Below are 144,179 nucleotides of genomic sequence, written 5' to 3'. Positions count from 1 at the left end.
AAGACTTTCCTGTAACAAAATGTTCATCATGCTTTGTCATCAGATGGAGTGATCAGGAAAAGCTTTTGTAACACGGAGGTTCCCCGGCCATCACTTATACTCTTGAAAGTTTCTCAACTTAAAAAAAGAGTGACATAATTTTCCTTTACTACAACACACGTGTTCCAAATTTGCCAACATATTCTGTAAGGACTGGTCGTTCTCAGTGGTATGCTATGTAGCAGATCTATATCAGAAATCTCTACGTATCTGTATTTACGTCTCTTTATCTCTGCCTATATATTTAAATTTCACTTTTCCCCTCAAAATTGAGGTGATAGTTTAATAATAACCGAAAAATAATATTGTTTTTAGAAAATGGTTCAAGCTATGAATTTCAGGCATCTGAAAATAAAAGCTTAGAAATATTGTCATTGTTACACGATCTTGTGGAAGAAAAAGAATGTATGTCACTATAAAAATTCAGATCTGTGCACTCAAACCTGGAAAAGAACTTTCCAACCTGTTTTCAAAACATCTAAATGAGGAATTTCAGGATTTAAAAAATCACAGGCACCTGGGTGGCTCTGTTGGTTAAGCGTCTGACTTCAGCTCAGGTCATGATCTCACGGTTTGTGGGTTCGAGCCCCACATCGGGCTCAGTGCTGACAGCTCAGAGCCTGGAGTCTGCTTCAGATTCTATGTCTCCCTCTCTCTCTGCCCCTCCCCTAGTCGCTCTCTCACTCTCTCTCTCTCAAAATAAATAAACATAATTTAAAAAATTTTTTAAAAGAAGCATAAAAATCCAGCATATTCTGATTAACTTGGGAAAATAGCTAAATAACATCAGAGACTGGAAATTTACCAAATTTCAATAAAAATGAATGATTGACAGAATTTTTAAGTATCACAGTTTAGAAGACCCCACCATGGATGCGCATCTTTCATTTGAACTTATGCATCTCTGAAAGGCACTTTTTTCAGCTATGAAATCTGTTATAACCAAGGATCAAAATAAACTGAACTTTGAGACAGATTGTCAAATACCTACTTCATAATATATTTAACCCATATTTTCAAAATAATGGAGCATGTTTGATAACACTGCTCTTATTAAAATATAACTAGTGATAGCTAAGAGTTAAATATGTTAATAATGTTCTAGTGAGAGCAAAGAGTATACACAAGGATGAATAAAGTTCTAAAATTTACAAAATATTATGTTTCTTCTCAAGAGCATCCTGAAATGTTTAACTTCCATTCTCCTATGTTTTACAATGTGCAGAATGTGCGTATGTAAAAAAAAAAATAGAGCAGTAGATCGTTTATAAATAAATTTATTTATAAATAAATGTTACAGCTAGATGTGCATACGTTTACTACTAGGGGTTTGGGGGGGGTAATTTTTGTTTGTTTTTAAATGTTTATTTGTTTTTGAAAGAGAGAGCATGCAGGAGAGGGGCAGAGAGGGAAAGAGAGAATCTCAGGCTGGTTCCACGCCACCAGGGCAGAGCCCGATGCGGGGCTCAAATCCACGAACCGAGAGATCATGACCTGAGCCCAAATCAAGAGTCAAACGCTTGACTGACTGAGCCACCCAGGCGCCCGGTTTTCTTGTTTTATTTTATTTTTTAGAAAGGAGAGGTAGATCACTCTGCCATAGAGGCGTATTTCTTAAAATGTGGCTTATGAGGGGCGCCTGGGTGCCTCAGTCGGTTAAGCGTCTGACTTCAGCTCAGGTCACGATCTCGCGGTTTATGAGTTCGAACCTGCGATGGGCTCTGTGCTGACAGCTCAGAGCCTGAACCCTGCTTCAAATTCTGTGTCTCTCTCTCTCTCAGCCCCTCCCCTACTTTCTCTCTCTCTCTCTCTCTTTCTCTCTAAAAAATAAAGAACCATTTTTTACTGTGGTTTATGAACTGCCTGCCTGTTAAAAATGCTTGTTAAAAATGAAAATTTCTGAATTTCACCCCAGAACTACTATTTCAGCATCTCTGGAGGTGCAGCCCAGGTTTCTGTCCTTTTAGCAAGCTCTTGAGGTGATTCTTAGGCGTGCCATTGTTTGCAGACCAGGGCCTCCAGCCAAGAAATTCATGCCTGACTCTGAGCCATCAGATGCACATTCTGTGCCCTGAGACCAAAGACTGAGTATCAAGGACCCATCCCCTTGGTTGGTCATGATCAGCCCAGTAGCCCATTCTCAGACTTATTGAGAATAATGTTGGAGACAATAACAGCTGCATGGCCAAGAGAAAGAGAACGCCTTACATACTCCCGCCCGAAAGAGGAAAGAATTGGGTTGATTAGGAAATTCTTCACTTCTCCAGGACTTTTCATCCTTGGAGCTCATGGTAATTTACGGATGTTAACTTCGTTAACCACACAGATCCCTATGGGATAGGCAGGAGGTCAGACTAGGACATTCTGACTATAAAACAAAATATCTAAAGGATAGTACAGTAAAGAAATACAAATATCTAAGTGGGCATTTTAAAAAGATAAGTACTCCTTTATCTCCGAGTAAAATTACACGCAGGAAAACGAGCGTCTTTTGCATCCAGATTTCTGCCAACTGGTAAAATACAAGTTGGCCCCCCATTCCGAAAATAAATAGGACTTTGCTTCAGTAATACAGAACCAACAGCAGCCATTCCAGTGCTGCCTGAGTCCCTCCCTGGCCTTATAATCACCAAGTCTTAGGCTCCTTGGGTCTTACCTTACAATTTGAAGGAACATCTCAGCTTTCCTCGTCAAGCAAAACCTTCCTGCATTTTCGTTAGTCCTGCTCTGTGTCATCTGTCTGTCAAGAAAGCAGTTGCCTGTTTGATTGTTAATTGCTCTTGTTTTTTTTATTATAGGACGCATTCACATTTTGGTAACATGTTCTTCTTTGTAATTAGATATAGTAGTTAAAACATCTTTCAATTCACCATGCCATTTTCCTTTAATCAGTGCATCAGCCAGGCTTTGTGATGATGGAACCGTATCTGTACTTTTCCCACAGCAGCGCCGCTCAGAGAAGATTGTGTTGCGAATACATTTTGCAGTTGGAATGAAATTCAGAGGTAGACGTGCTTTGAGTTTGCAGGGCCTCGAGTGTGTAAACCAAATGAAAGTAAAAGGTGGCTGCTTCAATTATTCGTATCACCAAGATCCAAAGATTTTCTATGGGGCGGAGGACACAATAGCTACAACTATTTGGTGACCATGGGTGAAGTTGCCTATCTGAGAAAGTATCAGAGTCCTCAGAATCTTCTCTGCAGGCCACATGGGCAAGCTGGACACTGGCAGGATCTCTAGACTGCAGTCTTGAGGTAGAATTCCTTCTTTGGGGAATCTCAGGTTTTGCTCTTATGGCCTTCAACAGATTGGAAGAAGCCCACCCGCATCAGCAAGGATGAGTTCCTTTCTGGAGAGTCAACCGATTGTAGATATTAACCGTATCTAGAAAACGTCACCACCTCGATTAATGTTTGATTGGATCACTGGGTGGCCGTAGCCTGGCCAGGCTGATACAGAAAACTACGTGTCACAGAAGACAGGAACATTTTAAAGCCTCTTCTCGTTAAATTCCCTTCCAGGGAAGTTGTATTAGCTGTGTTTTACAGATAAGGAAATTGAGGATTAAAAAAAGATAAGTGAGTTGCCCCGGATCAAGGAGGAAATAAGCAGATCAGCCGGCCTCCCTCATTCAAAGTCCTGACCCACAGAGCACACCCATCCTGTGCGACTCCCTCCCCTCTGTGGTTTGGGAACCGGTGTGAAAACAGGGCTCTGTCCCCCTGCCTGTTGCTTTGATCGCAGGATGAATGGGCCCCACAGCCTTCCTCCTGGAACCACCTCGTTCACGAATGAGGGATCAATCCCAGTAACAAAGCAGAAGATGGGGGGCTGTTGGGTAAGACAGTGATTGAGAGACGTCCTAGAGTCAGACACCTGAAATTCAAATCTCAGTTGGGCCAAATCTTGGGTAAGTGCCTGTGTCCCGAAGCTGCCTGGGTTTGAAGCCCCATTCTGCCTCTTACCAACTGAGCAGCTCCGGGCAGCTGTTTACGTCTTTATGCCTCAGTTTTCACATCTATAAAGTGAGGACAATGGTACCACTGCATTAGGTTACAGTTAAATGAGACAATTCCTGTAAAACACTGAGAACTGAGTCTTGCACATAGTAAGGACCCAGCTATCTTCTGCTATTATCTAGAATTCTACTTCCAATATATAAAATGAGGATAGGGGCGCCTGGGTGGCTCAGTCGGTTAAGTGTCTGACTTCAGCTCAGGTCACGATCTCGTGGTTCGTGAGTTCGAGCCCTGCGTCGGGCCCTGTGCTGACGGCTCAGAGCCTGGAGCCTGCTTTGGATTCTGTGTCTCCCCCTCTCTCTGCCCCTCTCCTGCTCATGCTCTGTCTGTCTCTCTCAAACATAAATAAACATTAAAAAAAATTCTTTTAAATAAAAAATAAATAAAATGAGGACAAAAATAGAATATCAAGGGGTTAGTGTGGGAACTAAATTGGCTGATAAGCATGGAGTGCTCAGCCTGGTCATGGCTCACTGGCAAATGCCCAGCAAATGTTAGCAGTCCATTCAAATGCGAGTTCCCAACTGTGGGACTGGTTACCCCTCCTCCCCACTCCCTCCCCACCACCTGACATGTGGCAGCCGGTTTAAAACATTAAGAAACATACTTAGAATTCCCGATAGCCAGAGGCCACACCTAGCAGAATGGCATCCTGGGACTGACCCACTCATCGGAAAAGAAAGGAAGCTCGAATCTACCACTGTGAGTACATGCAGAGAGAGCCATACTTCTTAAATTTAAAAAAAAAAAAAAAAAGTGGGAGGGGCACCTGGGTGGCTCAGTGGGTTAAGCAGCCTTAAGCAGTCGACTCTTGGTTGTGATCTCACAGTTCTCTTGGTTTTGATCTCACAGTTCGTGAGATCGAGCCCCTCGTCAGGCTCTGAACTGACAATGGGGAGCCTGCTTGGGATTCTCTCTCTCTCTCTTCCCCTCCCCCGCATGGGCATGTGCTCTCTCTCTCCCTCTCTCAAAATAAATACATAAACTTAAAACATGTGGGAGATAAAGTGCTACTTTTGCTTTATACGTACACATCCTTGAACATGCATATTTCTCTACTTTTGTTATGTCCCCTCAGGCAGCAGAAATAAACCCAGAGACAGCACCCAGAGAGCAGTGGTTAGTATGGGTTCTCCTAGAAAGGGCAACCCTCTTGCACTGTTGGTGGGAACGCAAACTGGTGCAGCCACTCTGGAAAACAGTATGGAGGTTCCTCAAAAAGGTAAAAATAGAACTGCCTTAGCATCCAGCAATGGCACTACTAGGTATTTACCCAAAGGACGCAAAAATATAGATTCAAAGGGGTACATTCACCCTAATGTTCTTAGCAACACTATCTATAATAGCCAAATTATGGAAATAGCCCAAATGTCCACTGACTAATGAATGGATAGAGGATGTGTGGTGTATATATACCATGGGATATTACCGGGCCATCAGAAAGAATGAAATCTTGCCATTTGCAGTGACATGGGTGGAGCTAGAGTGTATTATGCTAAGTGAAATAAGTCAGTCAGAGAAAAACAAATGTCATATGATTTCACTCATATGTGGAATTTGAGAACAAAACAAATGAACATATGAGGGGGAGGAAACAAAGGAAAAAGAGGGGGGAAACAAACCATAAGAGACCCTTACCAACAGAGAAAACACTGGGGGGTTGATGGAGGGAGGTGGGTAGGGGGTGGGCTAGATGGGTGATGGGTATTAAGGAGGGCACTTATTGTGATGAGCACTGGGTGTCACATGTTAAGAACTGAGTCACTGAACTCTACTCTTGAAACCAATATTGCACTTGACATTAACTAACTTTAAAATTTAAATAAACATTTGAAAAGGAAAAGAAAAAGTATGAGTTCTGCTAGCACATGGCCTGCAAGTCAAATCCCCTGTTTGCCTACGGCCCACCAGCTAAGAGTGGCTTTTCAGATGCACATTCACAATTGCTTTGATGACTGACAAGTAACTTTGAATCCAAATTAAGTGCAACATTATCCCTCCCCCAAAAACATTCTTCTCATTAGTAGACCTGTATTACAAAAATTGTACACAGTGATCATTATTATTTTTTTTTTATCTTTGTCAATAAAAACATTGTGAAAAGTATTTTCTCTTGTTGTGTAAGTACCTACATAGTATCTTCAATATTGCCTCTTAACCTACAAAAAATAAATTTAAATAATAAATATTATTCTCTGGCCTTTTACATAAAAATGTTTGCCAACCCCTGCATTAGAGATTCTAACTTGTGACTTTTTAGTCCCAACAGCTGGTTCCTATGAACTCCAAGTGCTTCCCTGATGAGCACATTCGATTTGAGAAGAGGGAATATATTGGTGTCTCAGAACACTTCTTAAACCACAGGGGAAAAAGAGTTCTTTGCCTTGACAGTTTTAAACAAGAAAATGTTACTCACCCAATCCCAGTCCCACACACTTAACTGTGAAATGTATTTACAAAGCCATGTGATCAGAAACATTGTGTAGTGTTTTCTGGTCGTGGGAAAGAGGGCCATCCTGTTGCCTAAATGGACCCATTCTTTGGGAAGAAGTTATTTCATATCACATGATTAAAAGTTAACTTCTTGGAACCTCTCCTGAGATTCTGGAAGCTACCATCAACTAAGCTAGTTCACTTGTTTAAAATGTCACCTCTTTCCAAGAGCCCTTAAAAGTGCACACTCTACCTATTTCATGCTGGATTAAAGCATTCTGGCTGTTAACGTTTCTTAAATGACGGAAGTTAATAATTTCAACTAGCTTCAAACGTTAAAAGTCTATTGACTTCTGCTCTTGCCCAGCAGCTTCAAACGTTAAAACTCCAGAGCTAAGGAACCCGTACAGGAAAAGAAATTACAGAGACCATGCCCTTTATTCAGATCCTTATGATTCAAACAACGTTCTCTCCGGAAATGCAAAAGTCAGATCTGCGTCAAATGGCAAAAGAAGAAGAAAGAAAGAAAGAAAGAAAGAAAGAAAGAAAGAAAAGGAAGGGAGGGAGGGAGGAAGGAAGGGAAAGAGGAAAGAAGGAAAAAAAGAAAGAGAGAAAGAAAGAAGAAAAGAAGGAGGGAAGGAGGAAAGAAAGAAAGAAAGAAAGAAGAAAAGAAGGAAGGAAGGAAGGAAGGAAGGAAGAAAAGGAAGGGAGGGAGGGAGGAAGGGAGGGAGGGAGGAAGGGAGGGAGGGAGGAAGGAAGGGAGGGAGGGAGGAAGGAAGGAGAGAAAGAAAGAAGAAAAGGAAGGAAGGAAGGAAGAAGGAAAGAAAGAAGAAAAGAAGGAAGAAAGAAAGAAAGAAAGAAAGAAAGAAAGATGAAGGAAGGTAGAAAGAAAGAAGAAAAGAAGGAAGGAAGGAAGGAAGGAAGAAGGAAAGAAAGAAAAGAAATGAAGGAAGGAAGAAAGAAAGAAGAAAAGAAAATTTTTCAGGAGTGAAAAGGGAATATACATATGCATATTAATAAAATATCCTAAGACATGTCAGAATATGGGAGAAACAAGAATGCACAAGTACAAAAAGAGAAAAGCAGTGTCAGATGCACCCTGCTTGGGTCTTTTATCTCGAGGAACCCAGTAGGAAAATGAGGCTGGAGGCCAATTGCAACACCCATCGCTGTCAGATCTGCAGATAATCAGGGAACATCACAAACAGTGCTCTCCCAAAATAGAAACTCTTTACTTATAGAAGCCATAGGTCATGACCTCCCCAGTTTGGGCCTCCTATGTATCACCCAGTTCTAAAATTACCCTACACTGCCTGCCTGCAGGGTCCACTCAGGGAAAGGAAACAAAGAGGTTTTGACAATTCTTAAAAGTAGAAAATGAAAAAAGCAATGCCTTTGCCTGTTTTTTTTTTTCTTTTCACCCATTTGGATAGGGAACATCAAATTCCATATACAGTAAGTTATAGATAATTTATTAATATACCCAAATATTAAAACAGCTTTAGGGGGCTTAAGATGTCACAAGCATCCATAAACATCTCTTTAAAAAGGCAAATAAGTATAATTTCTCACCACAAAAACTTAAAATACACATTTGAACTGAATAATGTAAACCATCAAAAGACTCAATGGTGCTTTTCATTGACTTGAAATCCTCATAAAAGGGTCCATATATCTCCATCACTTCTTTAACAAGTTTTACTACAGAAAGAAAAAAATCAAAGAGAAAACCACAGAACCACAAATCTTAAAGATGAAATTGACCTTGAGACATTAATTACTCCATCACTCAGCTGCTCCTGCTGCCCTCACATTTACCCCACACCACAACCCAAAGAATATCTTTCATTTTAAGCCTCAAAATATGAGATGCCACAAATTTCCAAAACAAGCAATTGCCTCTTAAAGAAAACTTGACTTACAAGTGACCTATGAGTATAAATGACCACTTCATGCCCACTTGGTTCCAGAATCACTGGTAGAGGGGCTATACCTTCCTAAGGAACCACTCTGTCCCCTCATCTCTTGGGAAAACCCCCACCCACAATCCACTCCCAGCCAGAAAAGTACCAGTTCTTACAGGAGCATCTTCCTAGGAGAAGTCACTGGAGTCTCCAGACCCTGCTCCCTGCAGTCAGACCTCAGCCTTGTTCCTTCTTCAAGTCTGTACCTGACGCCCACCTATTGCCCAGCTTTGTCTAAATAGACCAAAAGTGGGATGGGAAAGCACCAAAATTAAAAGGCATATATTTATAAACATACAAATATATTAATGCATAATATACATGCATTGTAAATACATATATGTACATGGATGCATAGAAATACCTGCAAACCTGTATGTGTGTTCCATGTACATAGAATGTAGAGATAAATATATGTATATGAATACACACATACACATATATACACACATACATATACACACATATATATATACATAGACATACACACACACACATATATACATGCATATATACACATGCATATATATACACATACATATATATATACACATACACATATATACACACATATACACATATATATACCCACACAGACACATATATATACATACACACACACACATATATACACACATGTATACACACATATACACACAAATATACATACACACACATACACACATATATGTACACATATATGCACATGTATATGTACACATACATATACATACATATATACATACATATATATACACACACATACACATATACACACACAGATATATACACATGCATATATACACACACATATATACATACACACACATACACACATGTACATACACATATACACATATATGTACACACACATATATATATACACACGTATATGCATACATATATATACACGTGTATATACACACACATATATACACATATATAATATATACACACACTGTATACACACATGTGTATATACACATATATATATACACATATATATACACATATACATATATGCACACATACACACAAATATATATACACACAGATATAATATATACATACACATATATACACACATATATACATATATGCACACATACACACAAATATATACACATATATATATGCACAAACACATAATACATGCGTCTGTATACATATACACGCATGTGAAGCCAGGTAGGGATTATAGCAGGCATGGTTGATGCCCCCTCCAGGCCCACTTCCATTACTGAACCGATGATCCCATCCCCCGAGTCTGATCCATCCCCCGCCTCCAGCTAGTAACTCTCAGGAAAAACAAAGGACAGCGGAACACACTGAACTGTACCAGGAGTTTCAATCAGCAAAATCCACATGGAGAGAGACTTTACAGGTCACACAGCCTGGAGTGTACAAAAGATAAACTGCAAGGAAAAGACAGGGTTTAAGAGATTCCCTGGAAACAGACTCTGAGACAGATTTGCATGCAGAAGGTTTCTTGGGGAGTGAACTGAGGAACAACATCTGTGAGAAAGAGAGAGAAGCAGGACTGGGCAGAGGGGCGACTGAGCCACCACTTGGTTGGCTGATCACACAGGAAATAAGGGAGCTGGGTGCCCTCTCCCACGTATTCAAACTGACAGAGGGAGGCTGAATCAGGCTCTGCTCAACCAGTCATCGGAAGCAGACTGTCCCCAGGAAAGGAGTAAATGACCTAGCAGCCACCCACAGTTCCTTGCCATGTGGGCTTCCCCGGAATGGTCCCTGACTTCATGAAACCAGCAGTAAGATGCTCGGCCGTGCGTGGGCTGCTGACGATACACAGCCTTACGTAATGTAACAATCCCAGAAGAGACATTCCATCACTGTCACCATATTTTACTGGTTAGAAGCAAGCCATAAGTCCTATCTGCATTCAGTGGAAGAGGATTATACAAAGGTATGGACACAAAGAGAAAGGGCCAGCCTATGAGTGTCCTTCACGGTCCCCCTGGCGGATGGATGTATGAGAGCCTCAGTCCTGAGGGGCAACTGGGGGGACCCCACGGTCTCCACTCTAAATAGCACCCTGTATGATAGAAGGCACTTACACATCCACGAGACCTCTACAGCTTATTAAAAATGGGCAAGACTAAGGGGCGCCTGGGTGGCGCAGTCGGTTAAGCGTCCGACTTCGGCCAGGTCACGATCTCGCGGTCCATGAGTTCGAGCCCCGCGTCAGGCTCTGGGCTGATGGCTCAGAGCCTGGAGCCTGTTTCCGATTCTGTGTCTCCCTCTCTCTCTGCCCCTCCCCCGTTCATGCTCTGTCTCTCTCTGTCCCAAAAATAAAAAAACGTTGAAAAAAAATTAAAAAAAAAAAATGGGCAAGACTAAACCATAGTGTCTAAAACTAGACAGTTTAGGGACAGGTTTCGGCTCAGGTCATGATCTCACAGTTATGGGAGTTCAAGCCCCACATTAGGCTCCATGCTGACAGCTAGGAGCCTGCTTCCGATTCTCTCTCTCCCTCTCTCCCTGCCCCTCCCTGCTCATGTGCTCTCTCTCTGTTTCTCAAATAAACTTAAAAAAACTAAATATTAAAACTGAACGGTTTAGTGATAATATAAGAAAGAGGCTCAATGAAGTGATAATTATAAACGTCATGACCTCTGTTGGGGCTGAGTAAATGGGGCTTCCCAGTTGGCCGACAAAGTTCTGTTACTTGATCTGGTGGGGAGAAGGGGTTTCCCTTATTATTATTATTCACCAAGTTATGCATTTGTTTTGTATTTCTTTTATATCTGTATTTTATCTTGAAGTTTAAAGCTTAAGAAAAATCCCAGGATAGAAATATGATTAGTCCCACTGAGGCAATTGTCCAGTCTCTTCAATTAAGTTGCAGCTAGAAAGTACAACAAGGTCATCTATAAAAACATGGCCAGGCAAGTTCACCCCTTTTAGCAGGGCCCTATCAAGTGGGCAATTTCAATACAGGATATGTGGATGAGAAAGAATGAACAGGCTTCTTCCAATTCCAAACAGTATATTCCTAGCAGAGGCAAGTTGAAAAAAGTAATCTCCAGTGATAGCATTTCCAGCTAAGAAACCCTTTTTCATTTGGAGTAATTGAGGTCAAAAAAAAAAAAAAAATGTGGATACTTTCTAATATTACCCAAGCAGCCATATGGGTGATGCAATAAAGCTGTATCAAAACCTTGGTTCAGCGGTACTAAGAGCAGGTTATATCATTGGGAATGTTATTTGGTTCAAAGCAACAGAACCAAACTCAAAGTGGCTTAAGCGAAAAGGATCTGTAATGTCTCACATCACAGCAAGTCTGAGCTGAATAAAGCTTCAGCGTTGGTTATTCCGTAGACCAACCATGTCAAGAGGCACCCAGGTTCTCTGCCGTCTTCTGCTCACATCAGACGCTCCCCAGGTTGGATCCAAATGGGCACGTGAAAACCAAACATCACATGATGAAACAACATCAGGAGAAAAAGACAGCGTCTGTCTTCTCTTTTGACTTTTTTTGGAGGCAAACTTTTCCCGGAAACCAGCTTGTAGACGTCCCCGCATGAAGTCACGTGCCCAATTTTAAACAAATCCTGATCGAGAGGAATGTGATTTCCCCTTAGACCAGTCACGCCCACCCTGGGCTGGGGCAGCCTCCCCCCAGATACACAGCAGCACGGGGTCGACCGAATACCTGAGTAATATCAAAGTTTTCTGCCAGGAAGGAAGAAGGAGGAAATGGTGCTGTGGGGTCCATTAACAAGGTAACTAACAATGCAACCAGCAAGTGCACCACACAGATAATTCATCCACCTGTGAGCTTGGCTTCTTAAAAGACGCAATTATTGACCACAGAACCTTGTGGTTTCCTTACATACAGAAACTTGAAGTCTAAAAAGAAAAAGATTTAGATCGTGCCGTACATTTTGGGATGAGCACTGGGTGTTGTATGGAAACCAATTTGACAATAAATTTCATATATTGAAAAAAATTAAAAAATTAAAAAATTAAAAAAAAAAAAGAAGATCGTGCCGTAAATACGCGAGCATTCCCCTTTTCTTGTTTGTTCATTCTCAATAGGCTAAACAAGTGTACAATGTCAAGCTTAAAACACACGTAAAAAAAAAAAAATTAATTATGTGTTTTACTAACTCCCTATAAGGTCCCTGCCCATACAGTTTTTCCTACACCCACTTGTGGGTCACCGCCATATCATTGCCACAGCCTCTGGAACATGTCCCCAGTAGGAGGGGCAAATGTAGGGACCACAATGCCAAAGGTGGAGTTTAGTTATCCTGGTCATTCATCAGCCCTTCTCTGGACCCATGCTAAGCTTCCTGTCTCCAGGAAGTCCTAATGAGCTAGGCCTAAGGCCCTGTAACTAACAGTAAGGAAAAAAAAAAATGAGCTTGTGATTCAAACAAATATGGATTCAAACTCAAGTTCACCTTGACTTACCATCAGTGTGACAGTTGACAAATTTCTTAATCTCTCTTTGACTCAGTAAAGTTGGGTAGGGTAATATCTCCCTCCTAAATCCTGGTGCTGGTTAAATAAAATAATGCCAGTGCACTGCTAACTTAATGCCCAGCACAAAGGAAACATTTGATAAAAGTTAGCTTTCATTGTCACTTTTCTCTGGGAATTTGATTTGTGCTAATAAAATCATTATGCTGTAATTTCAAAGTGTAAGCACCCATCTACACACTGCTGTCTGATGTTCTGGGGATTTTTTTTTTCTCTTTCTGTAATAGCAATGATTTAAGGAATTTATTGGGGACTTTTCTCCTAAATTAGCACTTGGCTATTTTTGCTATCACTACCTATCCTAGTTTTATCCTTCTATTTTATTTCTCCCTCCCCTAAATGAGTTCAGCACATCTTAAAGCTGAATATTCTTTTAATGTTTTTATTTATTTTTGAGAGAGAGAGACAGAGCACGAGTGAGGGAGCGCAGAGAGACAGGGGGGAGACACAGAATCAGAAGCAGGCTCCAGGTTCTGAGCCGTCAGCACAGAGCCCGACGCAGGGCTAGAACTCACGAACCGCGAGATCACAACCTGAGCCAAAGTAGGACGCTTAACCGAGTCACCCAAGCGCCCCTGAAAGCTGGATATTTAAATTACAACATACCAGAGATCCAACCCATTTACCGCTATTGCACTAAAAGAATGAATGACAATTTCATGATCTAAAATAACACCTCTTACTGATGTGGATGATTGCAATGTCTTGATCACATACGGCTCAAGTCTGCACTAAGATTAAACAAAACCGCGCCGTGGAGCGTGAATAGAACCGGTCCACAGAGGAAGGACCGAGCAGAGCTGCGTTGGAGAATTCTACCTTGTGCACAACTTGCACAGCTGTATGAGCAGTCATGGGTCCCAGACACGTCATTTCTCACCTGGACCATTTCAGTAGCTTCCTGGCTGATCTCCCTGACTCCACTCTTGCTTCCCCAGAGTATATTTTTCAGACAGCAGCCGGAGCGATCTTTTAAAAACAAAAGCCAAAACCCTCCAGTGTCTTCCCTTCATGCTTAAAATAAAATCCAACATGCTTAATGTGACCAGTGAGGCCTTGTGCGATCTGGACCTTTCCCACTCTCCCGGACTTGTGCTCACCACTCCCTCCCCTCCACCACCCCCCCCCCCACACACAGCGGAATTATTCCTCCAATATGCCAGACTCTTCCTTCCACACTGCCTACACGCTTTCTGATCTCTCTGCCCAGCATCTTCTTCCCCCAGATCATCATGTAACTAACTCCTATCATTCAAGTCTGCTCAAATATCACCTGCCTGGACATACTGGGTTTAAGCCCCGCCCTAAAACAGCACCCCCAAATCAAACCTTTTACCCTGCTTTGGTTTTCTCCTTGCCATTACAAGTTGGCCTGGCATTTATTTATGGTCTGTTTCCTCCATCTGGATTTAAGGTCCCTGAAGGTAAGCTCTTTGTTTTGCACACCCGTACATTTTATTTTTTATTTTTTTTTAATGCTGTATTTATTTTTGAAAAGAGAGAGTGCAGAGAGGGAGGGGCACAGAGGATCTGAAGTATGCTCTGCACTGACAGGCTGACAGCAGCGAGCCCCGTGTGGGGCTCGAACTCACGAACCCCGAGATCATGACCTGAGCCGAAGTTGGACGTTCAACCAACTGAGCCACCCAGGCACCGCATAGATCTATACATTTTAGAGGTGTGTCTGTCATAAACTAGACATCCCGTTAATGAATATGTAGCATAGTGTTGGAAGTTGGCCACAGCACAATAACTGTGATGCTTTCATAGGTAGTGGGAACCATTCTTATTTACTACTAAGTTTTGCAGAGTGAAGTTTGCTAATGTAGATGGTGTTATTGTTCTTAAAGCCACTTTGAGAGTGCCACTGAAAATTCTGATATTCAAGGGGCACCTGGGTGGTTCAGTCTGGTAAGCATCGGACTCTTGATTTCAGCTCAGGTCATGACCTCACGGTTCATGGGTCTGAGCCCTGTATCAGGCTTTGCACTGACAGTGCGGACCTTGCTTGGGATTCTCTCTCTCTCCCTCTCTCTCTCTCTGACCCTCCCCACTCGTGCTCCCCCCCCCAAATAAATAAATAATTTTTAAAAAAGAGAGAAAATTCTCATATTCAAAACAAACACAGACGGTCTCTAAACTAGTCTATAATGTCAAAGAAACTGTTGACAAAAAGAGATAGACAATCTGATACATTGTAAATAAATACACATTAAATATACTGCGCCTTTGGGTTGACTTAAGTAGTATTAAAAATACACTTTTTTACTACATTCATAGCAATCATTTGTGGACATAAATGACCATTAACGGCCACCAATGAAAATCAGACAAACACTCGCGTTATGAGATTTATGAATGTTTTCAAGTCATGGAAAGGAAAATGTCAGCTTTCAACTCCTAGCTTTCCAGTAAAAGGATATAAAACAGCACCGTAATTATGTTCTGCAGATGTTGTGCTAATAATTTTCCCATTGTATATGAACTCAATCCAGTGGAGGGGGTGTGAGGAGGGAATTGATATATTTCCATATTCAGTGGTATTAGTTCATAAGGAAGGATAAAACATGTCCTGCTATACTGCATATACTCCCAGAGTTAATTTCGCCATTGAAAGCAAAACCCGTGGTCCTTAGGGCCAGATAATATCGTAAGTGACAAATTCCTTCAAACGATTCACCATTCCCGATTTTAACGGTTTTCTTCTTTCTCTGCCCATGATTTAAAAGAACACAATCCAAAAAATTCCATTTCGGATGTGCCACGATAAATCAGTGGTGTGTTTAGTACCAACTTATAAAGGAAGAAAAAAATCGTTGTAAGTTATGCTGTTGTGCGAAAGGTCTTTTGCAAATAAATCAGGTTTTCAGAAAGTTGGTCTTTTTTCTTCTGCTTCAGACGTCATCTGCCTTTAGACAATCATTTTGGCTTATCAAGCTGGGTTTGGCTGAATAAGGTGTCTTGTTCCCCCCTCCCCGAGATAGGAGCCTTCTATAAGCACTTAGCACGGTACCCTTGTTTTAGTGTTGAAAGGATGATTTCATCTTCAAAGTAATACTTTTCTGCCATGGACGGGTCACATTCTTGTTCCACTGCTTACTCTCATTGAACTCCCCGGTAAAGATCTTTCTTTGAAATGGCTTTCTTGGAAGAACTATAACCCAAAAAGACAGTTAATGCCAGGAAAGAGTAAAACAGCAGGACAAAGGAAAGAAGAAATAGGCATTGTCATATGGTTTGGATTTTGGATTTTTTTTCTCCTCTGTAACATTTTTTACTTCGCTTTCCAGTTTTCTTTCCACTAGTTGAAAAACCCTGAGAGATGCGACACTCCGGTTCTCCTGATCCACGCCGTAGCCTTTCTCGAGAACACAAAAGGGTAGCTTCAGCCTGAGACCAGTGTCCTGTTCATTTCCTCCTTGCTAAGCGGTTGACCTCCCCACTCGCTCAATTCTGGCAACTTGATCACGGACGATTCGTCCCCAAACCCGATGTACCCTGAGAAGTAAACTCATTTTTAAAACAAACTGAAATGCACTTACCCCGTGAATACAAATATAAACTCCTTCCAACTTTAACCCAAACAAGTTTTAATCTTAGAGTAACCTGCAGGCTTGACTTCTTCCCCCCGCCTCCCCAGGAAAAATAAACGAAAGGGGAAAAGGATACATTGGTTTCGTATGTATTATTTTCAAACACACATCCGAATCCTACCTTTCACATCGTGTATTTGTCCTTGAAAAAATAAGAGCTAGAAAAGGCATACTCTGACACCCCCAAAACAGACTCAAAACGTAGGTTTTCATTTCAGGTCCCAAACAAAACCATGTTCTAACTTCACTCCCAAGAATAGAAAATGCTTTCACAAATTTCTCAGAAAATGAAATCCTTAACGTCCTGCGCAAGGCAACTGCATGGGGAAATTTCAGATGTCCTTTTTGGGGGAGTTGGTCCCGGATCAGGTCTCCTTGCTTGGTATTAATGACCTGGGCTGCTGGGTGCTCTAACTTCCTATGGTGTTTTACCAGCACAGGCCTCTAAAGTAAACTGTTGTCCTACAAAGTAGTGTAACCCTACCTCAGCTACAAACATGCTCAAACACACACAAACCTTCCACCTCGGGACAAACGACAATCCCAGCTGCTTTCTGCCTGGGATCCGGATTCTCGCGGCCAAGCACGCCCCCTTTGAAGTGTAGAGCACCTCTGTCGACCTGCATTTCGCAAACTTTGCACTGTTTCTCTAAGCCTGACCCCTGAACTGATTGTCTGATGACTAATTCACATGCTAAGCTGCGGTATATCAGTATCACTGGCCTGCCTGCGTTTGTCATTAAGGGTTTGCAGTAAAAAAGGAGATGAAAAAGAAAGGTGTAATATTAGACCAGTAGCCAAACATCTTATGAGTGTGTTTTGAAAACGTGAGTTTAAGAGAAATAGGCAACTCGTCTTAAGTAAGTCTTTCAAGTTATATGGAAGGCCTATATGTTTTTATTTTTGACGTGACTTTTATTCCTTTCTGTCCAAACTATGGGCTGCTGGTAAAAGCCAACCTTATGCAGGAACAGACTCACTGCTGTGTGAGTTTCAAACTGCAGAAGAAAGTAAAGATGAGCTCTTCGATCGCCCCTGCATTCTGAAACGGACCTGTGTTGCCACCATTAATGTCACCAAAGTAGTCTAACAGAAATTAAAGGAAAGAGTGTCCATGGATGGTTTCTGATTGAAAAAGCGGCTTGTCAGGTCAACGACTGATCTTGCTGGGTGACAACGTTTTCTCTTACGCGTCCATGCCGAAGGTGAAAAATCTAACTTCTTTGGAACTTTTCATCACGACAGACAATTGCATGAAGCATCATTTTTGTCCACAAGATTTGTGTGCTATTAATACTGTGAAAGATAGTCTGTTGGGACATCTTGCCAAATGCCACCACAAGATTCTTGAAAGGAACAGTGGGGCCTCAAAATGTGGATAATGGCTCTTTGAACAGACTCTGAAGACCCATTTCCATAGACTGGACCAGCTCTTTTAAAGAAATACATAACGAGAAGTCACATAAAAGGGGTGGGGCAAAATGAGAAGATTAAAAAGAAAGTAAAAGATTAAAAGAGGGAAAGAATAGAAGGAAAATTCAAAAGGAAAAAAGATCAAAAAGAGGATTAACCATGTTACTTGTTGTTTTTCAGAAATTAAAAAAGTATGGAGGATAAGGAATTTGTTTCCTTTTGGCCCAAGAAAAATGCCAATTATGGTAGCTAAAGTGCCCGGATCACATATCAGCATGCTTTGGAAATGTGAGAAATGGATGGGAACTATAAACACGGAGCAATAGCTTACAGTTATGTTATGAATTAAGCCAGAAAAATATCAAGATTTAGTCACTGAATAAGCTGCCAAGGTTAATTTTCTCTGATGAACTTGAGCAAGATCAGAATAGAAGCGATAGGACTGTAGTTACATGTTTCGTGCAACACCCCCACCACTTTCTAGAATCAAACTTCTCTCCTGGAAAAAAAAAAAAAAAAAAACAGAAAAAAACCTCAGGCTAAGACAACATAGTCAACAATAATGAGGTCACGAAATTCCCTTTCATTCCTTGATTTTTATTTGATCAGTGCCCTAGCTCTGGGTTTAGATCTCGGGTAGAGTAAAATGAGGTAGCCAACATTGATTGCTGTGTCCCCGTCACTTAACAATGCTTTTTGCATACTAGTCCTCTTCGGCTTCTCTTTCCTATCCTTTTGATATCAAGAATTAATCATTTAGGTTTGCCTTAAAATACAGAAAGTGTTTGGGTTGTTTATATTGATCAATTTGGTGAAATTGATCTTGTACATCTTAGAGTATACACTGTATCGTTGGATGTATGTGTGTGTGTATGAGACCATTTAATTTATTTTATTCCTGGTGAATTCATAGCAGTTTTCTCATTACACTTTTTCTGGTCCACATATTTCCTTTTGGGTTTGGCTTTTAAGATGTTCGGTTTTGTTGTGGTGGGTTTTTTTAACCACAGAACTGTTTAATTGCCAAATATTAATTGCTTCAAAAATAAGAAAATCAAACAACTTCCGTGCTCCAAAAGACACAGCAGACAAACAGTAAATCATGAAAGAGAAGCACAAATGAAAGGGGAGAAATCAAAACGTAGTTATGTGACACTAATATCAAATGAATTCTAATAAAAATACAGATTTAAATTCTAAATTATGTGGTGGAACTGTATAAAAAATGTTTTTGGCATTCAGGTATGCTAATGGTATATTTAATATAGTCTCTCTCACAGGTAAACTATGTAAATTTTACCTAAGTCCCCATGCTTTTAGTTTTCTTCAAATACCCTTAAGGGTAAATCGCACAGACAACAATCCAGAAAAGTGAATGAATTTTATATTAATTGCTCCCTTTGTCAGTGGTCAAAAGGAACAGACTGTCGCTTCTGAGGCGTGTCACTATAAACAAACAACTTAGGTCAGGAGCCACAGAAGTTACTTTACCTCCCGCTGTCGCCATCTTGTGCGCACTTTGGTGAGATGGTTGGGGGTGGGAACTGTGACCCCAGCTCGAGCAAGAAGGATGACAGGTTACTGAAGGGGTGGGAAATTGAAAATAGAGCCCTTACCAGCAAGCCTGCTTCTGGAATCCATCTCATAGAAGCAAAAGTGCCAACATGGAATTAGATATCTATATCATCTATATCTGTATCTATATTGATATCTCCATTCTATCTATCTATCTATGTATCTATCTATCCATCTATCTACATGAGAGAGAGAGAGAAGGAGAGAAAGTTTACCACAGTATATTTACTGGCAGAAAAAAATCTGAATGTCCATCCATCTATCCATCAGGAAATGGTGTCATGAATTATGACTGATTCCCCCCCCCACCCCCCGCAGTATTATGTAGCAGATGTCCGTGACAGCATCTGTTAGGTTAAAAAATAAAGCAGAGGCTACTAAAGACAAAACAAAACAAAAAACAACTCCGCATGTGCAAATGAAGGTTGTATTTGTTTATATGAGCATAAAGAATTAGTGAAAGAATACTATTAATTTGGGGAGACTAGAGAACGATGAGTCACACTTTCAGCTTTTTATTTATGTGCCTCTCTCTGGTATGGTTACACAAAGTGTGATTTCAATTTTACATACGTATTCAAATAAAGAATCATTTTAAAATACTTAAGTTTTGTCCGCTGTCTGGGGGATAGGAATCTTTCCTGGGGGTAGGAATCTTTGTTATAGAATCTAATTGTTTGAACCAACCTTTAGGTCTCTGAAGATGGCAAAGAAGAATGAGGGGAGGATTTCTAAGCAGGTAAAAGAAACAGAAGTTGCAAATACCTGGAGAATGAAGCTTTCAGGAAGAAGAAACATCAAGTGCAAAGGCCCTGAGGTAGCTGATGTTTGAGCATTAAGAAATAGCAGGGCCAGTGTGGTTAGGGCTGAATAAACAAGATTGGAACAAAAGAGCTTTTAAAGAGATCCAGGGCACAGATTATAAAATGTGTGTGTGTGTGTGTGTGTATGTGTGTGCACATGCAGGCACGACTAGACATAGGGATCACAAACAACAGTTTGAAAACCACCGATCGGATTGTATTCTAAGGGTGAGAAAAAGTCACTAGAAGATGTGAGCTACATCGAAAAGAATCACTGTGGCTGCTGTGTGGAAAACAGACTTGGGGGCCACGCGGCAAAAGTGGGAGCAAAGATTCCATTCGGGGGGTGTTGCAGTAGTGGTCTAGGTAAGAGAGGATGACGAGGACACTAGACCGTTAGCAGCAGAGGTCATAAGAGGTTTTGAATTTAGGATATATTTCTAATGCAAAGCTGCTCCAGAAGGCGTGACCGTTTGGATGTGCAGCAGGAAAGAAAAAGAAGGCTCAGAACGACACCCCATTTCCAGGCATGACCGACTGGGTGAATGGTGACGTCGTTGACTTAAATAAAGAGCAACGGGACAGAATGAGATGGTGACGGAGGGGGAATACTGAAATCTGCTCCGGATACATAAATTCGAAGTCATCATGACCACGTGCCTGCTTTGGCTGATGGCACATGGGCAGTAGTGAAGTGCGCCAGCCTGGTGAAGACATAAATCTGGGTGACCTCACTAGATGGCCGGCTAGCAAAGCCACAGAACAAAAGGAAATCTTTGAGGGCAGGAGTTTTCAAATTGTGCAGCTTGGCCATGAAATGAAGAGTCATGAAATGAGTACAGGGGCTGTGACCAGGAGTCTTTTACCAAAATGAAATTAATGATATTGGATTAGATACAACTGAGTAGAAAAGAATCTGACTGGGGCGCCTGGGTGGCTCAGTCAGTTGAGTGTCTGACTTGGGCTCAGATCACGATCTCACAGTTCGTGGGTTCGAGCCCCGCGTCAGGCTCAGTGCTGACGGCTTGGAGCCTGGAGCCTGCTTCAGATTCTGTGTCTCCCTCTCTCTCTCTGCTCCTCCCCCACTGGCGCTCTGTCTCTCTCTCTCTTTCAAAAATAAATAAGCATTAAAAAAAATTTTTTTTTTAAGGAAAGAAAAAGGGGCGCCTGGGTGACTCAGTTGGTTATGCGTCCGACTTCGGCTCAGGTCACGATCTCACGGTCCGTGAGTTCGAGCCCCACATCGGGCTCTGTGTTGACAGCTCAGAGCCTGGAGCCTGTTTCAGATTCTGTGTCTCCCTGTCTCTCTGACCCTCCCCCGTTCATGCTCTGTCTCTCTCTGTCTTAAAAATAAATAAACATCAAAAAAAATTTTTTTTAATAAAATAAAAAGGAAAGAAAAGAATCTGACTGTATTGAATAGAGTAAAATAGAAAACGTGAAAAGTACCGCATGTGTCCTTGACAAAAACCGCGGCCACTCTGGGGAGCTGTGCGAAAGGCAGTTAGTGAGGGTGATGTCACGAATCCGTGGGTTGACAAACACTACTGTAGATTTGGCCCAAATGCATCTCATTTAACTTTCCAGTAGGTGATGGTTTACCATAACAGGATAGTTAACGTCGTACTCATTTTTAGTTAGGACACAGGACGTGAAAGTAAGTTGGTGGAGAAAATCCCCGGGCCACAACCTAATGCCAACTCTTCTCCCACTGACCCTTTGTTGCCTTGCTCTTTTTCTTTACAGCCATTTATAACTCATATGGGATACATAATATTAAAAGGACTGAAGGGCCCAGTCATGACCACCCCTCCCACGGTTATTTCTGCATGTACTCAAGGATCTTGATGATGGTGTCATTTTACCCATCCACGTCCAAGCCTCTACTCAAACGTGTGTGCCTTGGAAGTTAAAGATCATAAAATTAATAAATCCAAGTCTCCTTTCTCATCTTTAAAGTTCAGGGTTGCAGGGTTAAGCCTCCGACTTCGGCTCAGGTCATGAGCTCGCAGTTTGTGAGTTCGAGCCCAGCATCAGGCTCTGTGCCTAGAGCCTGGAGCCTGCTTCAGAGTCTGTGTGTGTGTCTCTCTCTCTCTGTCCCTTCCCTGCTCGTTCTCTGTCTGTCTTCCTCCTCTCAAAAATAAATAAACATTAGGGGCGCCTGGGTGGCGTAGTCGGTTAAGCGTCCGACTTCAGCCAGGTCACGATCTCGCGGTCCGTGAGTTCGAGCCCCGCGTCGGGCTCTGGGCTGATGGCTCAGAGCCTGGAGCCTGTTTCCGATTCTGTGTCTCCCTCTCTCTCTGCCCCTCCCCCGTTCATGCTCTGTCTCTCTCTGTCCCAAAAATAAATAAACGTTGAAAAAAAAATTAAAAAAAAAATAAATAAATAAATAAACATTAAAAAATTTTTTTAAATTCAGGGTTTCTACTTAAGAATCGAGAAAAGGATGGGAGAATCTCGATGGTGCCCATACACTTGCTCGCAGAGATTTCCCCATTAGGTTGCGGGAAAACTATCTTGTGTATTTCTTATGACAACCCTGTGAGAGACGAGCTAATATCTCTATTCGATCACCGAGAAAACCAGGACTCCTGAGGTTTAAGGAGTTGCCTGTTCAGCGAGTAAGTGGGATTTGGGATTACAAACCAGGTCTTTCTGAAGCCAAGCCAAGTTGGTTCTTGTTACGCGACACCACAGCAGCTTTACCTAGGTGTGCTGGTAGCACTGTTGTCGAAAGAAGAGGTTAGAAACACCCTACTTGTCCACCAAAAAGGGAGCGGTGAATTATGATATATTTGATGATGAACGTAATGGAGGAAAAACTATATGGAGAAAGGTTTTCAACATATATTATGTAGGAAAAAAACCATGTGACAACCAAGGTGGAAAAAAAAGACAGAATAGGGTTTATTAAAATTAAAATTAAATAGGGGCGCCTGGGTGGCTCAGTCGGTTGGGCGTCCGACTTTGGCTGAGGTCATGATCTCACAGTTCATGAGTTCGAGCCCCACGCCGGGCTCTGGGCTGACAGCTCCTAGCCTGGAGCCTGCTTCAGATTCTGTGTCTCCCTTTCTCTCTGCCCCTCCCTGCTCATGCTCTCTCTCTCTCTCTCTCAAAAATAAATATTTTAAAAAAATCTAATCAATAAAATTAAAATTAAATAGCATTTGTTAAATATATTCTTATTTGAGTACCAAAAAGGGGATACACACATATATCCAAATACACACCACGTATGTGTGCATATGAAGAGACTATTTGGAGCAAGATACACCAGAGCCTGTTAATAGGGGCTACTACTGGAGAGAAGGACAGGGGGGTCTAGAGTAAGAAATTAAATTACTTTGTATTGTTAACCAAGTGCGTTATTAACTCACATGGTCATCATGAGCACTATAGTTAAAATAATTCCAAATCTGTTTCCAGGCACACAGTGGGAAGGCATTTCCCCCACCCTTTTTGAGACTAGGCCATGTGTCATGCTTTGGTCAATAAAATGTGGGCAACTATAAAAGGTGTCACATCTAGACAGAAGTCCTAAGAGCCAGCGCCCAATGTATCCGTCCCCTCCTGACATCCTAGCCACACTGAAAGGAGAAAGCAGAAACAAACCTTCATGATCCAGGGTCCCTGAGTGCCTGGGATGAGGGGAGCACTCCTCCAGCCTCTCCTGGATGATTCCGACATAGAAAAGAAAGGCTCGTGTATAGAAAAACATAACCCTGGCAATTACATTAGAACTTCTCAGTATTTTTTTTAAGTTTATTTCTTTATTTTGGGGGGGGGGTGAGGGGGGCAGAGAGAGAGGGAGAGAGAGAATCCCAAGCAGGCTCCATGCTGTCGGTGCAGAGCCCAACTCAGGGCTCAGTCTCGAGAAACATGAGATCGTGAGCTGAGCCGAAATCTAGAGTTGGATGCTTAACCGACTGAGCCACCCAGGCGTCCCGGAACATTTTCATATTTCTAAATGGTAAGGGAAAAGATTTGTGTTAAAATAATAAGTTGGGTCGTTCGTTAGTTAAGTAAATATTTATCGAGGACCAAATATGTCCGAGGCACAGGGAAGTTCCATCAAATAAGACCGACAGGATCCTCACGTCCACAATTAACACAAACAAATAAATGAGCAAGAAGCTATCAGGTCACATTATACCCATCACACATCAGGTGTGCTCCAATGAAAATAAAGCCGCCTGAAGCTTTGGGGAGGGACCCGGTGACTGGTTCGGGAGGTCAGAGAGACCTCTGGGAAGCAACCTCTTCAGCTGATGGTTGCAATTATGATGAGAGTTCTAAAACCACAAAGAAGTTTCTTTCAATTTCTCTGTAGACTCCAAAGTTTCTCGAGTAGGTCTATATTTCATTTCAAACCAGAATAACACCGTAAAATAAATAGATAACAGTGGATAAAATGAGGGAGTAAGGGAGTCTTTACTTAGAAAACCCCGGAAAGTGGAGAACATATTCAGTTACACCTGCAGATGGAACCGATAGAGTCGTAAGTGGATACAGAAGCAAACGTTGGCACCTCTCTCAGCGGAGGAGGCCACGAATTGAAATGTATCCCGTAAAACATCCATCAAGATAGCAGTAAAAGGGGTGAAATGTGTACACACATAAAAACAATTGGAAACATATTTGCCTAATTATACAGACAAAGATATCAGGATGAGTGTTGAAAGGGGCTGAGAACCTCGAAGATGTGGAATCTCTGCCTTAATGGAACCCAACCGGGGCTGGGAACATGGCCTCAGGGACAAATGCCACCAATTACAAAAACATTAAAGAGTTAATAAAGCCTGTGAAGTGTTTCCAAAGAAAGGAGGAAGTGAGAGGAGGAAGCCACAATTCCTCTTTTATCAGCAATTATTCTTTCATATGTTTGTATCAAGCGAACTTTATTAAATCATTCTGCAAAGGTCAAGTGGGATGTGTCTTTCCTAGACTATTTTCATATTTCATGACACAGACTGGGTAACTGGATAATATACACTGTATTTCCGAAGACTGGAAGACATTTACGCCTGAGCGCTGACTTCCTGTCATGTGATATTAGTCATTTAGACAATGGGGTTTTATACGACGCAGCATATGTACCCAGCTCAGCCAATTCCCTTTCCGGTGCCTGAGAATCTTCCACTCAGCAGCTGTCAGAAACACAGTTTACCTGCTTATCTTTAGGAAAAGCGACTAGTTCCCCGTTCACACCTACAGCGACAAGGTGTGACCTCCCAGGGGGCCAACGTCAACACTTTTTCTTAAATCAAATAAAGCATTCAAAAGATTGAAAATCCGTTTCGCGGCTCGCAGAATAATCCATGAGATACAAAGTTCTCTTAGTGAAGATGCCTTCTCTTCCCGAAGGATGGGGCAAGGCTTGAGGCTCTGAAAGCCTGACCGATCTGAGAGGGCCCCAGGACTCACATTTGTCATTGCTTCACCGTTATGACCATTTTGAAAGTGACAGTGAGACTGCAGTGTGCTATATTGGTGTTCCCTCGTTGTTATCTTCTGTCCAGAACTTTCAAAACTTCTCACAAATATTATGTCATTTTGCTTTCGGCACCCCTACCAAGTAGGCACCTATCTGGGGTTGTTACCCCCGAAGCGGAGAGGCAAAGGAAACCACACTAAATGTTATCAGTGCTTCTGTTTGAGTTGTGGCTCCTCAGACGAGGGTTGTTTTCATCTCTCTGCTTGGCTGCGTTTTCTATTGTTCTTTAATGGACCTTTATCATTTTACAACACATTTTTTGGTTGTTTTCAATGTTTATTTACTTTTTGAGAGAGAGACAGAGACAGAGCACGAATGGAGGAGGGGAAGAGAGAGAGAGGGGGACACAGAATCGGAAGCAGGCTCCAGGCTCTGAGCTGTCAGCTCGAACCCACCAGCGGAGAGATCGTGACCTGAGCTGAGTCAGATGCTTAACCGACTGAGCCACCCAGGTGCTCCTTTACAACAAATTTTTAATGTTGTGAGGCAAATGCAAACAAACCCTGCTATCCCTGCAGTAGACCCTGTAAGGCAAGGATTCATGTCTTTTCTCTGTGTTACTATCACCAGGCCAGGGCCCTCTAGGCTGCACCCTCTTCTTCATTAAGTACATAACATTCTTGGGGCACCTGGGTGGCTCAGTCGATTGAGCGTCCGACTCTTGATTTCAGTTCAGGTCATGGTCTCATGGGTTCCTGAGATTGATCCCCACGTAAGGCTCCCTGCTGTCAGCTTGGGATTCTCTCTCTCCCTTTTTCTCTACTCCTCCTTTGCTCACGCGCGCACGCGCGCTCGCTCTCTCTCTCTCTCTCTCTCTCTTTCTCTCTCCGTCTCTCAAAATAAATAAATAAACTTAGAACAAACAAACAAAACAAAAAGTAGATAACGTTCTTTATCTACACCCGGTAGGGAGGAAAAGAAAATTAGCATTTCTTAGTAGTTGCCGTGCGCACGGGAACTGAAATAAGACGCATAAAATTCACCCGGTTAATCTCGCTATCTTGGGAGCTGTAAGTATTTACTCACGTGATCTGGAAAGTGGCAGCTCAGAGAAACTACCACCTTAAGGACATTAGTAAACGAGCAACAGGAGAACAAATCAGGATTCAAGCCCCCGCGTGACCGATTCCGCAGCCAACACTCTTCAGTACGACACACGCGGGCCATCCTCGTCATGCTACCAGTTCAGTATTTCCATCCTGCCTCCTTCCAACACATCCTCCATGGAGGAGGGGCATTAGCTAATGTTCCTCCTCTGCTTGGAGGCCGCCAGTCACTTCCCATTGCAAATGGAATTTAATCCAAGCTCCTTATTGTGGCTGCACTGGCCCAGCCCAGGCTGGCCTCATCCCATGCCGCACTCCCCCCCTGCATACCAGACATAAGGACCTAATTTCAGCACCTCAAACAGGCAAAGCTCTTTCTCAGATTCAGACCACCTCACATGCTGCTCCCTCTGTTTAGAAAACCTCTCTGCTCACTTCCCCAGGCTCATCATACCTGCCAGGCCCTCCCTGACGATTCGGTGTAAGAAGGCCCCACGTTTCACCCTCTCGATCCTCTTTTCCTTCCCCACACTCAGCACGATGCCTAATTATAGGTTCGCTTCTTTACTCGTTTTTGTCTGTCTTCCCTATGTGAGGTTCAGAATCTGCCAGGAACCATATTGACCAAAACATCAAAGACATTCAGTGATTCCCGGCTGACAGAACATTCTCGCAAAGTATTTGCCAAGTAAACGCATAAAAGGCTCAAGTCCCGGTGACTCCCAGTTCACATTCTACTTCATTTCCAGGTCATTTGGCCTGCCCGGGTCCCACTGTGTCATCAATCAGTCACATGTGCCTTCCTCTCGTCTACAAGAGTGTGTCAGTGGAATTATCGGAACACAATCCTTCCTTACCTCCAACTGCCCTGGATTCCAGTAGGTCCATCTGACCTGAGCATCCACCTGCCAGGCAACTGGACAAAGTCGGGGCTCTTTCAGCAAAGAAGAAGACAGATCGAATGACCACCTCCTGCCCACAGACCTGTGCCTGTAAAATCTACTCACCTGTCCCCCTGCCCCCCGCCCACTGCCAAAGACAGAATTCTGTAAAATCCAAACCCAAAAGAGCCATCCCTCCAAGCGATTCCTGAAGTCCCCCCAAAACTGTTACCCCAGTGCCACCCTCACTGTTAGAAATCGGTCTTGCAGTGGGACAGTCCCCAGTGTATAAGCCCAGGGGGTGAGAAACCCTGAAGACTATAGCTTCAGACTGATCCTTGCTATTCTTTCACTGGGTCTTAGACACATACCTGTTTTCATGACTAAAGTTGCAATGGTAAATGAGCCACCATTGGCAAAGATTCTTTGGAGCAGACGGCAGCTCATCGTTTTCTTCTTTGTATCTTCAGTCCCATTATTTTGGGAGCTCTCAGTGGTTAGAGGGAGTCGTTTAAAAATTATGACCACACATGGAAAAAAAAAAAAGAAGAAGCAGAAGAAACTATGAACACATCTTCTCAATAAATTATGTTCACATAAAAGCCATTTTTTTGTGACTTTTCCATTCACGGTCATTAAACATAATCTCTCCGTTATTTTAGTAACTTAGATAAGTGAATGAGTAAGTTTAAGAGCCCAGGAACATGTGATTAAGTAACACTATTGGGGCGCCTGGGTGGCTCAGTCGGTTAAGCGTCCGACTTCGGCTCAGGTCATGATCTCGCGGTCCGTGAGTTCAAGCCCCGCATCGGGCTCTGTGCTGACAGCTCAGAGCCTGGAGCCTGTTTCAGATTCTGTGTCTCCCTCTTTGTCTGACCCTCCCCCGTTCATGCTCTCTCTCTCTCTGTCTCAAAAATAAATAAACGTTAAAAAAAAAAAAAGTAACACTATTCATTGCTAACACTTACCAGTAGCTCACCATCAGTCAGACATATGCAAGGTAACATTTGACCCTCAACAGAACCCATTGAAGAAACCATCATTTTTCTTTTCTTAGAGAATATTTGTTTATGTTTTATTCTTTTTTGAGAGAGAGAGGGAGAGAGGCAGAGAGAGAAGGGGACAGGAGACCCAGAGCGGCCTCTGCGTTGACAGCAGGAAGCCTGGTGCTGGGCTTGGACTCATGAACCGTGAGATCACGGCCTGAGCGAAAGTTGGACGCTCAACTGACTGAGCCACCCAGGCACCCCTTACAGAATTTGAAATTAGTTTAAAAGAAATCAGATAACGTATCCAAAATCACACAGCTAGTACAAATGTTTGAGTTGCCAATCCAGAATTTCAAACCAAGGTTTGGAGTCCCCGGAGGTCTGTAAGCATTAGGCTACACAGTCCTCTACTACTCTTATGATGGCGCGCCATTTTTAAGGACTTAGAAGATTTAAAGAGGTAGGGTTGTCTCGGATGCTCTGGAACCTTATCGAGTCCAGCCTCTTGAGGTATCTGGGGGATCCATAGCGAGACATGAGTTCGTCTCTTCTCTGGCATGCCATGGAGCCCATCTTGGTTATATTGTCCCCAAAAGCAGCTCTCTTAGTGATCTTTCCAACAATGTATTGTAGGTGGTTTCTCTCTGCTTTCAAACCATAGCATAGCAGCCTCACATGTACTAAGGAGCCAACCTTCCAATGGCCTCAATGGCCCTCAAAGGCCCAGCAAGACCCAGGCCCCTGCCACCTCCTCCGATGCCATTTCTGCCATTCACACCTTGCTCACTATCCTGCAAATGCCCCTCAAAGAACCAATCTGGTCTCCAGGCCACTCAGTCCCTTATATCTGAGCCACAAAGCACAGCTAAAGAAAAGCACTCCACCCTCACCCAGGCCTCAGGGCTGTTCCACGTCCTCCGTGTCCCAAGACAGAGCCCGCACCGCTCCACCGAGGCCACTGGAGATGCTTGTGCCCTCCCCGCCACCCTTAGCCTCGGAGACAACAGGCAGTACAAGTGAACTCCCGCAATTCCACGACCTCCCTCTTGGCCGGCACACACGTCTGTGTTCTTCCCTACTGCCCTTAAGCAGGAAAGGTTTAAAATGATGCTCTCTATCCGGGATAAAGCCAGTCTGTCTAAAACTGCACTGCATCTCGCTCAATCCCTTCCTACTTTGCCGGGCCTACTTGCTTCCCTCATTGACCGTCACTCACCTCCTTTTTTTACACCTCCAGTCTCTCACCGGGCGACAAAGCTTACCGTGTGGCTTTAAAAAAGGTGCTTACGGGGGCGCCTGGGTGGCGCAGTCGGTTAAGCGTCCGACTTCAGCCAGGTCACGATCTCGCGGTCCGGGAGTTCGAGCCCCGCGTCAGGCTCTGGGCTGATGGCTCGGAGCCTGGAGCCTGTTTCCGATTCTGTGTCTCCCTCTCTCTCTGCCCCTCCCCCGTTCATGCTCTGTCTCTCTCTGTCCCAAAAATAAATAAACTTAAAAAAAAAAAAATTAAAAAAAAAAAAAAAAAAGGTGCTTACGCTTTCTGAGTATCAGATAATGTTACCACATTGTTGGGTTGCTGTGAAGGTTTTTAGACAATACATTTCTGCAAAAGCTCAATAAAATATAACTATTATAATTAGAGAGTAATTTCCTAAGTCACGAATCTATGTTGTCAGTCTTCTAGTTAAGAGTTCTTCAATGGCATCCCTTCACTTCTTTTTTTTTTTTTGCATTTTTTAAAGTTTATTTATTTTGAGAGAGAGTGAGTGGGGGAGGGGCTGAGAGAGAGAGAGAGAGAGAGAGAGAGCGAGAATCTTAAACAGGCTTCACACTCAGTGCAGAGCCTGACACGGAGCTCAATCCCGCGACCCTTGGATCATGACCTGAGCCGAAATCAAAGAGTCAGATGCTCAACTGATTGAGCCGCCCAAGTGCCCCCTCTCCTTCACTTTAAAATCAAATACAAATCCTTGGGGCACCTGGGTGGCTCAGTCCGTTAAACGTCTGACTTCGGCTCAGGTCACGATCTCGCCATTTGTGGGTTCGAGCCCCACGACGGGCTCTGTGCTGACAGCTCAGAGCCTGGAGCCTGCTTCGGATTCTGTGTCTCCCTCTCTCTCTCTCTCTCTCTCTGCCCCTCTCCTGCTCATGCTCTGTCTCCCCTGCCTGTCAAAAATAAATATTTAAAAAAAGTCATCACAGGAAATAAAATAAAATAGAAATCCATGAACATCGTATGATATAAGGCATTCTGGACTGGACCGAGACCACCACTCCAAGCTCATCATTCTGTCATATGGACAACGGATGTTATATTTATCAGTAAGTCTCAAAGGCAGCTTAGATCTCTGTCCCATTCTCCTTGCTCTTCTCTCCCACTCCCCCTCAACCTGCATTTATTATTTTTTGAATATAATTTATTGTCAAATTGGCTAATATACAGTGTATAAAGTGTGCTCTTGGTCCTAGGGTAGATTCCCGTGGTTCATCACTTCCATACAACACCCAGTGCTCATCCCAACAAGTGCCCTCCTCAATGCCCATCACCCATCTTCCCCTCTCCCCCACCCCCCCATCAACCCTCAGTTTGTTCTCTGTATTTAAGAGTCTCTTATGATTTGCTTCCCTCCCCCTCTGTTTGTAACTATTTTTTTTCCCCTTTCCCTTCCCCCATGGTCTTAGAAAGACAGATATCCTATGTTTTCACTCATACGGAATCTTGAGAAACTCAACCTGCATTTACACAGCAATTCTGGAGCCGTCAATATTGTAAAGTTGAGTGACTACATTCATTCCTCTTTATATCAGCCAGCTGGCACTATCTGGCTCTGTATTATAGTATAGGAACAAGCAATGATTCCTACTGCCTCATAAAACTCAGAAAGCTACTTTCTCTTATAAGTTTAAATCATGTAAGCAGAGACGGACAACAATGTTGAGTTTGTGTTTGAAAACCCACTGAGGACATGTTCTGCTGGAAGCATGGTCTTGTAGAGAATCAGAAGCTGAGAATCAGAACATCTGAATTGTATTCCTAACTCTACCATTAATGGCTGAGTGTGAAACTGTGGATGATCATTTCACCATTCTGTTGCTTAACATTCTTGCCAAAGACTAAGGATTGTATTCCTGACCTGCCTTCTTCATGAAGATACTGGGAAGATCAATATGATGTGTGTGAACCTTCCTTGAATTTCTCAAGTGTCATACAGACCATTGCGGGTACGTAAATACTACTCCTCAAACTCTTTGATATTTATGATGAAAGACAAAGTCTGCAAGTACATGGAGACGTTTTCTTACAATCAATTCTCAAGGTGATGTCTTTTTCCAGTGTTAAATTTGAAAGTAAAGACAAAGGAGAAAGGAAAAGAACTGAAGTCAGGTAAGAAGCCCAAATAAACAGAACCCAAAAGAAAAAAGCTTTTGGATTTTGGGGGGGAAAAAAAACAGATTTAAGGAATTTATTTTTTCATTTATATTTTCTTTATTGTACACTGTAGGTAGAGCAGAAGTCTGAACATAAAAAAGAAACAGAACTCATAAAAAGCCCTGTATCAGACTAAATCATGAGGGTAATTACATTTCTTGAAAATTACAGTGCATACATGGAGAAAGAGACAACTATGATGTAGAGATTGATATAAATGATTTATTTTTCTTTCTATGATTCTATTTTACTGTTTTTTTAAATTTTTTTTTAACGTTTATTTATTTTTGAGACAGACAGAGACAGAGCATGAACAGGGGAGGAGCGGAGAGAGAGGGAGACACAGAATCCGAAACAGGCTCCAGGCTCTGAGCTGTCAGCACAGAGCCCGACGCGGGGCTCGAACTCACGGACCGTGAGATCATGACCTGAGCCGAAGTCGGACACTTAACCGACCAAGCCACCCAGGCGCCCCCCATTTTACTGTTTTTTAAAGAACAGTTTTTGGAGCCCCTGGCTGGGTCACTCGGTTGGGTGTCTGACTTCCGCTTAGGTCATGATCTCACGGCTCGTGAGTTCGAGCCACGGCTCAGAGCCTGGAGCCCACTTCGGATTCTGCGTCTCCCTCTCTCTCCGCCCCTCCCCTGCTCATGCTCTCTCTCTCTCCTTCAAAAATAAATAAAGAAAAATTGAAACAATAGTTTTAAATGTTGCTATAGACTGAATGTGTCCTCTCAACACTTAGATGATGACATCTAATCCCCCAATGTGATGGTATTAGAAGGTGGGGCCTTGGGGCCTTTTGGAGGTGATTGGGTCATGAGGGTGAAGCCCTCATAAATGGGATTAGTGATCTTGTGAAAAGGGCACCAGAGGATCCCTTCCCTCTTCTGCCAGGTCAGGACACAGCCAGAAGACAGCCACCTACGAACCAGGAAGTGAGCCATCACCAGACACGGAACCTGCCAGTGCCTTGATCTTGAACTTTCCAGACTCCAGACCTGTGACAAGTACATGGTTGTTGTTTATAAGATGCCCAGTCTTTGCTGTTCTGTTGTAGCGGCTCAAACTCACTCTCAGTGTAATTGAATGATCATGAAAATATACTGGTACACTTAGTTAAAGACTGAAGACAGGGGCACCTGGGTGGCTCAGTCGGTTGAGCATCCGACTTCGGCTCAGGTCATGATCTCACAGTTTGTGAGTTTGAGCCCTGAATGGGGTTTGCTGCTGCTCAGCACAGAGCCTGCTTCCCTGCTTGGGATCCTCTCTCCCCCTCTCTCTCCGCCCCTCCCCTGCTCGTGCTCCTTCTCTCAAAAATAAAACATTAAAAAAAAAAAAAGACTGAAAAGAATATGCAAAGCTGAAAATGTCTCTTATGTTGGTGGAACAACGTATTTGTCAAACGTTCTCCAGAGTTGGACTATGGTCTTTATTGTTTCAGAATTGGAACCAAATTGAACTGATAGAACTTGTTTTATTATAGAACAGTTTTATTACTGTCAAATATGTATAGTAACTTCAATTACCAACAAATAAAACGTTGCCAGGTATAAATTTCTATCAGTCTTTTAAAAACAAAAGACACGTTCCTCTGAATAACTACCATATAACTTTGTTCATTCTTTTTTTTTTTTTTTAATGTTTATTTATTATTGAGAGACAGGGCGTGAGCAGGGGAGGGGCAGAGAGACAGGGAGACACAGAATCCGAAGCAGGTTCCAGGCTCTGAGCTGTCAGCACAGAGCCCGATGCGGGGCTCGAGCTCACAAACCTTGAGATCATGACCTGAGCCGAAGTCGGACGCTTAACCGACTGAGCCACTCAGACGCCCTTAACTTTGTTCTTTCTTTAATGATTCCTGTTATGATCTCGAAGACCTGAGCTTTTTAAGTAGGCTGATTACATTGGTATAATCATATTTACGCCATAATTTTTTTTTTTTTTTTGGCAAATGCTTTCTTCAGTTTCAACACAAAGGTATACTAAAACTTAGCTTTCATCAAATAGTCTTACAAACTACATCATAAATTCATCCATAGATGTATTTATGAGCTTCTTTAAGCAGGAATCATGGTTTGTTTTGTCTTTTCAAGCTCCCCAGTCCTGGAAACTAGAGTAGATTTGGTGAATTCTCTGAAGCCCTACACACTCTCAATATTTTTCCACTTGTAAGACACCGTGCACGTTATATTATCAGTAAACTATAAGCACTAAAATACTACATAAAAATTCTATAAAATGCTGTAGAATTTAGTGCTGAACTCAATTACAGCTGAAAACAAATGAATCTCTTGTATTCAAGGCGCAAAGAACTGTTCAAATGCTTCATAACAACCAAGCATAAATAGTAAGTGACGATTTGGTTCCGTTCAATAAACGCGTCAAGCAGGTTGACAGCGAACAAAATAAAGCTGGAAACGCAAAAATAACCGAGCCGCTGGCCTTGTCTTCCAGAAACTTAAATTGTGGAGGAGATAGACAAGTTTAAAACAGTTATAAAATTATATGGGCAAGTTTCTTGCTATGATAACTATGAAAGAACATGGTCCCTTTCTTTTTTATGTCCAGCTTTTCTTTTTTAATTTTTTTTTAACGTTTATTTATTTTTGAGACAGAGAGAGACAGAGCATGAACGGGGGAGGGTCAGAGAGAGGGAGACACGGCATCTGAAACAGGCTCCAGGCTCTGAGCTGTCAGCACAGAGCCTGACGCGGGGCTCAAACTCACGGACCGCAAGATCATGACCTGAGCCGAAGTCGGCCGCTTAACCGACTGAGCCACCCAGGCGCCCCTTTTATGTCCAGCTTTTTAGAGTGCACACGACCATCCTGCTTAACCCCAAGAAGTCGATCCTGTGACTAGATTCCTCTCACCCGTGTGTCCCCGGGAATTCTTGGCAGATGACTACCTCTCCTGTAAATCTGACCTGCCACCTCAGTCAACCCTCTGACTTTGGGAAGGTGCTGTGCATGACGCCCCTTACCCTCCCCATATCAGCAAACAGTATTTGCTTGCGTGTACCCTTAGCCCCAACTTGGGCATGGACCCTTCCCTTAATTCCTTAGGATGACAGCTAAGGCCTGACTTCTGTGGAGAGCTGGGAACAACGGGAAAAGACGACAAAACAGAGCACTCAAACCTAGGTGCAATTTGTGGACCCTCCCAGATCCCTCTCCGTCCTTCCCACCCTGCTCTCCACGTAGCAGGCTGCTATCCCGGGCCCACATGCGTGGCTCCTGCACCCTCTGGCTTCTAACTGGGTTCGGCCAATGGGACCCCCAGGAGGAGTTGGGAGAGAGGAGGAAAATGAAGCCGGTTTATTTTCCCCTTGGCTCCCTCTCCCTCGCAGTTGCCTCTGGATGTCTGTGCCCTTTCAAGAGCCATCGCTCTCAGAGCCAACCGTTCTACGTGACGCTCTCTTTCCAGGTTCCAGTAAGTTCTCCCTTCCCGTCCCATAGCAGCTCTCCTCCTCTCTCCAGGTTTCCACATAATCCCTTGTGATTGCCCTACACCCTCCAACTTTATAGATAATCTCATTAGAAATCCTTCTCTAAATTTCCAAATTCAAGTGTGGCATCTGTTTCTGTTGACTGAGACAAAACCATGGTTGCCTGAGAGCACAGCCCCCTCCCCACCACCCAAGACCCAAACGTTTCCAGAAGGACTCTCAGCGTGCCACTGTGTTTTTGGGAACAGTTGACTTCTCTCAAGCAGGCCTCTGCTGCTGTAAGCCCAGAAAGAAATAACTGGTCCCCTACAAGTAAATATAATACGCAAAGCTGCCTAGTTTCCCGACATCTGTACCTCCACCTATGTGTTCTTTATTCCCCATCGCAGAGAGGATATTTGCTCCCTTCTATGTGACCAAGAAACCCAATAGGGTGCATTTGGGAAGGGGGAATGGGTACAATTTGTCCAAAAAGAGAATTTAAACGTGGAGCTTAAAAAGGAAGAAAAGTATTGCTTCCCATCTTTGCCCATCCAGGTTGAGCAAAGAGATCTTGGGGCCCAAACTCAGCGGAGCACCCCATTCCACACATTTGGATAATTAGTCACAGTGGATCGTCCCAGTCAGCCTGTAATGAAAGGTACTGCAGGTTCCAGACCTGCGACAAAGAACTTTCCACTGATGAAAATGCAGCTGGACCACAAGAGTTGGCATTACACCCCTCCCAAGTTTTTGAGGATCTGTTTAGAAAGGCAACAATCGGGGGGTGCCTGGGTGGCTCAGTCGGTTAAGCAACTAACTCTTGATCTCAGCTCAGGTCTTGATCTCAGGGTTGTGAGTTCAAGCCCTGTGTTGGATTCCGTGTTGGACGTGAAGCCTACTTAAAAAAAAAAAAAAAAAAAGGCAATGATCATAGATATGTGTTCCTTCTCCCCCAAGTTTCTTATCAGGCTCCCTAGGTAGAAAGTCTCTCAATCCATTATTAAGGAAAAAAAGTAATTGCTCATTTAACCTAATCTCCTATCCTTTGAACTCTATAAACTAGGGACTCCCAGAAGGCTCTGGCTTCTTTTGTCTGGAGCCCCCACAGCTAACATCATATAAAAATGAAACTAGGGGTGCCTGGGTGGCTCAGTCGGTTGGGCATCTGACTTTGGCTCAGGTCATGTTCTCACAGTTCGTGAGTTTGAGCCCCGTGTCAGGCTCTGTGCTGACAGCTGTTTCAGATTCTGTGTCTCCCTCCCTCTCTGCCCCTCCCCCACTCCTTCTCTCTCTCTCTCTCTCTCTCTCTCTCTCTCTCTCTCAAAAATAAATAAACATTAAAAAAATAAAAATAAATGGAACTGACATGCCCTTTGACACTGCATCTGCCCAGTAACTTCCTATTTCTCCTTAGATATTCTGCCCCAGGGTCCCTTCCTCTGAAAAGTATACAATGCCAGGCGGAGCGATGCCCTGTCTCCTGGTGTTCCCACACTCACTTTCCCTTACGTATCGCTTTGTGTCCCAACACGTTATTTACTGAGCCAGCTAATTCGGAGCTGGGGTCCTCTGGAAGCAGGGACTGTCTTACTTTCCATTAAAACCCCACTGCCCAGCATACAGGAGGAGCTCGGTAAGTATCCAACAAATCTTTTAATTAGGAAATAAAAAACGCTACCTCCCTCCGTCACTCTACAAGTAGTGAAAAGAACCGGCATTTGTGGGTTTCTGTTCAATGCTCAGGAGCTCAGCGTCATTGACTGGGTGGACCCAGATGCGCGGGACCAAACGACAGTCATGTTTTCGGTCCCATGATTCAAACTCTCCCGAATGCCACAGGATCACAAAAGCCTGGGGCACAAGATGTCAATGCACCACTTGGGGAAAAGCCCCACCACTACCGATTGTTGTGTGGTGATGTCCAGCTGGAGGGGTGATGGGGTCGTAACACAATGCCAATCAAACAGTGATTCCACACGTTTCACCCTCATTTATGTCACCTGACTGCCGCCTCTCTACATTTTTCCCTCCGGTTCAAGAACAGGGGGGAATATAAGGCTAAGGTGACCTCATATGCCAAAGTGACCTCCCTCGGCTGCGCTGTGAAGAATGACCCTGACCGTAGCTCTGAGCCCCAGAAAGCCCATCAGCCAGTTCCCTGGTCGAGTGTGGCCAAGACTTCAATCCAGCCAAAGGCTTCTCTCTGAACTCTTGCTTCATCGACCCTCTCTCTGCCCATCTCCGTGGATTCTGAGTCACAAGGCTGGGTAGACCCAGTACTACTTTTTAATAATTAGGTTATGGTACAGGTAGGTGTGAGAAGCAGTGCCATCAGCCATCAACCAACTGGCTCTTTCACTGCCTTGTGCCACCTGCCTCGGCCAGAAACACCAGAAAGATGACTCTCCAGTGACTTGTTAGACCCCTGACTCCCGCTCCTTCCCTAAGCTTTTCTACTAATCCAATCCAAGATAATCTGTGTGCCTTCTTGGTCTTACATTAGCCACCTAGCTGGTCCCGCCCCAAGGATTATTGCAATATCAGACTTGGTCACCCCGCTTCACACACCCTCAAGATTGAGCTTCTTCTTCAGATCATGTCAGGAGTACAGTACAAGAGAGTCGCTCTTCATTCATTCGTTTATTCATTTACTCAACCGGCAGGTACTGAGTACTCATTATGGGCCAGACATGGTGCTAGGCTCTTGGGATTCAACGGCCGGTGATACCAAAGAGTGGATCTATGAGAAAGAGACTAGTTTGTATCACGAGCATTGACAAGAAGCCTGAGCCTAGTTCTGTTTCTTTCTTCTCGCTCACATATTATCCAACACTGATTCCAGTCCCATGAGTGCTTGTCTGGGGCTGAGGTCGGCCCTGTAGATCTCTTTGCATAAACCCTGCTCCTTGTCACTTGCTCTGCTCCTCGGTGTTCGACACCAGCTCTCCTTATCCATAAATAATTAAACACCAAAAATCATTTACTCAGGATAAGGCCCAAGCCTGCGTCCCCAAATAGATTTCCTTTCCATAGGCATCTTGGTTCTAGCTCCATAGAGTAATTCTGTATTTTGAGGATTGAGTCATCCATCGTGTGTCTGCACAAAGGGCATCAATAAATCTATCCCCTCCCCCCATTTCAGACTCTTTCTAAACTCACACCCACGAGCTAGTGACCTTGTCCCTTCCACTGGCTCTATTGCCAGGACTGAGAAGATCCCTCCGAACATAGGATGTTCCCCCAAATACCCAGCGCGTGTGAAAACCCCTTTCCAAACTGGACTAAAACAATTAAGTTTGTTCCCATCGCAGATGTGAAATATGATAGCGATTCCTAGGAACGTTGCTGCCAAGGAAGGAATGACTCAGCAAGTGACATTCCTACATCCGTTATTTAATAATTTGAGGTTCTAATGTTCAGTTTTTCCTTGTAAGTTTTCAAGCTAAACTGTATTACTATACGAACTACAGGAGCAGGGACTCCAACGCGTGGTCAGGACCGAGGGGAGTCAAGTCCTTGCTCCTCTGGAGATGGATTGGGTACAAACAAAAACACATAAATACGTCAGGGAAAAAAATGATTTCACAGAGACTTTCAACATGAGGAACAGGAGCCGAGCAAGGGATCTCAGAGACACGCAGAAATAAGGGCGTATCAGCAAGAGACGTGAGCGACACATGCCAAGTTCTGAGATTGGGAGGGAAGGGAAAGTGATGCGGACGATCAGGTTCTGTCGTGTAATCCCACCTCCTGGAACTTCTGCTCTCATGTCCTGGGAGTGAATCATTATTATTTTTTCTTAATACCTGCTTTCAGCTTGCGTTTGGCCCGAGGGTAGGTTGACGTAAGGAAGTGAGGACTGCGAGCAGGATTTGGAAAGGTAAAATGAAGACAGGTTCTGCCACCAGGCTGAGCAGAAGTCAAAGCCTGCTTCTACTACTTCTGACTGTGTATGACCTCGACCCAACTAATAAACAGCTCTGGGCCTCAGTTTTATTTATAATTTGGGGCTAATGATGCCCACCTCATGGGATTGCATGAAGATTAAACAGGATAACAAAAGTGGTAAAGATGACCTTCCTACCCTGTTCTTGAAACATTTGTCGGGGGGGGCACTGGGTGGCTCAACTGGTTAAGCATCCGACTCTTGGTTCCGGCTCGGGTCATGGTCTCACGGTTCGTGAGTTCGAGCTCCGCATGGGGCTCTGCGCTGACGGTGAGGAGTCTGCTTGGGATTCTCTGTCTCCCCCTCTCTCTGCCCCTCCCCTGCTCTCTTTCTCTCTCAAAAATAAATAGGGGCGCCTGGGTGGCTCAGTCGGTTAAGCATCCGACTTCGGCTCAGGCCGTGATCTCACAGTTCGTGAGTTCGAGCCCCGCATCAGGCTCTGTGCTGACAGCTCGGAGCCTGGAGCCTGCTTTGGATTCTGTGTCTCCCTTTCTCTGACCCTCCCTCATTCATGCTCTGTCTTTCTCTGTCTCAAAAATAAACATTAAAAAATTTTTTTTAATAAATAAACATTTAAAAAAATTTTTGCAATGGATCATTGTCTCTTTTTTTCTAAGGTTTATTTTTTTGAGAGAGTGAGCGGGAGAGAATGTGTAGGCAAGTGGGGGAGGGGCACAGAGAGAGAGAGAGAGAGAGAGAGAGAGAATCCTAAGCAGGCTCCACGCCATCAGCGCAGCTCTCACAAACCCTGAGATCATGACCTAAGCCAAAATCAAGGGTCAGATGCTCAGCTGACTGAGCCACCCAGGTGCCCCTGGAAAAGATACCTGTCAAAAAAAAAGAGCAACATACTTGACTGGAAACAAGTGAGCTAAGAACACCTGACACATTTAAAGAATTTGGAGGTTTTACCTCCTGCACTTCAAGTCCTAGGGGTTTTAAAAAGACATGCCTTAGATCAGAGCTGACCAACAGAACCTTCTGCAGTGATGGAAATGTTCCATGTCTACACTGCCTGATAGAGTGGCTTCTGCCCACATGTGGCTATTGTACACTCGGGACGTAGCTAGTGCAACTGAGGGACTTTTTAGTTTTATTTTCTCCTATTATAAATGTAAACAGTCATACGTGGCTAGCTGCTTATGGAATTAGACGGCACTCCTTTAGATTTTTCTAGAACTTTCTCTCACACTGGACTTGAGGAGCCAGAAGAGTGACTTTAAGCTCACAGGCTCTGGAAGCAGTGTGCCTGGAATCAAATCCCAGCTCTGCCACTGGGGGATCTCACAAAAGTGCCTTATGCCTCAGTTTCCACAACTGTGAAAGAATAATGCTAATGATGCCTGCCTCATATAAGGTATTGGGAGGAATAAATAGATTAATGCAAGTAAGAGTCTCCAAGGGTATTATGACCCATTTACTCGATACTAACAGTGCTCATGGGGCACCTGGGTGGCTCAGGTGGTTGAGCGTTCAACTCTTGATTTGGGCTCAGGTCATAATCTCACAGTTTGTGAGATTGAGCCCCACGTCAGGCTCTGTACTGACAGCATGGAACCTGCTTAGGAATCTCTTTCTCTCTGTCTCTCTCTCTCTCTCTCTCTCTCTCGAAAGGCGGGGGGCGGGTATGAAGGAGGACAGAAGAGTGAATGAAGTAGGCAGTAAGGTTTTTCATGAAGAGTGAAGACAACTTCTAAAATAAAATAAATGACACAATATGAAACCTCTCAATAAAAATTTCAGCAGGGTGACCACTGAAGATGAAGACAGAGAATGTAGTCTGGAGGAAGACACACTCCCAAGTGGTAGTTGAGGAATTCGATCGCTTGGAGAACCACAGAGAGAGAAAAGAGGGCAAAGGGGTCTACTTCAACACCACATATACAAAAATAAAACCTTCAGGGGCGCCTGGGGGGCTCAGGAGGTTATGCATCCGACTCTTGATCTCCACTCAGATCACGATCTCCTGCGTCATGAGCTCGAGCCCCGTATTGGGCTCTGCACTGACAGCAAGAAGCCTGCTTGGGATTCTCCCTCTCCCTCTTTCTCAAAATAAATAAATAAACATTAAAAAAAAAAAAGAAACCTTCCATCATTTAAAAAGTGTGCTCAACCAAGCTTGTTCAAGACAATACAATTGTCAGGTATGTGACCCTATCTGTCCATGGTATAGTCTAATCCAAAAGTCACCGTTGTCAGTGAAGTGTGTGTTGTGTGGACTTCCCATACCCGCATTTTTATTAACCCTACAGTCACCAATTCCCCAAAAAAGCAGTATTGGGCAAGTTTTCATAACTGTTTATTCATTATAAATAGTAAATATTTACTGCACTTTTTACATGAAAGACATTTTTACAACACATCGTTGTTGGTTGAGGCTGCGACACAAAGCCCATCGCCTTCTAGGACCAACGTATGAACTACTCTGGAACTACGCCTAATCTCACTAACCGACTACGTCATCATCCTTAACTCTAAAGGGAATGTATCTGTGCCTACCTCGCTCATGGTTCCAAGAATAGAAAGAAATAAATAACACTGCCTTCCACCTTCTCGTTCCTCGTAACATCTCGAAAAACAAATTTATTGACATTCTAAAATGTCACCACACAAACGTATGTAAACCTCAGTTCCTCTGGTCTTTTAATGTTGGGTATCCTTGTATAATTTAAAAGTACATGAGAGCCACGTGGACATTTCTGTTCTTGCCCTGCCTTTCATAGAAAAGAGAAGAATGTAAACGTCGTCATGTTAAAAGCATTATTCTCGAACACGGTCTCTAGTCAAAAGGAGCAAGCCGGGTGTTGGTTGTCCATTAAATGGCGAACATCATGCATTCTACCACAATGGATCATGGGCTGCGAAAATAAAGCACCTGCAAAAATAGAGTTCTGATTCTGTTTCTACGGCCCTGGCCACTGCCAGAGCATCCGTGAGGTACACAGTATTGCACACCGATAAGCAGCTGTGGGAACGCACGTCACTTCTTCTCCACCGCGCCCTCCCCCCAGGTCGGCCAGGTTGGCTTCCAAATGAAAACGAACTGGGAAAATGTCACATACCTCTCCCCACACCGAGAAAGAAAACAAGCTTTTCTTCCTGTTACCCCATATCCTGTTAGCAATGCTGCCCGCCCGGGACATTATTTATTGACAACTGGGTTACAAAGGAGGGTGAGATCACAAATAATTTATTTGGGAGGTCCTTTACATCTAGTCTAGCTTCCTAAAAATGGTGCCACTTATTTTTATATCGATTTCCAGTGTGTAAAGGTCAAGGATTCCTCCGTTCCTGCTTCATTACGTGAGCAGTTTTAAGATGGTAGAAGTGTCAGCATTGAAACATCAAACATGTCATACTTTAGAGTACTTTCTGACTTGACTTTAGAAACATTCTGCTTGCCTGAACCAGTCCAGATAAATCTCACGCACACACACACACACACACACACACACACACACACAAATGGAATGTTTTAGCTCCTTGATCATCAGCACGGAAGAGTTGGGGTATTTGATATGTAGCCATGTTAAATCATTGCCTTCAAATGTTGTGTTTGTCTTTTTATGGTTCCAGGCCTTCCTTTCTTCCAACGCGTTTGTCCAACATGTTCAAAAGAATTTGAGACCAACTACCAGAGGGGGGAAAAAAAGAAAAAAACCACTCTTCTTGGTCTCCTGTCGAGACTGCCCCCCAAAAAGCTGTTTTTGTTTTCTGAGGAGATTCTTCATGTGTAGGCTGGGGAGACCGGAAACAAGGCCAGTTCGAGCTCCAAGTGGACAGTTCACTTACGCGATATCAGGCTTGAGATAATGAAAGGCACCTGTAAGGAAACACACACAGCTCTTTAGGTCATGTTGGGACAATTCACAGCAAGAGGCAAAATCAGCTACAGGCTGACGATGTCATATTTCATACCACGGTATCAAAGGATCGAGACCAATATTTTTATTCCCGGGACAAGTTTGACACAAGTCGGTGTCCTTGGGATTATACCCCATGTGATCCTTGAGCTGACCTCATTAAGAACATGTGTTTCTAATGCCAGGGGTTATTTCATTTTGGCCAACCCTCGTGTTTTACCTAGTGGCAATCAGGTTTCACATCTCAGCAATTAATAACCGCAAGATGTCGTTGACATCAGTTAAGAAAATAATTAGACAAGGGAGCCCTTGCCGGGACAATCGGCTGGCTTTGCCGCAACATTGATACTGGGATGTAAGGCCTAATGGTGCCTCTGCCCCCCCCCTCTTTCTTAAGGAAGGGTGGGGACTTTTCGCCCTTTCAGGAGGAAATCCCCCCCCCCCAGAAAGACCAAGGCTTACTTTGTCCATACTGCCCATATTGGTAGCCGGTGACGGGGTCCATACTGTAGCCCGTGGTGCTGTAGGTGGGTGGACAGTAGGACTGAGACGTTGGCAGACTGTCCAAACTCTTCATATGGTCTAGTCTCTGACTGCAGCTGGCCGACACCGTGGTGGTAGGTTCCAGGCCCCCGGTGAGAGGGGAGAGAGCATAATCGGTCTGGGGCTGATGGGGCACACCACCGTGGTTGGTCAGGAGTCCCATTACCTAAAGTAGACAGGCAGATTGGGAGGAAGTAAGAATGCAGGGCGGACCAGATCAGAGCCGAGAGCTGAAAGCATCACTGGAAAGGTCCCCTTTTTATTTCTTCGGAAATCTGCTGTTACAGGGCCTTCTAGAAGACGATGACTGCAAGGCAAAGGGGCGTGGACACCGCCTCGTGCGCAGTGATAATATCTGACTGCAGTTTCAGAAAGAAGGAAGGGGGGGGAGGAAGGTGTAGGGGGGGGGCAGGGAGGGAAAAGAAAAAGAGGTGGAAAGAGAGACTCACCATGCCTCTCGTGATAAAATCGGACTAGAATTTCAAAGAAGGGGAAAGGAAGGAGGGACAGAAGGACAGAGGGAGACATTATATCTGTTCATGTAGAGCACTGGCTAATCATAGATTACATCTGGAAGTTTCACATGTGATTTTTAAACACACGTTTGCTTATGTTTTTTAAAAAGCTCAGTGGAGTCAAAGGAAATCCTCGTTGTGTATTTTCAGATGTCTAGGTCTGCTTTCATAGCGTTCCCTCTCCAGAAGGTTCCTCTCCCTAACGCGGCCATCTTTCAGTAATTAGAAATAATTACTCCCTCCCCGATGTTCCCAAGCGTTTTATTCATCCCTCCCACTACGCGATCATGACTTTGCTCACCTACTTTGAATTATGAGAGTTTTGAGGCTAATAACCTACTTACCTTTATAGTCCTAGAACCTAACTTGGCACTTTTCACATATTAGGTACTGAGGGAAGGAGGGAGGCAGGGAAAGATGGATGAGTGGAAGGAAGGAAGGGAGGGAGGGAGTAGTAACCAACTGCCTCCATTACCTGCCTTTTCACTTCTTCTCTAAACATTTCATATATAAGAAGTGTTAAAAGGAAAGAAAAGGTGGAAATGCAAACATGTTCTAAAAAGTCCATTCGGTGTTGTAAATAACCCTGGAGAGCAAAGAGAAGTTTAAAAAGAAAAGAAAAGAAAGAAAAACCACCTTGTGGTAACAGAATGACTTTCAGATGCACATGGGGAAGGGTTTCGCAAACTCAAGCTCGCTGACCCTTACAGCCCCTTGTGATGGAAGTTAAGTGGCTAATTAATTTGGCAGCTGGAAAACTGCCACCCGAGAGAGGGAGGGATTTTTCTCGGCTGCTCTGATCTAGCAGCCGGGGTCAAGAAGCAGTTGCAGAAGAAATCCGGTACTGTGTGTAGAGCCCCCCCCCCAAAATATTACCTGTTTCCCAAGTATTTTAGTGCAGGAGCCCACAACTGCAGGCAATGCCATTATAGTCCTGTTGTATCGGGGCGCCCGGGTGGTTCAGTCAGTTGAGCATCTGACCTCGGCCCAGGTCATGATCTCGCTGTTCATGAGTTCGAGCCCCTCATCGGGCTCTGTGCTCTGCTCAGAGCCTGGATCCTGCTTCAGATTCTGTCTCCCTCTCTCTGCCCCTCCCCCACTCATGCTCGCTCTCCCGCTCTCTCTCTCTCTCTCTCTCTCTCTCTCAAATAAATAAAAACCCTTTAAAAAATTATTTAAAAAATATTCCTGTTGTATCTGAGGAAGAAATTAAAAGTACAAATAAGGGCAGGAGGAGAGAGTAGCAATGAACCCCAAGCCCCATCTCTGGCCTCGTGCTGTCCCCCGAGGTAATTCAGACCACAAAATCCTGGATGTAGGAGTTCCAGCAAGGGACTACTCTTGCATCCCAGAAAAGGCATCCTAAATTAGATTTCAAAACCGAGGATGCCACAATCCCCTTTGGGAGAGGTCTGCATAATCCTCATAGCCAAACAAAATCTTCTTGAAATGCAGCTTTAAACAGATCTATCTTCAATTAGCCCCATGAGACAAAAGGGGGGGTCTGCTTACCACCTTCTATGGATTACCCTTCCTTCCTGTATTTTAACAAGTCACCGATTTCCCTCACCTTTTCCCTTAAGAGCTATTCTCTGTTTCCTTGTCTGCCTTTCATTTGACTTGTGTGTGTGAGCATGTGAGAAAGGGGGGCCAGTGTGCAGAAAGGGACACAGCAATACCCAAATTTTTAAAGATGTTCCAGGGGCTCTAAATTTCCTTGAGTTATGTGGCGGAATAGCTTTTTAAAAAGCTTTAAAAACTACATATATTTTAAAAAATAATCAGGGGCGCCTGGGTGGCGCAGTCGGTTAAGCGTCCGACTTCAGCCAGGTCACGATCTCGCGGTCCGTGAGTTCGAGCCCCGCGTCAGGCTCTGGGCGGATGGCTCGGAGCCTGGAGCCTGTTTCGATTCTGTGTCTCCCTCTCTCTCTGCCCCTCCCCCGTTCATGCTCTGTCTCTCTCTGTCCCAAAAATAAATAAAAACGTTGGAAAAAAAAATTTAAAAAAATAATCATATGTGACAGAGCATAGTTTTATTTTACTGGGCATTTGGAGAAAAAGAAAGTCACAAAATAAAGAATCAGTCGGATTCAGAGCTGCAGTACGACAGAGGTCTCTAGAACATGGGATTCTCATGGGCCCTACCCGACGCCGTTTACGGTCAGTTGATTGCTTCATTTTTCCTTCTAAAAACTGTGAACATAACCCAGAACGCATTTGAGTTATTTCCTGAATGTTCTTCCACCTGCATGGGTTTTTTTTTTTCTTTTTTTGCCTTTGAGTTTGTGTAGATGATTTTACAGTATATGTTTGGAACATTCATAAAAATGCTATTGACAGACTAGTTTATTAAGTATTTTGTTTCAGCCCAAATTATCCATTCGTGTCTCTTAGAAGAAAAGGATCTAAAATGGAAGTCTTTCAGTACCAAGCACATCCCTTCAAATCATGGGTATCTGGACGGGGAAAATAACGATATGAAAAACGTAACTATTTCAATGAAAGGGGGGTAAGGACACAGGGCACAAATACTTTACTGCAAATAAACTGTGCTGAGTAAAAACAAGTACTTAGAGGGGTGCCTCGGTGGCTCAGTCGGTTAAGCGTCCGACTTCAGCTCAGGTCATGATCTCACGGTCTGTGGGTTCGAGCCCCGCGTCAGGCTCTGTGCTGACAGCTCGGAGCCTGGAGCCTGCTTCAGATTCTGTGTCTCCCTGTCTCTCTGACCCTCCCCCATTCATGCTCTGTCTCTCTCTGTCTCAAAAATAAATAAACATTAAAAAAAAAATTTTTAAAAAAACAAGTACTTAGAAAAAGCCGTTTGGTAATTACATGAATCCAGAGAAGAAAAATGGCCAATGGCACTGGGTAAAAAGGAAATACATTTTAAACTAAAATAGCATCCCTTGTGAAAACACTTACTTGTAGTTAATATTATGTTATAATATTATATTATATTATTATAATTACAAATATAATATATATTATATATTACTATATTATAAAATATATAATATTAGTATATTATAATTATATGCTATATAATTATATTAATATTAATAAATAGTTAATATTATGTCACTTCAAGGGAGAAAAGGAGTACTCTATACACAATGAAGGTTGAAGAGTGAGAGCGAAATGTTATTCAAAACATGCACACTCGCCCATGAGGTATCCTGTACATTTTTGTGATAAACTTTTTTTTCATCCTCTGCCATATATTTCTTAGTCTGCATAACTTTGAAAGCGGTAATAATTTTGTCCATTGGAGAAAACCTTGAAGATCCGAAAAGAGAAGAAATGAGTCCTTCCTGTAAGCAAAATTCAGCTTACGTTGTTCAGGGAGAGACTTTTTGCAGTTCTGAATTTATGAAATACTTTAGGACAAGACTTAAATCTAAGACCTAGAAGTATATCTGCAGGATGGAGAAGATACAGCCGTATCTGCAAGAGCCGTTTTCCAGGGCCATTGGAAACATAGTTCCTTAAGGTTCCAGGCACAGCGTCCTTGAGACGTTGCAGAGCATGACCTGGTCAGGAGGAATGGCTGCTGCATAAATGGAACAGGAAGGAATCCACACTGGGTCTTCCTATCAGTATTGCCAATGTCACACACAGAAAGCAAGTGACAGCTTCTGCTTGAGCAAGAGCCCTTCGCTCAGCAGCCCAGGACTTGTAGTGGCCAATGTGAAACACTTAAAAGGACCAGAGCCCAACTTTGGTCTTCCCTGATAGAGCCTAAGAGACATACATTTTCCTACCAGTTCTTCTTTCCACTGTGATGGTCACGTATTGCCATCATTTCTTTCTCCAGAATTATTTAAGGATGGGCAAGAGGCACTGGCCCAAAATGGACACTAACAAATAATTCTAAACTAACATGATTGATTTCAGGATTTCACATGGAGAAAACTTGAGAAATGTACATCTTTTCAAATAACTTCTCATTTGAAAACTGAAGAGGATATCTGTGTCGGGAAGTAAAATAGTGAATATATCAAGGCAACATGCATTACTTTCCCCTAACATAATTTAAAACCTCAAATCTCTATGGAAGGGTCCCATTACACTTTCATGTACATTTCTTTAAAAGCTATTTTGTATTTCATGTGGTTCAAGAGAAGCTATGGAAATTTCTTTTTTTGCTCCACAAAGAAGTTGGTAAACGAACTTCTTAGAGCTCCCCCAATATGGCTATGGAATGTCTTCTAGCCATATTTTCTTTCTAAGAATATTGTCACGATTTCTTTTATACATGTTTTTCCTACAGCAATTTGTCATTTGAAGCCTAAAATAAAATCTCCATTTGTTGCAAAGTGGGGTATTTTCCCCCCTCATAAACTATTAGTGAGCTATTTCTACTACAGGACTGGCATTTTTGCTAATTTTTTTCTTTTAATTTGGAGTCAAGGGAAGAATAATTGCCCAGTTTTCACAAACAATTTCAAAGGAAAATAAGTGCACTTGGAACTATTCAGTTCTGTCTACAGAACACTGACCACATTCTTACTAAATGCCACAGAAGCCCAGAAGATACAATGACCAAGATCGCTGTCGTGTCCCCCTGGGACATACAACTCCTTTGAGTCTGAGTACAGCTCCCAGGTGAGGCGTCTGAAAAGGCCTATTAAGTATATTTCTAAACTGTTACCTCCAAAAACACTTCCCAGACACTGTTTCTAGATTGTTTTAAGGATAAGCTTTTAAAAAAAAAAAATTCAAAGCCTTAGAATCATGTGCCGACGCTAATGCTGATTCTTCAGTTATTCGAATGATCAGAGACATTTTCTGAAGATCTCCTTAAAGTCATTCTCCAGGTTCAGAATTCCGACCAGGGTGTTCATATCTTGATTGGAAGATTATACGGTTCAGGAAAAACTAACGCTCGACAATTGTTCCACGACATCTTTCTCTTGAATTAATTTTCCTATTGTAAGATGAAATATAAAAGATAAAAACTATGGGCCAAATGAAGATTTACATTGAAAACAACGTGTCTGGAAAATATTTGTCTTCGCGGGTTACGGTTTTTGCCATCAGCTGAAAGGGCTCAGAGCTCATCAAAAATCTCAAATGATTTACCAAATTATGGTGTATATCTCGGTGCATCTTTTTTCCTTAGTGGGAATCCTGGTTCGTGTCTTTGTTTTCTTGTTTGTGCCGAACTAATCTTGTGATTTCACATTTAATGATGCACATTTATTTACATTTTAGAAAACTGTCATGAAATATAGCTATGTAGGATATAAAGGGGTTTTTTTTAGTTAGTTTTTTTTTTTTTTTTAGCTTCTACCCTCCCCTCCCAAACTCTATATACTGATTGTATATATATTGAATTTGGCTCTAATTTATTTTCAAAATGAAACAAAAATACTCGAACGTTTAAGAGTGTGTGTGTGTGTGTGTGTGTGTGTGTGTGTGTGTGTGTGTTTTGCTAACACAGCTGCTCTGGGAGTCATCTGATGGTTATATTTCAGTGACTGTACCTTTGAGGCTTGAAAAGCCTAAATTTGGACAAGGGAGAACCAGAACATTGCCTTCAGATTCAAATGCCTTAGGAGTTATCCTGCAGTTGATTAGCATCGAAATAATTAGATTTTTGGCCCTGTCCGTTTAAAAGCTGTAAGAGGGAAGTAGCCTGAGGGCAGAGTTTCTTTAAGGTAAGTATGGTGACCTTCTCACCCACACCCACAGTTATGGGAAGGGCATGGCTGACCTTTACCTAACCAGATAGAACACCAGTGCTTATAAAACAGCTACCACGTCCTTATTTTTAATTTTAATCCTTAGCTTACATTTTGCAAGCAGCTATGTTTAATGCATGATTCAAAAGTATGAGTGCCGGACAAGTGTGGTTCATACGCTGCGCGTATTTCTAAGATTTTTTTGAAAAGAGCACAGGAAGTATTGTCTCGGATAAACCCTAAATTCTAGATGTCCTTTCATCTCCAGCCCTCTGGCCAATCACAGAATAACTTTTGTTTCATCAGTTCTCCAGGGCACCTATTTCTCAATAGAGCTAAGCTGTTAAATTGATAGCAATACTCTTTGGGCCCTGCCAACTAACACTTAAAACCAGGCAAAGACTCAGCACAGAAATGGTTTGCGGTAATGACGTGTATGTGCACACGCATTCACACACACATACACACATGCACGTATACAGTGTTTACTTCTGGCCAATGATGAGCACGTCCATCTAGTACCAACAAAATAAAGCCCATTAAGAAAACGCTTATTCCACCTAAATGAAAAAGTATGCCAGTTAATAACAGTTGGTATTTGACTGTGTTAGACCCACCATGGGTCATAATAAAATTCTCATATGTTTTAATTCATTTACGCATGCCTGCATTTAATATGCTTTGTGACCATGTCTACAATTAATATGATTTATGGGAAAAGAACATGTGCAATATTGGGGGGGGGGAGAGTATAGCGTAGACTTTTTTTCTTCTATGAATGAAAAATATAACAAAACGGCTCAAGGAAAATCGTTGGCTGTTAGCATATTAAGAGGGACTGACAGAGCCCTGAGTAAACTTGAGGGAGTTAATGATATCCTCTTATCTGACCCTGACACATTTGCAGCATGTAATTTACAGAAGCTCTGTCCAGGGAATCTTGACAAATGCTCCTAACGATGTCAGGGCAATGTTCCATTCTAATGGAAAACAGATGTGGGTCAGATACCCTCATTCATCACTTACCACAGAGAGTCTCAAACTCTCTCTGGAAGGAATGGCATTACCTGCTGTTAACTCTTCCCATCACCACCACAGTCCTCTCCAAGGTAAGTACTCAAACCCATCACCGCTTCAAAAACCTGCGTGAGCACATGACTGTAGAAAATCAAACATATATCTGGGTTTAATTTCATGACCACTTCAGGACATGTTTGCTAAATATTCACTGACCCTTTGGGATCTAGGATTCCAAATCACGAAAGCGGAAAGCTCTACACTTGGGTATCTCACAATACTTCAGGGATTAAAACTTCATCTCTAATTGCCCATAAACTAAACCTGCACTCCAGGAACTGGAGGGCTGATTCACCTTCATAACCATTCATAAATGCAAGTCTTGCTGCACCTTAACTGCCCAGCTCTTAAGGTTCACACACACACACACACACACACACACACACACACACACACACACAAACTTATAATAAACTTGAAGTCCACGTTGGCTTTTAGAAAGAAGGGCTTCAACTCTGCCCCTCTGAAACCAAGGATGTTGGGCTACCCTGTATTCTCTTTCCCCCGAGATTCTCCCTTCCCCCCGGTGCTCTAACAACATGGAGGACAGACATTCCAGCCTACCAAGGGAGAAAAACAGTGGCCCATCTCAACAAGGAAATCTCTTCTTCCTTCTAGACCATGTGTGATGTAGGCAAATATTTCTATGGCTGCCCAAGTCCTAAGATGGAGTCCTAAGGCTCCATCTACTAAATGCCTAAAATTACAGAAGAGAAGCTTCCCTACCCTTCTCTTCAAGTGAAAGAAGGTATGTTCTCAGGGTAGAGGAAAGAGCCAACTGAAAAGACCAAGTCATACTAATTTAATGAGTAGATCTCAGGAAGGCGATTTCTATTAACCATGGGAAAGCAGAAGGCAGCCTTGCAAACGTCAAAGAATATGTACCTTAATTCTCTTTCTTACCCAATTCCAGGGACACCGAGCCAACACAAAGATGTTGTGTTGCTCACCTACCTGAAAATGTACTTGTGTCCTTGACCATAAATTGGACAGTGGCTATGTCCCCTATTGCACAGGCAACTTGATAGATGCTGGGAACATATGGGGCCCACAGTGAAACCACTTACATGGTTCTCTGAGCTACAGAAACTAAACCTGCGCCTCCCGATCTTGACTAAAGAGAGTCTTTGTAATTTACTGACTAAAAGACTATTCCCCAATTAGTAACTCAACTACTCAGATTGTCCCTTACTTTCGAAGATCCTTCCACTGTACCTGTTATTTTAGCTACCTTTATCTTCTACTGATGAGAGAGAAGCATAGCGTTCATCAGATTCGCTTATCTTTCCAGTCCCATAGGAGCTGAACCGTAGATTTTTCAAAACGTGTTCATGTCAATATTGTATTTCAATAAATCAAAATGAGAATGAGAAAAGGAACCATTAGGATAACCCTGCCCCTCCCCACTCTAAGGCCCATGGAATGACGGATCGTGGCCCTTATTCTTGCTGGAGTGAGTGTTCTCACGTTCTTGCGATCTGAATTTCTCTTTAAAAAAAAGTTTATCTAGGGGCGCCTGGCTGGCTCAGTCGGTTGAGCGTCCGACTTCAGCTCAGGTCATGATCTCACAGTCCGTGGGTTCGAGCCCCGCGTCGGGCTCTGTGCTGACAGCTCGGAGCCCGGAGCCTGTTTCGGATTCTGTGTCTCCCTCTCTCTCTGCCCGTCCCCTGCTCATGCTCTGTCTCTCTCTGTCTCAAAAATAAATAAAAACATTAAAAAAAAATTTTTTTTTAAAGTTTATCTATTTTTGAGAGAGAGAGAGAGCAAGCAGGGAAGGAGCAGAGAGAGGGCGAGAGAGAATCCCAAGCAGGCTCTGCACTGACAGCTCTGACATGCGGCTCAAACTCACAAAGGGTAAGATCAGGACCTGAGCTGAGATCAAGAGTCAGACGCTTAACCGACTGAGCCACCCAGGCACCCCGTGATCTGAATCTTTCAAACAAAACTAAGTGTTGTACATTGTATTTCTGGGGACTCTCCTGTCTCAGGCACATGACAATTACTGCATTCTAAGCGGACACCAAAAGGAGTCCTTACTTCTGTACCAGTTTAACAAGAAGATGGAACAGAAGTGAAGACAGTTTAAGCAACGTGCCTGAAGACACACAGCTGATCAGTTTTGGAATCTAGTTGCTTTTGACCTTGAGGCCTCCTTCTTGAGATCAATGGGTTACATCCACACTGCAATCTAGTCACTAGAATTCTCTTGCCTCTCTTTACACCCTTCTCTGCCTTATCTAAACATTATTAAGCAGTTAATAGCTTCTTCCTTAAAATTACTCTTTTGCATGCTACGTTATTATTATACGGGTGGTGGGGATGGTGCGGACAATGTGTCCAAGTAAAAGATAACATCAGACATTAAATAGAAAGAAAATTCACTTGTGGAAAAAAACCAAGGGAGGCGTTTTAGAAATGGACAACTCATGAGCAGATCTCTACCCATGTTTTCTCTCATTTAGCACTTCCTAGGAAGTGTTCCACAAAACCTGGTAGTTTAATACTCAACAAAAGGGCTCCACAGTTGAATTAGAAAACACTGAATTAGACAAACATGCTTCCATACTGCAAGCCTTGTCAGAGCCTTTAGTAGTCTCATGGGCCCTGGGATTTTGAAAGATAACACTTATCAAATTGTTGACTCAGAATCCCTTTTCCCCAAACCACTGTTTCAGGGAGCCCACTATAGGGAATGAGCCTGGATTATGACGCACTGTTTGGTTTCTGGGTGTTCAAAGATGATTATGACCTAGCACCACTCCTCTAGAAGCTCACAGTAAAAGGGGGAATGGGTGCTTTGTTATGTAATGCAGCCTGGTACGTGTTTTAACAAGGTGCAAACACACCGATGTACATCAACAGAGGCTGAAAGAAAAAATTCTGCCTGCGAGAGTCATGGACGGGCTGACACTGAACTAGAAATTTTCCTGTGGAGTCACACATAAATAGAGGCTCACCACTACGGAGCGTTCTTAAATCAGAAGTTCAGTTAAATTTTTTTAATGCAAACTGTCCAAAATGAGACATCAGTTTTGTTTTGTTTTGTTTTGTTGTAAGATAAAAAGATATTTCTTTCAAGAACGCCTGCCTCCTTCATTGTTCAGGGTTGAGGTTCTCTCACCAGGAGGAAATACCCCCTTCCAGGTGGAAACACTACGCTGTGAGTCTACAAAATGCACTGTCTCACAATCTCCCATCGTTCTCATAGGAACAATCAGCAGGAACAGTGCTGTCGCTCATCTCAGCAACTCTGGTTTACCGAACTCCAGCTAAATGTCAAGCGCAATTTTTAAATATCATACAGTACATTGAAAAATACACACCTCTGATGAAACCCAGACTGTGTCGCAAAAACAGATTTCTTTAGAAAAAAAAGAAAACAAAAAATAGTACACAACTAATGACTAAATCCAGTCTTCTGCGTCTGCACTACAAAGCACACATTCAGCCCCTAATTGAATAAATATGCAAGTATTCAGATTTCTGTAGATATTGCCATTTTGCAAATGCAGTAATAAATTAAAAGCTTTACGTTGCATTCCAACCACATATAAAGGGTTGATTCAGACCAGTGGCCTCTACACTAGGATCCAGCACGGTCTTCCTGTGTTTTACCGACGACAAAGAAAAACTTTTTATTCTAGTAGCTTCGTTATAGACCCAGCAACCACACACAATTTTTTTCTCCCCCACAGCTAAAAAAATCCGAATGGGCCTAAAAACCATGGGCGTGTTGCGTTTGATTTGTGCACTGTACAGGAGAAAGCAGCTGATGGAGTTTCTATTTAAATCAACTCAGCAGACACACAAAAAATTTAATTCAGCGAGAAAGGTTTGCTTGTGGCTCATTTCAGTGAGATGATGTAAGATTCAGTCATTGATGCTGCTCCCGCCCTTCTTTCAAAAGGAGATTTTGGCCAAGTAGCTGTTTCTTTCAAAATTCTCCCAGTCTGTAACTAACTCAAGAGGCTGTGGCCAGAGCTGACACAAACCAGGGCTTTCCTCATATTCTGTAAGGGTAGCAACCACAGCCTTCGGAGAAAAACCAAAGGCACCAGGTCAATTACAGCCTGCACTGAATTCAACAGATGGATTAGCAACGATGTTTTCACCACGGAGAACATCTGAAAACCTAGGCGGGGAACAGAAACATGCACACGGTCAACAGTGATCCTGGTGTGGCTGAAATGGGCTCATTTACGGTCATAAATATCCTGGAGCCTTCCTCAACACGGGAGGCTTTGGCAGCCTTGGATTTGAGCTCACGGCCTGCTTCAGAAATGAAACAATGAGGCTCGAGCCTCGGAAGGGCTGCTGCTTTTGCATGGCATGTCTGTCTCTCCGTCCATCCGAGCTTTGTTTGACACCCCACCAACCTCTTTAATCAAAATCCCTCCTCTTTGCTCCACAGGTGACTTTCTGGAAAGTGTAGACAGAGGGAAGCGCCTCTTTGGGACATGGGCTGCTGGGCTGGCTCTTTGCAATGATAAAAGAGGGCGGAGGGCACAGATCCTGCAACCCAAAACAAATGGCCTGGCATGAAGCGGCTTCTGCGTGTACGCCCGAAAACGTCCAGAAAAATCCCTCTCCTGAAACAGGAGCTGGTCCCGCCACCAGGGTAAATCTTATCGCTTTTCCATGGATCAGCGGCACAAGAAAAGGTCAAGGAATTACCACGCCACAGTGAAGAAGATTGCTCCTTGCGTGAAACAGAAAAGCACCCCTCGCAACCGTTCTTAATGACTACACCTCATCCACGTAACAAGCTGGTCCGCGGTAAGCTAGCCCTTATTCCTTCGCTGGACAAAGAACCATCCACTGGCCTTGCAGCTAAAGAATCTGAGATAATGCGAACACCGTGGTGCAAAAAAAAAAAAAAAAAAAAAAATGACAAGCAAAATCAAAAGCAGTCTTGAGTTTTGTGTACACATATTAACACTCAAATGCTTCTCCCTAATAAGTTTCGGGATTAACAAATGTTTGTCAAAAGAAACTGCGCTGAGCAATTGAAGTCTAATTTGAAATGGAACCACGACGGTCTAATACATATATGCATGAAATGAGGACACTCGCTAACAGGCTCGGCTGCCACCAAATATGCAATTTACATACATTACACACTAATAATCTCAATTTTAATATTATTCTTTAAAAGCGACTGGACGGGTGGCGGAGCTAAAGGTTTTCTTTTGTAAAATGCGAATAAGAACAAAAGTTGATCCTGGTTGTCCTCTGCCGTTAACCACGATCTCATTACTGTGAGGAGCTATTGGCTCTTTCTTGGGTCCGCCCCATCCCCTCCGAGCTGCGAGGATACAACCAGACTTCACAGATGAGTGGTCGACAGCCTTGATGAGACGTGCAGACCTGTGCTTTGTTCCTTAGGTGACGAGCGGCGAGCAAACATTTGAGCATTTTTAAGCCTTGTACACAACGAGTCTGCAGGAGAATTTTTTCTTTCCTCAGCAGATTATCCATGAAATAGGACAGGTGTACTGGTTACTCAGTTACATCTTATCCAAGACCGGGACGAAAATTTGAGATGAGGCCTCCGAGCATAGTTCTTACCGTGGGGATTTATTAATAACAGTTATAGGTTGCTTAACACAAAACTTTTTTTTTTGTAATTTAAGCCTATTTTCTTATTTTGTCGTTGGTTTCACTCATAAACCAGAAACGAAAATCTGCCCATCTGCTCTACACATAAAATGTGTTCATAATAATCCAGATTTATACCAAATGTATTTTTAAGTATTGCTGAATCGAGAGAGCACTAAAAATTTATGGCCTCTGAGGTTGCAAAGAGGATTTCCTCTTTTTTAAGGAGGAAAATGCTTAAAATGAACATAGGAAAGGCTCAGAAAGCTTCTTGGATATCAAATGGCTCCATAGGAAAAAAAAAGAAAGAAAAAAAGGTCCATGATATAAGAGTAAATGAATCAAAACCATATGGATCAAATTTTCCCTAAAATACACAGTTTGAAAAATTAAGGAGGAAAAGTGCTTGGCAAAATGTGTTTTAGGTTTTACCAAACCCAAAACATTTGAAGAATCATTTGCAATGGTTGATGAACCCTAAATGCAGCCAAGTTGGCCCATTTTTGTATACAACATAACAGTAAAAAAAAAAAAAGAGAGAGAGAGCTTTCTAGAAACCATGTAACCCCACCGATACTGTATTTTACTCAAGAAATCATTAGAAGCTGTGACCAAAAACTGCGGTGACTGTAGACGTGGGATGGGGGTGGGGCACGAAATGATAGAAGTTTGTGAAATTAATTGGCCTTGTTTTTGGGGTTTGGCTATGTGTGTTCCGGCGGGGGGGGGGCAGTGAGGGGAGTGTTTCTTGCAAAGGAAAGTTAATTGGAAGAACATGGGCCAAATGTTAATTAGTCTCATGTCTTAAGCATCTGGTAGTATTTCCTCGGCACTTCATACTCCAAGTCGACATTCCTTTTTCTCTCCTGCATGTGCAGCAAGGTGCTGGTAACATGCCATCCGGGTCTGCAGGGGGAAACGCGTGGTCTCTATTTCCCTGCGTTCTGTCTGCATTGTCCCCACACCAAGAGAACACAACTTTTCGAAAGAAGGCTGCTACCACAGCGGGGGGGGGGTGGGGGGGGGGGGGAAGCCCTCGCTAGAGTGACTCAAACAGTTTTCTTCTCCGGGGCTGTTTGTCATTCATGATACAAGCCCCATCTCCTAAAGGCGTTATGTAGTTCAAACAAAATGCAATTCAGAGATGGCAGAAAAGGTTCGGGCCATAGCCTATCCCCTCTGTCACCCATCACTGAGACTCTTGCCTCAGGTCCCCCTGACAGATCCAGTCTTTAGGGGAATATGAAGGCAAACCCTCCATTTGTGAAGCTTTTGACCACGCCTGCAGGGAAATCAGGTCAAATATCGTCAGTGCCAGAGCCTATGGAAAACTTGCTAGGCTATGACGCTTCTTCAGCAAGTGAAATGTGTGTACTTTGTGTTTATACAAGAATAACAATTGGAAGAGAGAGAGATTTGGCTCTTAAGTCCGCCGGTAACTCACCCTGTCATTTAGATGACCGCGTTGCACTGGCCTCAGTTTTTCCATAAGAAAAATGGCCGTGTTCCTCAGATATAGTTACTGATTTCCTCAGAACAAGATAAACTTGCCAACGATTAGGCGGTGCACAGACCCTTTCGGCAACTCGAGGAAGGCCATGCCCAAAGTTCCTAAAAGTTTTTGTCAATATTCTGATATTTTGTTCAGATACGTGTCAGTCCACTGCTGCTCAAATCTGGCCAGCTGGACAAGTGTGACCTTCCTGAGTCACTGCTTCACACCTGTCCCTCATGAGGCTGAGACCCTCCCTGAGAAAAGCACTGAGGACATTTAAGAAATGCCATTTGGCTAATGGCTCCGATTCCAAGCTTCAGAGGAATCTTTGCTTGAGGGAGCAGACGTGTTGGAGGCTCCAAAAGAAACGCGCGCACACACAGAGAAACAATCCGCCCTTCTTTGTGGTGGTGTCTATTAATTTCTTGACAGGAAACTAGAAAGCCCATGCCATCACAGTTCACACACATTCTAGTTCATGAGTTCCAAGTGTGAATGGCCAACACCGCTAGAAAAAGAGTCAAATAAAATGGGCAAATTATTTTCAACATGTCAACCAGCCTCCACTGGAGAGATCTACAATGAATTGACCGTAATAACTCCAAAACCATTAGGCCCAATTCCATTTAAGTTAGTAGGTAGGGAAAGGTCTCTGATGAAATGTAACGGTAGAAAGAAGAAAGCTATATACACTAGTATCTCAGTTATATATATATATATATTTTTTTCAAAGTTTCTTTATTTCCGAGAGAGTGTAAGCAGGGGAGGAGCAGAGCGAGGGGGAGAGAGGATCCAAAGCGCGCTCCGCGCTGACAGCACAGAGCCCAACACAGGGCTCGAACTCACCAACCGCGGGATCATGCCCTGAGCCGAAGTCAGATGTGCAACTGACTGAGCCACCCAGGTGCCCCCAGTTATATGTTTCTTTAAAGGCATAAGACTCAAAAAAGCTGGAAGGCAATATGCAAAAATATTAACAGTGTTGCCCAGGGGAGTTTTTTTTTTTTCCACTCTGAAGACACTCTTAAAAAAATGTTTTCCATTTTCTACAATAACCATGTAGTACCTTTATTATTGGGGGAAGTCAAAAGATTAGTAGACAAACTGAGTGAAGCTGAAAAAGCATGTACAAAATGTATTAGCAAGAGTATCAGTTAACCTGAACCAAAAGTTTAGAAAATTTGTCTCTACTAAATGATTTTAAAATATGACAAAAGCCCCCCCCCACCGACCCACCGCTATTTTTCATGAAACCTGTTTCCTCTTCGCCCAACTGTGTACTCTCATGGGGGAGATCCTACTACGGGCCAAGCCTCCCAGCTTCCAACCTCAAATCTCTCTATCTGGTGGTCTTCAGCAGGCCTCAAGCAAGCTCTCTGAGCCTCGGTTGATTTGTCTGCATATCAGATGGTCCAGAGAGAAGCAGGGGAAATGGAGGAGTAGGAGAGGAAGAGGAGACATGGAAGGATTAGTTCCATTTTGAATATCATATGATCTAACATGTTAATAAGCACTTCTATATAATAAGTCATAAGGCTGAAGATCCTTTCTCTTTGTTTATTTATTTTTGAAAGAGAGACAGAGTGAGCAGGGGAGGGGCAGAAAGAGAGAGAGGTGGGGGGGGGGGAGAGAGAGAACCCCAAGCGGGCTCCATGCTGTCGGTGCAGAGCCTGACGCAGGGTTCGAATTCGTGAATCATGAGATCGTGACCTGAACTAAAACCAAGAGTCAGATGCCCAACTGACTGAGCCAACCAGGTTCCCCTAAAGACCCTTTCTTTACTCCCTTCTTTGGTTAATAGGTAAACCGGGCTGTTCAAAGTGGCCTCGTCTTCAAGTTGTCTTTACAATATTCCTAACAAAGCCAAACGACCAAGGCTTGGTCCTCCCCCCTTGCTTAAATAGAGGCGATCCTGAGAAGTGATGAATCCCAAAGCTATAGAAATCCAAGTTCTAATTTCCAATTCTCCTACTCTGTTGTTTTTTTTAAATGTTTGGCATGATTCTGATCCACTCGCCATCTTTCACTCCCCAACTCTGCCTGAAGAAATAAGGAGGAATTTCATCATGTATTATTTGTCCCTTTTCCAACTCACTGGGGATGTTGTAAGGACTAAAACAACATGGATTCCTCATGGTAGTTTGAGGGGGAAATGTCTGGCTGAAATGCAAAATATCCTGAATATGTATGAAGTAATAGGTGAAAAAATTAACAGAATATGGAAGAGCATAGAAAAGAAATACTAGAGGAGTTGCCTGTGGAATTTTCCATTGCTTGATATTGGAATGATTCCCACTCTACTGTCAACTCTGGAATCATAAAATGAAAGATTAACAGTTTCAAGACTAAGTGCTAATAGCTCCAATTATATAATATAAAACATATAATATAATATACTGATTATAACATACAAGCTCATACGCTTACACGAAGCCAGGAGTTTCACTTCTAGAATACAGATTTGTGTCATTCTTCCTGTTGCCGCTGAACAAGAAAGAAATGCCAAGGGAGTGCTGAGTCTCACCTCACAGAAGCAGTTAGGGTTATTGAGGGTTGCTTTTATTAAAACATTCAACCAAACCGTGTTCAAAACAGCTCTGCTATGGCCCCAGACTACTGATGCTAAAAACCTCAGAGATAACTACTTCTGATGTAACTTCTAAACTGTGGAAGAAGCTTATACCCTCTAAATCTGGGCATTTTAAAGAGGAATCTACTAATCGAAGTCTATGGTTTTCATGCAAAAGCACATTTACAAATGCCAGCACTTGGAAATTAAATGTATTAGAGTCCTGTAGGAAGCACGTTCATTGTTTTCATGTTGTTATTTTTCAGCCGAGGTTTAAAGCCACCTCTTATTTCTTATCCCAGGATGTGCTATAGGAATCTATGAAACTTAATTACATTGACTGTTACAAAAAAGGATTTATGAACTTTTGCCTTTAGGCAGAAATGTTTATTTCATTGCCTTTGCTATTCATTCTTTTCAACTCCGACGGCTTTGAACTTTTCAGCTGCTCAGAGTTATCACCCTCGTGCAGAGCCCAGGAACTGCACTCCCAACACACAAACCACAAGTTGAAGAAAACGAAGAAGGCGAAGATATATGAGTCGTTATTTTGGCCACCCTTTGTGCCATTAAAATCTCATTTTCTGCCTATTAGAATGCCCTCTTGGTGCTTAGGCAGCGGTGATAGTCGGTGATTAGTGTGTAATTGAGTATAATTGTCTTTTCACTTTTCATTTCTGTCATTCTGAGCTTCTCTCTGTTTTTCTCACCACCAAGAGGAAAAAGGGGGTTAAGAAAAGATAAAGCTGTTAAAACTCTCACTCTCCGCCCTGAAGAGATTCTCGATTGCAATTATAGATTGCAACCCCTTTGTGACATTTCTCCAAATTTAGTGGGCAGCTATCCTCGCCACCTGGGCCAAGAGCTCTCTTAATAAAATCAAGCGATCTGTATTTAAACTAGTGCTAATAATGTCAACCTCACACAGATGCCACATGTAGGAAATTTATCCAACCCTCCAACATGCAATTACCAAGGCAATTTATTAATATGATCTCTGAAGAAAGGCTCACAGTCCAATGCAAATTAGAAAAACAATTACAACATTCAAATATCTATATATTCCCAAAGTAGCAGTAATTCTCCTAATCTGTGCATTTATAACTCATTTATCCCAGAGTTCTGTAGTCATCAGCTGATCTCTCCCCACGCAATTTGTTTGCTTCCCCTCCGATCGCTTCATAAAAGCTTTGGTGTTTTCATATTGGGTGCTTTTGTTCACAACCGTATCAGCTGATCAAGTACCTTTTTGAAAACAACAACAACAACAACAACAGCAACAAAGGTGTGTGAGCTTCTGACCCAAAGCTCAGACCTAGGGGTGGAGCCAACCACTGCCTTGACAACTCGGGGTAAACACAGAAGATCCACGATGACCTTAAAAATCACTTGGGTTTTAAGTCCAAGCTCCAACTTTTGATACGGGCCCGTAGGAAGGGTGGAGAGAAAGGAAACCAGAAAACTGAAATCATGTGGCTTGTAGAAAGAATACATTATGGTTTAAATTTGGCAATTCATTATACGACCGCCTCGGGGAATTGACTGTTCGGTTCTAGTATACAGCAAATCGTCTGTCTGGAAACACGGGACTGACCTGAGGTGAAAGGCCATTGCCAATGGCGGGGTTCATGGGGTTGGAGGGCCCAGACGGAGGCACAAAGCTGTCTGTATAGCTGGAAAATCCATGCCTGGTGCTGGGGAGGCAGTAAGCAGTGTTGCCGTCTGGGTTCGAAGGAAGAGTGCTTTGGTGTACTGTGCTCGGAGGAAGAGGCTGAGGTCGGTGAACGGTGCTGCTGGGATCCGACACGGCTGCAAGGGAGAAGACTGTCAGCTCAGAGGCACCGGTGCGGGCCAGCAGAAGACGGTCACATCACCGAGCCACCGGCGGTATCTACCGCTCAGACCAAACAGTAATTTCAAACTGCATTCCATAACATGCATATAGAGCCACTCATAACAGCCACAGCCACATCTCTGCACTTACGCGCAAGTATGTAACTGACGTCCATACTTTCCTGGCATACTCACCCAGAAAACGAGAGCAGAAATCACGTTAACAATCATAACAAGCCTATTTTGGTAGCGAATGTTATTAATCAGGGTAAGGATTAACCAGTGTCAGAATCGCAAGGCTCACATTTCTTGTCAAATATTCTTTCTTTTTTTTTCATGTTTATTTATTTTTGAGAGAGAGAGAAAGAGAGAGAGGACCAGCAGGGGAGGGGCAGAGACAGAGAGAGAGAGAGAGAGAGAGAGAGAGAGCATCCCAAGCAAGGTCTTTGCTACCAGCCCGGAGCCCAACGCAGGGCTCGAACTCACCAACGGTGAGCCAAGATCAAGCCAAGATCAAGAGTCAGACGCTTACCGACCGAGCCACCCAGGTGCCCCCGGTCAAACGTACTTTCAAAGCACCTAAATATTCGTGTGGAACGTCTGCAGTGCTATCTTTCTTTTTTTTTTTTTTTTTAATTTTTTTTTTCAACGTTTATTTATTTTTTGGGGGACAGAGAGAGACAGAGCATGGACGGGGGAGGGGCAGAGAGAGAGGGAGACACAGAATCGGAAACAGGCTCCAGGCTCTGAGCCATCAGCCCAGAGCCTGACGCGGGGCTCGAACTCACGGACCGCGAGATCGTGACCTGGCTGAAGTCGGATGCTTAACCGACTGCGCCACCCAGGCGCCCCAAGTGCTATCTTTCTTAATCCCAAGTAATTTATCACTTATCCCATTTACCTCTGTATGCCATCCAGCAGTGACTTTATCAAAGCTTACCTTCGCTCGATTACTATTGTTAGTAACCATCATAGGACTTTAGTTAACTGCAGACTGGAGTACAAACGAAGTAAAATTTTAATAAAGCCAAACCTAATCCCATATTGATTTAGGAGAGCTGTTTTGTTTGGTCTCATTGTTTTTGTTTTAAAATAATGAAATCGTATTACATTATAGCACGGTTCATCTAGAGAGATCCAAATAATGTCATAGAGCCAACTATGTTTCTGAAATGTGACAGGTACATGTAGGATCACCTGATACCATGCAATCAACCTACAAGTAGCAACAACGTCAGCATCGCCCCGGGTTCCCCTGGCTGTGTAAAACAAGCAGCAGAGAAAGCCTTGGGAGTTACGCTTCAACCCCTGGACTCCCCCTTCCCCCATACCTTGCGGAATAGCTGTGGGCTGGTAAGATGTCTCCGACAGCTGGTATGTTGGCAGAGTCGGCATGGCGGTGGGAGGGAACCCCCCCGGAATGAGATGGTTGAAGGCCATCAGTTGATTGGCCCCAGCTTGCTTCCTCCATCTTGCACGGCGGTTGCTAAACCAAACCTATGGATTTAATTTAAAATTTGAGGATTTCACTGATGAAATAATAGTACATTCTTAAAGAATTTTTCATGCTAAAACAGATGAAAGGCCCCTTACGGACGGGGCAAATAGACACAAGAGCCCTCTACCTTCTGTGTTGTATTGTCAGGGGAGAAAGGAGAGTTAAATGTCAGGGGTCGGGAGAGGGGTTTCCAGGACCGACCATGGGCCCGCGGAGCCCCCACAAGCCCCATGGCGACCATGGAAAGGGATGGCCGAGCATGACTGGGAACCGCAGGAGCTCTCCACTGTCCCCATCACCAACACCTACCCACCTCGATCTCTTTCCACATCGAAGCGAGGACACAAGCACCTCTCGGACCCGTACATGACATATATCCTAATTAGGGCTTGCCTATCACGCTAACTTTGTATTTAATATTTTCATCAGTCTGACTTAGCATTTCTATGTTATAAGCATAGCTCCCGTGTCGTGATATTGATTAAATGAAGCCATCTTACCATCTCTTTCAAAGCTGACACACTGTTCTGGTCTTAATGGAAATAAATGCCAAAGAGGTAAGTATTTCAAGAAATGAAAGCATTTTATCTAAGAAGATCCCTTAAGTAATTAGTTTATTATTTCTCTCAACAACAGCTTAAAGCACCTATACTACGCTATACCAAGCACTATGATAACCACATATACTCAGAAAAACTTTGGTATAATATAGTAAAATGCCTTGAAAGAATTCAAAGTGAGTAGCCGGAGAAATGGCAACCATAGGGGTGAGAAATGTAACCGTATACCCAAATGTTAAGGAACTGTGATATAACGCTTTTAATGGGACCCATCATCTTGCTCAATTCTTACAGCTGCAGCTTCAAAGTGGAACCTTTTTTTAAAGTTTGTTTATTTATTTTTGAGGGCAGGAAGGGGCCGAGAGAGAAGGAGAGAGAAAATCCCAAGCAGGCTCTGCGCTGTCAGCACGGACCTGACGCAGGGTTCCAACTCACGAACCATGAGATCATGACCGGAGCTGAAGTCGCTTAACCAACTGCGCCAACCAGGCACCCCTTAAAATGTGGAACCTTGGATGATTTGAGACAGCGTGTATGTGATGTTTCCCTTAAAATTAGAGAGTATTTCTACCAACCAAAGATAGTCTACGTCCTATATCAGAAGTTCGTTGAAAACTTCACGTGGATAAAGTACTGTGCTTGGGGGTCAGAGGGAAAAAGGGATGAATAAAATGTCAGGATAAGCCAGAATTCCCTGCACTCCAGCAGCTTTCAGACTTGTCCTCTGGAATGCACAGAGCCCTTAAGGAAACCAAAATAATCTCTCCCTGGAAGCAGAAGCTCCATATTTGGAAATGCAGAGAATCAGGGAGAGTTTGGAGTGGAGATGGAATTTGAATTCATTTTAGAATATGGATATGATTTTAACAAAAGGTCACTCCTGATGGAGGTGATAATACAGGAGACCAGAGTGCCCAAGAAAAGGTAAGACCTGATTTCCTTACAGAGCAAAGTTAACAATTAGACAACTTCATTGTTTTTTGTTTTTAAGTCATGGAAACTTTTAAAAGAGCGGGGGGAAGGATTTCTCCATCTTGGAGCAAGAAAACCCAGTTTAACAAATACCTTGCCAAGGTATCTGCTTAAACTTTTGTGATTCACCCAAGCATTTGCCTGGAAAGGAGTCTGGTCTTCTCCCGGCATGTTGTAAGACACTGGTAAGGAAAGCTGTTTGAACTTCCTCAAAATACTAGCATTTAATACTCCTTAAGTTTCCAACAGGAAAAGAAGGTAAGTCAATATTTTCCCATGTTGATACATAATTGAATTAGAGTTTTACTTAACTTAATAAATTGCCACCTGGGATAATAGAACCATGAACAGCAAGCAGTCAATTTCAGGTTTGTATCAACTGTGTTTTCTCACCGCAAAGCTAAGCATCTGTTATCATGACTCCCAGAAGTGCTCAGCACAAGCTGTTTGGGGCTGAAGGAGGCTGAGAGTAAGGAATGTGGGCTGTGTTCAAGCCTGAGTGTATTGTACTATCCCACACACCGTGGTCGTATTTTATATTATAAACCCTTCAGATTGATGAGTCACACTCGGCCCAGGTGAAGTGATCTCTGACACCTAGGCTGGGAAGAGAGCTGAATTTTCAAAAGTTCACTCATTCGGACTAGCTATCCTCCCTTCTTCTGTTGAGATCGTTTATGAAGAACCGAGTCCGTACTTCCATCGTTATCAGAACATGCTCCCGACCTCTCTGTGCCAACTTCCTTCTGTAACCTTTAGATAAGTAGACCAAGTTTGATTTATCCAGTGGGTGGTGATGCCTGATCACTCCTTCAATCTCAACCTACTTTTGATCCAAGATCACTCTAACTCCTCCATAACCCACTTTTTTTTTTTTTTTACATGAAAAATGTCTTTGCTCAAACAATAAGTAATAAGAAACATCACGACTTCCTACAAATATCTTCAGGCATCCGAAAGACTAGGGATGTATGGTTTTTTGGGGTTTTCTTTTCATTTTTCCAAAATGATACAAATACTGAAGACACTGAGTAAACCTACCAGGAGTTGTATTTAAAAGTGCTTAAAGTATTTACAATGCGATATCTATTATACCTACAACAAAAGATGACGAGAAATCGTTTGGGGAAGCAAATCTTTACTGCAAGACAAACCTTCGACAGGAGGTTCAAGAGTTTGCCAGTGGAAGGAATTTAAATGATGTTTAAATTTAGGCTAAATAAATCCAGAGGGCTATTCCTGAGAGAACCAGAGATTACTAAGGACTGTCCTTCCTGTCCCTAGCCATTTAACCAGATTTTTTATTATCTTGCCATTGCCAGCCTTCTGCATTTCCTAGAACCAGCTGTATCTGCCAAAAGAGACATTAATATATATATTAACAATAATATATATAATTTTATATATAATATATTTTATATATAATTATATAATTACATATATACGTATATATATCAGAAAGTAGTCCTTGCCTTCTTTCTACTTTGAAACTCATAAAAGACGTATCTACTGTTTTCAATAGGAAAAAAGTGTCCTTGAAATAACCTTCATTTTCAATATCCAAACTGACCAAGCACAGGGATCCTGGGGTACTGTTATGACCCCATCTTTGACTGAAAGACATTCTCTTAGCGTTCAGAGGTCTTATGTTGTATCACTAACATTGTATTCAATATTGTATCACTAATTCCTAAACATCAACGATTCATCTACTAAATGAACTGGGTGAGTGCACAACACTGAATAACTTCATCTGAAACGGGTGGAATGCATTTATGACTCAGTTGTTACAATTACTAGAAACTGCTCTTTGTTCTGAAAAGAATAGCATGGGCAACAGAAACAAACTGGCCTCTGATGTTCCAAAGGAGAATATGGGTCTTGCATCAATTTCTTAGCCAGTAGGGCAGAAAGAACAAGTTTTACAAAGTTGGCTACCTACGTGTTAAATATAAGTCTATGATCTATAATTCAATGTAATCTCACCCTCCCCACACATTACCTGGCCTTCCACATAACACCTAACATGGTAAGGAAGTGGGGCAGGAGGCATACGTTGGTTGATAACGATATTAGCTACAGCTAAATGCTGATAATTAACCTGTATAATACCACAGGGCATCAAAACCCTCCCTCAAAGCAAGTTTTTAATTCATCTGATGAACTGCCACCTGGTTCGTTTTCATCTGCCCCCGGATCTTTCCCTACTGGTCCCTCTACAGACCCCTTCCACAAAGCTGTATTCCTGCCTTTGGAAATGATCTTCAGACCCATTTCTGAGGTACTGTAATATCCAATGAATTTTTGAAGCAAAATTTAAATTGATTGAAAGATCCTCATCACATCATGATAACTGTGGGAAAAAAAGATAATGATCCACAAAAAGAGAATAAGGTTTTCTTAAACTTTTCTCTTCTTGGGTCACATAAGTAACCAATTTGTCCAGACTTTCAACAATACAAGTTGAAGAAAGCTTTGTGCTTTAAAAGATACAATAATACCTTTTATTCGCCCAGGTACAATGCAGACCGGGCAAAAATTGAATCCCATGCCCCCCACCTTGCTACCTCTGTGACCCTGAACAAATTGTTGACTATCTGTGGGCCTCTGCTTTCTCATCTTCTAAATGGCAGAAACAAAAAGCTACTTCACAAGATTGTTGTGACAATTAAGTAAGACACTACAATTAAAGCCCTTGAAAGAACACCTAGGAAGTATTTAGTGTTTAATAAAAGTTAGCTATTGGGGTGCCTGGGTGGCTCAGTCGGTTAAGCGTCCGACTTCGACTCAGGTCATGATCTCACGGTTCGTGAGTTCGAGCCCCGTATTGGGCTCTGTGCTGACAGCCCAGAGCCTGGAGCCTACTTCTGATTCTGTGTCTCCCTCTCTCTCTGCCCCTCCCCTGCTCATGCTCTGTCTCTCTCTGTCTCTCAAAAATAAACAAATGTAAAAAAAATAATAATAAAAAAAAGTTAGCTATGAAGTATAAACATCATGCCGTCACTATCTTAGACACCCAAGAATTAAACCCTTGCTTTGTCTTCCCAGCTCTGTGGTCTACAGCCAAAGCCTTTTGTACCCATGAGCAAACAGGAAAGTGCCCAAATAACACCTCAAATAATTGAAAGCCAGTTTGGCTTGAATGGAGACTTGGGTTAAATTTGCTTCCAAGTTTCATGGATTAGTGCTAATTATCCCATGGTGTAAGTCTAATTTTGCCCATCAAGAAATTACTGGTTCAGATTTTTGGTGTGGTTCTCAAAGGCAAGCTAACCTACATTATTCCAGATGGGTTATTTCAAATGTAATTGGAAAAATGGGGAGAGGATATAATACTTAATGCTTAGAAAGGGAATTCACAACATTTAAAATGCTTGATTAAACACAACATTCAGCGATGTGTAATGTGACAAGGCCAACATAGTACTTTCCAAGTAGGTAAATTCAGGATAAGCTGCAATATCCCTGGACCTTCTCATTCACTCCACACCCCCTCTCTTTCCACATCCCACTCTCCCAGTGCTGCTTTCCAGCTGTGACCACTGTACAGAGAACAGGTTGGGGGCGGGGGGAAGAATGGGTAAGGTTGACAAGGAGAAGCGCCAGGCTCTGAGGAATGTCAGAGGACCGTGAACACACAGAAAGGCAAATTCAACTGCATGCATCTTCATTCACCCCAAGAGCAAACTCCTGCTGAGAATTTCAGGGTGATGATATTTTTGCATCATTACGGAATTCAGGCCCAAATGTTCCATACCTATCTTAACTTCTGAACGACACAGATTTGCTGGATGGCTTCAAATTCCCATTGGATCAAAAATACAAGAAAACACGTGTTTGGCGAGAATGTAGAGAAAAAGGAGCCCTCGTGCACTATTGGTGGGAATGCAAACTGGTACGGCCACTGTGGAAAACACTATGGAGACTCCGTAAAAACTTAAAAATAAAACTATCATATGATCCAGTAATTCTACTACTGGATATTTACCCAAAGAATATGAAAACACTAGTTCAAAAAGCTATATTCACCTTTATGTTTACTGCAGCATTATTTACCATAGCCAAATTATAGAAGCAGCCTACATGCCCATCGATAGATGAATGGATAAAGAAGATGTGATATATATAGATAGATAGATATACATATACATATACATATACATATACATACATACATACATAAATACAATGGACTCAGCCATAAAAACAAATGAAATCTTTCCATTTGCAACAACATGGATGGATCTAGAAGTTATAATGCTAAGTGAAATCAGTCAGAGAAAGACAAATACCATATGATTTCACTCATGTGAAAACTGAGAAATAAAATAAAGAAAAAAGAGATGAACCAAACACCAGACTCTTAACTATAGAGAACAAACTGATGGTTACCAGAGGGGAGGTGAGTGGTGGATGGATGAAATAGGTGAAAGGGATTATGAGGACACTTATTGTGATGAGCACTGAATAACGTATAAAAATGTTGAATTTCACTATATTGTACACCTGAAACTAATACATCATTGTGTGTTAACTATACTGAAATTAAAATCAATCAATCACTCAGTCCCTATTGGATTTCCCTGAGAATCTCACATTACTGATGATAAATCATGCATCCTAGATATTTATTTACTTATTTTGTTTTAGAAAGAGAAAGAGAGGGCAGGGGAGAGGGGCGGAGGGAGACAAGAGAGTGAATCTAAAGCAGGCTTCATGCGCAGTGTGGAGTCCAACACAGGGCTTGATCCCACGATCCCAGGATCGTGAACTGAGCCCAAATCAAGTCGGATGCTCAATTAACTAGCCACTCAGGTGCCCCTTAGTTATTTTTAATCGGGGGATGGGAGAGGGGAAGATGACATTTGAGAATATGACAAAGTCAGGGACCCCTCTCTGGTTAACGCTTGTGTATACACATACATACGCACACATGCACACACACACACACGCACACACACGCGCACACACACACACACACACACACACACACAGAGGCAGAGGCAAAGGCACAAAATTGTGTGTACAAATCTCAAGTCCCCTAGATTTCTTGAAGTTCTTCCATGATTATCCTGGTCATCTGTGGACCCAAACTGAGATCATCTGATCTAACCTATCCCATATTTGAAAACAAAACAAAACAAAACAACAACGACAACAAAAAACTGAAGCCAGCAGGATTACAGCAGAATCAAGTGACTTCCTCAACAAAACACGTTTGGCAAGCTGAGACCAAAACCCACATCTTGTGACTCCTAATTAAATGCTGTTTCCTCCAACAGCTTCCTTTGCTGTCTTCCATTATCCTGGTGGGAAAAGTGATACTTCTCTGCTTTGTGGAGTTCTCAGATGGAATATTTACCAAAACTTTTGCACATCATAAATATTTGCATTCTTCCCCACAAAACGAATGCCTCCCGTTATTTGCATAATAATACCCAGGAGGGGAATTGGGCAAATCAGTCTTTGGTGTAATTCTTAGATCGTGTACTCAGATTCGGTTGTGATAAACACGACATAGCTACTGTCTAAACAAATTTTTATGAAATACTGACAAACACCTAAGTTATTATACGTTAATGCCATCTGTACCCAGAAGACTTTAGAAATATTTTACTCAGGGGGAAAAAATAGAATGTAGACTTGTTTGGGGGTGGGGAGGGGGGGGTTCGTTTGGTGTTTGGTTTTCCCAGGTGCCCCAAATTAAACTAACTCACACTTTCTGGCTATCACTCAAACTGAGTTGACTTTGCTACTGCTTTCCCAGATCCTTCTAAAAACTAAAGGATTTTGTTCTGGCATTTTAATCAGTGATTAACTACTCCCTTCTTTTTCCTGCTGTGTTAAGTAAAAGATCCATATGCCGGGTGTTGTAGGGAATTTGTTAGGCTGTAGATCATAGCTGTGGTGCAAGACATGATGTGTCTCAAGGGAACTAATGAAGCTATAAGGAATGTAAAGAGTCACCGGGTTAAAGCCACATTAGGACAGCTGTTAGGTTAATGAGGGCCCTGCTTTGGAGAGGAGGTCACTGTATAGAAAAATATGAACCACTCTTTATTGGTTTGATCCCATGTCCTCTGCAAGTTAATGGGCCTTTCTCATTCTCCTCTGACATTCACTGAGCCAGATGTGAATGCGGGGCACTGCGCAAATTGCAAGGGCTTGAGATTTATTCTGTCCCCCGTCCTTGTTTTTGGCAAAGGCAGGAACGAGGTACAACAACACTGAACATTCTTTTAGTTTCCCGTCACTCTCTCTGTTTGATTTCTTTAAAATCCGTGCTTATTTTTTGACTCCGAGTTCGGAGCTGTCTTCTGTCTGTCTAAAGGACAGACTCGGGATGTGGGCTTGACCAACAGGGAGTATAGGGACCAAATCCTGGAATCTAGTGGGCACTCAATAAAAGTTTGCTGGAAGAATAGAGATAGGAATGGATCTGACTTCAGATTTAAATCAGGTCATCACAGAACTATAATAAAACAATTAGATTTGAGGTATATCATATTTGTAACACTGTTATATGCAATATCAGAATACGTACACTACATATATTATATAATACAGTATTTATGTACACACAGTATCATAATTTGTGGTTAGTGGTGGTCATTTCTGGAGAGGAACACTGTATCCCAATGTAACAGGTAGAGAGATTCAATAGTTCCAGCTGTAAAACATTTGCACCATAACACCTCCCCAAATCTGTGGCCCTTCTCTTCACTCACCCTTCCATCCACGTCCTGCTTACACAATCGGTTGCCTACATTCCAGCTCTGGCTACCTTTGGCCACCGTCCTTTCCCTTCCACTCCCATGGCCACGGCTTCCACTGCCTATCACATCAACTGTGAGAGCCTTCCCCTGAAACCCAAGCCCTCCACAGGATGTCCTCAGCCTAGATGTCCAACTATATTCCTCCCTGCCCCCTCTTACCTCTCCCTAGCCTCCAGCCAAATTGAACAATTCACTGTGCCTTCAACATGAATGGAAATGAAATGTCACCGGGTCTGTAACTCATGTGTTGACTCACGTTGTACTCGCCCCACCCTCCCTGACCAGTGAATTTCTCTTTAGCTTCGAAAGTTCGTCTTAAATCGGCCTTCTTCGTGAGCCTCTCCTGTTACTCCAGCAAGATCTCATTCTTTCCTCTTCTTAACTCTCACTGCACTCTGTTTCTGTCTTAGGGTACTTATTATATCTGGTTTATTATTATTATTATTTGTGCTGACTGCATTAACCATATTAGACTGCAGCTCCTTGAGAGATTTCTCTTAATCCCTCTTAGCGTTCCTTCACTTTGTTAGCACTATGATACACGGAAAGCCAAGTTGAATGCGACAGTTCTTCTGACGAGGCTTTGTAACCTGGAAGAGGCTATTTCTGAAAAAGTCTATAACAGGAGAGGTAATCAGCTGCATATGAGACGCACTGATCAATCTAGAGACCAGGTCAACTGAGCAGTTCACTGCTGAGTCTCCAACCTCACTTTGACTATGAAAGTCAAGTCGCCGGGAAGAACACAGCATTTCCAGATGAGGCAACTTAACCAGAGAGAGGGGTGCCTGGGTGGCTCAGTCGGTTAAGCATCTGGCTCTCGGTTTTGGCTCAGGTCGTGGTCTCACGGTTTGTGAGTTCAAGCCTCTCTGCTGACCGCACAGAGCCTACTTGCGATTCTCTCTCTCCCTCTCTCTCTGCCCCTTCCCTGCTCTCTCTCTCTCCTCTCAAAATAAATAAATAAATGTTTTCAAAAAGGCACTAGAGAGAAAGGTGGGACCTCTATACTACTAAAGGCTACAGTTCACAATGAAGTGCCTTCGCTAACATATTTATTTTCTTGGTTTCAAATCTGCTTTAGATGAGAGGACACTTTTTCGTTTCCTGTCCGGATTTAATCAGGACGTGGCCGTCTGGAGTCAGTACCTGTACTCGGGCCTCCGTGAGCTTCGCCCTCTGTGCCAGCTCCTCCCTGGTATAAATGTCAGGGTAGTGGGTTCTCTCGAAAGCTCTTTCCAGTTCTTCAAGCTGTTCTGCTGTGAAGGTGGTTCGGCTCCTGCGTTGTTTTCTCTTCAGGGGCAAATCTGGTTCGGAGTCAATGTCGGAGCCTTCATCCGATTGGGGTGCTGAGGCTAAAGGCACAAGAGAGAGAAGGTGATAAAATGGGGGTCAAAAAACAAGGGTGACCAAGCCTTAAAGATTCAAATCCTAACGTCCATCCCCAATGTCTTCCCTGGGACACCAAGCCCCTCTCTGCAGTATTATATTATTAAATGGTAACTCCTCCCCTATTTTGTCTCCAGGCCCCCCAGGCAGAAACCATTGTTCTCTGCATCTGTCAGTCGTGGTCCATTATGAGATCTTAGCAAACAGGGACAGGCATTCTTTCACTTTTATGGCCCTTGTCCTTAACACTTAATGGGTACTCCATCTGTGTTTGATGAATGAATCATTTAATTTGGTTCCAAATTAACTTTCTCCAACTTTTACATGAGGAAATCTGTTTAAAACGGTGGTTCTTTAGAAAAAAATTCCAGGGGCGCCTGGGTGGCTCAGTCGGTTAAGTGTCCGACTTCAGCTCAAGTCACGATCTTGCGGTCTGCGAGTTCGAGCCCCGCGTCGGGCTCTGGGCTGATGGCTCAGAGCCTGGAGCCTGCTTCCGATTCTGTGTCTCCCTCTCTCTCTGCCCCTCCCCCGTTCATGCTCTGTTTCTCTCTGTCTCAAAAATAAATAAACGTTAAAAAAAACTTTTTTAAAAAGAAAAAAATTCCAAAACTAATGTAGTATCTAAAAAGCCAATAATAGTGAACTGTTACAGGATCCCAACAAATTTATAGACTCTACCGCTCCTACAGAAGAAATCATACTTATAGTTAGTATCTTATTACCAGATACTGAGAAATATTTAAGAAGAGTTTAGATACTGTTGATGTAAACCTCCTGAACTGACTCCAGAAAAAGCAGGCATCGTCTAGTGACCTGTCCCTACACCAAAAGTTCAAAGTCTGGGTCTCTGCTGAATGGCAAGCAGCTGCCCAGAGGCTGTCGCCTCATTTGAGGAACACGGTGAAAAATTAAAATACGAGTGCCTGTGTTCAAAAATTATCGCAATTGTGAGATGGCCACAACAGAGCATAAAAAGCAATCACAGAGCCCTTCTGAGCATGGGGCCATGAGTGAGCGACTGCATAGGTCACATGTCCCTGAAGCCAGGCCCGTTGCAGGCCCCGTCCCAGCAAGTTTGAGTTTGTCTGTGTTAGCAGACGTCAGGGAAGGAGATTTTCCATAGTTAGTGTGTGAGCATCTCCAAAAGAGAGGAAGGAACTGGGAAATTAGATAGGAATTTGCATTAATGATGCAATATGGCATCCGTGAGTTCTGGCAATAACACAATAACTGTCAGCCTGGAGAGTGTTCTGAGGTTTGTGGGCACAACAGACACAGGGCTCTGGGCAGGAGCGCAGCCATCTCCCGGAGGCCCTGGACATCAGGGCAGTAGCAGGGGGCCATCAGAGGGCTCTCAGGCCACACACTCTGAGCAGAGCTCAGGACACCCAAGGGCCTTGCTCCTGAGCATATCCAAATGCACTCTGAAAACTCCCCAAATAGCTGAGGGATCCTCTGGGGAAGGGGCTGAAGTGTGCTATCTGCAAATGAGGAAGGAATTGTAGATCATTAATGTCATTGTCAAGGTAACTCCTTTGCACACCCAGGCTGTAGGACCCGAGGAAACACAGGTGGTGCCAGAAGCGATGACAAAATGCAAAAAAGTACCAATTCTCATTTATCTTAAACTCCAACAACTCTGCCCTACAGAAATCAAAAATGTCATTCGACTTCAGTATCAATTATAAGCTGCCCAAAAGGGGTACACGTCCAACATAACCCATAAATATAATTTTAAGTTTTTAATATTTAATACCTTTGTAATTTACTCACACTCAAACTTGAAAATTAAGAGAGCGAATTAATAATCTATATGACAAATTAAAGAAAAACAAGTTCCTGTACGTAAAAGCAAAATGGAAGCATCATATATAATGCTCTGCTATATGTTAGCCATGAGGCTTGGTTTTTCAATTATGTTGTCTAATTTAACATAGAATGGTCTCATTTTCTTAGTTTATTTTATTTATTTTGAGAGAGAGACAGAGAGAGAGAGAGAATCCCAATCAGGCTCCACACTGTCAGCACAGAGCCCAAGAGAGCTTGAACTCACGAGCCAAAAGATCATGAAATGAGCCGAGATCAAGAGTTGGATGCTCAACCGACCGAGCCACCCAGGCGCCCCTAAGACGGTCTAATTTGATATAGATCTTGTTTTAGGATACTTAGGAAATAAAACCAGACTTTCTTTAAGTGTGGGAATGTTTTAAAGGAGCAGTAACGCGCTAAGAAGTGTGCCATATGTTGCATTATAAACTTCAAACGCTCCCAATACAACTTATGTGTGTGTGTGTCTGATAAATGTGGGTCCGAATAAAAGAGCGGTAATTTGTGCATCATTGTAGGGCAGTGGACCTTGAGCTGTTGGAGCATCAGAATCACTTGAAAAGCCTCTGGAAACACAGATTGCTGCCTCCACCTCGTTCCAGAATTTTCTGCTTTCACAGGTGGTATGCCAACTTTACTGATCCTAAACGATACTTTGGGAACCACCTCTACAGAATATTCCGGACTCTCATTTTCTCTCCCCAAATTCCCCAGTATATAATATTTTTTCCTGCTGTAATTTATCAAAGCAACGCTTCCACATACATAATACACTTTTCTAGAAATGGATTAGTCGTTCTCCTAAGACCATCGCGTACCATAAAATGTTTCCCTTCCCTGCTTCCAGTTTCTGTTGCCCTGACTTTTCTGTCTTCTGTAAATTCAGGTGCAAACCCCAACAGCATTTAAGGGCTGAATAACAGCTTCCTCTGCCTGTGAGAACCTTAAATCTTTGCTTCCCCTTTCTCTGACTATGATCCCATTAGGATAATAGTATGTGGAAATTTTCATGTTTCCTCTGGGAGTCTCTAGGGCTATTAAATGCTCCCAAGTAAATATGATGTGCCATGCACTGTCAGGTCAATTAATCAACATCACCTCTAGTTTCTGAAGAAAGGGGGCTGCTTATATTTGCGAGTACCAGTGAGAGTTAATTCTGAGGGTCAAGGCCACCGTGTTTCACCTGAACAATCCACATCCCCCTGGATATAAGCTTTGTGAGCCTCTCTCCATCTTGTTCACTGTTGGAGGGCTTGGAACACCGTAGGTGCTCAATAAACACATGATGACTGAATGGAAACACCAGGTAGAATTTAAGTTTTGGACCAACACTGATTTCTCTGCCACTATTTTGCACCTTTAAATGGAAATGCTGCCCTTCTGAGTCTCCCAGCATGTACTGAAATGAGGTTCAGGAGTCCACAAATCCTCAAAAATTATTTGGAAGTTTTTGCAGGTATTTGCATAACTGTATTTTTCTGGGAAATAATTATCAATTTTTTCTGAGGATTGTGATTTTTTTTAAAAAACAAGTTGATCACCAACAGCTAGTAATTAAAAAGACTCAGAATGGGGCGCCTGAGTGACTCAGTTGGTTAAGCGTCGAACTTCAGCTCAGGTCATGACCTCACGGTTCGCCAAGTTCGAGCCCCGCGTCGGGCTCTGTGCTGACAGCTCAGAGCGTGGAGACTGCTTTAGATTCTTTCTCTCCTTCTCTCTCTGCCCCTCACCCACTCACACTGTGTCTCTCTCTCTCTCAAAAATAAATAAGCATTAAAAAAAAATTAAAAAGACTCAGAATGTCTAGGAGTTCAATAATACAGTCTTTGCCACTAAAAATAAAATTTTCTTTGACAAGCTAATAAGTCGCTACTTGTATTTCTAGACTGCTTATTCAAGAGCAGTCCAATGGTTGTGCCTAACTAGGAAAACCTCCATAAAGCAGCACCATTTCAAAAGACACTGAGGAAATGACTTGCCTGATTTCTCTGCGGGAAAATTATCCGAACCAATGGATCCTTTCTGGCAACATGAAGCCACAGTTGTACCAGTTAATTCTAACTTGTCCCCATCTGTACAGCCCAAAAGGATGTGGGCTTGAAGATATGTTAAGTCAGCCACCCAAGACTAATCTACCAGCTAGGAGATACTAGCTACTTCTAAAGATGGAAACACTACCGTGTCTTGTATCACCCAGTAGAAATAAGATTCATTATTTGTGCAGAACACGAATCACAATAATGTCATGAATGTGAATCATTCCGTTTTTACCAAAAACAAGTCTGACACTTACATTTTAACAGCACAAGAAAAAATGTTTTGAAGTTCATCTATTTCACATATTCAACTTTCCTCTAGATACTAGATACAAAATACCTAATCCTCCTAAATATTACAGCAAAGTAAAAACAAGGCTTTTTTTTTTCAAACAGCTCAACACAAAGAAATTACAGTTTTTCTAATGTTATGACTTGGACCCCACAAGACAGTTCTCTAAAATAGACTGCCAGGATATAACAACTAGATTAAATATAATCTCTTCAGTAATATAATCTCTTTGGATTACTTCTTCTGTCTAGCCTTAATATTAAGAGGAGATTTTCAATGGCATTTAAGTTAGTCATATTCTACACACGCCTTCACAAAGTTTGCTTTATTATTCATTAAATAGAGATATTGTTCCCCAACTTGAAATTCCAGAACAGCTCTCATAAGAAACCCACACCAACATATGATACATGACTTTTTGAGTGGAGATTGTATTGCTCTAAATTGCATAATTCTCCAATTTTACCCCAATCCATATTCTTATCAGACCTTGAAAGTTTTGACTCTATTTTCAAAACCCCCTCACAATCCATTTTCTGACTTATACATTAGTGTAATTCAATGTCTCCAATGAGCCTGGAGCAAACCTCTCTCTTACCAATGTAAGTACACAAAAACTCTGTGAAATAAATACCCCTTTGTACAAAAAAAGGAAACTGAGACTCAGAGACAACATTATTCAGATCACGTGACTAAGGAAGCTAGGATTTGACCCAGGTGTATGGGGCTTCGGAGGACATACTTTCTTTCTTCTAGCCTGGTATGTTCTAAATAGGTGCTCAGTTCCTTCCTTTCTCTCTCTCTCTCTCTCTCTCACATGTGTGTGCACACATGCACACACGAGCGCGCGTGCACACACACACACACACACACACACACACACACACACACACGGTCCTTTTGAAGAGAAATACCAGAAACAAATCCAAACAGGAATTCTAATATAAGTTATTTAGCTGATTGCCACCAATGACTCATTTGTCCCAGGTTTTCAAAAACCTCCTAGAATCAAATGAAATTTATGAAAACACAACTGTTTAATATTATACACCAAATCAATTTCCTGATCGAATTTAACTCCATTCAATGAACATTTATTGAATTCTTTGTATATTCAAGTGTAGTTGTTAAACAAGGGTAAAGCCCTAAGAAACTAATCCATTTGCCAAGATGCTGAATGAATTTATTTAAGAAAACAAAATAGTCTGACCATTTGAAGTCTCCCTTAAGAATCATCGCAGAGCCCTGGTCATAAGATCCAGCGTCAATCTAGAAGATACTATTGGTCACAAGCAGTTGAACTGATCACTCATTTTACAGCTTTACTAAATCCTTCTTTTTTGCTATTAAAAACATCTTAGTGAAAGGATCTCAAGCCCTGTAAAGTAACCTCAAACTGTTTTCAGACAAAAGTGCAGGAATAAATAACTTGAAATCTGTTGGGGTATTCACAAGTTATTCAGTAGATGCCCCAGAGTGATCCCAGGGAAACAGTCACCTCTCCCCAGGTGCCTCAGTGTTTCAGTTCCGTGCTTTGTATGAAAGGTCATTTCTTCCTTTTCCCTCTCAAGCTAATTTTAGGTCTCAGAAGCCAAATTTTTAGTGACCCCAATGATTTCACATTAACTCCCAAGATTAACCTTGGGAACGTGGACATCATCAGTTTAAAAAAAAAAGAGAGAGAGAGAGAGAGAGAAAGAGGTCAAGCATAGGCAACAATCATTACCCCCACAGGATTACAAATTCTTCCTTCGGAAACAAATCAAACTGGGAGGAGAAGGCAGAAGTATTTACCACCAGCGGACCAACCATGAAGTTTAATTAAAGAAGGAATTACAGAATTAGAGAGTATGTCTTTGTCCGTTAACCCCTTGTGACCTCTTCTGTAGCCTGAAGAAATATTTCATCCTAGTTAACGCTATTATACATGAGATCTTACCTCAATTTTATAGGGATTTAGTCACGTGGACTTCTATAATTATTGGTTTCCAGACCAATATAATTCAGGGATGGGAGACAGGCAAAAAATGGAGAAACAAAATAATTCACAAGCATGAATTTGGCACACTGTCTTTCTTCTCAGCAAGACCTTTCATTTGAATAATTAAAGAATCAAAACATGACAACCATTTAAACTCTATGTTTGTCCCAGATATAATACGATGCAATTTACAGACACAGAGGAGGTGGGGGGGGGATCTCTCTCTGCGGGCTCTGAGGCTGAACGTCATCATCAGTCATTCACTCTAAGATGGCCCCAGACCAAATCAGACGGTCTTTTCGTCTGTACTAATCTTTGCAAACTCGACCTATCAGCATTTGTACTCAAAGCTGTGTCTTGCTGATTAAAAAATAACAAGAATACAACACAAATTAAAGTAAGAATCGTGCCTGACAGCTCCCCGAGATCACTTCCTCCCATATCTGAAGGTCTTAGGGGACCTCGCAGGTATATTGCTCAAGGTCTTTGACGGGTCAGCTCGAAGTTTGAGGCACCCGCTTGGCTAACTGCAGAATGTCTCCTGCGTTTGTGAGTGTTGCCATCCAGCATGAAGGGGACGATGGGACAGCTAACTGTTTTCTGATGTGAAGTGGCCCTTCTCCACTGAGAGAGATGTGAATGACCTCTCTCGTGTTTACTCGGGTGAAAGCCAGGAGGAGTGAGGCAAGACTGATATTCCCTCACAGACCCAGAGTAAATGACAAATGACATTTTCCCTTTGTGATCTTTGGGATTTTTGTTGACTTATTTGGAGGCTTTTGTTGGATCCCAAGAAATGGCCTGTGGCTGAGGCCTATTCTACCGATTTCCACGCTCCATCTGTGGAATCCATCAACGGGGCATTTTACCCTCATTCAGGGGTCTGACACCTGCCTGGCAGGGAACAGCAGACACAAAGAAAGCCGGGAGTGGATGAGAAAGGGGAGGTTGGTTGTTTTTTTTTTTTTTCTTCCAGGGGCGGGGGGAGGTTGAAATGGATGCACAGTAGGGGTTAATCCAAGCCAGTCTAGAGACTTCAGCACCTGGAACCTTCTCTTCCACATTAATTCACAAGCTGAGAAGTAATCGGCGACATTATTTTTTTAAGTGTGTTTAAATCCTATCTAGGTCAAGAAAAGAAAAGAGATACAGAAAGGAAAAGAGATACCCGCCTGAAAGGAACACACGGGAAGACTGACGACCAAATCCAAAGGTGGACGGAGAAAGTGCGCGAGTGACCTAACAAACGATCAAGCATCCAAGAGAACTTCCCAGAATTCCTGACTCAGGGACGATTTGAGGAGTTGTTATTTTGCTGGTGGATAAACAGGGAGAAATGGCCCGTCACCTCATCGGTGGTCCATGTGGAGGGGAGGGGGTCCTGTTTTGCTTTTTGTCGCCTCTACAACTTCTCCAAAGATGCCAGCCAAGAATCTTTAACAAGTACCCCCCCCCAAAAAAAAAGAATAAGAATAAAATAAAAGGAGGTAGGACGATCTGTGGCAAGAATATTCTGGGCTTTCTCCAAGAAAGGTTCTTTTCAGAACACTCCATCTAATTAAGACCCGCAGCCACTTCCCCACTGCGGCCCCTGCCCCGCAGTCCCCATTTGGGGGTTGCAGAGATGTAACGCTATTCCCCTCCCCCCGCCCCCAGGTCCTTCCCTCGGAAGCCGCCTTCTCCCAGCACGGGGTCATTAGAAGGAAAATAAGCTCCTGCCAGGTTGGTGCTAATCAAAATAGCACAAATAAACCCTGACACTCAACAACTCCCCGAGTGCCTGCCGCCCCGGGAGGAGAGTACAGATTGGTTATGAATCCGGCCGGCCGCGCGTGCTGCACACCCGCCCCGGAGTTCTCGCAAGTGCACGACATGGACCGTTGGGTGTTTACTTAAGATAAGAGCTATGGAGCCGCCAGAGCGGCCAAGCTGCCCCCCAGGCGATGAGCAGCACGGCCCCAAAGACCCCCCCAGAGCCTAAGGTCCCGATCTCGGCGCAATGTCAGGTGCGCGCCGCACCTGCAGCTACGTTACGCTGAGACACCTTAACTCGGAGTGGAGTTCGTCCCAACGGCCTCGCCTGATCATCGGTCACCGCAAAGGCCTCCCTTGTAACAACAAAGCCAGAAAGAAAGGCTTATGCTTCCTTGTTCGTCACAGCCCCGCCAGTAAGTGGCCTGTAACAGCTATATGCACTTGATACATTTAAGGAAAAACCTGCCTGGGCCCTTTTTCTTCCCGCGATACAGCAGCATCTCGTCTGGGGGAGCCGCAGAATCGTGACCAAAGTGTTTCAGCACCTCCCTCCCCAGGCTTCAAGTGCAGGACGCATCCTTACTTGCTTAGAGACCCTGACGCTGACCCAGATTACCTCGGTGGCTTCTTGAACCCTCTGGTTTACGACCTGGAGGTGCGCGTGACAAGAATTGCTCTCAACAACATGAATCTCTCTCACCGAGGGAAAAGATGAAGTGACACTTCCCTACCCCACCCCTGAAAACGATTTTTATTTGCAGTTGTTTAACGGCTTTTTAAAAACGCCGCCGTCACTGCCACGGGAGCATTTCAAAGAGAAACAGAGGAAAGCCCCAAGAAAATGTGTTGCTATTCAATTAGGAAAACTGATTAGTTGACTAATTAATCAGTTAACAGCTTTCTAAGAATAGTCTCCCATGATAAGAATTTCCCCCCTCAAGAGCTTAAAAGTCAGTCATAATTAAAATTAAGAACCAGAGCTCGCTCTCTCCGTGTTAAGTCCCCATGGCCCTAAAAGCAGGCAAGCTAGGTTCTGGTTTCCCGGGGATTGGGCTGCACGGAGCAAAGAAAGGTAATTTGCACACTGAAGGGGAACAGGAAAACGGTAGTTCTCGTGAAAGGAAAAGAGCCAAGTGACTTTTATTTACAATTGCCAAGAGAGAGGCCATTATTGACCATATGTGCCACAATGGCCCTCTTATCACGGGCTGGCCATCATGTCCTTTGGGAGCTGTTAATGAACTGGGTAATTGAGCTGCTGACATGTGTTACCGAAACAAAACAATAGGAAGAAGAGACAAATGAACATTTTATTTGCCAATCAGAGTAGGTTCGCCTTTTCACGGAGCTGCGGCTAAGTTACTGACTGAATACATAAAACAGTGCATTGAAAGCAAGCAGATGTAGACACAATAATAGTTAACTGACAGCTTCTGGCCCATCTGTGCTTAACATTTTGTTAAAGAAATTACTTGACTTGCTAAAGAGACCAATCATACAGCTGCCCCGAGTGCTACATTATAAGAGATAAATCATTAGCTAAACTGTTTCATGCTTAAAATGACAATGCTTATTAACAGTTGTGTTGGGACATTTTTGCCGGCACAGCTTGACACAGTTATTACTTGCTAAAAATGGGACAACTCCTAGATTTTCAACAGAAGGGAGTTGGGGCAGGGGGAGGAATCAGAACACTGCAAACCCTTTGAAAGAACAATAGGCATTTTTAATCTCTCACGATTAAGTCTGCATTTCTAAGATGTTACAAATGGTGTGGGGGGAGGGGAACCTATGAAATGGACCACAAGATGATGTTCCATGTGGTAATTAGGTATCTTTCTTCCATATCTCTTTACTATGGTGGGGGGTGGGAGACACCATGTTGCAAAAGACTTGCTTTCTGAGAAGATTTGGCTAATGTTTTTGTTACTGCATCTGAATTGAAACCACATTCCCCCCCCCCCCCCCGCCCCGGTCCAAGTGTGGTTCATCCACTGCCATGCAGGACGGCTTACCTCTGAAATCATGTCTTTGTAAACTGGTTACCCAGAGACAGAACATGGGTCCCTCAAAGCCCTTCTTGTGATGATTCCTTCAACATTCTGGGCAAAATTAAGTCAACGGTACCAACAGTGATATATGAAAGGCTGCTATTCTGACTCACTGACTGCCTGCTATAGTCAATTCCTGCTTCCTTCCTCCTTCATGTACACGTTCTTTCATTTTTCCCAAAACCCTATTGGAGGAGTGTTGTCACCCCCATCTTATAGATGAATGGGGGGAAAAAAATGAGGTCTGGGGAGTAATGTAACCTACCTGATCCATGAGAACGCAGAGAGGTTATCCAAATATAAGATCGTATATATCAAATATAAGATCTAATTAGCATTGCCATTTGAGGAGGAAGATTGATGTGGGCTGGAAGAAAAACTGTAGCCAATATCATCACATTTTTTTTCTTCCTGGTCTACACTGCCAGGACTCAGATGTCACAGTCAACTCTGCAAATCAGTTGTGAAAACACGACTATAAAAGGTGAGTGGTAGTCTCAGTGGTGGTTGGTGTGTGTGAAAATTATGTTATGCACAGTTACTAACAGAGATCGCTGGCTATGAAACAGAAACCCTAGCTATGTATACAGAGCTTTAAAATAAGACACCACCTGATTCGCGACACAGTGGACAAAGACAAAGAACCACCTTGCCTTCACCTTTATTTCCCACGTCTGGATATTTTTGCCATTGTGTGCATCAGTCACTTTCACGTCGACAAATAAATCCAAAGCAGAATATAAAAAAGAGATAACAAGTTGCACAAAGAGCCTTTCAGGGGGTAGAAAAACAAAAGAATGCTTTTGCCACCCTTATTGAGACAGGACTAGCAAAGACACACGCGACCCACGCTGTTTTACCGACAACTAAATTTTGTCAGGATTAGCATGGCGGGAGATATTCGGGGCGGGGGGGGGGGGGGACCAAACACAAGAAAGGCAGATTTAAGAAGAAAGTTAAATACGACACCTTTTGTGCCAGAAACCTACATAAAGAGATAGAGGCCTGACAGCCTGGACAGACCAGGGGAGAGCATTCCTGCAATTGCTGAACCATCAGAAACCCTAGGCCAGTCCCTTCGTCTCAGAGCCGAAGCCCAGAGAGCAAGCAGCGTTGTCCAGAATCACACACATGCTTCAGGAAACAGCGGCTGATGTTGTCCTCGGCACCAAGGATGCAAAGATGAATAATGTGTGGACTTAAAGTCAGAAAGCAAAAGTCGCATCACCTGGCTCCCACCGCAGTGCTCTCTCCACGGAGGCCAAGCCTGGGTACACACAGAAGATAATCCAGCCGTGTCCTGCAGCAACAGGGGGATTAAACGGCCTCTCAAGGCTGAAACACCTAGATACATTATTTACCAAATAACGGAGCCATAGATTCTGTGAGCCTGTGATCTTTAATATAGAGATCAAATTCATACATAGATGCTTTCACTGACACCTCCCATATGGCATTTCAAGATCGTTTCTTTGCTTTTTGTCTCCTACGGGATTCCGTGAGGGTTTCAGAAAAGGGGCAGCACAGGAAGCTTGTTTTGAAAATCCAAATCTTACCTGGGCCAATTATGGCTTCTTGGAAGAGAGAAAGAGGTAATAACTGAACATAAGCGAAAGAGGAAACTTTTCTTGGAGGCAAGAGAGGAGGCTGAGCTTAATTCTCTCTGGCACAGGAATTAGTGTTAACATGAAGGTCACCGTCAGAAATCATTCACGGAATACCTACTGCGCAAGAAACTTCAGTCGAGGCTGGGAGGGAAGGGAAAACGAGGAAGAGACAGTGATTTCGCCCCTTCAGCCTGCAGAGGTATGAGGCTCAGGTCTGGGAAGTTGGCCAACCGGTCGAGATGACTAAGTAGAGGATATGAACGATTTATCAACCTCCCCGCTTTTTGAAATGTTGTTTTCTTCTCTTTGCGTCTGAGCAACAGTCACCATTGAACTCAGAAGTGATTCCAGAGGTCTGGGCACACAAAGCTGGCCGTCCTGGCAGAAGACCTCCAGCCCTGGAGACAGGCCAGTCGACTCCAATTGCCCAATGGGCCACTTCCTCTCTGATATGGGGAAAGCTGCTTAACCCTTGAAACCGGTTCTTTCATTAGTAAGTGTGGCTCAATACACCTGCCTCAAAGGCGGATTTAAAGGAAAGGCGAGTGTTTGTAAAGCACAGAACAGTTCCCGACGAGCAATATATCCTCAGCAAATATGGCCCCCCTCTGCCTCCCTTCACCACCATATTGTCCAAGCTCACCAGGCATAAAGGACTAGCATGAGGAAAATGCTCTCTCTAGATTAAGACTGAGGGAAAAGTGGCCACTGAAGCCTTGTAGAAATTCCCAAATTTGTGAAACAAGAGCCTCGTCCAATGTCTCATCTGCTACCTCTTCCAAAGATCCTGTCCATAATCAGCCGGTATACATGTATCCAATTAAAAAGGATATTCAGCTCTTGCTCCATATCTAATTCCCTTAAAAATCCAAAATGTTGGCCAGGGTACTTTACTCCTGCTGACCCAGGACACGTGCCTGTGCTGTGTGTCAATGTTTAAGGTAGCTCTGAAAGTAAATAAATTCTGTGCTCCCAAGTACCTCAGGGCCTGAACAAGAAGGCTGATGGATCAAAAATCAGGCAACTAGCCTAAAAGAAATTAAATATACTTGGCCTCCCCTCTATGCCAACATTCATTTTGGTTTCCACGGGAAAGAGCTTTGAATATGTTTGCTTGGAGGCAAATTCGCATCTGCTTTTATGTCTACTGATACACGTCTAAAAAACAAAATTGAAATACAGTTTTAAGCAATTCACTCTCTGATCGTGTTGATCAGTGTCCCCAGCCAGTGTGAACAGCTCAGGCACCCAGTCTCAGAAGAAGAAAAAAAAAAAAAATACAAGGATGTCTTCAGTAGCCGGCTTCTATGTGAATTACTAGACAACTGCCTTGCCCCTCTATGTTGCCTTTTCAGGAATAATCTTTCAGAACTGAAGGGAAATTAATAAGGAAATGCTGGGTAGAAGGGAGCAATGGAGGAAGGGAAGAAAGAAGAGAAGAGGGTCAGCTGTCCATCCTAGCAAAGACGAGTAATAATGCAGTAAGTGATTTTAGAGTCAGTGGGTTGACCCCAGGCACTCCTTTCCCAAAAGACTGATGACAAGTCCTTTTGAGTTGGGAAAGCCTGCTCTGAGGGACGAGAGTGGGAGAGTGAGGGTCTGAAAACATGTCCTGATCCTTGGCAGCTTTGAATAAATTACAGACCCTCTTGGATGGAAACCAAAGATAGTCCTACTCATGTTTTCCACTCACGCCAGCCAGTGATTTTAACTGGGAATCACCCCATCAGCATGTCAGGATAGTGCTAATATTTAATCCAATTCAAACTCAAGTCCTACTCTTCACTACCCAACGATAAGTTTATTCCTAAGAAGAGTTTCGTGGACAAAATATATTTTCTATTTTTGGGGCACTTTTGTTTTCACACAGTAAATGTACATTACAGTAAAAAATAAAATTTGGGCAGTGCAAAAAAAAAAAAAAAAAAAAAGATAACCCCAGAATCCAAAACAATCACTATTGATTTTAAATTAAGGAGTTAGATTCTATAAATGGACATTTGGCTGGCTGGTTGGTTGGATGAATGGATGGACAGAGCAAGAGTTAGATATAGATTGACCAAACAAACTTCTTTACTTGTTTCTTTCCATTCTTTTGTTCTGTGTATATTATTAACAAAATGTAAGTTTTTAAAAACTCTTTCTTGATTAATTACACCATAAAAAGGTAAATAAAACTCTTCCCTCCAGCAAGCATTCAAATGAATTTATCTTTGTCATTGAATTTATCTTTGTCGTTTTGGTAATAACAACAAATTTGGTTGATAGTATTATTATGTACAAATTTAACTTGAGTTCTGAAATTATGTAGCACTACTCCTTCCTGTTTACTCATATACACCTGCAGATACATTTGAAGGTGCAAATATAAGCATGTGCCCATCTCTCTATATACGGACCAAGATAAATGACATGTACTCGCACTGCATTCACAGGACGCCAGCATATAATTCACTCCAACGAGCACAGAAGCTGTTCCCATACATCTCACTATAAATAAGCCAGTCTTGTTTAAAAGCTTCTCAAAGGCCTGAAGCATCCAAGGTGGTTGTCTTTACTGGCCATTCCTCCCAATCCTTATCCCCATTTCTAACTAGGCTATCACTAAGTAAGAGGGGGCCCCTAAAATGCTTCCTTCTCCCTGATAGAAGCCAAAGCAGGATCAGTATGTGCACCGAGTGGGACACCGGCTGGAGAAGAAAACCAGCAGAAGCACAGCAAGATGACATCCAGGTAAATAACAATGTAAATTACGGGGGGGGGGGGGGATAAGAATACATCACTGTTTAAAATCTTGTTTACCACTACTTGCTAGTGGTCATGCTTTACGTTAAACGTGCTGCTTGGCATTAGAACTTTAAAAGCTAGAAATCATTTTAAAGATCATCAGACTGTACTTTACCTTACAGATTCAAAACAAAACAAGACTGAGTTTCAAACAGATGAAATGATACTTCTATCATCACCTGGCTTGTTAGTGGCAGAGTTAAATCTCAAACTTACATCTTTGAATTCTAAATTTTGGTTCTTTCCTTTTTATCACAGTGTCAACGCATAATTTTCTGTGGCTCTGTGGCTGAATTGACTTCTATTTTCTAGTCAGCTCTGGTAGCTACAGTCCCCCTCCCAGAACCACTGAATCTAAAGATGAATCAGGGGCGCCTGGCTGGCAATTCTTGATCTTGAGGTTGTGAGTTCAAGCCCCACGTTGAGTGTAGAGCTTATTTGAAACAAACAAACAAACAAACAAACACTTTTAAATAAATATGAACAAAATGAGATGGACTTTAGACTCAAATTGGGCCTTGGGGGGGAAAAAAAGTAAACATTTAGCCTCTCAACCATTCTATGTACATCTAACCATTACATGATGCTGTTTTTGTTCCTGACTTTTAACACTCTTTATTATATCTTTTTAACAATTCTGTGAGTTAGACAGTATTATCCTTTTTAAAAAAATAAAGTTGACACTCGGAGTGTTTAAAAGGATTTGCCCAAAGTCTCAACAAGCCAACTAGGCATTAGCCAAATAAGTGTTGAGAATATAATCATCAGGCCTTCTCTCTTAAAATGCATGAAAATAATTTCTATCATCTTAGTACCATTAGCAAATTTCTTTGCTCAAGTAACATATATATTCAAATATAGATGACTAATAACCATTTTTATAAGAAATAATGATTAGTGTATTTCTGAGTAAATCCGCTTTAAAATGCAGAAACCTATCAATTTTTTTAATTTTTTAATGTTTATGTATTTTTGAAAGAGACAGAGAGAGCGTAAGCCGGGAAGGGGCAGAGAATGAGGGAGACACAGAATCCGAAGCAGGCTCCAGGCTCTGAGCTGTCAGCACAGAGCCAGACGCAGGGCTCAAACCTACGAACCGTGAGATCATGACCTGAGCCAAAGTCAGATGCTTAACCAGCTGAGCCACCCAGGCATCCTGAACACTAATAATTAACGCAAAGTTGAACACATACACAAAAATCTGCTAAGGGTTCACTGTATGGAACTATTTTCACTGGACTGGAACAAACGTACTTTCCCAGAATCCCATGAGCTTGCCAAAAGGGACCAAGGACTGGTCCTATCTTGATTTTCCCACCCTAACTAACTGAACCTGGCATGCCCTTTCTGCCCATCTTAACATGATGTCCTCATAGGTCCCCAAACTTCCCAGGAACCCCCCACCCATCAATACCCCTCCTTTCTCTGGACTGCAAGAGCACCTCATACTTTCCATACATTCAGCACTTGTGCTTCGTAACTGAACTATTGACTAAACTTTGAGGTCCGCTCTTTTGCAACCATACATTTCTCTCACCACTTCCTTGAATTACTATAAATTTAGTTGTGCGTCCCAATGGTGCTTTTTCATTTAATGGGTCAAACAGTCAGAGGTCAGCAGAGCAACTAGTAAGTCCATACAGACAAATCTAATGAATGCAAACACCACCGAGAGCAGGTTTTGAGGGATCTTGGTTCTGTGCTTGCCAGATGAGTAGTTTTGCAAGCAAAAACTTAGAGGCCGTTCTAAGAGCACTGGCTTTGTGTGTCAGAGTTGAATGGTTATTTTGACTGCCATGATGCTGAAGAATTTGCAAAAGAGAAGCTGACTGATGGTGCCACGGCTCCGTCACAAAATAAGGAAAGAATATTGAAAGAAGCACAGAGACCCCATTCTACCTCAATCTTTCATAGAACTCCAGTTAATTTGGAAGGCATCCACAGGCCATAGGTAAAGGGACTTTCTCTTGGTTTTGGTTATTACCAATGAGAAAAAAAATACGGCAAAGTGCTCAGTAAACTGTAACGGTCGCATAACATGCATGTTTTTCTCATCACCATCACCGCCATATTGTCATTATTATTGTAGGAGATGATGCAGCACCAATTATACAAAATGTACTAGCCAATGTCGAATTAAAATGGCATTACATTAAGGCTTTCACTTTCTCTGGAAAAGAAAAAGATGAGTGTATAAGAGGTTCTTCTTTGATCAGCTAAAGACACGTGCCCCTCTTTTTCCCAAACTTCTCAAATTTCTTTGAATACAGGAGGACACCAACAGCGTCTACGTGCTTCTTTCCCAGAGAAGATCTTTCCCTTTCACAATTTCTTCTTCAACTGTAGGCCTTATGGAAGATTAACCCTCAACTTCCAGGATCCTACTTATCTTTCAACAAAGACGTTCTTCTTCCCTTCCAAAAAGGTTTGAGTAAGTCCCACCCTGAAAATATAGAGCCAGAAACAGATCGATGTTTTGTGGAGCCTGAAGTTTCTACAATTTGGTGGCTGGGAATGCTGCTTTTCAACAAAGAACAGGGGCACCTGAGTGGCTCAGTCGGTTAAGCGTCCAACTCTTGATTTCAGCTCAGGTCATGATCTCAGGGTGGTGAAACTGAGCCCTGCCTTGGGCTCCACATTGGGTGGGGAGCCTGCTTAAAATTCTCTCTCTCTCTCCCCACCCTCCCTCTGCCCCTCCCGCACTCGCTTGTGCGTGTGCACACTCTTTCTCAAAAATAAATAAATAACAAATACATAAATATTTTTAAATGACATAAAACTAGCCTAATTTGGCATGTTTTACAAAATCACATGACCATGGGACACACTGTTGAGGCCTTTGCAGGAATTTGAAAGGCATCCTTATCAGTGAAGGTTCTGAAGTTTGCTTTGTTGTAAACCCACTACCGCTCATGAATCGCTGCTAAAGCCAGAAGGCCCCTAAATGCAACGCACAAGAGAAAGACACTCGCTTTCTACATCCACACGTCCCTCCACGAAAGGTCTAAACACCCATCAACAGTGGCAATGACAACCCATCCTACCACAAGTAGCAGGGACAGACAAGTCAACCAGTAGTCATAATTATAAGCTACCTAGAATCTTTCACAGGGGCATGGCGTTTCTTGCCCAATTCGGCTGAAATCAACTCTTGGACGTAGCCACTTCCACAGCCTGTGAGTAAAGGTTATCCTATAAACTATAACAGTGGAGACATGCCCTTCACAGATCGTTCGGAGAACCTCATGATAAATATGGGAAGCCATTTTGCTTTGTCTTCTAACCTTCAGGAAGTATCCTGGAACCTGGAACATATCCTAGGTAGGGATCTCATGAGCCTGGTGACACCCTCACGAAATCACTACCACGAGTGTGGTGCCTTCCACCTGCATGTTGCTTATACCCATTAGGGCCTCAAACGGAATGCAATTGAAATGTTTGGGGAAAGTCTACTTTAAGATGTTTTCTACAATAAATACGTATGACTTTTATAATAATGGAAACAGTTCCAGTGTTGAGAAGTACCCTCAAAAAAGCCTGGGTCTTCTTACGAGAAGTTGCAAGCAACCTCATGCATCAGTTCAGCGTTTTAGCCAGCACGTGAGGTCTTTTCGTACCTACAAGGTGACACCACCCGCACCCTCCCAAACTTGAAAAAATAGCAGAGTAATTAGTTACGAACACCACAAAAAGGTTGCGCGTGTTAACTGACTTTGTAACACCTTGCCTAGGAAACATTCACATCACAGAGACTTGGAAAGAAATATCGTGAAAAATGAGACTTGCGCCAGACGTAGGCCAGATATGATACTCTAGAAACTGAAGTAGAAGAAATGGGGCCATCACAATGTTATAGAGAAAAATAATGCCTTTGCTTCAAGTGTTTGACTATTTCAAGCACAAGGATATTAGAGTTTCACTCAGTGAAATACTACCTTCCATCTCTTCTTCTTTTTTTTTTAATGTTTATCTATTTATTTTTGAGAAAGAGAGAGAGAGAGCAGGGGAGGAGCAGAGAGAGAAGTAGACAAAGAATCCCAACAAGCAGGCTCTGAGCCGTCAGCGCAGAGCCCCACGAGGGGCTCAAACCCACGAACCATGAGCAGAAGTTGGACGCTTAACCAACTGAGCCACCCAGGCTCCCCTGCATTTCTTCTTTACTTGCATCTGAAGATGTGGCTTTATTCTCATCTGAGATTTCTTAAATCCTGAATAGGGTATAGGATGTCACATAGCTTTACCCCAAATGACTCACTGGGGACTAGATTCCTTTACATTTCCTCGCACTTGTAAATACATCAGACACTACTTTCCGCTAATCTCAGAGCAGTTCTACCGCATCATGTGAGAAAGATTTATTACACATGAAATTTTGAGCCGACCTTGCTAAGACTCCACAAAATTAAAAATGTACATTCGCACTTATGGACCATCTACCCTATCACTTCAATGGTCTTCTAGAAGTGTTCCATTTGGATAGCCAATTTGGGGTAAGTGAGGAAGACTGTCAACCCCCCTCCCCACCCCCCCCCACCCCTCCCACTGTCACGTGCTTTGCTGCATAACCAGAAGATGCCAACAGAAAGAACCCTAAGCATGAGAGTCACCACAAACAAAGATGTGGCGCTAGGAAATAACATAATTTCTTCCAAATTAAAGACGTGAAGGTCTACACCAGGGAGCAGCCAAACACAAACCACTGTCAATATCTGCATGTCCTGTGATCCAAGGATGGTTTTTACACTCTTACATGGTTGGGGGGAAAATCCAAAGGAAGCAGAACATCAAGAGCAACTGGGTGGCTCAGTCCGTTAAGTGTCTGACTTCAGCTCAGGTCATGATCTTGCAGTTCGTGAGTTCGAATCCCGCATCAGGCTCTGTGCTGACAGCTCAGAGCCTGGAGCCTGCTTCGGATTCTGTGTCTCCCTCTCTCTCTCTCTGCCCCTCCCCTGCTTGCTCTCTCTCTCTCAAAAATAAATAAAAACATTTAAAAATTGTTAAGAATAACATCAGCACAGAAAGACTAAAGGAAATCTTCGTGTCCATAAATACAGATTATTAGGACATAGCCACACGCTTATATATTTTTTATGATCACGTGCTACAAAGGCAAGCTGACAGAGACCAATGGTCTGCAAAACCAAAAATACTCACTCTATAGCCTTTTGCAGAAAAAAAAAAAAAAAATGGCCTGGTCTATACAATGACCAACATTTTATGGGGACTCAATTTGCACCAGGTACCATGTCAAGCACCTTTACTTGCTTTCATTCATCTAAAGCAAATGAACACTATGATCATCCCTTGTTTTGCAGATGAAATGCTGAGGCACAGAAACAGTCAGGTAGCTAGTATGGCGTGGAGGGGTGGGTCTGATGTAATGTATACGGAGATTCATGTTTATTGATTCTGGGCCAAGCTTCATCCCCAAAGCCCATCATCACTACCATCATCCGAGGGCACGCAAAATACAGAGCCAAAACCCTCACTTTTCCCTAGCATGTCTCAAGTCCCAATCCTCCTGTGGTGTGTAGGAGGGGATGCCTGGCCCCATCTCCTGCTGCTGTCATCCCCTCATGTCCAGGCATGAATGAAGCCAGAATTGTGGGGGACTTTTTCCCACAAGAATCCAGGTCCCTGTGTTGTTACTCAACTTCATACAGCCGGTGCCACATGTAATTCACGGGCTAATTACACCCAAGAACCACGCTATTGCTCAGCTCACAAGAAGAGAGAGAATGAGGAAACTCTTCTGATTGGACAACAGTTTCCCAGGGGATGTGAGTCTTGCTGTTGTGGTTACTTAAGTTTCATGTTGACGTTTGCTTTGACTTCGGACTCTTGGATTATCTTGGATATCTTGGATACCTTGGATTATCTTGGATATCTTCGGACTCTTGGATATCTTGGGTCTCTATGTTATACACTCGATGACCTCTGCCATGAACCGCTGGTTACACCCACAGAAATGGTAGAAATGCAGTTGTCACCTCACTCCCTAATCCTATGCCCTGATGCCCCATACACCACTCTCACCCTGTTTATCCAAATTGCCACCACCAGGGCAGCAAATTTACCAATCCGCTAAACAAGGAAGCTAGAAGCAGCACAGAAGAGAGACATATTCTATTCCCAGGATCCTGTTCTCAACCCAGATGGTCTGTTGGGCACGTTGCCTAAACTGTATCGCTCTCACATTCCCCATTTGTAAAGGAGTAATAACAAGCCACAGGTGATTATGAGGAACCAATTTACAGGGGTATGAATAGTCTCTGAAAAATGCAGAGTACTACAGAAAGGCAAACTAAAGGTAAGCCACGGTGTTGAAGTATAAAATGTATATCCTGGTTTGACATTAGTGTGCTAACTTTCTCGAACACTGAAGACACGTTGGGGTGTGATTCAAGGATTCAACACTTCATGCTAAGGAAGACTCCGGATGTCGATACCAATCAATCGAGATGGTGCACCACCAGAAACGGCAATAAAACAAGTTGTCAAAGATAAATACGTTGAGACACATGCTCTCTTTCCCAGGGAGGAAAAAAAAAAAAAAAAAAAAAGGTCAAAGTTTTTAATAACTTCGTCACAACATTTTTCTCTAATTTTACATTCATTTATTCACAAGACAGTTGGACTCCCAATCCCAATATGTGTTCGGTAGATACATTCTTTGCCAGGGGATGGGAGGGGGTGGCCGTCACAGTCTTGTCCCACCCTTACATTTAGATTGGGTTTGTTGGGTCCAAGTATGCTAGTCTGTTCTGACATGCTTCCTCCTACAATAAGAACCATCGATGCTTTAAACATACAAGGTTACCCTGGAGGTCTGAAATTCAAGGACTCTTCCATGTCCAGAAAGACCTTTGGAAATCTAGGTTTCCCAGAGTCTCTGGGTATTATTTTACCACAAAGGCACCTCTGAGACCCACCTCTGGGTCTGCCCCTCCACTGATGGAGACATCAATGCCATGATTACTTAGGATGCAAGAGAGTATCGTGGCTGGCTGAGAACGCCCAAAGATCTCTTTGAGATCTTCTTTTCATAGTATTTTCCTATCGCTCTAGGGCATGAGGATATCAAACACCTCAGTTAACGTCAAAACGCATGTATCACAGAATGTCCTATGCTTAAGGCTTACAATTAAACGTTCTATTCTCAATTCGGTTGAGCACGTTGCAATATCAATAGAAATAGAGATTTTGCCTGGTTCAATAGCCAAACACATTTACGGATTTCACTGGAGAAACAGGGAATGTATATAGTCTTCAAAACCGTGAGCCATGGGATCTGATTTTAATACTGAGAATGAGTCAGGCGTATGGTAGGAAATGTCTGCCCTGCCTAAATGTGGTCAAAGTCTCAAGGAGATGGAGAAAGGGGTATCCTTCTTGCTGGAGCGTCCTCATTGGGTGATAAAATCTTAGCATCACTATTACATGGGGATATCGTGCAAATCATCTACCAATATCTGCATCAGAATCACCTGAGGTGTTTGAGGAAAATGATGATATCTAAGCCCGACCCCTGTTCTGCAAAATCCAAATCACCTGAAATTGATCCAAGAAATAGTCTTTTAAGCAAGGAACCCAGAAATTAAGTGTAATAATGACAACATTTGTCTGGCGTTTACCGCGTCAGTCAATGTTCTGAGCACCTTACATACACTAACACAGGTTCTCTTATGTGTGACTGGTAGATTCTGTGAAGTTGGCGTACCACTGGGCTAGGTTTTCGCCTAACATGTGGAGAGTCAAATCCTGGATCTGTCATTTTTCTGCCACTATGGCCCTCAAAAGGCTACTTGATCTCCTCCAACCCCAAGGAACTCATGTGTAAAACAAGGGTGATCATTCCTAATTTGCATGGTGTTGTGATGATGGCCTTTCTTTTCTTTTTTTCCTTTTCTTGGGGGGCGGGGGGGGGGGGAGGATAGCATATCAGCTACACATTAAGCTCAAAAGAGATGTGCTCCAAAACTCCTCCGTGAACTGACAGAGGCACACCCTTCCTACCACGAGAGCTCAGGTGCATTTGAGAAAACGTCCCTAACTGGGCAGTGATGATATATATGCCCAGTCATATACCTTACCCACAGTTCAAGAGCCTCCTTGAAGATGAGCTATCACCTCCCTATGGCTTGTGCCAGGTCCTGTCATTGGAAGCATCAGAGCCCACGGACTCTTCCCTTCCTTCTGGGATTGGGGCTGTACCAGAACCAATCACATTCCAAGGGGGCAAACTGGCCCGACAGGCACATCCTCTTGAGTGTTTTCACAGTTCCCATGAGGGACTTTTTCTGCGCACAGAAAACCATTCTTCCCTCCAAGCAGCCACAAGGACTGTGCTCACCATCCCTGGAAGATTCCCTGATCCGCGCCACCCCTCCCTCTCAGCCCGCTCCCCCCTCTCCTCCCCCATCCCTCCTTGATCCCTGGGCTCACACCGAGGAAGGCACTTCCTGATCCCTCCCGCTCCCTCTCTCCACTCCCACTGAGACAATCCCCCAGGCACAAAGACCCCCTAACCTCCTCCAGGCTCAGCCCGGGAGACTCGGAAACTGCTCTTTGATTTCTCTACTGCAAGGAATTAACTTTTCTTCCCTAGTAGCCTGGAAGTCTCAATTTCTCATAAATACAAAAACAAAATACTGTATCTAACAGCGATGTTGAAACAGACAGTCTTTCACATTTCCTTTTCCTGAAACTCAGGACGTGAGTGCCAATAAGTTACTTTTAATGCGATGCTCCCAGGACACAACTTGTGTTCGGGAAAGTAACCTGACTCCATCCCAGAAAGCCGGCATTGAATTTGATGAACTGGCTCTCCATTTTGAAATTTTACACTGTCCCTAGACCGACTCTCCCTCAAAGCACAGATGCGGCCACCCGATCCTAAACTCTAAAGCTCAAACTGCAGCACGGAAGTGACTCCTGGAGCTGTGAGATAAGTTTTGTTTAATAAGGCAAGTTGGAGACAGTGAAATACAACTAGTAATAGTTACAACATGTTGTATAACCCGCTAGTAAAATCTGGAAAATATTCACAGAATGAGCACATAACAGGGGCAACAGTCCACAGGCCATTTTTTTTGGTGAGGAAAAACAGTACTAAATGGGGGGTGGGGGGGGGGAGCAGGTTCCACATAGATATACACTTTAAACTGTCTACACTTCGTTTAAATGTCTCCGGGTGCCTTCTCCCAACAGGGACCCAATCAATGTTTCTTCAATAAATGGCTCCGCATGTTCAGACCTTCAGAATTTCTAACTCTTCACCCTCTTTGTCTGCCTATTAGAATTTTGCACATCATCGTAATTCAAGATGGATTTTGTTTTCCTTCGCTTTTAACTCATGCAGCCAAACATAAAAGGCCAATTAATACTACACTTTCATGTTTTGAGCACTCGTATAAGCCTAGGACAATTATTTTTCTGCCCCAACAGCTACCGGAGAAGTTAAAACCTGCATCACCAGTGAACTTTTAAATAATTCTTTGAGGCTTTATCACGCTCGTTCCGGAGACTCCTGTTGCCCGTGATCTCCACGAAGCAACTCACTGCCTGTTTTCCAGACATTGTTGCAAAGTCACTCATGATTATGTGTAGGAAAGGTCACCAAATGAACTACCTGCTCATTGGTCTGTTTAGAAGGCCCAGGGGCATGCATGCCCGTGGCCACCGATCCAAAAGTCCCACTGGGATATTTTTCCAGGAAACAATGAGGAGTCCTGGGGACTCTGGGGCCCTTGGCATCTGAGAGCCGCGCGGAGCCCAGGGCCTCCGGGGGCTGGAAGGCTCCCGGCCGCGCAGGGACCTTGTGCTTTGGGACTCTGGGGCCCGCGGGGGTCGCCTGCGCCGCCTGGCCCTGGTGGCGCCCCCCTCGAGGCGTTCCCACACCGGAGGGCTGTGGGAACCCAGGCGGGGACAGAACCGCAGACCCTTCTGGGGGAAAGGGGAGGAAAAAAAAGGACCGCTTCAAGGAAGAGGAATATTCGAGAGACGTCCTTCCATCCTAAAACCCACTTGGTTTTCTGGAACGCTCTGGGGCACATTTGTATTTTATGTTAAATCAAATGAGGACTAATTCACATCGCCACCATCCTTTTTTTGTTTGTTTGTTTTTGGAGGAAGAGGGGTGGAAGGAACAGTGTATTTATGTGCCCCTATCTATAACCTTAGAAGAGATGCTCATGCATCTAAGCCTCGAGTATTTCATCCACAGAGTGGGCGTATGTCCCTCACGGCATTGTTTTGACGATTAAACTACGTATGTGAAGATTTATTTTCCTACACCTATTATTAGTATTATTACTCCATATGAATTATGAGTGAGAACAATTTTTATTCCATTAGTAAATAACCTTTAATAAACCTTATAGGGTAATTTTTTAAGAACTGAATATTTTGCCACAAATTTATTTAAATACAAAGCTTATATTCAGAGCCTGAAGGATGGCCCTCCCCCCCCCTCCTTTTCATTGACCTAGAGATAAACTTTGACCCCTTGTTTGATAACCACATTTTTCTGAAGATGCCTTGTTCCTTTCAAGAACAGCAGCTTGGCCCCAGAATCTGGAAACTGACATGCTTCAGTATACCTCTTTCCTCCCTTTTTGGCTTGACAGCAAGAACCTTTAACCTTTAGGCTTGATTCCTAAACCTTGTGTATTGTTTGCAATGAGAGAATATTCGGGGGCAGACGGAGAATTTGCCTCATTCTAAATTTCATTGGGTTGCTGACTATATCTTTCTAAAGTGTGGATCTGAAATTCGGTTCTTAAAAAAAAAACTCTCTTACTGGCAATGCTGAGATTTTTTTTTCTTTTCTTTTCTTTTCCCTAAGTCTTATTCTCTTGGGTCAAATCATGGCACTGATTTAACACACACTATAAAAATCTCAACCCCTGAGGCATAAGTGAGCCGCTAAGCTGACCTCGACAAGAAAACTGGAATGAGGAAACTTTTTCCCGCAGATTGGAAGTCCCATGGCTTCCTCAAAAGAAAAAAAAAAAATCAAAATGTAAAATTTTCCTAAACCAAATGTATTCTATATTTTACCTTATCTATAGCAGCTGAGAACCACTTTCCAAGAATGATTTGTTGGAAAGCAAAAACCTGCTCTTACTGCTTCTAAACGAACACACACATACTTGTAAGCAACCAACACAATTCATCCAACAAAACATCATTGTTGAATAAACCCATTCCCCACTTCCGGCTGCATTCTGAAGTGCAAATTCCTAATGTCTGGAATCCTATTACATTAAAGACAGGAATCACATTGCTTCTGCCTGTTTTATCTTAGATCAAAAGGTAAAACCAAAAGATTGTACAAAGCAAAGAAGCACTTTGCAGGTAATACATGATATATCGAATATAAAGACTAGGCATGGCATTCTACCAATCAACATCTATTAAGAACATCAAAATAAAAGGGATTTATAACTCTGAGTCCGAACAGAGAAATGACACTGGGAAATAACACTGTGTTTAGAGAAAGAAAATGCAAGTGCCCATATTGTTTAAATAGTTCCAAACCAGAGCTGGTGCCACAGAATTCAACACTTTTGCCTTTTTCCTTTTTGTTTTAATGGGGGGGGGGGGCGGGGAGGGAAGACAGGGGAATCTCATAGCTTGTGCCTTCGAATCAGAAGTTTATCAGTGGCCTTGGATCAGTCACTTAACTTCTCTGAGCCTTGCTTTCTTCATCTCTGCGGTGGGCAACAAAATGCCTTTTTACAGCCCATCACAACACTGAAATGGCTAATAAAAACTACAGGTAAGGGTGCCTGGGTGGCTCAGTCGGCTAAGCATCCGACTTCGGCTCAGGTCACGATCTCACGGTCCATGAGTTCGAGCCCCGCATCGGGCTCTGTGTTGACAGCTCAGAGCCTGGAGACTGTTTCAGATTCTGTGTCTCCCTCTCTCTGACCCTCCCCTGTTCATGCTCTGTCTTTCTCTGTCTCAAAAATAAATAAATGCTAAAAAAAAAATTTTTTTTTAAAAACTACATGTAAAGGAACTATAGCCAAATGACACATTATAATTATCATGGCTGGACTGTGACAGTTTTACTGAGCTAGATTTCTTTTTTTTTTCTTTAACTCAGAAATGCAATAACTACTTTTCATTTACGGGTGGCTATATTGCAACACCATATGGTCTTAGTTGAGGAACAAAACTAGAAGTATTTCTGGCAACGTAAAATTTAAGAGTAATGCTTAGAATCACTGAAGAATCACCTAGACTTTGCATAAATCACGGAAACGAACTCACGTAGCCACAAACGTGGAGCACCGAATCCTTCAGTGCAGCACAGTCTCAAGGCGAAATTCCTGAAACTACTTAACTGATTAACCTTGGATATTCATTTCAACGTACGGTTTTTACGGAGTAACCTGAATTCAGCGGACTTATCTGGTCCAAAGTTTCCAAAATCAGGCCGACACACCGAACTATCCTGGCGGACCTGGAGTGCCCATGACAAGCTGCCAAGTTGCCCAGGACGATCGGTTTTAACAACCTCCCTAGAAAATGCAGGAGTTTTACAGCCATCTCTGCCAATCTGAGAGCCACATGTTGGATCCTTGATTACGTTTGAGATTCACGTGTTGAATCATTGGTTAAGTGTTAACTGTGAATTCTGTTCTACATGTTAGAAAGTGGGGAGGAAAAAAAACCATGTTAAATACCTGGCATATGTGTCAATTTCTATAAACATTAGGACAGAGCATTCAAAGTTCACTGGAATTTGGCAAAGAAATTCTAGACTCGGAGGAAAGGATACCAAGATTATAACCTCTCTCATTATTCCTTTCTGAAGCAGAGCAGCGGTGGTTTTCTTTCTTCACTCAAAACAAGAAAGAAAAAAAGGGGGTGCCTGGGTGGCTCAGTCGGTTAAGCGGCCGACTTTGGCTCAGGTCATGATCTCACAACCGTGGGTTCGAGCCCCGCGTCGGGCTCTGTGCTGACAGCTCAGAGCCTGGAGCCTGCCTGGGATTCTGTGTCTCCCTCTCTCTCTCTGCCCCTCCCCTGCTCACACACTCTCTCTCTCTCTCTGTCTCTCAAAAAATGAATAAACGTTAAAAAAAAAAGAAAAGCCTCCTGCCGTCTACTCCCCTCCCTGAGTTTCTGATATCTTAGCATTTAACTCATGGGCTAGACCATTGACCTGGAAACCCTATAATATTGCACATTTACAAATGTTTTTGAAAGGACCCAAAGACTTCAAACCATATACATTTAATAAATGATAAAAAAAAAAAAAAGCCACGGGTAGATTGACCTGGTCTTCATGAACATACATCAAATACCTTCCTTGTTCTCCGAGATCGATTTTAAATGTTGCATGACAAATGCAGGAAGCAGGTGAAACGCATGGTGATTGAAAGTTCATCTCTGGGGTAGACATGACTTTCCTCAACCTCTCTGACTTACAGCCAAACATTTCACTAAAATCAAGCACTTACACAGAGGAAGAATTGGTAACAGAACGACATCCCCCATTTGGTAGATAACGTTATTAATTTTACATGGAATAGAAACAGATTCATTTTATTATCACCCTCTGATTGCTAAAATGTTTAAAGACCAAAACAAAATAGCTTTCAATAAATGAATTCTTCCCAGCAGAAATTGTTAGTAGATACAGACAAATGTATATGGAAAAGCAACAAAATGGATACAAACAATTTTGAAAAGGAAGAAAAGGTTGAAGGAATCACATTAGTGGATCTTAAGAATTACGACAAAACTATAGTGGTCAAGACATTGTGGGATTAGGAAAAGGAAAGGCACATAAATCAATGGAACAGAATAAAGTACAGAAAGAGACCTATACAAATATGGCCAGTTGATTTTGACAACGAAGCAAATGCAATTTGGTGAAGAAAGGGCAGTCTTTTCAACAAACGGTGTGGGAACAATTGGACAAATGAAAAAAATAAACAAACAAACCTTGCCCTACACATAAAACCACAGGCAAGAATTGACTAAAAATGGATTACAGACCTAAATGTAAAATCTGTATTTAATGCGAGAAAATCTTCATGACCAGAGGCTAGGCAAAAAGTTCTTAGATGTGATGCTAAAAAGCACAACCATAAAATTAAAAATTGACAAAGTGAACTACATTGAAAGCAAAACTTTTGAGCTGCAAAAGACACTTGGAAGAATTCGAAACAAACAAACAAACAAACAAAAACCAAGCTAGAGACAGAGAGAAAACATTAGCAAATCATATATTTGACAAAGGACTTGTATCCAAAATATAAAAAGAACTCTCAGAACTTAACAATGAGAAAACAAAATAGCAATTTAGAAATGAGCAAAAGAGTTGAATAGGCACTCACCAAAGAGGATATATGGGTGGCAAAAAAAGCATATGAAAAGATGTTCTATATCATTAGCCATTAGGAAAATGTGAATTAAAACCATGATTAGGTTTCACTGCACATCTGTTAGAATAGCTAAAATTTAAAAAAGAAAAAAATACTGATAATACGAAGGCCTGGCACAGATGTAGAGCACCTAGAATGTTCATGTGTTGTGGGGCGCCTGGGTGGCTCAGTCGGTTGAGCATCCGACTTCGGCTCAGGTCATGATCTCATGGTTGGTGAATTCGAGCCCCGTGTCGGGCTCTGTGCTGACAGCTCAGCGCCTGGAGCCTGCTTCGGATTCTGTGTCTCCCTCTCTCTCTGTTCCTCCCCCGCTCACACTCTGTCTCTCTCTCTCTCTCTCTCTCTCTCTCTCTCAAAAATAAAGATTAAAAATTAAAAAAAAAAAAAAAGAACGTTCACGTGTTGCTGGCAGACCGATATAGCTACTGTGGAAAACAGTTGGGCACTTTCTTACAAAGTTAGAAAGTTAAACATACACTTAACATGTGACCTGACAATTCCACAACCTGGGGTAAAGATAAATGAAACTTGTGTTCACACGATGTCTTTACACAAATGTTTATAGCAATTCTATTCACAATGAACAAAAACTGGAAGTAACTGAAATGTTCAACAGGTGAATGGATAAACAAACTATGACACATCCATTCAATTGAATATTATTCAGCAATAAAAAGGAATAAAATGTTGACACATGCAATGACTTGAGGGAATCTCAAAATAATTATACTAAGTGAAAAAAGCCAATCTTAAAAAGCTACATATTATATGGTTCGATTTATAGGATATTCTTTTTTATTTTTTTTAATTTGAGAGAGACAGCAGGTGCACATACAAGCAGGAGGAGCAGTGGAGGGAGAGGGAAAGGGAGGGAGAGAAAATCCCAAGCAGGCTCCTCATTCAGTGCAGAGCCCAATGCAGGGTTCGATCCCACAATCCTGGCATCATGACGTGAGCCAAAATCAGGAGTCCAATGTTCAACTGACTGTGTCACCCAGGCAGCCCAATTTATAGGATATTATTTTTTTTAACGTTTATTTATTTTTGAGAGAGAGAGAGACAGAGCATGAATGGGGGAGGGGCAGAGAGAGAGGGAGACACAGAATCGGAAGCAGGCTCCAGGCTCTGAGCCATCAGCCCAGAGCCCGACGTGGGGCTCGAACTCACGGACCGTGAGATCGTGACCTGAGCTGAAGTCGGATGCTTAACCGACCGAGCCACCCAGGTGCCCCTAGGATATTCTTAAAAGAACAAAACGACACTGATGGACAACAGATCAGTGGTTTCCAGGAGTTAGGGGTGGGAGGAGGGTATGATTTGAATGGGACAGCAGAGAGAGTTTTGGGGTGACAGAACTATTCCCTGTCCTGATTGTGAGGCAGTTACATGAATTTATATATGTGTTAAAATTCCAAAAAAGAACAAGCACACATGTTCACAGCTGCACCATCCATAAGAGTCAAAAGGTGGAAACAGTCCAAATGTCCACCAATGGAAGAATGGGTAAACAAATTGTGGTACGTGCACACAATGGAGTATTATTCAGCCATAAAGAAGAATGAGGTACTGATATATACTACAACATGGACGAACCTTTAAAACATTATGCTAAATGAAAAAAGCCAACTACACATCATATACCCTATGATTCCATTTATATAAAATATTCTATGATTCCACTTATATAAAATAAAAACTATCCCAGAAGAGTTAAGGACATTGAGACAGAATACAGATTAGTGGTTACTAGGGATTAGGGAGCATTTCCTTAAAGGTGCAGGCTTTCCTTTTGGGGTGATGGAAATGTTTTAGACGTAGACAGATCTGATGGTTGCACTACATCACGGATGTACTAAACGCCACCGAATTGTTCCGTGTTTTTTTGAAATTCACAAATACAAGAAATCCAAGAAAGTCTATTTGGGACAATTTTGTAACAATAAATTTAAAGTTAAAAAAAAAAAAGAAAATTATAAAAATGCAATGAGTTGATAACTCCAGGCTCCAATTACCTCCTTGAACAGAGCATAAAAGTAAAGATGTTACATTCTAGAAGACTTCCCGTTTGTGTCCATTAGGCTCCGGTCTTCCTGAAACTGCTCCTGCAAGACGGTCACTCATAGGAGGAGAATGTTGTGTCCAATTAAAAAAAAAAAAAAAGCCTCAGCTGTCTGAAATTCATTTTCTTTTCAAACACTTCCTTAATGACCATGTTAAACTGACCTACCTATGGGGACAACATAGATGGACCTTGAAGGCATTATCTTGAGTGAACTAAGTCAGACAAAGACAAATACTTGATGATCTCACTTTTACGTTGGATCTAAAAATGTCAAATTCATAGAAACAGAGACCAAATGGTGGTTACTAGGGGCTGGAGGATGAGGGAAGGGACGAGAAATAGTGACTACGAGACGTGATGCAGGTGTTAACTCAGCTACGGTGGTAATCATTTTGCAATACATAAATGTGTATCAAACCATCATGGTAGATACTTAAAACTCACACAGTGTTATCTGTCAATTATATCTTAATAAAGCTGGGGTGGGGGGGAAGCGACCCACTTAGCCTTTGGAAAATGTGGCTGTGTTTAGAGCATACTGCCTGTTAATTTTTAACAGAAGAGAGATGAAAAGGGGGAAGTGTATTTTGCTTTTTTTTTTTTAATGTTTATTTATTTTTGAGAGTGAGAGAGACAGAGCATGAGCAGGGGAGGGGAAGAGAGAGAGGGAGACACAGAATCTAAAGCACATTCCAGGCTCTGAGCGGTCGGCACAGAGCCCGATGCGAGACTCGAGCTCACTGACAGCGAGATCATGACGGGAGCTGAAGTTGGACGCTTAAACGATTGAGCCACCCAGACGCCCCTTATTTTGCCTTTTAAGACTGAGGAATTCTGGTGACAGGACCCCTTTTTGTGTTCAGCTGCTTGCCAATTCCCACCTACACTGTGTTTTGGCCGCTCCGTGTCTTTGCCCATGCTGTTCCCTCTGCCTTTAATACCTTTCCTCTTCAGTGCTTTTTGCTCTGGCCAACTCCTAGTCATCTTCTAAAACTCAGCTCTGAGATCTTGTCCAGGAAGCATCCCTGAGGCTGGGGATGGCCAAACAATTTCCCCCTGCATTCCCACAGTGCCCTGGGCTTTACCAGCCCTTCAACGAGTGATTGGCAGTGATCTGCTCACGTGACCATCTTTCCCCCAGTCGATAGGCTTCTCAAGAGGAGAGGGCATATTTTGCTCATCATTATTCTTTCCAGTAACTACTGTAGAGTAGACATTCAATAAGTGTGGTTGGTTTGTGTGGATTGTTGTATGTTTCTCATAAAACAATCTGAATTGATGTCTGAATAAGTTCTAGTCTCTCCTCATTCACACAGGCTGTTACTCTTGCTTTGTGATCAATCCTGATTCTACAGGTTCTGTATTTTCCCAGTGGTTCTAAGTTAGTCTCGTGTGGACTTTTAATATCTGGAACAAGGTTTTTCTTCTCTTTCAGCATACCAGAAGTTAGGACATCTGGCAAGCCAGACTTCAAACAATTCCAGAACAGGATGATGGTTTTGACTTCTTTAGCTCATGTACACATGCATAGAATCTGACAGCACAGCTAGAATTCTCAGTTAATGCTTGTGAATGAATCAAACTCAACCAACAAATCAGGAAAGTAAGCCATCTCCTACCTCCTGCCATTACCTGGCTCCCCGTACCTACAGAGGGTTTCTCTCCAAGGGTTTAAAGGCAGGACAAACACAACAGTGCCGAAGTATCCAGTAGCTAACCTAGGTTTTGAAGGACTCTCTTTTTTTTCTTCTTAAAATTTTATTTTTTAGAGAGAGAGCACGTGCACAAGCGGGGGGAGGGGGTGGAGGAGAGAGAGAGAGAGGGAGAGAGTCTCAAGCAGACTCTATGCTCAGTGCAGAGCCCGACGTAGGGCTCGATCCCATGACCCTGGGATCATGACCTGAGCCAAAATCAAGAATCAGACACTCAATCGACTGAGCCACCCAGACGCCTCTTCGAAAGATTCTCTTTTTTAAATAGATTTACAAACACAGGAAACAACAGGTGTTGGCAAGGATGCAGAGAAAGGGAAACCCTCTTACACTATTGGTGAGAATGCAAACTGGTGCAGCCACCCTGGAAAACAGATGGAGGGTCCTCAGAAAGTTAAAAACAGAACTACCCTGTTATCCAGCAATTGCTCTACGAGGTATTTATCCAAAGCATACCAAAATTACTGATTTAAAGGGATACATGCACCCTGATGTTTATAGCAGCGTATCAAAAATAGCCAAGTTATGGAGAGAGCTCAAATATCCATTGACAGATGAATGGATAGAGGATATGCGGTATATATATATAATAGACTATTACTCGGCCATAAAAAAGAATGAAAGTTTGCCATTTGCCACAACAGGGATGGAACTAGAGAGTATTACACTAAGTAAAATTAATCAGTCAGAGAAAGACAAATACCATGTGATTTCACTCATATGTGGAATTTAAGAAACAAAACAGATGAACATAAGGGGAAAAAAAAAAGAGAGAGAGAGAGAGAGAGATGAAACCAGAAAACAGACTCTTAACTATAGAGAACTGAGGGTTACTGGAGGAGAGGTGGGCAGGGGGACAGGTTAAATGGGTGGTGGGTCTTAAGGAGAACACTTGTGATGAGCACCAGGTGTTGTGTGTAAGTGGTGAATCACTAGGCGCTACACCTGAAACTAACGTTACTCTGTGTTAACTGCAGGGATTTTAAAAACTTAAAATAAAAAAATAAATTAAAATAGAATAGAATAAAAATAAAATAAAATAAAATAAAATAAAATAAAATAAAATAAAATAAAATAAAATAAAATAAAATAAAATAAAAATAAAATAGATTTACAAATACAAAATCCTTAGAATGGGAAGAAAAATCACCATAAGTTAGGGGCTCCCTCTGGTGCGTCTCTGTCCAGGCGATTTGCTAGGAACGACTACACAGAAACAATTTGTGACTGCATCCTGACTTCCCCTCCCCACCTAGAACACCTTACAACACCCGGCAAACAGCCAACACGCTCAGGGGTTCAAGTAAGTTCCTGGGAATCCCGCCTCTGAGCCACACCCCACGAATAAGATGAACAAAGATAAAGTCTGGCGCTTACTGTGGGGCACAAAGTGTCCCTGTGTACTCTCTCATATAATTTTCAATCACGATTCTATATGGCAAGTACTATTAGTGGCCTCTTTTCATAAACCTACCAGCTGCAGAAGCACTTAAGTACACTCCCTGAAAACAGACCCACTCTTCAATACTCGCTCAATGCGGCTTGTCTCCCAGAAGCCACGACCCAGTTAAGCAGCGTGCCAGTTGGGATACAGGTTCTGGAGTCAGGCAAACCTGGACTCTGAGCCCAGAACCACCTCGACAAGATGCATTACCCAACCTCTCTAAACTTTCGCATCCTTAGCTATCAGGACGTACATTCTCATTATTGCTTTGTTGTTATCTGTCTGGCCGCTAACTAAAGGGCCGACTGTGAATTCAAGGATAAATTCTAATTGGGGGGAACCATTAACACCAATAGATCCCAAAGATCATCCAGATTCCAGGAATTCCCTATGTGCTTCTAGGATGCAGCTTTGGAATGACAGAACTAGGTTGCTAGCATCGTAAACCTGAGAAAGCATAGGGCATCGAACCTGTTTACAGCAGGAGCTGCAAGTCTAATTACTATAACCTTGCTCTGTAAGCTAGATTCAGCCCTTTCAATCTGAAACGAACCACGGGATAGGCGGAGCACATGAAATAATCTACCTGGACTTCCGAACCACAGTCTCACCCAAAGGGGCATGTGATTCTGATAGTTCAGGCCGGTGGGCAAATTTAAAATGGGAGGAAAACAGGATCATAAATTGCTCTTCACTGGTCCCCAGCCTTCACTTACTGAAACAGAAACTGGGGGTTCGTGTGGGAAAAGGAGTAAGAAAACAGAGGCTAGAAGGGTAAAAGTTGGTGGAAATTTGTAAATCACCCAGAAGTGGGGAGAGCATGGTGACAGCAAAGGCCCCCAGTTTTCCCACGAGAGCTGATTTTGATCTGAAAGGTACACCAGCATTTTCAGTATTCTAGGATCATGGACATTTCCTAATAGTTCCAGATACTATGATTTTTAATCACCCTGAAAAAGGACATCCAAAGGAGTCCTTTGATAAAAGAAACGCCCTCCTTCTAGAAGTAGAAAAGTTTCCGTGGTTACTACTGGTGAAATGTCCTAGCTCATTTATTCTACTTCTATCATTGCCTGTGTTTTTCCTTATTTTACAATTATTGTTTACTTAGGTTTTATTATTATTTGGGGTATTTGGCGGTACTTTCCTCCCAAGACACCTAAGGGAATTTACAAAATCACATAGTTGATTCCTGCTAGTTAAGCTGCTACTGTTCTGTTGACTGTTTCTGTGGTAGAAAACACCTCTTACCCCCTCAAACATTGTTCTGTCGTAGCCTTAAACAGGACAAGGAGGGAGAATGTGTAGGTTGACTCCACTATATAGCTAAAGTCATTATTAGATTCAAAAATTAACATATAATTTGTTTTTCTAGTTTTGTATACCGATCATCATTGGTGACCCCCCAAATCAGGGTTTTTTTTTTAAAACAAGGAAAGTTTTCAAGCACCAGGGTATGATTGGTGCGTTAAAAGGCAGAGTGATGGAGTATTTACTTCAATAATGGACTTTTTACAAAGGCAGAAACTTTTATATTAATAGCTACATTCTGGAACAGTATGTCAAAAAGCTGCATAACAGATCCTTCAGATGAATTACTGTTCCTCCAAACAAAATCCATTATGCACAAAACGCGACATCAAACGACAATGTGCAACAGCCCATGTTTCAAAAAATCCGAACAGCGTCCTCAGGGACCTCTTTACAAGCCAGCCTCTGTGTTTTGTAATTTACAGACACCTTTGGTTCGACCTATCTGCAGACATTTATACAGGTGTTTGGGGTTTTCTCCGTCTCTTACCTATCCACCCCTGGGGAAGCCTGGAAATCTTTTTTTAAAATCAGTTTGCTCACACTTGCAAAGAAGTGCTCGGTTAATGTTTTTGTCTTTCAAAATGACCCATAAAAAGTGGAATCCAAAATTATCCCCGCTCAACACACTGATAGAAACCGATCCAGCCTCCAATCAGACCCCCAGCCCTGCCACCCCACCTCACCCCTCTAGGTGACGTCTACAAACCCCCAGCTCCGGCGGTTACCCAGGAAGGCTTTCCAGCCGCTTCCCCCCAAGGGTGTGTCAACAGCCAGCCACGATGGGGAAAGCTAAGACAGGAATCCCCCTTCGCTCCGAATCTCCTCTTCTCCACGGGGGCAGAGTGGAGTGTTAGCCAAATCCTTCACATTATTTAAGCACAGCTTTTGCTGGCTAATTTTTTTTTTTCTTTCCTAAAGAACTTTCCTAGATGGGTAAACATGTTTGTCTTTAAGGGTTGCTGAAGAAGAAATCCTGCATATTTCAGCCAGCTCCAGATGAATCGAGTTAAGTGACTCTCCAGCATGCTAATGTTTGAAAATCCCATATTTGTGCCATATTCGGACTTTTTACTAGGAACTCGACTTCAATGCAGCCCCCGCCCCCCCTCCAGCCTCCTCCTACCCCCTCCTCCTCCTTTATGTATATATGTTGCATAATTATGGAGCAGTGAGTATTTATCACCTTTTCTGGGCAGTAAGCAGAAAGAAATACAATACCATTACTTCCAGTTACTGCCTTTCCCAAGATAATTAGGTAACACAGCGGAGGGAGCCTCCGTAGGCCTAATGCTGTCCAAGTTAAGTGATTGACATGGCTCTGTCCGGCTGCTCTATTAACTGTTTCATTTTGTTGCTATTTGCAGTTTGCTTGGCTAATACTCCGAACAAATACAGACTGTTTCTTTAGCCCCTTTTTTCTCTTTGACCTTCTCCTGCCCATTTTCTTTGACTCACTTCAAACTGCCTTGAAAAGGCCTGTTGAATACACACAGTCCATCAGAGGCCCAGGTTCATCCCTACCCTTGCCCTGAATGCCTTACTTCAAAGATGGGCCGCATTCTTTAATTGCCCTTTGAATTAATATCAAAGGGTCACAATGCGAGTGCCAAAAGAGAAAGGGGCTTTAATGAAGCGAAGAGCTGCCATTCATTTGCAGATAAGCTCGTTTTTATGCCTGAATGGTCACCGCAGCTAAAGGCTTGGGGAAGGGGAGGAAAAGACCTTAAGTAGTGATTAGTTCAAACAAACAAGAGTAAACAAATAAAAAAAAAAGTCTACAAACAGCGACAACATAAAATAAATAATAAGGCTAAACTCGTGAGCCGCACATCCCCTCCCAAACATCCGTTAAAAACAACAACAACAACAACAAAAAACCCTGCATGTAGTTAGCAAATCCATTCACCATTTTTAATCCCATATTTCAACACTGAAATTCCAAGGGCGGGACTTAACAACAGGCCGGAGATAAAGTATTTTCGCTTTGTGCCATTGGTAACACCGAGGTAAAATGTTAAGACTTTAAAACGTAGGGGGGAAAACATGTACCCTTCGCAAAAAAAAAAAAAAAAAGTCCCAGTGCTCCGGACATAATTACTTTGGATGTGAACATTTGTGTTGAAATGATTGATGCTTCACTAACCCTTCCAGCACAGAGAATTTAGTTTGAGTCTAAAATAGTAAAACGCTTCTATCAGTCATCTCTAGATGTAGATGAGATCTGTCCCAGGGAAATTACTATGTGGTGGTGCCTTCATTTGTCCCCTTGTGATACTGTAGCTGCAACAATAGATGAAGTCTATCAGCAGCACCGGAGGTCAACAGAAGGTAAAATACTGCTCAAATCGTAAGTGATCACAGAGAAAGAGTAAGCCTCGCTTCTCCTCTCCATCATTCTTCTTTTAGAGAGGCTGGTGATTGAAGGAAGGATTTCAGTCTCAGTGAATTATCATCTTAACTAAAGCTCAGACAACATCCTTGGTGCCCGGCTACAAAGTGGATGGATGGCTGGCCTCTGGCAGACGCAACATTCGGACCATCCCCTGGACTTTCCTCCCCCCGGCGGATGCCTGATGAACAGAGTTCAGTTTACTCTCCATGACGTAACAAGGAAGGTCCTTGTTCAAATGGTTCAAACGGCCTCTGAAAGTGAGATGCCAATTTTGAATTCGTGCGCAGAAAATTGCCACTGCAGGGGCGCCGGGGTGGCTCAGCCGGTTGCGCGTCCGACTTCGGGTCAGGTCATGATCTCACAGTCTGTGAGTTCGAGCCCCGGTCGGGCTCTGTGCTGACAGCTCAGAGCCTGGAGCCTGCTTCGGATTCCGTGTCTCCCTCTCTCCCTGCCCCTCCCCCACTTGTGCTCTGTCTCTCTCGGTCTCAGAAATAAATAAAAACATTTAAGAAAATTTAGAAAATTGCCACTGCTAGGTCAAGAGAAAGAGCGAGAGAGAGCTTATCTTTGAAGAAATCAAAAGCACCTTCTCTTCACTGGCCTTATTTTCCATGAGCTTGTCCGTCTGGTTCATAGTTGCCAGAACAGAGGGAGAAAAGGGCAGCAAATAAATGTCAGAGAGGCAGTCAATCTGCATAAATCTCCAACTCCTTCCAGAGAAACTCCTTCCTGGCCTGCTGGGCCTTCTAATCTTGTGACATGAGCCAAGAGGCATCAGAACAATGTGGAAATCAAAAGCCTTATTTTGCCCAGATCCAAACCCCTAACAGCACTTTCTCCCATCCTGCTTTTCAACCAGAAATGCACCAGGGTGCTGCTCTGCAGTAAAGCAGTGTGATCTCAACAACTAGGTCCCTTCTGTCCCGCATACGGAAGGAATTCTGTTTTGGACTGACCACAGGAAGATCCACTTAATTCTTATTAGACCGTACTCAGAAAGCATTAAGGCAACTCAATCAGCTCCCAAATCTTGTTTCAATAAGCACAAAAGCAAGGAGCAGATTAGGAGTAAATAATGCTTCATATCTGTTCAGAACTCCCAATGTGTTCAGGGCGTTCATACCTCCCTCCCATGCTTGGAGCTGGTGGAGCAAATATCATCAGTCCCACCTCAGAAGAGCCCAGCTCAGGGTGGCGAGTGAGTTTCCCTCGATCACACAGCTAGTAAAGAGAGTAGACCGGCTCAGAAAGTACAGTCATTTAACTCCGAAGTCTTTCATGAAATCTCAGTTACATCTGGTGCAGAAATAGATTTTGGCAGCCCAACGTGCTCTGGTTTCTTTACCGACAGCCACAAGTGGAATAAACTTCAACACACTGCAAATCCAGCTTAATGGGCCACAAGAGAAATGTTTGGACCATGTATTTCAATTTCCTCATACAGATGCAACCATTGATTGGCTCCATTCAAACGAAGCAATAATAGCAGTGCCAATAGTAATGATTATACTTCACAGGCATCCAGGGCTTTACGCGTACAAGTGTTTTCACACCCACTACCTGATGTCATTCTATTTTTTCAGATGGGGGGGAAAATACGTTTTCACTTTAATGTCAAGCGCCTAGGAACGAAGCAGTGTGAATCTCGAACACGCCCTGGTGTCAGGTGAAGGAAAGCATCGGGAAGTTTTCACATCTAAACAGTCTTCTCCTTAAAGCTGCCCGAGTAACGGGTTTCTTATTTCCTCTGTGACTCTCGATCAAACTCAGGGGCATTTGATACTCCAGCAGAATCCATGTTCCCAAGGGACAGATCGTTCATGCCAGCATTCTCTTCTCTAGCCACCTTTCCATTCACAGCTGGCAAAAGAAGTTTCCGAAACTCAGGTCCGGGGGAACCACCCCTCTCTGAAGCTTAACCTGCAACGTGCCGAAACGGGAACAGGAACGTACCCAACGTCACAGATAGCTGTTTTATTAAAGGGCTCTCCTAAACGTAAATGGGAGTCTTGTCCAGAGGCCAGCTGGACCTCCGTCCTGAAGGTTCGCACTTTGCCTCTCTCACCAAGTCATGACCACAGAGCTGAGCTGCTGGCTTTGCACACCACCCTCCACACAGACAACCTGGCCCGGGAGATCTGATGAATATTTAGTGCCGAAGACACAGCAGCCACAGCTCCTACCCTTTATCCCCCGTTAGGAATCAGAAGCGTGCTCGCAAGAAACTCTCACCTTCAGGGAAGAACAAACAGAGCAGCCTGTCCTGCAATTTGCAGACTGACAAAAGTCGCATTCGCTCGGCTTCTTAACACACGTGAAGTCTACCTCTTCCGCTCTCGCCACTTCTCCCAAGAACCAGCCCGGAGTGAGTGTTATGTCAACTAAAGGGGCTTAGAGGGGAAGAAAATGTGATCCAAACAAACCTCTAGGAGCAGACATCCTGCTGTAGGCCTTCAATGGGAAACAGTTGTCATGAAGTAATAAGAATTTGCATAATTTGGGGGAAGACTGTTTTCAAAGTCATCTTCTTTTTCACCTGCTTAGGCCTTTGCCGTGTATGGCTTTGGTTAAGTTTTGTTGATGGAGGCTCATGTTTAACCAACTGTTTTTAATTTACAAATTAAACTTGTCAGAAGTAGAAATCCTTCCCTTGGAACTCTTCCAATATGTCAAGAATTAATTCTAATGAAAACGGCATTGCCTAAATGCAGGATGGCCAGTCGCTTATTTTATTTACACAAAGTCCTTCTCAGTTTCTTTGATAAAAGCAGCTAAATCTTTTTCCTCTTTCATGTTTTGTCAGCACTTGATTCCTTTTGTCCCTTGGCTATTTGCCTAGCTGTGGACAATAAGGCAGGAAGAAAAGAAGCAGATTGTTGGAATGGCCCTCAATAAACCTAATTATGACATGTTGACTGCCCTCACCATGACAAAGTCAAGGGACCCAGGCTTATTCAATTACCCTTGCCAGGTTTCCCTTTCAGACCTAAAGTTATCCTTTGACTGTTTGTATTTCTGAACAGTATTCATGTTCATTGTGAAAGAAAATCCCCCGGACTTTGAGGGGTTTTTAAGTTGATGCTGTTATTGTAGCTAATTTTTATTAACTGAATGATAACATGATAAAGAAATAGACTTTTGTGATGTAATAAGAACAAATCAGTGTGTGCTGAAAGTTACACCTCTCTTGCCTTTCTCGTCCAGCCAGCCTGGCAGGACGTGTAACCTGAATTAATAAACAAAATAATTTTTCAACCTGCGCGTCCCTTACAACATGATACAGAGTCTAGCGCCACAGAACGGGACTGTTGCTTCGATGTGATTCTTCTTAACTTAAAAAATAATAATGACACGATTTTGGGGTGTGTGCGTTGTGTGCGTTTTGTTTTGTTTTGCTTTTTAAGCGCCAAGAAGGTTCTTGGCCCCATTAACACCAGAGAACATAAGTTCATTGATACCTTTATGCCAACAGCTATTTCTTCAGCTGTTTGAGATAGACAGGATGAACAGTATTTAATTAAAACTCTGGCTGCTGGTTGGACGAGCCCTTCCCTCCTCGAACAGATTGTTCGGAGATCACGCCAGTGGTTCCCGCAAAGCCAGTGTATAAAAGCTGTGTGTCAAGTGAACAAAAGAGTGGAAAAATGAAGGAATGCCAAAAATCAGCTCCTGATCCATCGTAGCTTTTAAGTCAACTGGGTCTGATAGAATTAATATTCAATTGTATTTAAAGCTGCACAAAGCTTAGCAAGAACAATTGTTTTGTAAGTTACAGCATCCCTCGGTAATTTCTTTTCCTTTCTTTCTTTTTTTAAATTTTCTGTTGAGAAACTCGTTGTTCTTTTTAGGTAATCTGGCAGCCCTTGGGACTGTGAGAGAATAAAAGTTCAACCACAATATGACAAAGTAGGTGCTATAATTTCTTCAATTTGTTCGTCAACTCATTCCCTTTGTTAGAAAATTCCCATCGTTTGAATAAAAGCGAGCCTAAATCGTAATCTGCCCCGCTAGCGCATTTGGACTTTGGCGTTTATTTGCTTTCTAGGGAAATTACTTTTTTAATCCTAATGTGAGAAATCAACTTCACAAAGGACCTTGAGAAATCAAATAGACGGTATCCGCAGCGTTTGAAGAACGTTCAGAATAAGTTCTCTCTAGAACGTTTTCTGCTCAGCTAGCCCCTCTCCTTGCACACAGCAACACTTTCATTTTCTCCAAATCCTAAACGGATATTTTTAATCTCAAGCACCCAAAATGAACTGTACAACAAAGTCTTTCAGCCTCGTTAACATAAATAATTTCAGCGAAATGCATCCCTACCTTGTATGTTATAGACTGTCACTCTACGGTTAGCTGTAGCATTTGATTTCATTTCTTCAGTGAATATCAATCTGTATTCACACTGACTTTAAAATCCCTCTGAGCAATCACAAAACAACTATAATAGCACTCTACTGAGAAACAAACAAACAAACAAACAAAAACACCTCTTTTAATAGCACAGCAGAAAACAGTAAATGCCTCACCACAAGAAAGTTGAAGTGTTCTTCCAAAGTGTTCAAATTACTTTAATCAACGAATGTAACCTCCTGTCTAAAGGAAGTTAAAAAATAAGTCTGCTCTTGCTACTTTATAGTGGAAATATTATTAAAATATCCAAGATGTCTCAATATTTTAACCTGAAGCATATGTATTCCTGCATTCCCTAAAATGCTTTAATGTTTTCATACAGTTAAATAGAATGGCAACTCTTCTCCGAATCTCGAATCTTGCTAGCACTTCCCTAAGAAAACATGAAAGAAAGTAAGTGGAGGAAATCAAATACTAGATCGAGCACTGCTCACCACCCCAAACTTGGCAACGCATTATAAATGCCTGCCGTTCTAAAAGTTATGTGGTTATCTTACTATTCAAACTATATTAAACAAATATATGCCATAACTCACCAAATCAACTTCTTCAAACCTGCTGGGAGTGCAGTTCGTGGGCAGCGTAAGTCAGAGGTTGCCTTATGGATACGGAAAGGGGAGTCGACAACCTGAATTGTTTTGATTTGTATGGAGTTACTCAACAAAAATTCTAATGTTGGCTAAGAGTAGCTAAGATCAGATTTCTTCTTTAATCTGCAGGTCAAGTGGTGACTTTCTCTCTTATCACATAAAAATTTTCATTTGCGATTCAAAGTTCAAAATCGCAATACATTGGATCTGACTACAGGATAATGACTAAGAAAAATAGAAACAAACTCTTTCGTATGGTAAACAGTAGTTCTTATTATTCTGAATGTATAAAGGGGTAGAGTTCCCCTTCCTGATGTTCTCATTTTATAATGTTCAGCTTCTATTTCAGAAGATTAGTTGATATTTTGTAGCACTATTTGCTCACACGTGTTTCCACAAACCTATTTGTTTAAGATAAGGAAAGCCTCAACAAACCTTGAGCCATAGATTATCAGATACGTAAGAAAAATTATGCATGGAGAGATTAGTCTGGTATTTTCATGCTCTAAAAATTCTTCAAAAAATAAATTTTCACAATGCATTTTACATTGTTAGCTTTGTCATTTTGCCTCTGCAGTGAAGGTTCACCATATTTGAATGATTCATTGTCTATTTTCAGAATATAGACCTAAAAAGTCAATATGTAGATGTTGGTTGACTCCTCAAATAATTTTCTTCCGCAAAAATAAAAGAATAAAACATGGAAGAGAAAAAAAAATTCAAATCTCGTCTTGATAGGCTATGACATCTTGCCTTGAATTGTTTTCAATGCAAGAAAATTATTTCTTACATTCTTTTCAAATTTCTAAAACGCTTAATTGCAAAGGCCTTGCAAAAACAACAAAAGTTTTCGGATTTGAAATTATATACTGTTTAATCTTTGAGTTTTCTCTCAAACTCTACTATGCATGAAAAAATTTAATTGATTCAAATATGATTTTTTTTTAATTTTTTTTTTTTCAACGTTTATTTATTTTTGGGACAGAGAGAGACAGAGCATGAACGGGGGAGGGGCAGAGAGAGAGGGAGACACAGAATCGGAAACAGGCTCCAGGCTCTGAGCCATCAGCCCAGAGTCTGACGCGGGGCTCGAACTCACGGACCGCGAGATCGTGACCTGGCTGAAGTCGGACGCTTAACCGACTGCGCCACCCAGGCGCCCCTCATATGATTTTTTTTTTTTTAAATTCACGAGTGTCTATGCGTGTCTTTTAACCCAAGGCAAGAAAAAAAAAAAGCCACTTTATCTGATTTAGTTTTTGACAACTACTGACGGGGGAGTTAATTTATGTTTAAAATACGACAGCAGAATCAGATGAAGTGAACGCACCATTGTCTGATTCTCTCTCCTCAAGCCCAGTTTCCAGCTCTGACTTGGTCAGCTACCAGAAATCTCACGTGTCCCTCTCTGGTCACAGGAAAATATGTCCAGACACAGACGATTTGAAAGAGGGAATGTTACTGTCCTGCTTCAGCAACTCTAGCTTAAAGGGAAGCTCTCCAAATAATATCCCCAGGGGTTTCCAGGCGCTTCTGGAAGCCACAGTTTTGACAGGAGGTACAAGAAACCGTGCACTGCCCCACGTGGACGGGGAAGAGCCAGTGGGTCCACCTGTTCAACAGTACAGCAAGCTTCTGTTCCCACCCTCACCGTTCCAGCACCTGGAATCCTTCTTTCCACAGACGAGACAGATAGGAGTTCCTCGCCTTCTAAGACATCCTTGCCCTGATTCTCCGGCTGCCCAGAGGCCCCACTGTTTCTTCAAACAGCTGCCTGGGGCTCCTGGCAGAGTCTGCTGAGAACAGACGCGACACGTGGCCGGAGCCACCACACCCTGCCAGAGCTGGGACAGACCATACCCTTCACCTCGCCAATGCCTCTGTTCTCGGAGGAAAGGAGAATGAGGCCCAGACAGGGAAAGCGACCTGGTCATAGCAATGGTTTTGGAGACCTACAAGAAACATCTAAAAACTGCCTAATCCAACTTCTACAGCTGAGGAAATCAAAGCCCTCCCCCCCCCCAAAACTGGGGCTCTTGCCCACCTCCCTGTGTCCAGGGAGTAGATGGATGTTCCTCATCTTCTGGTAAGGAATCTGTCCAGGATCCCTCTAAGGGGCTCCCTGCAAGGACCTAAGATGCTGTGCGATATCAGGGCCACATGGGTAAACTCTCAGTAGCTCAGACTTTGGTCCCCTAAGTAAACAGGATAAGGCATGAGAAATGAGGAAGCATCCCGGCCAACTCTAAGGCCTAAGACACAGTGGAGGGAAATTGAGTATTATTATTATTATTATTATTACTACTACTATTTTGCTCTCACACAGGTGTACCAGGCCGTCTCCATGCTCAGGGACCATCTCTGCTCACTTCTACCTTTCCCACCCGAAACTAAGCAAGGACAAGGATAAACGCAGCTTTGAGGGACCTGAAGCCTTTATAGTTTAGGGAGCCCCTTCTGAGCAGTAAATACGAACAGACCTTAATTTTGCACCATTTGCCAAAAACCTAATGGCATGAAGACGCTGTAGGTACCCTTCCAAGCCTGGAAGGGCCCACGCAGGTGAGGAGCCCCGGAACTCAAGGTTCATTCACTGTATGATAAGCTCACCTCTCTGACAAGGACTCGTCTTTTATCCTCCACCTGAGGAGGCCTGGGGGAGACATAGACTGTTTCTACATGCTTGTGCCTGCTGTCATTACCTAACACTTGTAAAAGGTCGATCAAGTCTGAGTGATCAAGCCCCCACTTTGGCGGCTCAGCAGGAATCCAGGGTCGTCAGTTAATAGTCCACAAACATGACAGGCTATTTCTGAACCCCATATATCATGGATGCAATAAATCCCAGCTGTTCCCCTGAGGCGCTCGTGGCATACGTTCTCCAAAGCAACGTGTTGCTGAGGCTCTCCAGGACTCCAGTACTGAGAGTCTAGGAGTCTCTGGCCATCCAGAAGATTCCTAGAAGTGCTTCAGTGCACTTGCCGGAAGCTTTCCCAGCCAGTGGATCCATCATGGCTGCCCCTTGGGCCCTAGTCCTCTAGAGGAGGGAGCCTCACTTCTGACCTCTGCCATCTGTCCAGGTGGCACTAAAAGTGTTAAGAGCTCAGATCAGATGTCTGTTCCTTAGGAGGGTTTTGAGCTCTGAGGCAAGATAGGCCCCTCAGTGCCCTCCACGCCTGTGGCTCTAGGCCAGAACAGACCCTTTCTGTTCTTCAGGAAGTCCAAAGGACACAAGCCAAGGCCCTTCCCTGGCACCCAGGAAGTGTGGAAAATCTACCTGCGATGGAGAATGCTCTCGGCCCTACCTGGACCTGCCTCCTCCTGGATAGCTCGGTGGTGTACCACACCCGGGCAGGCCATACTCACCAGCAAGAAGCTCCCTCGTTTCAGAACGAGTCTCACCACTCACAGTGAAGAGAGCATCCACAGGGGTGTGATTGAGGGGCACCAGAAACCCATCCCTTGCCCCCACCCCCCCGCAAAAAATGTCCTTCCTACTTGGACACCTGGAATTCTACCACTAGAGTTTCTTTCTTCCACGCTAGGTTATCAGCTCCCAGGGTCCTTCTGGAAACTACCAACATCCCAGGAAGAGGTAATGGGTTGAAGTCTCGATGTGAACGAGGAAAAGTTGGTGGAAATAGGACAAGGGGTGGGGGACACAGGGAAGGAGAGGAGACGACATCCAAGACCGACCTCCCTCTTTTTACCCCAGGTCAGCCCAGAGAGCCCTTTGTGAAAGGAAAATGGGGGGAAACATTTTCAAAAGATTTGAAAGGCAGAGCATTGGGGTAGGGAGATTTTCAAACATCCCTGTAAAAGGCCCAAACTTGTTCTGGTAATATCATTTCCTATACACTACAGTTTGAGTGACAGTTCTATTTTTCCTGAAGCTTTTCCAAAAGGATTTTCCAAGTACCAGGAATTGCAACGTGAAAGATTGTCATTGTCCTTCCTAATGAATTTAATTTGGGTCTTCAACTAAAGGAAAAAATAAAAAGGATTCATTTCCGGGGGAAAATTGTTAAACTAGTAACATTAAATTATAGTAATTCAATAAAATGATAAAGTTAGACAGCAAACCAAATTCAGACCAAATTTGGTGCCCTGTGTCATTTGTACTTTGTAATAGGGAAATTGTTCCTCTCCTTATCTGCCCAAGGTATATGCTAATACCCCATTAGAAATAAAAGCCCGTTAGGGGCGCCTGGGTGGCTCAGTCGGTTGAACGTCCGACTTCGGCTCAGGTCATGATCTCATGGTTCGTGGGTTCGAGCCCCGCATCGGGCTCTGTGCTGCCAGCTCGGAGCCTGGAGCCTGGTTCAGATTCTGTGTCTCCTTCTCTCTCTGCCCCTCCCCTGCTCACGCTCTGTCTCTGTCAAAAATAAACATTAAAAGAAAAGAAAGAAAAGCCCGTTCAGGGACTTAGTTTCAACTTCCCTAAAAAAGGACAGACCCCATGACACAGGTGCACCAGGTAATGAGGACTTGCTCCCACCTGCACAAGAGTTGTATGTCCCCACCCTCTACTGATCACCACATGAGCCTCTGAGGGACACAAGGTGAGGCGGCCTTCCCAGCCACCAACTGGCTTTCGGCTCGGGAATGGCCTGAGACACACCAGCTGACAATTTTCCACAGGGAAGAAAAAGACACTGAGGATTCAGGGCCCAGAAAGTTCCCCGAGAAGAGCCCAGAAGCTAAATCCCAAATAGGCCAGTTGACTTTCCAGCCTGGCCTCCATCTTGGAACCCAACCCCCAGTGTGTGGGGGGGGTGGGTGCCAATACCCAGCATCCCCCCTAAGCCCTGGACTCTTCAGCCTGGCTCTTTGTAGTGTCTGACCTGATGCTGAGATCCCAGTCTTCCGTTTGCCATCTTTTTTCAGACAAAAATTCAGCAAGTATTCAGAGCTTGGCAGGGGCAGTGACCACAAGCAGACATTGGCTTCCAGGAAGAAACCATAGAAGTTGCCTTTCTGCCGCCCTCTGACAAACGTGTGTCGCGCGCACACAAACCCCGGATGTGCCCTGTCTGCACAAAAGCCAAGCAAGCCTACCGCCTGGAAAGTTTCCACACTGGATGGCTTCCCAAGTCATATTCCTCTCTGGCATGTTGCTAGTCTGCCGGAGGCACCGTGAGGAGACCCCATTTATTTGCTGGACTTCCTGAAATGGACTCCCAGCCTCTTTTAGAAATGGTCTGAGAAGACGTTAGAAGTTCCAACATTTTTCAAATTGAACCAATGATTCCGGACCCTGAGGTCCCATTGACTTGGGAATCACGAAATGGAAAGTTGAAGTATTTCCCCTAATGAATTCATGGGTCCCTTTTTATTGGGGAAAAAAAAAAAAAAACATGGCAAATGTACAAATCAGAAGAGGGAGCTGCTCTCCCACCAAAATCCCTGCTCGCTGACCCTGAGCCAGCCCGCTGGAGAATGTTCTCCCCGTACCTGTGCGGATGAGAACCGTGTAAAGACGCGTCAAGTATCTCAAGTTCGGTTACTCTGCCGACACAGCTCTGAAAACCGAATCTTTCCCAGGGTCTAAATTTCTGTTGGGAACGTCACAGCAATCTGACAAACAAATCAACATTTCTTCAAACTTAACCCCTCCCTAGCCACCCCACCCCCCACCCCCAGCACCCATCCTATGTGGAGAGTTGCCTACTTTTGCCGGGAGTAATCAGATGTCACAAATTATGGGCCTGATTCGATCCAAATTACGCACCGAGCTGGGAGAGGGCAGGGGAAAAAAAGCTGCTTCTGATTCTTCTCAGCTCTTCACAGATGCTCTGGACACCAGGCCTGTTTGCATGTTCAAACTGACTCCTTTAGATTTCCATAAGCAAGTCAGAGAGGAAGCAGGGAGAGGACCCAGAGGATTCACCTAGCTGCGTTCTGTCGAAGCACACACAAGAGTTCTAGCAGGAGAACTCACCTTCCTGCCAGTGCCTGGCACAACCGTGCTCTGGGGACGGGCGGCAAGAACGGTCAAGAAAGAAGACGGGTTCTGTCTCTCGGTAATGTTTGTTTTTTTAACCAAATCAAGATTTTGATTCTCAAAAGCAAATCCTAGCTCCTAGCTTATTCTCCCATTTCTACAAGGCCCATTCCTAAAAAGGAATGACTCGAAACCTTCACTTCGTAACATTTATTGGCGCTCACATCTTCAGTTTTCCCAAGAGGGTTTGCAGCGGGTTGTTTTTCTCATAGGGTTGGAACACAGCTCTCTCTGGCTCATTTCACAGACTCGGACTTCCAGCTTAGGTAAGCCAGGTAGTTAACAGCATCAACAACTGAATTCCTGGGCATCAGATTGAAGGGAAAATAGGCTGAAATGATTTGAGGGAGGCGAGGTATGTGCAAAAACATAAAAAGTCCTTTGTGCATAGGAGGGAATGGATACATGCCCCTTAAGAGTTTGCAAAATTAAAAATCAGCCTTTCCCAAACTCGAGAAACCCCCGAGAGCACCGGGCCAGCCCGTCTCAAGAATCAGAAATACAAGACGTGTTTTACTATTCATGACCTGCTCTCTTACTAGTTCAAACCGAATTTGGTGACCCTGAAAGACAACTTCTCTTTCGTAACTAAACCATCAGGATAAGTTGCCACTAAATTGTTATAAAATTATCCATAGTTTTTCTAGCCCAGAAGGAAAAATAACTAAGAAGGCTTAACATAAATATGTTAATAAATGACGGGGGTGGGGAGTGAAGTGAACAGTAGATAAGAAAAAAAGAGGAGGGGGCGCCTGGGTGGCTCAGTCAGTTAAGCATCTGACTTCGGCTCAGGCCACGATCTCGAAGTCCGTGAGTTCGAGCCCTGTGTCGGGCTCTGTGCTGATAGCTCAGAGCCTGGAGCCTGTTTCAGATTCAGTGTCTCCCTCTCTCTCTCTGACCCTCCCCCGTTCATGCTCTGTCTCTGTCTCAAAAGTAAATAAACATTAAAAAAAATTAAAAAAAAAAAAGAGGAACCAAAAAGTCAGAGAAAAAAGCTTTCCTGGGATTTAGAGATTTCTCCATTTGGAACAAAAAGAGAGTAGAGGAATTTCCAGAGTGTAGTCGCCATTGGAAGACCAACTTCCTAAGCAGAAATTTCAAAATCTCGGCTCCTATAAAACATACAGCGGTAGAGAAAACTGTTTCATTTCTCTCGTGCACGTAGCCAGCATGCTCGTGCACGTAGCCAGCAAATCCCATGATTTGTTGTCGACACAGTACTAAAATTCCACCAAAGCCACCAAAGTTGCAAACACTTTCTCTTTGTCCCTACCATGGAGGAATTATTTTATAAATAAACTCGCACATGTTAGATTGGAAACTATCTAATGCTAAATAAATCACCTTTTGCCATCGCACTGGAATATTATACAGCTATACAAAAGGCTGTGGAGACCATCAGACCCTGATGTGGAGTAATTGCTGAGATTTGGTCTCAAATGGAAAGAAAAAAAAAAGCAAGGCACAGAATAGTTTCTATAGTGAGCTACCATTTGTGCAAAAGGAGGGAGAATGTTTTTTAAAGAGAGAGAGCAATGTAATTATTTATGTGTAGACTCTCTAGAGGGGTGACCAAGATACTGAGGGACATGGATGGGAAGGAAACCTATTATCACCTGTTCCTGTAAATCCTTCTGTATCTTTGGAATTAGGCGCAGAGTGAATGCTTTACTCAGTCAAAGTAAATGGGACGATTTAAAAATGAAATCTGACAAAGTATATATTTCTTTTGAATGTTTGCATCAACAAGAGTACAATCCCCAGAATAAAAGAACGCTTCCCTTTTGAGGCTGAGAGTTGGCCCCCATAATCCAGGAGTCCTCTTGCATCTAAAAGCCTTTGGGGGGGGCGCAGGGGTGCAGCACAGTCCAGAAGGAAGGCCCAATGGCTCGCTCGCCAGCGAATTTTTATCAGTTCACTGGGGGCCGCCTGCCGGGACGCCTAAGCCCCAACAGCTGCATAAACTGGCTGTGCCCCAGCCTGACCTATTTCGGAGACAGGTCAGACCAGTGCATGCGGGGATAAGAAAACAACCTTCCTTTTCTGCAGTGGCTGCACCAGCAAGGCGCTCCAGCAGGGGAAACGCGGGCCAGGAGCTCTCCAGCCCCCTCCCCCCAAGCCTCACAAGCCAGGCTACTTTGTTTTCAACTCTCCAAACGGCACCCACCCCGGAAAACACAACACACAAGTTCCCGAGCTCGGGGAACTGGATGGAGGGAAATCGAATAGAAAGGTCACCGAAATGTATCCTCCGACTTCACGAATGCTATTTTGGAAAGTTTCTTTAATATTTCTGAACTCGAATTTGATAGGAGAGGGGTTAAGAAGAATCATGCACAAAGAAAGAAGAATGCACAAAATCTCACGTGCGGAGCTAAGGAGATACTTAAGAACGCGGAGGGGGCTGAAGAGGGGACAGACAGAATGAGAGATGATGCAAGACCAATTCCGGAAAATGCAGCATTGCAACAGAATTTCACAAGTAAGAATCCATGTATGAGACCGATTTTCAAACAACAACTTGTTTGTCAATCTCTGCAGAGAAAGGAACTTGTGCAAAAAAAAAAAAAAATCGAAGAAAAGTTTGATATGGAGGGCTCTTAAAGAGCCAAGTGAATCTAAGAGAGAAAAGTAATCTTTGTAGAACTGGGAGAAAAACATAATTTAGAAATATCTTTTGACATCTCAGTGAATGGCTTTAAAATTTTGTTATTTTTCTTATCTATTAAGACAATAAAATCTGTTACATTAAATAGTTGCTTACAAACTCAATCTTTTTGACTCAGTGAAAGTGGACTCTGTGTGTGTGTGTGTGTGTGTGTGTGTGTGTGTGTGTGTGTGTTTCTTCATTGTTGCTCCTAAGCCCTGAATTAAGCTTTTATCTGCCTTTGGGCAGAGCCCATCTGCCAGCAGGCTGGTCATTTTCTGCACGTTCAGAAGGTTTTCTCCCCCAAGATTTTGAGTGTTCCTATCATACGTGTAATTTGCACATAACTTGCATTTTCTCATTTTCTTCTCATATCACTCTGGGAAAGTAGTATGATGTGCCCCATCTTATAGACTTCAAAGCCGAAGTTCAAGAGGATCACACCTGAAGTGTGGTTGGTCTCAATTTTAGAGTAAAATAAAGGAGGCAAGAACCCTTTTTACCTTGGGTACTGGGCTCTTACAATGCAAGCAAAGGCAGGAAAGAGGACTTTGGGTGTGATTAAGTCAGAACATACAAGAAACACTCAATCAGGAAACTGGCCAAGTAGGAATTCAAAAAGAAGAAACCTGTTGCTTTTCTTATAACAAAATGAATTGGACCAATTAATTTTCTTTAGTTCAGGTTAAGCTCAACCATGGTAACTGAGACACACACACACACACACACACACACACACACGCACACACACACCCACACATTAGCCAAGATTTCCTTAATCATGGTAATATATTTGAAAACTGGCCAAACTTTAATATGTTTGAAGACAGACTCCATAAGTCTACAGTTATTTAAAAATAAAATGCTTTTGGGGGTGCCTGGGTGACTCAGTTGGTTAAGCATCTGACTTTGGCTCAGGTCATGATCTCACAGTTTGTGGGTTTGAGCCTTGCCTCAGGCTCTGCGGTAACAGCTCAGAGCCTGGAGCCTGCTTCAGATTCTGTGTCTCCCTCTCTCTCTCTCTTCCCCTCCCTTGCTTGTGCTCGCTCTCTCTCTCTCTCTCTCTCTCTCAAAAATAAATAAACATTTAAAAAATGTTTTTTAAAAAAGATAAGCCCTATAAGGAAAATAAGGAAGATATTAATATCCCCATACAATGCCCAAGTGCCTGTCGACTGGATAAGTCATGTCTATATTAGGGTTTGCCAAAAAACATAGATAAGAAGGGTATATATTGACTGCACTATTAGCATTGCTGTGTACCTATAAAATCACCAGCCTACAAATGCAAGCTTTCTATTAAAAATGCAAATTTGTGCGTGACCATGTAAATATTTACTATAAAAGTACATTAAAAACCAAACCAGTCCCATTGGTTTAATTGCACAGCAATTAATTTTCTTTTCTTAACTATTCTACCCTAACTTACTTATTATTTCCATCTAACGACATAAAGGCAAGGACAGTTAATTCTGCGGCAGTTTCCAGAAATATGCCTACCAGCCAATCATAAAAATTCTGAAAATTTACATTTAAGCCTCCGTAAAACTATACTATTTGAATTCTCAATATGACCCTGGACATTTGTTAATGCTGAAAATTAGTGGTATTTCCTCTCCCTCAGCCAAGAAGAGTCTCTCCTATCCTCGTCACAAAGCGTTTTGAACAGCTATTTTTAAATGGAATCCATTGATTACCCCCTAGAACTGAGATTTTATGTTAATATACTGTTGTAGATGCATTGAATCTTGCCAAAGAAAAGTACATATAGTCACAAAATCCCAAAATATAGTTGAAGGAGACAAACATACAGCTAGCTTCTTGTTGCCTGTCATGTCTTCTAATTTGTTTTACTGAGGGAGATTGATTCCTCAATCACTGCAGTAAGGAGGACATAAAAACTCAGACTACTTTGATCAAGTTGCTTCACCCCAACGAGAAGAGTTTCTTTGTTGTTGTTTACTTAAAATCCTGCAACAAAAATCAAAATGCTACAAACTTTGGTACATGCAATGTGCAGGATAAAACTCTTTCTCAAGATTGCCCTTCTTAGGAGAAATGTGCATTGAATCAAATTCTAAATTTCGCATCACCCTTTATTATGAGGCACTTTCTTCTACCTTAAAGAGAAGTGGTCACTTCCATAGCAGAAGTCTGTTAGTCTTAGTTTTTATCAGGAAGGAAGGACAACCAACATTGAAGGTACAAATTCATAAAACCTTTCCTCAAGTGTCCTCAGCAACTGCTTTGCATGGTTTTCATATCTGCTTCTGACAATGATGACATTTCTAACTCCTCTCCCCTGAACATATGTTTTATGATGTTAATGGGCATTTTGATAACTGTGCGTGTTCCAGTAACAAACTGGAAATTATATGTTTGGGGAGCATAATGCTAATACGGATAATTTGAGAGAAAGATTTCTTAGAAGACAGAGGTCTTGATTCCAGCAAAAGTTCCATGCTTTTGAGGCTCAGTCTTTGGCCCGACACCACAAGGCAGAGCTGAAAGGTGCACTGTGACCCTCTCCACCAGAGACTGGCAGGTACAGGACAAGAAAATCTTTCCCAATAGAGCAGAAGATGGTCCGCTGTTCCTGATTTGCTGTGCATCTTCCAAGAGAAAGACAACTTCTGAAATTCCCTTCCACTTTCTCTGATCATAGTTCCTCGGTGAAAGGCAGCCCATCCTTTTTTTTTTTTTTTTTACAATAATATCAAATCGTATCCCCCCCCCAACTTGATTGAGATATAATTGACATAAGCCAATTCTCATATCAGGAATTCTGCCTTGGTACTGAGATCAGACCCAGTTTGGAGCTCGATTCTGCTGCCCCCCGCCTTCACAGTATAGGAATACATAGCCTGATACCCAAGGGGGAACAGTCACTTAAGCTCCATATGTATATTTCATATACATGCACATATGACGTATGCAACAAAGAACGCCCTAATGCTGCATCTGGACCCAGGACAGGGTAACCATAACAGATCTGAGCTGACTCACACTTCCAGCTTAATCTATTTCAGGCAGTTGCTCTACACTGAATGATTGGGCCTATATCAAAGAACATTTGAGCACAGGTAGGTTATTAATTAATTGGGAGATGATAATAGAATAGAAAATATCCACTAGTAATTCTGTACGTCAAGACTCATCTTGTTCAAGAGTGAGTAAGAAAGAATAAAAATAAAATAAAATAAAATAAAATAAAATAAAATAAAACCCTATGCACAATTATTTAGGACTTCAATGAACACAATCAGAGAAGAAGATTCAGAAAGACAGATCCATGATGCATATTTGAATAGCCAAAGCCTGAATCTGGCATAAATTTCACAACCTCAGAGTGATTTGTTGGAATTTGCAAATTAAGCACAGAGATGGTATTTCTAAAAAAGGTCTTGCAGGAATTTTAACTCTCATAACAAAAGAAAAATTTATCTAGATATGTTGAATTCTTAAAAAAAAAAAGTCTAATAGTTCATCTAAACATCAACAGCCAAAAAGTCATAAAATCATTCAGGGAAATTTTTTTCCTAGCATTAAACAGGAGGGCTGAAAAAGAATTGGGAGGTTGTGCTATTATCTCAAATTCTGATGACTCTAGAAAGTGTAATCCATTGGACAAATAAGTCTTTACTTTGCGCAACTGGATATAGTTTACTGCCAGCATAATTCATAGTGAGCAACTTATAAATAAACTCCAATGATGCACAAACTATACACAAATACATATCGACTCCTACATTATAGAGGGTTAAAAATATGCATGAGACTCATGTAAACAAAAAATATAGAAGCACATGTAGAGAAACATACTTAGTGTAACTCCCAGTTTCCTGGGTATTTAACTAGTCCCCACCTAGTTTTACATAAAAATCTGACCTCTTTCCTTTCCATCCTTCCAGCTTTGAGGGCAACTTCGGCGAAAGCAAGTTCCACATTTAGAAATTTAGGGATGAGAGAACGGTAGGTGCCATGCCTCCGGCCACCCTCCAAAAATGAGAATCTATTTGATGATAAATTCATTATCTTAGCCTAAGCTCTAAACAAGAAATCACCATAGGATAATTAAAAACACCCCATGAATCTCTTCTCTACAAACCTACGACGTGTAACTGGTTTGGGTTCCTATTTCTTAAAGAGAATTTGGCCAATCCTCCTTAGAGATTTCAGAGGAAAAGGAGGATTTTCCAAGACAGATAAGTTGAAATGATCCCGCTTTGATCTCTGTGGTTAAGAATCCCTCACAATAGAAGATGGCCACTGAGGGGCCGCGATCCCGGCCTTTTAATGCGTAACAATGCTATCAACAAACAGCTACTTAATCAATATTTGGCCAGAGCTGCTGAAAACTTCCTTTTCAGATTTTAATTCCTAGTTGTAAAACAACCCCAGAGCAGCCAGTGAGATAAGGCATTAAACTGACTGCTTAATTGCCTGTTAGTGTCTTGTTAGTTATATATGTACATTCTTAATGGTTCTTTAATCTTTATTTACCCACATAAATAAGTTACCTGTCTAGAACCCCACTGAACTGAACCTTCTCTGTCCTCAGTCCTGAACAAACTTTGTCTCACTCTTTGTTTAGGGCTGATGTTGCGACTTTTAACTTTCATTGGCTATTTACTTATGTGCAGCTTAAACATTTAACCTTATGGTTAGGAGGGATTTTTTTTTTTTGTCTTGAAAACATATTTATTAATGGAAATTGAGTTCAGTGGCAACGCTCCTATTCACCTGATTGATTTCCACATATCCCACTCTCCTGAACCTCGGGGCACTTGCTGGTTCCGCCTCACCGCCCCAGTGGGTTTTATTGCGAAGCCCTGGGGACTCTTAAATGACCCTTCAGTAATTATTACGCACTTGAAGCCCCTAGTCCCCGTTCCGGTGCTATCAACAATCAAATCAAGCCCCAAAATAAACATACGATTTCAAGCATTAATTAGAAAATCTGCATGTTTTCAATAAGGCCAGAAAGTAAGCATACAGCAGCCAAACAAACAAACAAGCAAAAAAGAAAAACCTGCAAAGATCTGAACGCTGGTGGTTTTCTTTTTTCTTTCCTCTTTTGTTTTCTTTCTTTCTTTCTCTCCCCCTCCCTCTCCCTCTCTCTCTGTCTTTCTCGCTCCCTCTCTCTCATCATTCCAACAGGAAAATCGCTACCATTACGTCCTTGAAAAGGACCCAGCCTGGTGTTTTAATTTAATTCAAGTGCTGATATTTCCAATACACTTTTACATGGGTGCTATTTCCTTGTTGCGTATTTTAAGGACTTCAGAAAACATAAACTTCACTCAAAAGACTAGAAGGCGACATTGGGGTCAAATTGAGGATTCTGACAAACGGACTTGGAGAGTGGCCTGTCCACTTTAATAAAGGTTCCGATGCCACAAACCTAAGATCTTATACCCCGGGATTTCAGTCTGTGGGAAAGTTCCTCCCCCCCTCCCCCGCTTTGCCTCGCGCCAAAACGTCCTTCCCTTGCTAAGTCGGGGGGAAGAAATGGCCTTCGTTCCTCTCGACTTCAGTAGCGCCCCCGTCAATGATAGAGTGTTCTTTTCATGATTCCATTGGAAACGAAATATTTCAAGGGCCTTTAAAACTTCTGTGCGTTTTTACTTGCTTTATCTTCTGCCCCGCCGAAAAACTGACAGCGTCCTAGTTATTTCAGAAAAGCCCACAAGGTTTCAAACAAAAAGGGACACGAGCAAAACTTTGGTCACTTTTACTTTCTCAAACAAACAAACAAACAAAAAACAAAAACAAAAACAAAAACCCACACAGACCTGCTTTTCATAAATGTCAAATAGGAAGGGAGAGATATGAATGGAGTATAAGCCCCAACCGACCTATGCTTGCGGTCTCTGAGCTCAATCTTTGAAACTGTTGCAAACCTCCCACCCTCACTAGTGATTTTTAAAGCGGGAAAGGAAAGTCCTAGGAAAGTGTATCTCCAGCCTCAATCAAAACATCAATTGGGCAATCTGGCCTCTCTCCCCCCCGCACTCCCGAACTGCCACATCAAAGCCTCTGCAACAAGTCGGTAATTGTAATGTTGCATCTAAATATTTAAGCGAGAGTCTTGCCGTCGCGTGTCCATTTACAGTCCTCATCTGTCCTCTAATTCCATTACGGCACAAAGCAAAAATGTTTCCCAAAACTCACAAACAGGAAAAGCGTCACCCTGCTGGAGGAGGAGGAGGGGGGAGGGAGGGAGGGAGGGAGGGGGGAGGAGGAGGAGGAGGAGGAGGAGGAGATGATGAAGGAGCACTTTCTATTGATTAGTCACTGCTTTTGTGTTAAGGGCTTTCTTTAAAATAAGAAAAAAATGGGGGGAGGCTGCAGAAATTTCACTAATGTGAGCCTCAGGCAAGAGAGGGGGGAAAAAAAGGAGAAGAAGGGGGGGAGGCGGGCTGTGTCTAGATGAAAGTGAGAAGGACATAAAGGAGGCAATTGAGTCGGCTGCAGCCCGGCGAGCTAAGCTTCGAGCCGGCCGGAGCGCAAGGGAGGGGGCGGCGCGGCGCGGCGCTTTGGCGCAGGGCGCAGGAGTGGGGGCCGACCCATTGTGACGGCGCCCGCGGGCCCGCTCCGCCGCGCTGGGGGAGGAACAGAGGCGCCCATTGAGTGGCCGCGGCGGAGGCTGTGCCCACAGCCCCCGATGCTGCGACCGGGGCTTGGCTCCTGCGACTGCGCCTGTTCCGATCACGGTGCTGGCCGGAGGGCCCGGACCAAGCGGGGTGGGGGTGGGGATGGGGGGCGGTTAGCTGTCCCCCGGCCTCCCAGCTTTCTCCTTTCACCCGGGCAAAGGAGCTGGAAGGACGGACGGAGGAGGGCTGCACAGCGTCTAGTGCGCTCCAGGGCGCAAGGGCCTGAGCGCGCCGAGTCAGCACGCCGCGCTGCCCTTGGATTGGGCAAGGGACGAGGGAAAGTTGAGAAGGTAAAGGGGGTCACCTAGAAGAAAGGCCAAACGCTGGAGGAAAACGAAGGCAGTTCTGACCTCTTTCAGGGTGCCTCTCTTCCTGTGCCCTCGAGTCTGACAAGCGGAAAGACGTCTCCTGGAAAGCCAGTCTCAGCTTCCGTCGCCCCCCTTCCCGGCCCCGCAAGGAAGCTAGAACCTCCAGAGAGAGCGCGTCCCCTGCTCAGAGCACCCAAAGGTCCTTTCTAGGCCAGCCTCCTCCCCCTCCCCCCGAGAACTCAGACCCCTTTATCAACATGCATCCCGTTTTACAAGCGGGGGCAGTCGATAACTTTTGGTGCCCAAAGAACAGAGGTAATTTTTTTAGGTTCCTAGATTTCCCTTTAAACTATACTTCACTCCTACACTTGTCCTTTCTCTGGGCCCCATATGCCCTCCAGGGCTTATCTGGAAAGGGAGCTAGAGCCGCTAAAGAAACGGTCGCTGTATCCTCTCTGACAACCCCAAATTAAATTAGGCTTCAGCCTCCGCGGAGTGTGTGTGTTTTCAACGGCACAGCCCCCGCTGGGGAGAATACTCTGATTTTAAAAATGGTAGCAATTGCCCTTGAATGGCAGCCGGCCCAGCTAGACGGCCCAAAAGACTAGAAACATTTTGTAGGTGAAATAGCCACTTTTTCCACGCTGGAGAGTCCATAAAACTTCCTGGCGCAGCAGCTATTGGAGCTCATTGAATAATTCATCCCTCATTGCAAGCCCATAATGTCTATTCTCAGCCCTTTGTGGGGCTGTTTTCTCTTCTTTTCTCCTTGAATTATAAAAAGGTTGCCTTCCTTTGTTCACATCAAGCTGCTGCGAGCTGGAGCTTTGTCTGGGCCGAGCTAAAGTGTGAGTTTCAATGGACTCTCCAGGCTTTGTCTCCCAAGTTCATCTCCAAGTGTAGATTGTGTAGAGAAGGCCTTCTTTGTAAAAGCTGGAAAAGTTGTACAAATGTTTGACCAGCTCATTTGGGGCGTTTTGTCTCCTGGGCCTCGGTTGCCTGTGCTGTGAGGGAGCGGCCGCTCGGCCGCCGGTGCCTCCAGCAACAAGTAGCAAAGCCGTGCCCCCCCCCCTTCCTGAGCCTCTCTGATAGCTCTGGGCTTCTTGCCCCTGTGCCCGCAGGGGCCCGTTGGGTTTGGGATTAGCTGGTTCCTCTCCTTCCTCCCTCACCAGTACCCCTCTGCTCCATCTAGGTCTGGAATAAAAGCTGGGGTGTCTCCTCAGAGACTACAGCAGAAAATCACCCCTCCCAGAGGAGAGGCTTAGACTAAGACCTTGTGAGTCCCCTGTTTTAAAGGGAGGGAAACAACAGCATGTGTATCTCCCTGCCGTGGTTGGGGGTGTCTTTTCTTGGTTGTCCGTGTGTACCGGAGCATCTAGGCTTCTGTGTATCCCTGAAATCTGCTGTTTGGGTTTGTAACATCTAAATCTGAGTGTCCCTTCAAGGTTGTGTACAGAGCTTGCCTCGGTTCGCAAAGCTGCTGCCATCCGCCAGGTTGGGCAACGAAGGCAAAAGCAGCAACCAGCTTTCTACCCGCAGTCCTGACTCTGGAAGCCACAGTCCTGACTCTGGAAGTCACAGTGGGTGTTCAAGCCCATCTGGAGAGCCGCCTGCCCTTCTAAGGCAAGTCAAAACTCATCTCTACCCACCAAAGTCCAGGCCCAGAAGCAGGAACTCTAGGCATGGCTGGGACTCCAGGTGCCTCCCGACCGTCCATGCCTTTGAAGAGGTGCAACCATCCCCAAGGCCAAAACTGCTCACGGGGAAAACTGCTGCAGTGACCCCTTTCTGCCTCCCCTGGGGGGCTGCCTTTCCTTGGGCGGGGGCGGGACACCTTTAGGCTCTCCAGACCAAGTGCTGCAGGTATACGAGAAGGAAGCCGCACTTATGGCTCCAAAGGAGAGACTTTCTCTTGATGATGCCAGGTCACAGCCAACAGGGAGCAGGTGGCCTGTACCTTCCCGTGGAGACAGGGTGCCAAACCGGCGGGCCCAAGAGCCCACATCTTAGGCTGGTTTTACTTCCTAGACACACACAGAAATCCAACCCTATCGCATTTGAAAAACAATTTAAAGCACAAAACAGCCAACTTACATGTATGTATGTATGTATGTATGTATGTATGTATGTATAAGGCAACCGATGGCGCGGAATTTGGGGGCCCCCCCGCTGCGCCAAAGAGTTTTGAATCCTTCTCTCCCCGCCCTTCCTCTGATAATGGGAAACTCTGGAAATCTGGGCCTTTCCTGAGGGCGCAAAAGTTCCTTCAGCCTCCGGGGACTCACAGACTGTCCCCAGCCCCTCAACCCCCCACGCCTGGTCCTGTATACCTGAGGGCAAGTGGGAAGCCCTTCACCAAACCGCAGCTCGCGGTTCCAGACGCCAAGGGGCTGAGGCTGGTACAGAAGAAAGGCTTACAAAGTAGAAAAGAAAAAAAAAAAAAAAAAGACCAGAGATTTTTGTTTTAATTTCAAGTGCGTCTCTGGTCTTTCATGTGAATGCTCCGTACGCGGGTGCAGTGGGTACCAAGGGAGAGACCTTGACACGAGCGGGAGCTGGCCGGCGCTCTGGGCGCCGACGTCAGAGCGCGGACGTGGCCGAGGCGCGGGCCTCCGTGCGCCGCCCGAGCGCGCCGCCGCTTACCTCGCTCGCTCAGGATGCCGTCGATGCTGTGTTTCGCCTTCTTCTCGCTCTCCTCTGCCTCCTTCCTCTCCAGGTCAGCCTCCTCCTCTTCGCCTTTCCCGAATTTACTCCTCAGGATGCGGCTGATGGAACTCACTGGAGGCGGGGGGGGGGGGGGGGGGGAGGGAGCGCGGACGACTGAGCCGTGCCAGGCCGGGCCGTAGGAGCCCCGAACCCCCGACCCGAGCCGTAGAGAGGCTGCCTTGCACAACTCGCCTGTTTCCTCGCCTGTGTCTTCGTCGTTCTACCACCCCATTCACCCGCCCACTCCAATCCCCCCACCACACAGTCTGCACCTATCTACGCGGAGCTACTGGGAGCCCGAAGCCTGGGAAGCCCGCACCTCCCAAGTTAGGGCCGGGAACCGCCGTCTGTGTCCCTCTTGGCAGAAAGCATTCCCCTTTTTGACCCTATAGACGGGGCTCTGGATCTCCAATCCAAGAGAATTCTCCGGCCAGCCCACCACCCCTACCACCACCTGGGTATTGGACCCCCTCGGTTCGCGTTAAGGGAGGAAGAACCACAGCGGACCCGTCCCCTGCAATTCAACGTTTTTTTGAGGCTATAAAGGGTTTAAATTTCAACTGCAGAATCGTTTCCTATTGTAAAAAATCAAAAGAAAATGCACTCTCCCCCATTTATTTTTTCCAGATTCCAGTCTGGTAAACAAATCCATACTCTGAAATATCTCGTTCTCGCAGGGGTGGTGGTGGGGGGGAGGGAGTTTCCTTTTAATTAAAAACAAACTCTCCCGCGCGCCCGCGCGCTCGCCCTGCGTTCGCCCCTCTCTCCGCCTTCCCCCGGCTGCCGGGGGCGCCGGATGGTCCCTGGGACTCTCGGGAAAAAGCCGGGCCGTTGCCGAAGCCTCCCCTCCTTTGCGCACTAGGCAGGGCCTGGGCTGGCGCGGCCCCATCTCCCTTCGGTTGGGGTTACCAAAACATTTGTTTCTCTTTAAAAGGGAACATCAATATTAATAAACAGTTGGCCTCCGCCTCGCGTTTCCTGCTTTCGTCCTCGACAGAAATCCTCTTTGGGGAGCCGTTGGCGGTCTCTCAACCCCAGGACCAGCAGCTGTGCCCTCCCTGGGTAAAACACCCAGAGCGCGTCTGGCTCGTGAATGTTTCAGGGCCCTGGGAGGGGCTGCCTCCCAATCGCCCGGATCGATCTCTGGGGTGATTGTGGCTTGGATGACCCGCCCGGGGAATAGCGACTGACGTTGGCGCCTGGGGAAGATGTTAATGGGCCTCGTACCTGAGGGCACAGTGTTTCGATCACAGACAGCGTCCTTGAGTAATTTGTCTCGAATTTCCCAGCTGAACATGCCCGGGTTCTCTCTTTTGTATTCCTCAATTTTCTTCTCCACGTCAGGCGTTGTCACCTGCTTTAAGAGAACAGGCAGGCAGGCGTTGGTACCCAGGACTCTGGGCCAAATGTGGTGGCCCCATCGCCTCCAGGCCCGGTGGGATGCTCCTTCCTGAATCCCCTGGGAAGGTCCCCCTTGTTAGCAAAAGGACCCCATTCTCTGGAGCAATTTACTTTTAGGAAGGGGTAGAAATGAGATCACCTCACCCCTGTCGACCCTGTTCCTCCCTAGGTAAGCTTGGGCACTTAGGATAAATTAAGAAGACTTATAACATCTTGGGGGAGAGGGGTTTACTTTCTGATCCCTGAAAATAAAGTCAACTCCTTACACAGAAACATGAAAACGAAACTAAAAAGGGGAATGTCTGAAGGAGAAGCAGAAAAATCAAGTTACAGCTACAACTCGCACCTCTCCAAAAATAAGCACAAGATTTTAGCTACCCTCAAGAGCAGAATGCAATGTAAAAGGTGATTATATGGGTTTTAAAAAATCAGAGTGGGTAAACAAATACGGATAATTCGAAACACTGGGTCTTTTTTTTTTCTCTCTCTCTCTCAATAAAAGTTGTTTCTAGAGATTCTCGGAGAGGTTGGAAAGGGAGCTAGGAGTGGGAGGAAGGAGGGTGTTTGGAAGTCTTCGGTTTGCCAGAATCCTCCTTTCGATTTTGCCCCGTGGCAACTAGAAAATTATATTGGATTTTCCCCACATCCAGCAGAAAAGGCAGACCCACTGCAATCCCCTCCCACTGAGTCTTAGCCAGTGTGACTCCTTCATTTTTTAAAAGGAACCAAAATAATTTGAGGATAGTACCAAACTGCTTTTTAAATGCCAAGTAATCTGCCCATTACAAAGGAAACAAATCACCCTAGCTTTTGACTCCCTGAAGACAATTTGGACTGGAGGAGATTGGGGACAGAAGGTGGGAGAGAAACCATTTAGAAAACCAAAAGTGGCTCTTTAGATCTGGCAAAAGTGGGTCGGCGCTGGGAAGATTCTTGGGAAACCAGCAACAGGTGGGCACGCACAGTTGCATGCTTTATGTGTTTGCCTATTAAAATAATTTGATGAGTATTCTAGGGTTCCGGGACATTCTTAAAAATGCTGTATCTCCTTTGCAAAAAGGCTGGAGTTTTCCCTTAGCGTTTATCAAGGAGCAGCGCCCAGGCAGCAACCTTGTTCTCCCCCCCCCAAACCCCCCCCACACACACACCTCTTTCTAGTCTTGAAAAATAACTCCTTGGAAAGCCCCAGATGAGCGTCCTTGCCCCCTGCCCGATCCTCCCTAACCGGGGAGACCACAGGCCTGGAGGCCTCCGGGGCCAGGCCCCAGCACTCACCTTGGGTTTGCTGCCACCAATGGCACCGGGACGGATGGAGCCGGTCTCCTGGTACCTGCACAGGATCTTAGAGACGCAGCCGTGGGACACGCGCAACTGGCGGGAGATGACGCAGGGCCGGATTCCATGGTGGGCCATCTCCACGATCTTGTGGCGAATGTGGTTGGGTAGTGGCCTGCCGTTGATAAATACACCACCGAGCTGGTTGACGCGGCCCTGGCCGAGGGGAGTGGACACTGGGAGCGGAAGGCGAAAAGAGAGGCAAAGGAAAAGTCACTTCTGGAGAACAGAAAGCAGCTGGGAAGATGAGCCCACCTAATTCCTGACGCTTGGGGACCATCCGCGTGTTACAGCCACAGCTGAAAATGCAAGACAGCCGGCTCCCAGCCCCAGCCCCTCTTCCAATCACATCTGTTCAAAGTATTAAGCAATTCGGGGGCACATAATCTTGTGTGAAGGGGGAGCAACGACAGCAAACTAACTTGCCCCAGAGAAACTGTCTTCCTTTTGGGCCCGGAGAAAGTGGCATCTTTGGCAGGGGGTGGGGGCTGCAAGGGAAGACCCTCGGGCCAGTATCTTGAAGCTTGCTCGAGAAACAGCCTCCAGGCAGAGAGAAGGTTACCCAGACGCTGGCCTCCTGAACTCCACTCCCCCCCGAAACCCCGTTCAGTTGGAACCACTCCTTTTCTAAGGCACTCAGAGGAGCTGTCAGCCCTTGGGGTTTCTGGCTGAGAGTGCAGCAGCCAAAGGTCAAAGAGGGTCCCCAAAGGAGGCCTCAGGTGGTAGCGAGTCACCTGTTACACCTGGGGACCCAGACGACAGCAGGGTCTGCAGGCAGCCCCCTTCACCTCCATCCATGCTCTAGGTATGACATTCTACTCCAGACCCAGCCTGAAGGGGGGACGCCTCTGGGATCAGCTTCCCGCTCTTGCTGCCCCAACCTCTTCGACTATCCAAAGTCTTCCTGCCTTGGGATTCCCTTCTGGATGACTGCAAGGCAGTTCCCCCAAAAGGGTTTATGGAAACTTCGAGATGCCACTTGAGATGAATGGAACTCTAATTAATTAATCGGTTAATACTAAAAATTCCAAGCACGAAGCCACCGGGCTCCTGCCACTGCACTTTGCGGCCGGCGAGAAAATTCTTTCGGAACTAACAAGAGCTTAGCAAATGTCCGCGCAGCCGCGACAATTCTGAAAGGCCCTGGGGTGGGCAAAGTGCGGAGATGGTGCTTTCTGGCGCTCAGAAGCCGGTCCATCCCTTCCCCGCCGCCGCCGCCGCCGCCGCACTTGCAAAACGGCAGAGGAAAGTGGACCGGCCCGGAGCAGGCCTGGCCGCCGAGCTTCGCGAGGGTTTGCAGAAAGAACTGCGCTCTGTTTGCAGGGAGAAAATCGAGCGGAGATCTCTCCCCGGCTTGTTAGCTCGGGGGGCGGGGGGGGGGGTCGGGGCACCCAGGGAATGGGGCTCCCAGGGCACGCCGAGGAAGCCTGTGGCGACGCTGGAGCAGCCCGGCTCGGCTCGGGCCCCGGGCTCCGCGCGGCGCTGAGGCGCCCCCCCACCCTTACCTTCCAGAGGGAAGCCGCTGCGCGGGTAGTTCTGCCCCGGGCCCGGCCGCATCATCCTGGGCACGGCTCCGGCCAGCGTGGTCATCCTGGGGGCAGCTTCGCTGGGAAATTATATCCAGGTGAAGGCGAAAGAGAAAGGCGAGCGCGGTGCTGGCGGCTCTCGGGAACTGCCCCCGAGCGTGGGGAGCCCCTCCCCAAAAAGGCTGGAAAGAGAGGGAGGGACGTGGGCAGGAGGGCTGCCCGCTCGTCGTCCAGAGAGCGGCTCGGGAAGGAACCGGGGAAAGGGGCGGGCAGGGAGGCCCCAGAGTCCGGGATCGCGAGCCCAGGGCGGAGAAGTTTGGTTTGAGTCTGAGCGAGTGGCCCTGCGGCGGGGGGCGCTGGGGAGGGGGCTGCGAGCGCTGCGACGAGCCAGGGAGGGGGGGGGTGGGGGTGGGAGCGCGGCCGGCCTGAATCTCCTCCCGTCGTGACACCGAGTGCGGGGATCCGGGCTCGGGAGCATTTATTAGTTCTTTCACCCAAAGCTTGGTCAGGAGCCCTGAGCTGCGATTGGCCGACGGGGAGACCGTCCCGGGTGGCGGAGACACGCGCTGATTGGGCGACAGCGGCCACTTTCTCTTCCCATCCCCGGCGGTGCCAAGGCCTTGGCCGGCCCGGAGAGGGACCCACGCTGCTCCCCTTCCCCGGAAGAGAAGGGCAGAGCCGTGGAACCTGGGAGAGACAGCCCGAGGGAGGTGGCAGCTGCTCAGAGGAGAGGAGTCCCTGTTTCTTTTTTTCACTTCACGTGTGTCCCTCTCTCCTTGACTTTCTATTGCTCTCTTTGTCTCTGTCTCCCTCTGTGTATCTCTGTGTGGCTTTCTCCGTCTCTGACTCTATTCTTCCCGTTCCGTCCCCTTGTCTCTCTATGTCTCTATTTTTCTGTGACTCTTTTTTCTAATTTTTTTTTTTTTGTTTTACAACCACTGGAGGGGCGCAATTCCAATAAGAAGGCATTGGGACCCTCCGCCCGCCCCCCCCCCTTGTTTAGCTTTCCCTCTTCTGGTCAATGCCCCTTTGGCCTAGGTTTGTTATAGGGGTCCTCCCGGTGGGGTTCCTCCCAGGAGGAGTCCAGAGTGTGCTGATAAAGTTCTTTTGTCTTCCCGGTCTGGGAGCAGGAGTGGTGAGGAGCTTCGGCAGCCATTGGGGAGGCCCTAGGACTCGCTAGTTGAAATCTGGGGCGGGGAGGGAGAAGAAAACCGCCTCTTGATTGAAAAACCCACTCTGGGAAGCCCCAGCTCTAAATCTCGAGGTATGGATCCCCAACGCGGCAGCAGAGATGTGTCTATATGTTAAAGTTTTGCCCGGCTGCTGCGTTTGTTCTCAGGAATTTATTATGGTATTCAGACTAAACTGCTGGAAAAATAAAAGGAGCGAAGTCTTGGCTAGGAGCTGAAGTGTCCCCAGCAGGATATGACGCCAGGAGTGTTGTAAAGGCTGTCTGTCCTTAGAGAAGGTACCATTGTGCATAGCCCTTTATTTATAACTTGGTAAGTGCCAGCGAACTCGCCTCCTTTACACCCCGAGTGCCAGCCCCGCGCTCTGCCTGCGCTTTATTCGCTGAAGTCTATTCAAGGACTGTCACTCTGGGGCTGCGAGGTATTCAGGGCCTTAATCAATCAAAAGGATGAGAATCGGGCAGGTTTTCCCCTTTGAAATAAAGGAAACAATGACTTCTGGGCTTCATGTTCCCCTTTTCCTTTTACGATTTTTGAATTTTTCCTGCGCCCGAGTTCTCCACCCCTCTCTCTACGTCCCCCATCCCCCAACTCCTTTGACAGTTTTTACGTGAAGGCGGCCCCCAACCCCACTTCCCCACCCCCTAATTAAGGCAAACTCAAAAGGGAAGATGGGATGGGGGGGGTGGGTAGCTTATAACTGCTCAACCTTCTGGGAGTTGGTTCTTTAAAAATCCACTCGCAAGTGGGAAAAGCAGGCAGCTTTCGGCTGGCTGAGCTTCAACATTAAAAGGCTTGACTGACCTTCCGAGCTGCGGAGACAGGCCTCTGGAAACACGGAAAAAAGTCTGGACATCTCCTCACTCACCAAAGAGGGGGGGGGGTGCTGACGTGCATTCATAGTACAAAGGAGAGTCACCGCTTAAAATGAAGCCCTATTTAACCTGATATTACATAAAATGATTCAATTTGTCAAGGGGAAAACGTTCTCATTTCCTTTTTGGGGATCACCAAAATATCCGTGTCCTTGTTTCTTCCTAAGCCACTTCTCAGGGATTGCAACCCCCCGAGCTAGAAATTCTTTTTTTTTTTTTTTTTTTTTAGTTTTCCGTCTTTAAAAAGTTGAGTGGAGCCGATAGGGCACTTTCTAGGGTCAGCGGTAGTTGGAAGAGGGAGGTACCCAAGGTGTATTTTAAGAGGGCAAATGCGGACTCAACTCGCCACTGAAAGGAACCCAGGAACATCCGGGACTGAGTCTCATTTGTATCTGAGCCGAGGGCTGTGTCTCCAAACCCTCGCGGCGCTGACCCGGCGCGCTTCGGCTGGATGTCCTCCTTCCCCAAAGCTTGCAGATCAGGGAAGGTGCGCGGGCTGCAGACTCGTTCTCCCGGGTTGTGCGTCCAGCAACCGTGAGCGGCAGGGCCAGGGGCATCCTGGAACGGAGGTACTGCGGGTTGAACTGGATCTGGAAGTACCCATGGAAGCCAGTCCAGTATGTGCATCCATAAACCGACCACCACTTGCTATAAAAATGTACAAATGGAGGCCACGAGGGTGTGTGTGGGCGGGGTTGGGGGCCTCAAGCTCCAGGATCTCTACTCCCCTGCCTTCCCCTGGGGGAGAGCTCTTCTTCTGTAGCCAGATTAACTCATACCCTCTCCAGCGGGTGGCGGTCAGAGGACCTGGGAGACTCAGAGGTGGGTGAAAGGGCACGGCACCCTCAGTCTCCCGGCAGCTGGGTCATTAGGGCTGCGGGGCCACTTTGGATCCAAAGACCTCGGGAGTCCAAGTTCCTTGAACTTGGGATCCCTGATTTCCGACCAGGGAAGGCCGGGACAGCGACGTTGGCTGAAGCTCTCGGGCCCATGGTGCCCACTCGCAGCCAAACTAGACCAGGCCCGGAGCCGGAGCCTGGACATAGACGAGCGCAACAGGTCGCGGAAGGGTGGGGTGGTTCCCGGCTTTCCAGATTGGTTTCGAGAACGAACCCCGGTTCTACACTTCAGCCACTCCTTCCCTATCTCCGAAGCTTGTGCCTCGCTTCTTTCAGAAGTCTCTCCGGAAGCAGAAGTTACCCCCGCCCCCCCATTCCCCGGAGCAGGAAGGGAGTGTCCACCCAGGCCCGGTCCCCGTTCCCAAGCCTCTGAGCCAGAGTCTCCGCGCCGCCTCTGGACGCGATACAGTCGCCAATTGACAAAGGAGTGGCCCCAAAGTGGGTCTTGGAAGGCAAGCGCCCTCGCCCTGCGGCACTGAACGCAGGTTTGGAAGGCAGCATCATTTCCCCAGGCTGACAAATTACCCAGAAAGCAGGCAGGAAAGTCTCTAGGACAGTTTCAAGAACGAACGTGGTGTCCACCCGCGCTATCCGTGCACGTGCAAAATGCCACTGAAGCCTTGAGGGCAATAGGAAGATAATGGTGGGAGGCAGGGGAGAAGGATAACTCGCCAATGCCTCCTCTGCCCCGAGTTTCAGAGGAACGTCAGGTGAAATAGACAGCTGGCTGCCTGTCCAAGCCTGGGGCGAGCGTGCCGCATTCACTTGAACAAGCTTCTCCCGCTCCCGGGTTTGGATGTGTGGATCAACAGTCCAGTCGCGGTCCGGTGCCATCTGCTTTGGGCCGCAGGACGCCCTTCAGCGCGCAGCTCTCGCATTTGTGGACCCAGCCTTTCATGAACCCCGGACTTCTCTTGGCCTCTAAGAGGCGACCTCATTCTAGCCAGACAAAGGCCTTAAGAAAATTATGATCTATGTAAAACACTGTTCTTGAGTGGCGCGGGCGGGGACGTCTGCCACGCAGCCACCCAGGCCTTTTTTGCCCCAACGGGAGGGCCGCGGGATCTGGCAGCCTGGCGTGGTAGCCTCGCGGGGCCGCGCCTGTCCGCTCGCCGGGTCCCAGGCATCACCCGGGGTTGCAGTCTGTGGTTTGAGCAAACACCACGAAGCCCTCAGTTTCGCAGAAAGGCTGCCCCGCGTTCACGCGAGGGAAATGCAAAGCACTGAGTCCTGGACCACGCGCGTCTTGGCCGGATGCGAGGATCCGGGGTTGGTGAATGCTTGGGTTAAACCCGCCGTCCCGCGCAGCGCCAGGCGAGGCGACCATCATTGGGCCCCCCGCAGTTGTTTGTCAAAAACTTTGGCGCCGCTCTTCTCCCCCACTGGAAAATCAGTCGGGATGAGGTCGGATTTAGGGACTGGATGGGGATCTGGGCGCCGCACTGAAATGTGATGTGCGCCAACCACAGTGATTTTGCCCCTGCGGTGCCGCTGCGGCTGGGGGAGCGGCCGGGAACGTGTGAGCGGATTCTCAATAAAGAACATATGGTTTGTGGGAAGACAAGAAGGAGAACGAGGAAAGGAAAAGGAAAGGAGGGGAAGAAGAGAGATGTAAAAGGAAAAAAAAGTTTAACGGCAGCGAGGGAGGGAGAGAATGAATCTCTCGGCAAATTGTCTCCTACAGACGTTTGTTTGGCTCTACAAAAATTATTTTTATGCAAATAAGGAAGACAAGTTGCCAGAGCCCAATTCTCTGGGGGGGGGGGGGGGAAGCGTCTTGTAAAAAAATTAGAATATGTCCTCTCTAATCTTCAAAACTGCTCTGCCCAACTCGGTGAGAATCCACGGCTCAGGGAGGGGTGTTGATTAATTCGACAATTGCTCGGCTTGTGAGCAAGCAGGGTGTTTGCCTGGGGGTAAGGACTGAGGGGTCTTGGCGGCAGGGCATCTTCGGATGTGCCCAGGAAAAGAGGCAGATGATCTGACGTAGGGGGGCGGGAGTAGAGCTGGAGAACTTGATAGGAGGGCTGCGGG

General features: G+C 44.0%; 1 protein-coding gene across 2 annotated transcripts; it reads right to left on the bottom strand.

Annotated features, from left to right (window-relative positions):
• Window positions 1–43,355: 43,355 nt before the first annotated feature.
• Window positions 43,356–139,245, bottom strand: PAX3 (paired box 3). 2 transcript variants are annotated; one of them, XM_047085263.1, is made up of 9 exons: window positions 139,161–139,245; window positions 137,596–137,831; window positions 136,147–136,276; window positions 134,857–134,991; window positions 73,697–73,902; window positions 64,076–64,241; window positions 62,506–62,720; window positions 43,893–44,139; window positions 43,356–43,390 (listed from the first exon to the last, which is right to left on the bottom strand). In XM_047085263.1, the coding sequence occupies exons 1-9, from the start codon at window positions 139,243–139,245 to the stop codon at window positions 43,356–43,358; spliced, it is 1,455 nt and encodes a 484-aa protein (XP_046941219.1). The 2 variants fall into 2 exon arrangements, with proteins under 2 accessions (XP_046941219.1, XP_046941220.1); XM_047085264.1 differs by having other exon boundaries at window positions 136,147–136,273.
• Window positions 139,246–144,179: the final 4,934 nt, after the last annotated feature.

The sequence above is a fragment of the Lynx rufus genome, unplaced genomic scaffold, assembly GCF_022079265.1.
Source record: "Lynx rufus isolate CCGP_SWC_20201006 ecotype Redwood Valley unplaced genomic scaffold, mLynRuf1.p SCAF_2, whole genome shotgun sequence".
Classification (NCBI taxonomy): domain Eukaryota; kingdom Metazoa; phylum Chordata; class Mammalia; order Carnivora; family Felidae; genus Lynx; species Lynx rufus.
This window is presented reverse-complemented; position numbering and strand designations above follow the sequence as displayed.

Coding starts and splice junctions, on each gene's coding strand:
- PAX3 (XM_047085263.1), bottom strand. CDS start 139,245: ATGACCACGCTGGCCGGAGCCGTGCCCAGGATGATGCGGCCGGGCCCG. Junction 64,242..73,696: donor TCACGGAGGCCCGAGTACAG/GTACTGACTCCA, acceptor TTAAATCCATAG/GTTTGGTTTAGCAACCGCCG. Junction 43,391..43,892: donor ATATGGGCAGTATGGACAAA/GTAAGCCTTGGT, acceptor GTTTCCTTACAG/GTGCCTTTCATTATCTCAAG.